The sequence below is a fragment of the Papio anubis genome, chromosome 12 (assembly GCF_008728515.1).
Source record: "Papio anubis isolate 15944 chromosome 12, Panubis1.0, whole genome shotgun sequence".
NCBI lineage: Eukaryota > Metazoa > Chordata > Mammalia > Primates > Cercopithecidae > Papio > Papio anubis.
Window position 1 is genome coordinate 32215266 of NC_044987.1, and position 144179 is coordinate 32359444.

A 144179-nucleotide genomic window follows, 5' to 3' on the forward strand; every position below is an offset into this window, starting at 1 on the left:
TGATAAAAATGCTGTACTTTAGTTGGCAAATTTGTTTCTCCTAAATATGTGGATTAGCAATTCTGAAGCGAATTTTCATGTATACTAGAGTTAAATTAGTGCATGCATTGTGGCTCATGAGTGTCAGTTTTCTCAATGTCAAAGAAGATTCAAACATGTTGAGAATTTTTATATTAAAAATTTACAGAGATATAAAAACTAAATCACATTTAAACATTTAATTGATCATTTTTATTGAAAAGGGTAAATTACATGAAATTGACAAAATTTAGTACATGTAATATCTATCAAAATACATACATGTAAGTGTGTGTATATTTATATATGTTAACAGTACAGTTTTCGCAAAAAGCTTCAACATTCATAAGAAACACAGACATAGTTATTCTGGTGCAACATGGATTTAAAATAAGGCCATGGTAATCCTCCCTGATGCCAATTTTAAAATGAAGACTGTCTAAATTTTTCTGACCAGTTATTAGACGCCCTGCCTCTCCCAAATGTGTTTAAACTTTTCTTTCGATTATTTGATACCTTTTGCCCAAGAGATTACTATCTCTCTTTTTTTTTTTTTTTTGAGACAGGGTCTCACTCTATCATTTAGGCTGGAGTGCAGTGGCACGATGCCTGATCACTGCAACCTCTGCCCCCTGGGCTCAAGTGATCCTCCCACCTCAGCCTCTCCAGTAGCTTGGACCACAGGCACACATCACCAAGCCCAGCTTTTTTTTTTTGTTTTTTTTTGTATTTTTAGTAGAGACGGGGTCTTGCTTTGTTACCCAGGCTGGTCTTGAATTCTGAGCTCACACGATCCACCTGCCTCAGCCTCCCAAAGTGCTGGGATTACAGGTGTGAGCCACATGCCCAGCCTGAGATTACTCTGTCTAATAAGAAGTTTCATAAGTTTTTCCATTGAGGAAAGTGATGCTTTCTTTGATTTCCTCTAAATTTACTTCTCCACATTTGAAAGGAGACTCTTCTTTTCCTTAGAACTTGAAGATTCAGTGTGAAAGGGCATTTTTCTTTCTTATATTATTAAAAATTATTTTTTTTAAAAATAACATTTTTATTTATTATTTTATTTATTTATTTCTTGTGAGACGGAGTCTTGCTCTGTCACCAAGCTGGAGTGCAGTGGCGCAATCTCAGCTCACTGCAACTTCCGCCTCCAGGGTTCAAGTGATTCTCCTGCCTCAGCCTCCTGAGTAGCTGGGACTACAGGTGCTCGCCACCACCCCCAGCTAATTTTTGTATTTTTAGTAGAGACAGGGTTTCACCATGTTGGCCAGGATGGTCTCAATCTTTTGACCTCGTGATCTGCCTGCCTTGGCCTCCCAAAGTGCTGGGATTACAGGTGTGAGCCACCATGCCCAGTCGACATTTTAATATTTTATATAGAGATGGGGTCTTGCTACATTGCCCAGGCTGGTTTCAAACTCCTGGGCTCAAGCAATCCTGCCTCGACCTTCCAAAGTGCTGGAATTACAGGCATGAGCCACTGTATCTGGCCAAAAAATTTTATTTTTATTACATTTCCACTTTTCACTTTTATAGCATGCAAAGTGCTATTCTCTTCCACTTTAATTCACAAGGGATCTTTACTCTTTGTCTTCCCACTTTTGTCACTTTCAATGAACCCACCCTGTATCTACTAAAATTCTGGAGTAGCCATCGGCAGAATTGCATAAGAATTCTGGTCATACCACAGTTTCATAAAAGGACAATGTCATAATGTGCAAGTTCTAATAAAATGCAAATCTTATCTTGTTTCACCAGCTTACTATTTAGGCTTTTTTTTTTTTTTTTTTTGGCCTATTTCGACTTTGGATTTTAATTATTTTCAACTAGCTTTTGCTTGTAGAGGCATTCTTTGGTTCCTAAGAGGTGTTAAAGTGAGGGATTATTAACGGTGAAGCTAGTTTGGCATGCAGGACGCTGCTGTGTACATATATACTACTAGTGTACATGAATAGAAACCCTTGTCTTTTTTTTTTTTTTAAAATAAAAGTGAGTTTTCATCTGAGGTGCTTAGAATGATTCAGAAACAACTTGACACACTCTTCTGGCCTGCTTACCCCCACGGAAATGTTATTTTATAAATCACATCTTCATTCACATAATTTTTTCTTGATGGTATAAAAATTCTCAAGTATTTTCTAAAAGGGCACACAACTTTCTATTTAAAAGTCTAAGCACTAAATTTTCTGTTGCCTTCCTAAATCCTAGTCTTATAATTCAAAATATAGGAAAGCACAAATGTTTCCTTCATTAGGTCAATTTTTTCACTAATTTTCTTCATTGAAAAAGTGAATTCATTTTCTGTTTTCCCTTATTTCATCCAATAGTTTCCATTTCTACCAACAAGGTGTGGCAGAAAGAACATGGGTTTTGGAACCAGATAAACCTGAGTTTGAATCTTGATTCTCTCACTGTAAGTAGCTATGTGGCCTTGGGTAAGTTTAACTTCTTTAAGCCTCCAGTTTCTCATCTGTAAAATGGAGACAAAAATATCCATGGTTTGGGTGACTGGTCAGATTAAATAAAAAAACATATGCACAAAATCTGGTACGTGGTAGGCATTCAACATGTTAATGCATTTCTCACTGCATCAAGTGTTTCAAAACTAATTATGGGGAGGAACCAAAATTTAGTAGTGTTATTAATAAAAGACCACATAACATGTTTTCTTAAAACTCTTAATTTCTAATTTTGATTCATTACCTTTTTAAAATTTTTTTTTTATTTTGAGACCGGGTCTCACACTGTCACCCAGGCTGGTGTGCAGTGGCGACACACAGCTCACCGCAGCCTCAACCTCCCAGGTTCAAGTAATCCTCCTGGGCTTAAGTAATCCTCTTGCCTCAGGCCCCAAGGAGCTGAGACTACAAGTGCATGCCACCATGCCTGGTTAACTTTTGTATTTTTTGTAGAGACAGGGTTGCCCAGGCTGGTCACGAACTCCTGAGCTCAAGCCATCTGCCCACCTCGGCCTGCAAAGTGCTGGGATTACAGGCATGAGCCAACGGCCCTGGCTTGATTCATGACATTTTAATGAAAATTTCCATGTTTTTTCTGTATGCCAAAGTGCCATGTATGAAATTTGGAAGAATTGATGTAATTGTACAGCCATAGGAAGGCCTCCCTTCACCATACAAAAAGGTAACCTTTGCTCTATTGCTGCCACCAAGGGCCATTTTGTGGGATGCGGTAACTTTAGGAATATTTATTACACTGAAATGGGCAATTAAAAAATCAAAATATGCCATACTTTATAAACATCTTATCAGTAAGTTAGAGGTTTAATAAAGAGGTTTCATAAACAGAAATTTTATTTAACATATATTTCAACATGGAATCTATAAATTACAAAGGAGCACTGTGAATTCTGTGGAAAAATGTTTGTTTGCTCTACTCACAGGCTTCATCCTTGTGGCATGTATTCACAGCTAGGGTATGTCCTGCTTTTCGTTCAGGCAGGCATAATGTCTTTCATGGTATTCTCAGAACTTTGTTAAACTTCACTGCTTTGTTAAATGTTCACAGCTCTGTTAAACTTCACTGCTCACAAAATCTGAGTTAGGACAAATGTTCACAGGGGTTGTTGCTCACATGTTTTCCTATGGCTGGTTTTGACAAAATAGTATGCATCTAGTCCTAGAGAAGTACATGAAAGGTCTTCTTAGACGGATTCTGCTGGAATTTATCTCTTGTCTCTGCAGCTGCTGGTTCTATCTTCTCTCTTCTCCTGGAAATCAGAAAGAAGAAACAAGCATGCAAACACATGCTGAAACAGTGCAGCCACAAACTAGGCTGGTATGTCAAATAGTGGCATATTCAATACATCCTGACATCATTCTCTCAGGTAATGGTTTTAAGGTTGGAGAGGACTTTACAGATTATTTACCTCAACCCTTATGTTATTTTCATCAGTACTTTTCTACTCTAAAAGATAAAATTCCCATTTTGAAAATGTCCAATTTTACAATTTCATTAAAAATTCAGGGTTCAGGCTGGGCGCAGTGGCTCACGCCTGTAATCCCAGCACTTTGGGAGGCTGAGGTGGGCAGATCACAAAGTCAGGAGTTCGAGACCAGCCTGGCCAATACGGTAAAACCCTGTCTCTACTGAAAATACAAAAATTAGCTGGGTGTGGTGGCATATGCCTGTAATCCCAGCTGCTCGGGAGGCTGAGGCAGGAGAATCACTTGAACCTGGGAGGCAGAGGTTGCAGTGAGCCCAGATTGCTCCACTGTACTCCAGCCTGGGTAACAGAGCAAGATTCTGTCTCAAAATAATAATAATAAAAATAAAATAAAATAAAAAAATTCAGGGTTCAAAGTGAAATGATAAATTCTAATTTATTTGCAACTGCATTTAAAGCTCTTTATTTAAAATTTTCTTCTAGATAAATTCTGTTACCAATAAATCTCTATAGTGTTGTATAGCAGAAACAGGAGTTCTTGTGAAAACAATGTCCAATGGAACTAATGATGAAAGGGCCTGGAACCCACATAGTTAGGCACGTCAGAAGGAAACCTATGGGAACGTTAGCCCCTGTGCCCCTGTCCAGTTGTCTCTCTCCCTTTGTAATGAATCTGTTTCATTTAGTCCCGGGAAGTTATTTTCTCCTTTTCAGTCTCTGAAATAATATTCATTTGGCTAACTCTGAAGCTTTTCTCAGAATTCAGAATGTTGTTCATCTCCTATATGTTCATATGCCTGTGAAGTTAGCGCTTTTTACACTGATTTATAAGAGGCCGCTTATTTTTATGTTTCCTCTATCAGACTGTACCCATCAGGAAAACAAAGCCATTATAAGAATTGTAGGACTAAGGTATTTATTACAGGAATTACATTTTGCCAAATATAGGAGCTGGGAAAATGAGGGTCTGGAAAAGGAAAACTGAAGGATCAGAGTATATGGGGCAAGGGATAAAAATGTAGCCTGCTCTACTGTGGCGTGCCAGTCAGGATCGGAGAAAGGATGACTAAGCAGGCTGTTTGAAACACTGCTGTGGGAAACAAATGGAAGCGTGCAGGGAAATCTGATAATCCGAGCATGCCCAAGCTGCTGAAGTGGAACTATGACGGGGAGCTTGCTGGGGAAATCTACGGAAACTGCCGAATGTGGAACGACTCTGCTTTTCTGAAGCTACTGTCTTCAGGTCCACAGCCCAGTGCCTGGTAGTGGGCCTGGGGCTGCTGTTGGCCAGCAGGGCCTGTAGTCATGAGGATGCTATAGAGTAGAGAGGAGTGAGCTGCTGGGCACCTTTGTATTTGTCCATCACTGACTAACCATGATCAAGATCTTCCAACAATAATGGTTTCTGGTCACTTTTGCCTTCTTTTGTGGCCAAAATTTCTAACCTAGAAATGTGAATCCTAGCTTTAGCAAAGTTGGCTATTTTGTGCTCATGATGTATTCTTAGAATGTAGCAAAGTTTCTGGCACATAGACAGCACTTAATATTTAATAAACAAAAGAAGAAATGGAAGACCATTTATACACTGCAAATGAGAAGCAAAGCAAAATTTGTCACTGAGACATGAAAGTATTTCATAAATCTCTTTCTTGACTATAACAGTTAATTCAACATTTATGTAGTACTGCTGTTTTATTGATAGATTGGTGACTAAGAGAAGTCCAGCAAAAGAAGAATTTGTCACTGTATGTCCACTACTGTCAATGGGAGAGGGTACTTGGATTGACTCCTTCACTGGCTTTCCTCATCAGTGCAGGCTACATTTTGATCCCCTTCCCCAAGAACTCCCAGATGGACAAAGGACAGGGGAACAGGAAGGTAGGTGACTTTCTTGTTTGTCATCACTGTTTCTAGACCAGTGTTTCTCATCCTTCGCTTCCCATTCGAATTCTTCAGCGAGCTTAGAAATATCTAAATGCTGAAGCTGCTCTCAGGTATGACCCAGGCATCAATATTTTTTAAAGTTCTCCATGTGATTCCAATGTGTATCCATGTTTATGTTTCTATGTGAAGTTAGTGCTTCACATACAACTAACTTGTGTTTCAAAGTTAGCTAGCAGCATTGGTATTACCTACTCACATCCCAGACCTACTACATTAGAAAATGTATTTACCAAGATCTGTAGGTGGTACAAAGTACACTAAAGTTTAAAAAGTGCTGTTTCGGACCATTTTTACCAGAACCCAGTGCCAAGGCCAAAAATAAAAAAAAGATTCAGTAACATCTAGTTTTAACACTGCATGTTCTCACTCATAAGTGGGAGTTGAACAATGAGAACACATGGACACAGGGAGGGGAACATCACACACCAGGGCCTGTCAAGGGGTGGGGAGCTAGGGGACGGATAGCATTAGCGGAAATACCTAATGTAGATGACGGGTTGATGGGTGCAGCAACCCACCATGGCACGTGTATACCTATGTAACAAACCTGCACGTTCTGTACGTGTATCCCAGAACTTAACGTATAATTAAAAAAAAAAAAAACTCTCAAGACAGAAGAGATATGGATCCTTAATGATGTACACTTCTTAGCAGTTTTTCAATTAGGATACACATCTAAAATTATTTGAAGATTGGTACACTAATACCTGTTTCTGCTCCCAGGACTGATGAAAATACTCTGAATATAAAAATGTTCATATTCTGTAGACAGCCCAGAAATAATGCTGCACTCCTATAACCATCTGATCTTCAACAAAGTTGACAAAAACAAGCAATGGGGAAAGGATTCCCTATTCAATTAATGGTGCCGGGATAAGTGGCTAGCCATGTGCAGAAGACTGAAGCCGGACCCCTTCCTTATGCCATATACAAAAATCAACTCAAGATGGATTACATACTTAAATAAAGCCTAAAACTATAAAAACCCTGGAAGATAACCTAGGAAACACCATTCTGGACATAGGCCCCAGTAAAGATTTCATGATGAAGACACCAAACGCAATCGCAAGAAAAGCAAACATTGACAAATGGAACCTAACTAAAGAGCTTCTGCACAGCAAAATAAACCATCAACAGAGTAAACACACAACCTACAGAATGGGAGACAATATTTGCAAACTACACATCTGACAAAGTTCTAACATCCGGAATCTTTTTAAAAAATCTTTTTGAGATAGAGTTTTGCTCTTGTCGCCCAGGCTGGAGTGCAATGGCGCAATCTCGGCTCACTGCAACCTCCACCTCCCAGGTTCAAGCGATTCTCCTGCCTCAGCCTCCTGAGTATTTGAGAATACAGGTGCACACCACCACGCCCGGCTAATTTTTTGTATTTTTAGTAGAGACAGGGTTTCACCATGTTGGCCAGGCTGGTCTCAATCTACTGACCCCAGGTGATCCACCAGCCTCAGCCTCCCAAAGTGCTGGGATTACAGGCGTGAGCCACCGTGCCTGGTCTAATATTGAGAATCTATAAGGAACCTAAAACAAATTAACAAGCAAAAAACAACCCCATTAAAAAGTGGGCAAAGAACATGAACAGACATTTTTCAAAGGAAGACATACATGTGGCCAACAAGCATATGAAAAAAATTCAACATCACTAATCATTTGAAAAATGCAAATCAAAACCACAATGAGACAGCATCTCACACCAGTGAGAATGGCTATTATTAAAAAGTAAAAAAATAGCAGATCCTGGTGAGGCTGCGGAGAAAAGGGAATGCTTATACACTGTTCGTGGGAATGTAAATTACTTCAGTTATCGTGGAAAGCAGTGTGGCGATTTCTTAAAGAACTTAAAACAGAAGTACCATTCAACCCAGCAGTCCCATTATTGGGTATACACCCTGAAGGAATGCAAATCATTCTATCTTAAAGACATGCAGGGGTATGTTCATTGCAGCACTATTCACAAAAACATGGAATCAACTTAAATGCCCATCAATCGTAGACTGGATAGAGAAAAATGTGGTATATGTAAATCATAGAATACTATGCAGCCATAAAAAAGACCAAGATCATGTCCTTGGCAGCAACATGGATAGAGCTGGAGGCCATAATCCTAAGTAAACTAATACACGAACAGAAAACCAAATACCACACGTTCTCACTTATACGTGGGAGCTAAACATTGAGTACACATGAACACAAAAACAGGAACAACAGACACTGGGGCCCAATTGAGGCCATGGAGGATGGGAGGAAGGAGAGGACTGAAAAACTACCTATCAGGTACTCTGCTTATTACCTGGGTGATGAAATAATCTATAAATGAAACCCCTGCGATACACAATTTACCTATTTAACAAACTTGCACATGTACCCCTGAGCCTAAACGTTAAAAAAACATCGTCATATTTTGACCTTTCACTTTTTTTTTTTTTTTTTGAGATAGAGTCTCGCTCTGTCACCCAGCCTGGAGTGCAGTGGCTGGATCTCAGCTCACTGCAAGCTCCACCTCCCGGGTTCATGCCATTCTCCTGCCTCAGCCTCCCGAGTAGCTGGGACTACAGGCGCCCGCCACCTCGCCCGGCTAGTTTTTTGTATTTTTTAGTGGAGATGGGGTTTCACCGTGTTAGCCAGGATGGTCTCGATCTCCTGACCTCGTGATCCGCCCGTCTCGGCCTCCCAAAGTGCTGGGATTACAGGCTTGAGCCACCACGCCCGGCCCACATTTTTTTTAAATGAGAGGATATTTGCATAATTCTAACAAACAGTCTTATAATAAAAAGCTGATTGAGGAGAAAACCTCTATAAACCAATCCCAAGAAATATTAATATTAATACAGGCTTCTTACCTCTATTGATATGTACATAAAATCAGAAGTTTCCTAGAAAAAGAAAAAAAGAGCTTCTTCAAATACTTACCAGAAGTGGTATTATTTGTAAAGTATTTTTTTTGGTGGATGAGTTTTTGCAAATGGATTCTTGTATATCTGAAATAATTATACCACAATACCAAAATAATTTAGTTACATATACAGAAATAGAAGAATGACTAAAGAATCAATTATTAAATTCTGATGTATCCAAATATTCAAAATTGAGTAAGAAACTTTTTTCTATCACCCCCTAGAAATAGTCTTTATACTTATATTAGGTCCAAAAATGGAAGTAATTTGATTATAAACAATTACATAAAGCTTATGTTGATAAAAGAGAATTCCTAATACTTTTACTATTATATAACAATCTTCATTCAAATATTATGTTTTTTTCTTTTCTTTTTTTTTTTAATCAAAAATATTAATTTTGGCCGGGCGCGGTGGCTCAAGCCTGTAATCCCAGCACTTTGGGAGGCCGAGACAGGCGGATCACGAGGTCAGGAGATCGAGACCATCCTGGCTAACACGGTGAAACCCCGTCTCTACTAAAAAATACAAAAAACTAGCCGGGCGAGGTGGCGGGCGCCTGTAGTCCCAGCTACTCGGGAGGCTGAGGCAGGAGAATGGCATGAACCCGGGAGGTGGAGCTTGCAGTGAGCTGAGATCCGGCCACTGCACTCCAGCCTGGGCGACAGAGCGAGACTCCGTCTCAAAAATAAAATAAAATAAAATAAAAATGTTAATTTCATCCTTGGAGCTTCTCAGAAAAAAAGAGATGTTTATTTAGTTATTGAGGCATAAAAAATTGAGTAACTTGGTTCCCTTTTCAATTTTTAGATTTTTTTCTATATAATAGCAAGCATCTGAGCAAAAGAAAAATAATTCATGCAGAATCTTTTACAGGAAACATTTAAATATGTGGAAGTATCAAATAAAAATTTAAAAATTCTCCAATTATTGACTTAAATTTTTTTCTTTATCTGCATAATTTTACATCTTAAACTCATAGCCTTAGTTCATGATTGTAGCTCCCTTTTTATTAACATATTATTTTAAAATTTAGTTTTAATTTAAAAATACAGAGTATATAAAACATATATGCATATTTTAATTAATACTTATAAAGCTAATGTCTGTGTAACCACCTAGATTAAGAAATTTGAACATTATCACTACCTTGGAAGCTTCCTGTCACTTCCTGCCTACACAATGCCCTATGGATTTTATTTCCTTCCCTCACTCAAAGAGGTAACCAACTCACTATACTGGTTTCTTTGTGATTTTAGCACATATTAATTGCAAGCATGCAAAATAATATCGTTTAGTTTTATCTGTTTTTAGACTTCATATAAATAGAATTGTACTGTCTTTATTCTCCTGTGATTTACCTTTTTTGCCCCAAATTATAAATTTTTAGATTCATCAATGATGATGTGTGTAGCTGTAGTTTGTTTATTTTCTTTTTGTTTTTTCTGTTGCTGTTTCAGTTTGGAAAATTTTTTGTTGACCTATATTCAAGTTCACTGATTCGTCAGTGGTGTCTTGAGTCTAATGATGAACACATATAAAACATTTTCCATTTCTGTTACTTTTCTTTCTCACACATCTGTCTCTCATAGTTTTCACCTCTCTGCTGAAATTCTCCATCTGTTCATGCACGTTGTCTATCTCTCTCGTGTTGTTCATCTTTCCCACTATAACCTTTAGCATATTAGTCATAGTTATTTAAGTTACTTGATAGTTCCAACATCTTGGTCATCTTTGCATCTTATTCATTGATTGCTTTGTCCCTTGATAGTGTTTTTTTCTCTTGTTCTTTTGGTATGTCTCATAATTTTTGACTGAATGCTGGACATGATTTTTGGAATACTAGGAACCGAGGTAGATAGTATTTGTGTCTTGAAATGAGTATATGCACTTCTGCCACTTCTGCTAGGTCACTGGAGGGTATGTGTGTGTGTAGGTGTGTGCAGTGTGTATGTGTAGATGTTTAAAACCTTAGTAGGGAATTTGAGCTTTTTTTTTTTTTTTTTTTTTTTTTTTTTGAGACAGGGTCTCCCTCTGTTGCCCAAGCTGGAGTGCAGTGCTGTGATCACGGCTCATTGCAGCCTTGACCTCCTTGGGCTCAGGTTATCCTCCCACTTCAGCCTCTGGAGTAGCTGGGACCACAGGCCTGTGCCACCATGCCTGACTAATTTTTTTGAATTTTTTGTAGATACAAGGTTTCACCATGTTGCCCAGCTTGTCTCAAACTCCTGGGCTCAAGTGATCTGCCTGCCTCAGCCTCCCTGAGTGGGTTTGGGTTTTGTTGTTGCTGTAGCCAACTACAGTACATTACTAACATTACTAATTTCAAATTCCATTAGTGTTACTCTGTACTTATGCAGGGGTCTTGGAGAGTCCCCCCACCCCTTGAAATGTTCCTGTTCTGCCCTCATGTTTTGGCCTTCCTACATGTGTGTACAGTAGAAGGGATCTCTCTCTATGCCCTTGCCTGTCTCCCAGTAGTAGATTTATTTGTTACTTGGTACTTGCTGGTCTGGTGGTGGGGAAGTAGGCTAATTTTTCTGTTGCCCTGGTCCAGGCTCAGTCTTAAGCAGACCCTGTGTGCCCCCTCTTTCTCCTGCTCCTCCTTCCCATGACAGTTAACTTTGCCTTGTATCTTTGGCAGATTTTGTGTAAGAGAATTTTAGACCCCTCCTCTAACAGTAGGATACCTCTAATGATTTTGGCCCAGGAATGTTTCTTGCTCCTCTCCCAGGGATAGAGGCTTTTTTCCTTTACTTTTTCCCTATCCCCAGTAAGTCTTCACCTATGCCTTGAGAGCAATCAAGAAGGTATGCTGCCTCTGTCCCAGATGGCCTTTATTCTGCAGGGGGCAAGGTTCTGCATGGGGGGCGCTTCATGCCTTTCCTACAGCAGTGGCTGCTGCCCTTTGTCAGGCCTGCACTACTGAGGAAGGGTTTCTCTTGTCCCCTGTTCTGCCTCCTGTTTTCCTCATGAACACTCAATGTAGATCCATGGAGAAGAATCTGAGTAGGTGTGAAGTTCCCTTGTGCCTATGGCTCCCAGAGGTTCTACATCCTCACAGTAGTCCACATTCATCTTTTAGCAATCTGTTGAAAATTTAAACAGAATTTCTAAGATCAGCTTGATGGAACCCGACATTTCCCTCTCTCATATTCTCCCATGGGTGAGAAAATGTTCACGACCTGTCTCTCTTTAGATGTTTATGTGTTTTCTTGGATGCTAGGCTACTTGGTTGTGAGGCGACCTCAGCTCTCTAATTGGCTCAAGAAAAGTTATACTTTTGCCATTTATCTTTTATTGTTCTTAGAATGGGATTGATACATTCTGGCCTTCTATATTTTAGGAGGAAATATAATATGTGTGTGGTTCTGAACCATAGGTGATTTTTGCCACCCAGGGGATATTTGGTAAAGTCTGGGAGCACTTGTCATGATAGGGAAGTGCTATGGCATCTAGTGGGTAGAGGCCAGGGATGCTGCTAAACATGTTACAATGCACTAGACAGTCTCCCACAATAAAGCATTATCCAGCTCAAAATGTCAACGGTGCTGAGGTAGAGAAAACCTGATAGATACACAAAGTATTTCTATTATTGTTCAGATCTAAATATTTAGAAATTCCTATTTTTTTTTTTCTTCAGAATCATGATTTATTTAGAAACTTGTTTCTTAATGGTTATCTTTTAGTTAGTAGATTTTAGGTAAATTGCATTGTGGTTAGAGGATGTGGGCTGTGTGACTCTGATCCTTTGAAACGTGTTAAGGCTTGTTTCATGGTCTTATATATGATTCATTTTATAAAGGTTGTATGTTTACTTACAAAGAACATGTCCCTTTGATCAGTTTTGTTAATCATATTTAATTTTTATACATCTATTTGATTTTTTAAATCTATTTGTTCTATCAATTACTGACAATGGTATGTTAAAATCACCCACCATGGTTAAAATTATTTTATATATTTTGAGGCTGTGTTCTTAAGTGCATATAAAAATCTTATGTATTTCTTCTGAAGTAAGACTTTGCTCATCATAAAGTGATTTTTTTTTTTTTTTTTGAGACGGAGTCTTGCTCTGTTGCCCACCTGGAGTGCAGTAGCGCGATCTCGGCTCACTGCAACCTCCACCTCCCAGGTTCAAGCGATTCTCCTGCCTCAGCCTCCTGAGTAGCTGGGACTACAGGCACGCACCAACACACTCAGATAATTTTTGTATTTTTAGTAGAAACGGGGTTTCACCGTGTTGGCCAGGATGGTCTCGATCTCTTGACCTTGTGATCTGCCTGCTTCGGCCTCCCAAAGTGCTGGGATTACAGGAGTGAGCCACTGCGCCTGGCCCAAAGTGATACTTTTTATGTCTAATAATGCTTTCTATTTAAAAGTGAATCAAAACCAGCTTTCCTTTGGTTAAAACTTGCTTGGCATACCTTTTCCATCTTTTTTTGCTTTCAGTTTTTTAATATCCTTATATTTTAAATATATTGTTTATAAACAGAATATAGTTTCAACGTAAAGTTCCATTTAACAACCTCTTTCAACTGTACCACTTACTACATTTACAGTTATTGTAAATATACTCCTACATATAATCTTGCAGTATTTCTTCTATGTTTATTTTTCTCTCCTTTGTTGCTTTATTTCTGATTGATTTGTCAGCTTTTATGTGCCACTTTTCCTTCTCTACCAGATTGGAAGTTGTATATTACATTTCTAGTTCTTTAGTTGTGACTCTAGTAATTATCACAGGCATACTTCAGTTATCAATATCTAACTTTAATCTAGGACTTTACCCAATTCCCTAACAATATAAACATCCTACTGTACTTTAACTCCATTTATGCCCTCTCAACTTATGTACTATTATTGATAGGTATTTTAATTCTAACTTTTTTCTCTCTAAAACATATACTACTTTATTATATTTATTGTTTTATGCAGTGTTTGTTGAAATTTACTCTCTCAGACTGTCCATCTGAGGTTAACTGCACTTTCTGCCGGGTGAAGTGCAGTGAGAATTTTCTTTAGCAAGTCTGCTGTTAACAAAGTCTCTTGGTTTTTGTCTGAACATATTTTTAATTCACCCCTCTTCTTGAGAGACATTTTCATGTTAAGAAGGTATTAAATAGCTGGGCGTGGTGGCTCACGCCTGTAATCCCAGCACTTTGGGAGGCCGAGGAGAGTGGATCATGAGGTCAGGAGATTGAGACCATCCTGGCTAACACGGTGAAACCCCCTCTCTACTAAAAAATACAAAAAATTAGCCAGGCGTGGCAGCAGGCGCCTGTAGTCCCAGCTACTCAGGAGGCTGAGGCAGGAGAATGGCAAGAACCTGGGAGGCGGAGCTTGCAGTGAGCTGAGATCGAACCATTGCACTCCAGCCTGGGCGACAGAGCGAGACTCCGTCTCAAAAAAAAGAAGGTATTAAATTTGAAAGTTACTTTCTCTCAGCACATTGGACATGTTATCAATATCTCCTGAGTTTTTTTCATTGTTTTCTGCCTTTTTTGTTGCTGATTAAAATTAACTGTGATGTATCTTGTGGTAATTTCTTTTTATTTATTCTGAAATACATTGGGTTGTTGAACTTGTAGGTTGGTATTGTTCATCAAATTGGAAAAGTTGTCAACCATTATCACTTTAGATATTGTTTCTGGCCTTTCAGGCTTTTTAATTTACTCTTTTGTGTCTTTTAAGCTCTATATTATATTTTCCATCTCTTTGTCTCTCTAAGATATATTGTGGATAAATTTCTTTGATTCATGTTCTAGTTTACTAATTCTCTCTTCGGATGTCTGTAATCTGGTGGTTAAACCATCTACTAAATTTTACGTTTCAATTATTATATTTTCAATTTCCAGGCATTCTATTTGGGCCCTTTTTCAAATCTGTTTGTTCTTTCTTTATAGTTTCTTATTCCCTGCATGTTTAAGTTTAAAAATGACTGCATTTTTGCATTTTAAAACTTACTTCTGATAATTAGAGCATACAAGCACAGTTATTTATAGTTTGTTATAGTTTGTGCTGGGTCATTTCATTATCTAAATCCTTTCTGGGTCTATTTATTCTGTTTTGTGGATTGTTTTGATTTTTTTTTCTTGATGCTTTTTTTTGTTATGGATTAAGTTATTTACTTTTTTTTTTTTTTGTGGGCTGCTCATTTTCCTTGGATTTCACTTATGATAATTCTATGAGGACTGGAATATAGGTCTAGAAGATATATAAATGTACTTTTCCCAAGTGTTTTGGAATACTACCAGTTTGAGATCATTCTAAATTAAATTCTTTGCTTGAGATCTTAAGAACTACTCAGGTAATGTGAGTATGGGCTGTAAATTAGTGTGATACTTGTACTAGACTGTGATTCTACATTCTCAGGGATCATTCCCCCATCTGCCCCACTGGGAATTAAAATGAAAGCTTTTAATGAAAATTCCTTCCCAGCTGCCCCTCCAGGCATGGGAGGCTATCTGGTGGTGGCATGTAAGTGGAAGGCTCCTGTGGTGCATGTGGTGGAGGCTGCCCCAGGTGTGTGGCTGCAGCCGGCCCCTGTGGGAGGCTGGCTCCTCTCAGTGTGGGGTGCATGTGGTGCCCAGGTGGGTGGGTGTGCAGGAAGCCATCTTGGGTGTGGCATGTGGGAGGCTGGGTCTCCCCGTGGTGATGTGGTGAGCCTGTTGGGTGGCTCAGCTTTATGATGAAAAGATCTTCTATGAGACTACTCATCTTGAGTAGGCCTGTTCCCTTTTTCCTATGAGGGCATGGAAAGCAAAGTTCAATTTCACTCCATGAGTTAAATATCCTCAGGACAAGAGCTAGCTGCAGCACTCTTCTTATTTTTTGAGTTCTTGTCTACATTTAGTTCTTGGTCTTAAGCATTTCTTACATTCTTACTAGATCATCACTATATTGCAGATTTAAAAAATACTTAATCAAGCATTTATGGTTGTTTTGATGGATGGTCAGTATAGGTACGTAGCCTGTCCATTGCTGAAACAGAAGTCTATTCATATATTCCAAAAAGACAGATAAGTCTGCCAAATAAGTTGACATCATCACAAATGATACGGCATACTTGAAATAGTATTCAAATATGTTCTGAATGGTTATACACTCATTAAGTAGTTGGTCATATGGATACATGTTGTATTTTTCCTTTCAATTTTTAAATTAAAGTTTAAATTAAAATTATCTAAGTGAAAAATGCAGTATTTCTTATAAGAGGTGTTCTTCCATACTTACAATGTAGTCTTTCATTGAGATCATTAAGGGACTCTAGGATCTTCTGTTCTTCAGCTGATAGTGTGCAGATGTTGAATTGTTGAGTTTTATTTAAAGGTAGATTTGATTTCTGTATCTGTTTGCTATTCAAGACAGTCAGAATCTCATCCTCCGGCACTGATGCTTTCACTAAGTTTTCAGCCATCAAAAACTCAGAAGTACTATCTGAAACTACAGAAACTTACATCAGTTATTCTTTGATCCCCTTTTGTCTTTGAGATCAGCCCTTATACATACTTACACATACTTAACTGTCTGTATGTATTCATATTACAAACAGAAACCTAGTAAATATCTGTTACTTTGATTTCATCTATCACGATTCTCTATCTAGCATTTTCCCATCCTTCATTTTTAAAAAAAGGATATTGAAAATGAAAGCAGTGAGTTAATAAAAATTCCCAGAGTATGACTTAACTAAAGAAAAAAATATTTAATGTAGATAGTTTTTGTAATATGTTTATTATTCATTGGTCGTACAAAAAAGATGACAGAGACCGTTTTTATAATAGTAGTTATAATGAATTATAAAAAAGTAAGACACAAAAAAGCTTAAGGAAACATTAGAAACTTTGATGATCAGCTGAACAGAACTGACAGCCTAGAAACAGATCCAGTTAGATATAAGAACATGTGATCAAAGAAGCATCAAAGACTTGACAGAAGGGAAAGATGATTTTATAAATTAGTTGTTGCTTATAAAAGAATCAATTTGGGCTGGGTGCAGTGCCTCATGCCTCTAATCCCAGCACCTTGGAAGGCTGAGGCGGGTAGTTCACTTGAGGTCAGGAGTTCGAGAGCAGCCTGGCCAATGTGGTGAAACCTCGTCTCTACTAAAAATACAAAAATTAGCCAGGTGTTATTGTGGGCACTTATAATCCCAGCTACTTGGAAGGCTGAGGCAGGAGAAGCACTTGAACCTGGGAGGTGGAAGTTGCAGTGAGCTGAGATTACGCTACTGTGCTCCAGCCTGGGTGACAGACTCCGTCTCAAAAAAAAAAAAAAAAAAAAAAAAAATCAATTCGTAGTTTTATTTCCCACTGTTTGTTAAAACAAATTCCAAAGACATTAAAGACAAACTTAAGGAATCAACCCATTAATTAAAGCAACCCTGAAGAAAATGAAACAAATGTTTCTGAATTTCTATATTGGGAAGGTTCTTCGACAAAGCTTAAAAGTAATGGAGAAATCAGTAAAAAAAAAAAAAAAAAGACTACAACATGTTTATTTAAAGCCAGTCTTCTCTAATATACTTTAAATTTCTGAAGAGCAATACTTTTGTATGTTTTGTTCATTATTATAAATGTTAAGTATTACTTATCCAAAAATGCTTGGGACTAGATGTGTTTCAGGTTTTGGATTTTTTTAGAATTTTGGATATTTGCATATACATGAGACATGTTGGTGATGAGACCTAGGTTTAAACATGAAACTCGGCTGGGTGTGGTGGCTCATGCCTGTAATCCTGGCACTTTGGGAGGCTGAAGTGGGTGGATCACCTGAGGTCAGGAGTTCAAGACCAGCCTGGCCAACATGGTGAAGCCTCGTCTCAACTAAAAATACAAAAATTACCCAGGTGTGGTGGCATATGCCTGTCATCCCAGCTACTTGGGAGGCTGATGCAGGAGAATTGCTTGAACTTGAGAGGTGGAGGTTGCAATGAGCTGAGACTGCACCACTGCACTCTAACCTAGGTGACAGAGTGAGACTCTGTTTCAAAAAAAAAAAAAAAGAAAAAAAATGAAACTCATTTATGTTTCGTATATACCTTATACACACACCTGAGGTAATTTTATATAACATTTTAAATAATTTTGTCCATGAAACGAAGTTGGTGTATACTGAACCATCAGAAAGCAAAGCTATCACTGTATCAGCAATCTATGTGGATGATCTGTGGTTGTCTGGCATCACTGTTATTCCTGACTCCGAATTTATATCTACTGAAAAGCAATAATGTTCTTACACCTATTCACACATAAGTACTTAACAGTAAAAAATAAGATGTATTCTTCATACCCTGAGAAAATAATGTGTTCAGAGCAACTAAGCACCACAGTAACATCACCAGAATTCCTGTGTCAGCTGTTCAGCAACAGCAACAAGGAACAATGGCAGGCTTCCAACCTTAGGTATTATGTTACATTTTGATCAAATGGTTACTGTACACTGTATTTTCTTTTTTTAGGTGAGAAGAAACATCAGAAGCAGCTGAGGCACAAGGAAGTGGGTCCTCTAGGGATGAGGAAATATTCTGCTAGATGACCTTAAAAACTGTTTCTTCCAGAGTCTTTTGCCTTAACATTTACAATGGTTTTTTTTGTTTTTTGTTTTTTTTTTTTTTTTTTTTTTGGTCTTTGATTTTATAAACTGGCATAATTTCTTCTTGTTATGAGTGCACACTGCTCTAGTCGTTCAATAAACCCATCACACATTTTCATCATATTGTCAATTGGCACTTTTTTTTTTTTTTTTCAGTGTTAACAATGTCATTATCATCACTATTATCACAATCATCTTAATTCAGAGCTCTTTTGGCTATTTCACCATTGGTCAATGAAAACACCTGGAGTCTTATTATCGATGTTAATAACCTCTTTGATATCCAGTTCTTCCAGCTTACTGATAGACTCTCAAGGTATATTTTTTGCTTATGTAATGATGTCAGACATCATTTTTTTCTCACTTGACATATGGAATCCTTCAGTCACTACCTTGTTCATCATCATCACTGAATATAGTTGCAGGCCAGAGGTTGTGCCAGGAATGCACAATTGTGTCTTCAGTCCCTGTGTTTCAAGTGTTTGCAACAGCATGTATGGCATCCTTCATGCTAAACTCATTTTGAAAACCTTCTACATCCACACCTCTGTTCACTGTTGCTGGCATGCTGTTCAAGAAAGTGTTTATATACATTTACTCTTCATCTATCTAAGGATACTCTGGTCACACGGCTGAATTAATGAAGTAATATTTGGGGGAAAACACATGGCAAAAACATTATTTTTGATGAGAATTTCAGCTGGAGGATGAACAGAACAGTTGTCAAAGAATAACAAAATCTTGCAGTCATCATTCGATCCAGCTTCCCTGATATAAAATGTTTGTGAAACCATGGCCGGGCGCGGTGGCTCAAGCCTGTAATCCCAGCACATTGGGAGGCCGAGACGGGCGGATCACGAGGTCAGGAGATCAAGACCATCCTGGCTAACACGGTGAAACCCTGTCTCTACTAAAAAAATACAAAAAAAAAAAAAAAAACTAGCATGGCGAGGTGGCAGGCGCCTGTAGTCCCAGCTACTCAGGAGGCTGAGGCAGGAGAATGGCGTAAACCCGGGAGGCAGAGCTTGCAGTGAGCTGAGATCCGGCCACTGCACTCCAGCCTGGGCGACAGAGTGAGACTCCGTCTCAAAAAAAAAAAAAAAAAAGTTTGTGAAACCAATCAGAAAAGATGTCCCTGGTGATCCATGTCCTTTTGTTAGCATATTAATGGACTGGTAAGAAATTCACTCCTTGAAAACAGTGAGGACACAAGATTTTGTCTATCATAGCAAGTTTACACTTAGGTGTGACTGAGTCATTAGCACACCCCAGCAGTTATTCTGTTATTCTTAATTCTTATAGGGGCTGTCTCATCAGCTATAGTCAATGTCTTTCTTGAGTAACAACACCAAGACAGTGATATTTCATCAGCAACATATACTAGTTCTGGTGTCAGATTTTCATCAGTGATGACCTTGGCAAACTCTTCAATTAATTTCTCTGCTGCTTTGTAGAGAAAACTGTGCTGCTTGATCACCACAAATCTTTAAAAATAATGCTGTGTCTTAAATGCTGTGTCTATAACCAGCCTGTTGAATATTCATAGTTCTCTTCAATTTTCAGTTCATCATGATAGATCTTTGCTTGTTTCATGATCAGCATATCATTAAGTGGCACATGTTCACTGCGACGCTGAGGGATCCACTCTTTGACTTCATGATTGAAATCCTATGCAGAGTTTTTATATTTTGCATTAACTTCTGTTCATCTCTTCCAAAACAGAACTTCAACAGTTTATCCTTCTGTTTCTTCACATCATATATTGTGGTCTTTCCAACACCATCCTTTTCTATATGACATTTTACACTATGTTGCTCGTCTAGTTTCTCCAACAGTTTGACTTTCTGTGCTATTGATAAACAGAAATGTTTCCTTCTTTTTTTTATCACTGCTACCCACAGGGGTATCTTCAGGTCTTTTTTATATTTTCAACAATATCTTTACACCACAAAGCAGAGAAAAAGCAAAAAAAAAAAAAATATATATATATATATATAGTGAGTAACGCATGTAGGTCTTGGCCCCATGTGGGGCCTTGTGGGGAATCTGCCATTGGTACATATACCATTTTATTACTCCCTGTGAGGATGCTTACATGGGGGAATCCGGGTGTGCATGGAACAGATATAGTGCAGCTGAAGAGGGTTGAGAGGATCTTTTTTCCCCTTGGGGATGCTAAATAAACTGTGTGGCATGAGCCTGTGTTTTAGCTGTTACCCATCACATGAAGTCAGGTGTAAAATTTTCCATTTGTGGTATAATATCAGGGGTCAAAAAACTTTGGACTTTGGAGCATTTTTGATTTGGAAATATTTGGATTAGGGATATTCAACATGTACATCCAATACCTACTTACAAGCAGAAGATTAGCTCTCAATAATCATTTATTGAATGAACAAATAAAAATTAAAACTTATGTGAAAATACAATATAAGTAGAATAACATGCAAATAGTAAAGTAGTGAAAACATCTTCAACTAATATAAGAATTAGAATCCTTGATAGCTAAAGAATTTGCAGACATTAGTAAGAAAATTTCAAACTCTAATATCTAAGCTAAGAAAAAAGAGTACAAAGAGACAGTTCACCAAAAAATACACAGAAAAGCAATTAAGCATAATATTAATGAAAGGTATAGAAGTCAAAACTAACATAATACTATTTTTTTTATCTATAGCAAATATGAAAAGATTCTACCTCAAGTTGACATACAACACTGGACATATACTACTAGAACAATTTTGAATAATACTTTTCTGGAAAATACTTTAGTAATACATATGAAAAGCCATATCAATGCTTATTTCTTTTGATCCAGTATTCATTTAATACACAGAGTTTAATTCAATAAATATTTACTGGGTGGCATTTACATGTCAGTTACTGTAATTTTAATTCTGGAAATCTAACCTACAGAAATAAGTAAAAATCAGAAAATAACTTGATGTAGAAAGATGTTCAATACATTATTATTTAGAATAAAGAAACACTGACAATGACCTAGATGTGCAGAGGTGAGGAGACTTCAGGTTCTAAATGGTGGTTTAACAATCACATAATACATTAGCATCTGAGAATAGGCATACAAGAAAAAAAAAATCACTGGGAACAAAGATCAGAGGAAAATGTTTAAACTAAAACGTACCTTCTTCAACATAAGAAGTACCCCTTGTAGTTTGTTTTGGCTCACTTGAACTTAGCTGGGCACTTTGTCCACAATTCTACAAAAATAGAATATTGAATTAAAACATATTTCCATATTTAACATTCATATGTACATGAACTTTTAAAAAACATTTAATTGCTATATATATTTTCAGCTATAATTGTTCACGTAACTTGTATATTACATTTTTTAGAGCTGAATTCAAGAACTATTATAATAAATAATTTCTGTGGTAACAGAATATTATGAATAATGTTTTATGTCCACTAAAAAATTTTCAGGTTATGATATTGTCCTGGATATTTGGAAGAGGTAAAGTGAGTAGGATGGTAATCAAAAGTGCTAATTAGGCCAGCACAGTGGCTCATGTTTATAATCCCAACACTTAGGGAGGCCGAGGTGGGCGGATCACAAGGTCAGGAGATCGAGACCATCCTGGCTAACCCGGTGAAACCCCGTCTCTACTAAAAAATACAAAAAACTAGCCGGGTGAGGTGGCGGGCGCCTGTAGTCCCAGCTACTTGGGAGGCTGAGGCAGGAGAAAGGTGTAAACCCGGGGGGGGGGGCGGGCGGGGGGGGGAGGAGACGCCACCACCCCCCCCCCGGGGGGGCGAAAAGAAGATCTCTACCAAAAAAAAAAAAAAAAAAAAAAAAAAAATACAAAAAATTAGCCGGGAGTGGTGGCACACACTTGTGGTCCCAGCTACTTGGGAGGCTGAGGCAGGAGAATCACTTGAACCCAGGAGGTGGAGGTTGCAGTGATCTGAGATTGCGCCACTGCACTCCAGCCTGGGCGACAGATCGAGACTCTGTCTCAAAAATAAAAGAAGTGCTAATTAAAGAAAAGGTAAGAAATTACTTTAAAGTTTATAACCTAGTTGGTTTATCATTGTAAGCGTGAATCACAACTATTAGCCAAAAGCATCTGACTACAGCTAATGCCAAGGATAGGTGATTATCTTATATGACAAAACTTAAAACACAAATAGCTGCCCCAATGCTGCACAGAACCTTGAAAATGGAAGTCTCAGAACACTGGCAAAAAGTGTACGCATCCAACACTTTCTGAGAGATACCAACTTCCCTTCCCTGAATATGGTCTACCTCCTTCTTTATTACTATTCTGTTTCACTTTAAGAAATAATTGTTTTCTGTCAGATAAAACTGCCTGGCTATGACTATACGTAACTTTTGTTCAATCTGATCTGATGAGAAACTGCAGATTTTTGCAACAGCTCTCCTTCAGTAGATCTCACAGTCTTGTTTGATCTCCATTATAGACTTGAGAAACCTTGGACTGAAATCCTGGTGCAAACCTTTTCTACCCTTTCTACCTTTCACTTATCTCTTTGAGATTTTCTCCATATAGATGTCATGGGCTGGAGAAAATCCGGTATGATAACATGCATTTCCTAATACAAGGTGACAAGGGCCACTGCTGTAGTAACTGAACCCTTGCTTAGGCTCTGGAACAAAAAACAAAAACGAAAACAAGTCAAAATAATAAGGATGAAAAAATTTGATTCAGGAACACTGACCTATTCTTAGGCTAACAAGTGTTTAGAAGGTATGTAAGTGGATGGGTGAAGATCTGTATGTGAAAGTGGAAGGGAGGCTTCTGAAAAGGACAAAAATGGGCTCTAAACATATTAAGAATGCGAAAGAGCAAGAGACAGAAGAATAGAATAAGACCTAGTAAAATAAAAATGAATTTACAGAGGGCACTAATAACAGGCATTTAAAATTTTGTTAGTTCGTTTTCTTGGTTATAATTACATATTACTTTTAAATTTATAATATATTAATGAAAATAAGGAAAAAATAAGGGTAAAGATTTTTTGCATTGTGCATTTTGAGATGTTGGATGGGAACACAGCAGTTGAAATGGAAGGACTTATTAGGCATTATTGTATTTGTAATCAGGAAGTTATATCTGTAATTAACCATTACACTATTAAGCAATAAAAATATATGGGTAATAGGATTAACTTTTTTTACATAAATATTCAACTAAATGACTTGTTTTGCTGATAAGATTACATCATTGTTGATTATTCTCCATGTAATAATCTTATCCATATAAAAATCAGTACTTCCTATAATATACAAATCATAGCACCTTCAACCAGTAACTTGGAACATAAATTCTTCATAAGGCATTTTATTATAAATATTCCAGTTTTATTTTAAAAAGTCAGAGTGACATTTAAAGTGGAAACTTCCAAGTGAAATGCTATTTACTTATCTATCTAGACTTTTAATATTCTAAAGTCAATCCCTGGATCAAGTTAGACCTCTAGAAAATGCCATATTTGACTTCATTTACTTAGCTCTTACAGAATTACCTCCATTTATTTTAATTTTAATTTTATTTCATTTTTTTGAGAGACAGGGTCTTGCTCTGTCACCTGGGCTGGAGTACACTGGCACAATTATAGTTTACTGCAGCCTCAAACTCCTGGGCTTATGCATCCTCCCACCTCAGCCTCCCAGGTAGCTGGGACTATAGGCATGCACTAGCATGCCTGGCTAATTTTTTTATTTTTACTTTTGTGGAGATGAGGTCTTGCTATGTTACCCATGCTGGTCTTGAACTCCTGGGCTCAAGTAATCCTCCTGCCTTGGCCTCCCAAACTGCTGGGACTACAGGCATGAGCCACCACGCCTGGCCATTATTTAAAAATTGCTATTATGCTGTTTACTTTTTTTGAAGATCTCTATCTCAAATAGTCATATTAAACTCTTTATTTATTTGTTGTGGAACTGTTGTTAGGAGCATATTCATTATGTATTTCAAAGTTCCCTATGAAAGGTCCTCAGTGGGAAATGTTTTTTAAAATTGTATCCCAAACAACAACATCATCATCAATATCCCTTGAGAAGTATATAACTCATCTAATTTTCCTTTTTGCCACGTCTTCCAGGAAGCTTAGACACAAATAGGATATTCAATCGCATGAAACTATAGTTGTCTTTATGATTAGCATGCTTGCGTTTTTCTTTTTGAGATGGAGTCTTGCTTTTGTTGCCCCGGCTGGAGTGCAATGGTGCGATCTCAGCTCACCGTAACCTCCGCCTGCTAGGTTCAAGCAACTATCCTGCCTCAGCCTCCCAGTTGCTGGGATTACAGGCATCTGCCACCACTCCTGGCTAATTTTTCATATTTCTAGTAGAGACAGGGTTTCACCATGTTGGTCAGGCTGGTCTTGAACTCCTGACCTCAGGTGATCCACCCGCCTTGGCCTCCCAAAGTGCTGGGATTACAGGTGTGAGCCACCGTGCCTGGCCTAGCATACTTGTTTCTTCTATCCAGGTCTCTAATTTACCTTTCTTTCTTTTTTAAGTGCATATTTAAATAGCTTTGTTGAATTCTGTTGTGAATGACCTCATTTTTTCCAGCATTGGCTATCAATAATAACAAATAAAATAATAATGATTTAGAGTTGGTTTAAAGCTTTCATTGGTAACTGATTATATAGGCTAACTAGAATGCAGCAAGTAGGTATAGTGGAATAATTTCCTAGCATAAAGATTCCAAGACTGCTTCATAAACGGCTTTGGCTATATTTATGTTATGGTATACAGTCTTTAAGAACCTCTGTTTTCCAAGCAATTTTTAAATATTGAATAGAGATTTTGATTAATATTGTACTTACATTAATTTGCTCACTGTCCTTCTGTCCTACAGATCCAGGGTTTTGTCTTTTCTGCTCTAAAATATTTCTTCGCTTAGTTTCAACAATTCGTTTTCTTCTCGTAACAGTAGACCCTTGAACAAATGCCAGCACAATGTCAAAAATTATGCAAGTTGAGTAGCCAATATATATCCACTGCAAACTTTCAAGTTACCTTCAAACATCAAGAAAACTCTGTAAGTTTAATTTATTCAGTTGACATACTTTATTGAGCTCCTCTTATATGTTCTATGCATGGCACAGTTAAAATGTTGAATTCAACCAAATCCTTGCTTCTGAGGGGTTTATAGTTTAGAGCAGTAACCTCCAGAGCATGATGCAGAACACCAGAAGACTGTGTGACATAATCCACTGGTGTGCTGGAAGAACATATTAGAATTCCAATTCATATTTATTATCTAAAAATTAGAAGTAAAACTTCACTCATGTAATATACGATTGACACTGGCACCCTGGTTATTTTGCAAGGTGGATGCTCATGTAATGCATGAAGTAAACTCAGTTATCTTAAGAGTCAAAATTCCAAGTGTGAGAGGTTGACAGTGGTGTCATGATTCATTAGCTCTCGTTAGCTTCCTGCAATGTACTAAAAATTATGTGTACCCAGGTAAGTGAACTTATGCATATCTTACAGTATCTTAACAAGCCCTCACAAAATAACCAAGTGGCTAAAATAACTTTTGTAGGGCTTCTACTATAGCTTTGGTATTTATTATTTAAGGTGAGTTGTAGGTACATGAATGCTTATTATACTATTTTTCTTTGCTTTTTTTTTTTGAGACAGAGATTTGCTCTGTCGCCCAGGCTGGAGTGCAGTGGTGCAATCTTGGCTCACTGCAACTTCTGCCTCCCGGGTTCAAGTGATTCTCCTGCCTCAGCCTCCTGAGTAGCTGAGACTACAGGTGCCTGCCACCACGCCAAACTAATTTTTGTATTTTTAGTAGAGATGGGGTTTCACCATGTTGGCCACGATGGTCTTGATCATAAGGAAATCAAATACTGCATGTTCTCACTTATAAGTGGGAGCTAAACTTTGAATACACATGGTCATAAAGAAGGGAACAACAGACACTGGGGCCTACTTCAGAGTGCAGGGCGGGAGGAAAGCGAGGACTGGAAAACCACCCTTGGGTACTATGCTTACTTCCTAGGTGACAAAATAATCTGTACACCAAAACCTAGTGACATGCAATTTACCTATATAACAAAGTGCACATGTACTCCTGAACCTAAAAGTTAAAAAAGAAACAACAACAAAAAAATAAATGAAGGAGGGGGGAAGATAAATAACTTGCCCAAGGCCATAGAGCCAGTAAGGGGCAAAGCTGGGATTCAGCTCCAATTAGTTGGGTTCTAAAATCTAAACTTCTAGCTCCTACACATATGCTAGTAATTTTCATTCTGATTTGACTGTGTCTCACAGAAATAAATGTATTTTGCATTGTGACCTTGGATACATACATAGTTTTATAAAATATATTTATCCTCACAACATATGATACTTTCTGGTAGTTTCCATTCTAGAATATTCTAATTCTAAAATTAGACTTCATTAAAAAAATACTGGTTACCAGTCGTTGATTTCACAATTGACGAACAAGTCATGTCCCACAGTTTAAAAAGCACTGTATTATGCTTATTTCCACCTGTATCAATATGCTAAATGCTACATATGCAAAATATTATAGTTTCCACTGAGATTATTTTGGCAGCAATATAGTTTCTATGTTGTTTTCTATTCTTGGAATTTTCTTCCTCTAAATCTTGAGAAGTCTTCATCTTTATCTAAAAAGCTTTAAACACCCTGCATAAAAATTCCCTTGTTCATGTAACTGCTGTGTCAAGGTTTTATCTCATCCCTCAGTCTGCTCATCAATCTTCTGAAGTCACTTTTGTACTTTCTTGATTGAATTATTTATCTTTGTGCTTTATTGTTCTTTGTAGTTTTGTGGATTGTAAATTATTGATTGCAGTTAAAGACACAGTATATGCCTGAAACAGTTTATGTATTTTTCTGTTCATATATATGTGCTTAAATATTATCTAACAATTAATACAATAGCTGAGAATCTTGCTATTTTTGCAAAAATAATGTAGCTTGCACTGGTATCTCTGGCCAAATTCCTAGTTTCATATGAAAATTCTAGATATGATAGTTTCACTACCACAACTCAAAATAAAGCAACTAATCTTCAATAAAGCATTATATATTTTAAAATCTGTAGTATTCTTAATTGTAAACACACACAAAAAAAATACCGGAGACAATCTCAGAATTATAGTTTTGGAAAAAATCTTAGAAGTTAACTAGTTCAACCTGTAACCTATGGATCTAAATTACTCACAGGTGGACGTTCAACTGCTGCTTGAATGCAATAGTGATGAGGAGCCACTACCTCATGGGGGCATCCTCTTCCTTTGCTGGATAGCTCAAATCCTTCCTTATGCTGAGCTGAAAACGTCTCTGCAATTTTTACCCTTTCATTTCAGTTCTGTTTACTCCTTCTTCTTTGTAATAAGCCTTCAAATATTTGTACACAGCTGTCATGTCTCTTAGGCTTGTGTTTCTTTAACTGACTTTTAGACTGAATCTCTCCTCTCATAGCCCTGGGTAATCCAGTTTGTTTATAATTCCTTAAAATATATATTATAAGAGGACATAAAGTACAGCAGTACTTCTAAAGATCTGCTTGTTACTGCCTAAAATTATTATCCATCACCTAGGTATTAAGCCCCGGATGCATTAGCTATCCTGATGCTCTCCCCTCCCCACTCCAAGACTCTAGTGTGTGTTGTTCCCCTCCCTGTGCCCACGTGTTCTCATTGTTCGGTTCCCATTTATAAGTGAGAACATGTGGTGTTTGATTTTGTGTTCCTGTGTTAGTTTGCTGAGGATAATGGCTTCTAGCTTCGTCTATGTTCTTGCAAAGGACATGATCTCGTTCCTTTTTATGGCTGCATAGCATTCCATGGTGTATATGTACCACATAATTAGAAACCATTTTACACTGTACGACTGAAAAACATTAAAAAGTTTATCAGACTTTTGGTGAAGATGGAGTAAAGGCAACTTTCATATATTACTCTGGAAAACAATTTGGATTACCTAGTAAAGCTGAAAATACACATACCATATGGCTCAGCAACATGTGCATCAGTAGATGTACAAAGCTGTTCTTGGAAGAATTATTCATAAAAGGAAGAAACTAGAAGCAACCCAAATGTCCAATGCCAGGAGAATGAAAACATTGTTTGAACATTCATATAATTGAATGTGACTGTAGCAATGAATATGAAGTATAGCCAACTAATCAATCTAAAAAACAAAGTTGATTGCAATGCATTCATATGTGGCAAAATTATCAAGAAAATCATGGAATAATTAACATGATTTTTTTTTTTTTTTTTGAGATGGAGTCTCACTCTGTCACCCAGGCTGGAGTGCAACAGCACGATCTCGGCTTACTGCAACCTCCACTTCCCAGGTTCAGGTGATTCTCCCACCTTAGCCTCCGGAGTAGCTGGGACTAAAGGTGCGCGCCAGCACATCCGGCTAATCTTTGTATTTTTAGTAGAGACAGGGTTTCACTATGTTGGCCAGGCTGGTCTTGAACTCCTGACCTTGTGATTCACCCGCCTCGGCCTCCCAAAGTGTTGGGATTACAGGTGTGAGCCACCGTGCCCAGCTTAACGTGAAATTCTTCATGGTGTTCACGTCTGTAACAGAGGAAGGGGATGCAGCTGGGAAGAAGCATATAGGGCTTCGTAGGTATTGGGATTTTTCTTTTCTTTCTTATTTTATGTTTTTTGGAGACTGAGTCTCGTTCTGTTGCCCAGGCTGGAGTGCAGTGACATGTTCTTGACACACTGCAACCTCTGCCTTGGGATTGAAGCGATTCTCCTGCCTCAGCCTCCTGAGTAGCTGGGATTACAGGCGCCCACCACCACGCACAGCTAGTTTTTATATTTTTAGTAGAGACGGGGTTTCACCATGTTGGCCAAGCTGGTCTCAAACTCCTGGGATCAAGTGATCCACCTGCTTTGGCAACCCAAAGTGCTGGGATTACAGGTGTGAGCCATGGCACCTGGCCACTATTGGTGATTTTCTATTTCTAAAAGTGAGCAATGGGTACAGGGTTCTCTTATTATTAGTCTTAACTTGTTCTTATATGCCACATACATTCTTTTCTATGTCAGATATATTTCACAATTAAAACTTTAAAAAGCATGCCAGGCACCATGGCTCACAACTGTAACCCCAGCTACTTGGGAGGCTGAAGCAGGAGGAGCTCTTCAGCTCAGGAATTCAAGATCAGCCTGGGCAATGCAGTGAGTCCCCATCTTAAAAAAAAAATAAAGGCAACCCCCCCCCAAACTGTAAACAGTAAACTGAATGCAAATAAATGTATGACTTTATAGCTATTTCTGCTAAACTGAACTTTACTGGTTTTGATTTGCCAGTTCAGTTAGCCAGGATGATTCTGAAGCTTGCTTCCAGCCTCGATTTCATCGGTAACTTCCTTTGATACTCTGCACTATCCACAAATTGTATAGATTAATGTACTATTTTTTTCCATGTATATTACTGAAAAAATTGTTGTTATTAAGAGTTTAAAAAAAACAAAGTAAGGCTGGGCACGGTGGCTCACACCTATAATCCCAGTACTTGGGAGGCCTAGGGAGGCAGAGCACCTGAGCCTGAGCTCAGGAGTTTGAGACCAGCCTGGGCAACATGGTGAGACTTCATCTGTACCAAAAATACAAAAAATTAGCCAGGTGTGGCGGTGCGTGCCTGTGGTCTCAGCTACTGAGAGGGCTGAGGTGGGAGGATCGCTTGACCTTGGGAGGCAGAGGTTGCACCAAGATCGTGCCATTGCACTCCAGCCCGGGTGACAGTGAGATCCCTGTCTCAGAAAAAAATAAACAAAGTAGCTCAATATTTAAGAACATAGATTCATAATGCCTTAATTTTGAGTATGCCACTTACACTAGCTATGCAATTTATAGAGTCAGTTATCCTCTATGTGACCCAGTTTCCTCATCTATAAAATGGGTGTAAGAATATTACTCACCTCACAGATTTATCGGGAGGATTAACTTTGTTTCAATATTTAAAGTGCTTAGTGATTGGAACATAATAAATGTTACCTAATTTTTGCCTAGGATATTTCCTCATCTATAAAATGTGACAGTTTAAAGGAAATTGTCACATTGGTCCTTTCTAGTAATCAAATTTTTGATTCTGTGAAGATATTCTTAATAATTATTGGAAAAGAAAAAAGTATTCTTTTTGAAATCAGATTTAAATAATGTGTCAACATCATTTGGCTTTCAAAAAAATGGAAGTAGAATCTATGAATAGAAAAGTGCATGAATTGAAAATAAACAGATTATATATCCAAACCCAGATTTCACAGCCACTCATGTCAAGAAACTGAATATTACTAGCACCAAAAATGCTCCCCTCATTACCTGTTTCTATATACTCCCCTGCCATAATTTTACCTGTTTTTGATATAAATGGAGCAGAATATGCATTTTTATTGTGCAATATGGTTCTTTTACACAATATTAAGGTGTAAGGTATACCCACACTGCTGTTTTTCAGCAATAGCTCATTTATATTAGAGTGTTTCATTAAATGAATAATGGAATTTAACTCTATTTATATATTATACTATTGAAGAGCATTTTGAGTTCTTTATATCTTCTGGATATAAGCCCTTTGTCAGTAATATGCATTACAAATATTCTCCCACTCTGTGGTTTGCCTTTTCAATCTGGTAATGGTTTTTTGGATGAAAATAGTCTCTCATTTTAAGAAAAATGAGCAGTGAAAGTATTTGATGAGGAAAGAGAAGTGGGGAAATTAGATGTTTGGGAAGGATGTTTGAAATAATTATTTCAAAGGAAGGACAGTGAATTTACGAGAGAAACAGTAGGAATACTCAGTAATGTTGCTCATCAGAAAATGTGGATCATAAATCTACAGTATAGCCAATATGCCTGGCACATTGGTATGAATTTTCTCTGCTACTTAGAAGGAGGCAGAGAAAAAGTAAATAATTTTTTCCCCTGGGTGGGGGAGGGTTGTTTGATTCCTGTGACAAAAAAGACCAAGAGGCAAAGAGCTTAGGATATTGGTAAAAGAACTATTGAAATGATGAACATGGCCAGGCACAGTGGCTCATGCCTATAATCCTAGCACTTTGGGAGACCGAGTGGGAAGATGGCTTGAGCCCAGGAGTTCAAGACCAGCCTGGGTATCATAGGCAGACCCTGTCTCTATATAAAAAAATTAGTTGGGCATGGGGGTGTGTACCTGTAGTGCCTGAAAGGTTGAGGTGGGAGCACTGCTTGAGCCCAGGAGTCCCAGGCTGCACTGAGCCATGATCATGCCACTGTGCCCTAGCCTGGGGAACAAAGTGAGACCCCCCATCTCAAAAAAAGAAAAAAATAATAAAAAGAAAAAGAAATGGACCATTACATTTAAGCTGGGTAAGGAGTAGAAAATAAAGAGCTGATGAATTGGAAAGAAAGAGATGATGAATTGGAATGAGAAAGTAGAGAAAATACTGGACTGAAGAAGCCCAGTAGGGTAGAAGAATGGGAGGAGTAAGAGTAGGGAAAAGAGAGGAGAATGTGCTTAAGTAGAGGAGTGAGTGAGTTTGCTTACTATCTGGGTAACAGGATCCATACCCCAAACCTCAGCATCATGCAATATCCCCATATAACAAACATGCACATGTACCCTCTGTATCTAAAATAAAAGCTGAAATAAAAAAAGAGAAGTTATGAATGTTGACGAGGTCCAGAATATAGCAAAGGGAATGGGTACTTGAGGCAGAATTGTACAGAAAGTTATTAGAGATGAAAAAGGAGTGAGGAAGATCAGGGTGTTTGCTCATCCATATAAAAGCTGAACTATCCAGTATGATGGCAAAGACTTTGTATGGAAATGAAGACTGTGAACCAAATATCAAAGCCATCGTTTAGGGGGGAAATAACTTGAGACATGAGGAGGTGGTATAGTTGAATGGCTTGGATCTAATTGGAAGAGGTTTTCCTAGAGAGTTATGCTAGAGTGTTCTGGAAATGCTAATTGAGAACAAGATGCTCTCTACAGCTGTCAACTCTGGATGCATAAGGGTATAAAAATAAAATGAACTGGCAAATAAAAGTGTAGGAAAAGAAATCCCACAAATGCTCACTGTACTATAATCCAGTATTAACAAAGAGTTCACATGAAGCATTTTATATTTAAACAGTTTTGGGAAAAAAGCTTAAATGACTGAACATACAAAATATTCAGTATTGTTAATATTGTTATATTTTTGAAGTATAATCACTGTATTAATATGTATAGATATTTACAACAGTGTGAATATTTAAGAACATTTAAGAATGTTAAAATTCATTATATTTTCCAATGTCCCTTATATGAAGGTCCGAGAGAGAAGTACCTCCTTTGATTAAATGTCGGGAAAATATTGGTTTCTCCAGATAAAATGTATCCCATTCCTTTATCAGAGAATCAGATAATTTTAATATGCTACCCTTTTGTACATATATTGGGAAACTGTAAGTTTCCTAATATTTTTCTTAATTAGCGGAGTGCGATATATGATATTTGCTTAATAACTATATTTACTATATGGTTTTAGTACAAAAAGCACAGGACTTGGAACCACAGAGATCTGGATCAAAATACCAATTCTGCTATTTACTAGCTCTTGACCTTGGATAATTCTGCTTACTTCTTTGCAAAACAGTGTCTTAAAAATATTTATTTCTCAGTATTATTAGAAGGTTTAAATCAGATAATAAGTATAAAACACTTAGTACTGTGACTGGTACAAGGTAGAAACTCAAAAAGGGTAACCATCATTATTTATTTTAGAATATTTAATCTGTATGATACCTTCATTTTTTGAAGTGTTGTGAAAACTAAAGTTACATTTTGAAATGACTGGATTAAAAAAATCGTAATTTTAGTGACAGAAACAGTTTTTTAAAATCTAGATTTTTGTAGACAAGTAATGAAGATTATTAGATTATAGTGTCTGCATTTAGCTTCCCTTCTGCTAATGTGGCTTGTATCCATTCAATTCAAGTAGAGTCTGGGTGATTACTAAGTGCCAGACACTTGTTAGGATCTGGGGATACTGTGATGAATTACACAAATGTCCCTTGTCCTTAAAAACTCATGGTTTAATTGAAGATGACTTTGAATATTAAATTTTAAACTCTCATTATATATCAATATTTATTCATACCTTTGGAAAAACAAGAGTTGTTTTTCTGATTGCCTCCAGACTCCAGTCCTATTTCTCAATAGGCAACTGTTTCCTATTGGCAGGAAAATGTATTGCTTTCTAGTTTATTCCCTCATAGGAGGAAGGAAGTTTTAGTCAACTAGCTAGTAAGGGCAATGGCATTCTATAGAGATTAATTTTCAAAACTATTTCAAGGCAATGATATCATTTTTTTGCTCTCACAAAAACCAATAGAGCAGATAAAAGCGGAGCTACCACACTTTGGGAAAGGGAATGGGAGAATCAGGTATATCTAATTAATATTAGTTTATAGCAACTCAATTTAACAAACATTTTAAAGAAAAATGAATATAATTACATGTATTCACTTGTTTATAATAATTTAAACAATATTTTTCACTGTGCTTTCTTTGATGGAAAATTTGACTACAATAGTAATGACAGAATAATATGGGACAAGAATCAGATCCTATTCCTTGTCCTTCCTCTTAAACTAACAGGAAAAGTCATGGAAAAAAATGGAGGCTGGCAAAAGTTTCTAATTTCAGTTGAGCACAGGTTGGCTCATTCTCTTAAAAACTTCAGCTACTAATGTCACAATTTTTTTTTTCTTTTTGAGATGGAGTCTGGCTCTGTCACCCAGGCTGGAGTGCAGTGGTGCACAATCTCGGCTCACTGCAACCTCCACCTCTTGGGCTCTAGGTTCAAACGATTCTCCTGCCTCCTCCCATGCAACTGGGATTATAGGCATGCGCCACCATGCCCAGCTAATTTTTTGTATTTTTGTAGAGACAGGGTTTCGCCATGTTGGCCAGGCTGGTCTCGAACTTCCAATCTCAAGTAAATTCGCGAACCTTGGCCTCCCAAAGTGCTGGGATTACAGACATGAGCCACCGTGCCTGGCCAAAAATCACAATATTACAGGAGGTAAGTTACTTCTTTTTTTTTTTCTTTGTTGGAGACAGAGTCTTGCTCTGTCATCAGGCTGGAGTGCAAGTGATGCGATCTCGGCTCACTGCAACCTCTGCCTCCCAGGTTCAAGCAATACTCCTTCCTTTGCCTCCCAAGTAGCTGGGACTATAGGCATGTGCCACCATGCCGGACTAACTTTTGTATTAGTAGAGATGGGATTTTGCTATGTTGGCCAGGCTGGTCTTGAACTCCTGGCCTTAAGTGATCCACCCACCTGGGCCTCCCAAAGTGCTGGGATTACAGGTGTAAGCCACTGTGCTCGGCCTGGAGGTAAGTTATTTCTATACAGCTATTGTTTAATACTAATATTTACGTAGTATGTATGTCCATATATAAATAGGAACAATTTCACATGACTTTAACAAAGGTGTACATTTTATCTATAAAAAGCTATACATTTATGCTTACCCGTAGCCCTCTTATTTTGATGCAGGAGATTATGCCCTCTTTTCCACAAGGGAACCGATTCTTCTTCAGCAGTTCTTGGAGTCACAGATGGATAACTTTCTTCACAAACAGGACTTCTTTGGGTGCAATATAATGTCCCATCTTGCTGGGCAACTGCTTGAGTGCCATTTGAATGATTTATTTTTGCAAAAGTTTGGCAGTCTGAAGAACAATATGATGGCAGTGATGGTATCACAGTGACTAGATCAGAACAAGCATTTGACAGTGGAGAACTACTTTCCTGATTCCACTGATTCAAATTGTGTTCTGTTGGAAGCACATGTTTTGAATTAAAACCGTTCTGTGTAATAATGTTTTGAGGCTTTTCAGGAGTTACTGATTGACACTGAGACACCTGTATATTTTTACCACTTCTAATATTTGATGTAGATTGGGGAGGAGGACGAGGTATAATTAATTTTCCCTGAGCTTGTGTAAATATGTTGACTTTGCTTGCAGATTGTGGTTCAATGACAGTGCCTTTTCTGTTTGTACATATAAAGCCTGATTGGACTTTTGCAGATCCTGGTTTTCTAATTATTTTTGCTCCACCTCTTTGTGGCTTACCTTGCTTAGTTTTAGAATCATCATGTACAGGGATTTTACTTTCCTCTTTTTTTGAGGCTGGCCAGGCATGTTTAGCAAAATTATAACCTGAAGGTATAAAACAGTTCAAAGGCGTATGGTCTGCTCCAGTCGTAACATTTTCAGAGATAGAATCCTCCCTGGACTTCTTTCTAGCAGCAGAATTTACAGCACAAGCAGAAACACTAATTATGTTGCTTCCAGCACCACTTTGAATGCAGAATTTTTGAGAATGCTGTTGAGTTATTCCTGTTTTATTCTTCAGTGAATGACTGTCTTCAGCATTGTTTTCTATACTGCTAGTTTCATCAAACCACCTCAGTTTTTTAATAGTCTTTGGAATTTCTGCACCTTTTTCCCTTTCCTTTGTTAATTCAATACTATCTTTGATAGCTGCTGCTTTTTGATTTCCAAACTTAAAGCTCTGATTTATGATTAATGCCTTAAGATAACCATGTTCATATTTAGATTCTTTCTTTAAAATACTTTTAAGAAACCTCACACCATTTCTCTCATGGATGTTGTATTTCATTTTCTTGTGCTGGCCAACAAAGTCATAATTAGAAGTTACATTAGACAAGGATGATGTTTCAGCGAATTTTTGTTTTTCATCTTTTGAATCCGGATTGTGAGGTATATAGGCATCTTGAAAACTGTCTGAAAATAAAGGCAACTCTCCCTTATTGCAATTAAAATATTTTATCTTTTCTTCTTCACCATCTTTCAATTCATCTAACTTATCAGAACACTGCACTGCATCAATTTCTTTTATGTGTATACTGTTCTTTGCTGAAGGTCTAGCTGACTGTTTATTAGATGGCAAAACTAAAGGCGTTGCCACTGGTACACATGAAGTAGGAATTGAAGTAGTTCCATTTTCTTGATTTAATTCAGAATATTTCTCTTGGTCTGGAAATGTAGCCACTTCCTGGGTTGGAGAATCTGAAGTGCTTTGGGATTTGCTAAATTTAAATGTTGGGCTCTCAGTAACTAACGGCCTCTCTCTTTTGAATGCTCCAGAAGTGGAGTCAGTTATCCTTATAGTGCTAGTTTCAGAGGTCTTTTCACATTTTTTATCTAGTACAAATATAGGTGGGCTAGGTACAAAGGGTACTGAATTATTAGCAGTATTTTTGGCTCTTTCCACTGTTCCATTCAAAGAAGACGGATTTTGTTCTTTACTATTAAAATATTCCCATGAAGGTAGAACATTAGATTTACTTAAAATATCTGAGAAAGGTGTGACATCCTGAGTATTTGAAGCATCTACATTTGTAAGCCAATTATTTATATGTTGAGTTTTAGAGAATGCCAGTTTATCTTCATCAAAGCAGCTGAGTTTAGTTGATTGCATATTTGCTGGTTTGAGGGAAATGGTATTCCACTGGATGGATGTGGAATGCTCCTTATTAAGTGTTAAATATATTTCTTCATGCTCTGTAGGCTCAAGACTGTCTATACTTGAGAGGGTTTCAGAATTGGTTATCTGATTAACTTCATCACAAAATTTCTGGAAAAAAAAGAACACTGTTTTATAGCTTATAAACTTTTAAATGCCAAGATTAATGATTCAACATACCATTGTTACTGAGCCCAAATCTCCTTGCATATAGAGTAATATGACTATAAATATCGTGGGTATATAAATAATTCTTATCGCTGCAGCAATCCTCAAGGTAAAAAATAGGGAGGTAACAAAGACTTATAATATAGTATGCTTGCTTTGATTTCAACTCCTAAAGTAATACCTGCTTATTCTAGCCACAGTTATAACTTATAAAATATTTTTGTTACTGCTATTCCATTTAGAGTATGAAGTTTCTTGAAAGCTTAGTAATAGCAAGTGAGATTCTGAAAAATAATTATTTACAAATTGTATTTTTTCCTAAAACATTCACTGGACTTGAATGAGGTTCCTAAAAGCTCTGCGATCCTAATGTGAGCCTCCTGTTAGTAGGGGCTACATTTTTTTACAAAACTTAATTTTGTGGATTGTAGTAAGGCTTTTAACTCTGGCTACATGTTAAAATCACATAAAGAACTGTGTAAAATATCTATACCTGGGTCCTGCTGATTTAACACTTGGATGGGGTCCATATATTGGTATAATTTAAATTCCCCAGGTAATTTTCATATGGGTTTAGACTCAAAAACTATTGACTTTAATGACTCCTTTTGGAGGTTTAGCATAGCAGTAATTTCCATAAATTCCAGAGACATTTTCATCACTATTTCACTGAAATTTACATGAAATTTATCAGTCTTTAATAAAATTTCAAAATTACTTCAACGTATGGTAAATGTTTAAAAATATTTCTATTTTCTCACACATATCTAGAATGCTTTAATCTATATCACATACACAGAAATAAATTTTAAGAAGACATTAAATTGTATATCTAGTCAAAATGCTGAATGGAGAGAAAATTGATATCCCTTAAGATTTATTGTACATTTTAGATTTATCTAAAATATGAAAATTTTAAAAATTTACATACTATGGTATCAGATGAAATTACATTCTTTTTGTAGCCCAGTAAGTAAACTAAGAACTAAAGTAAACAAATTACAGAATACAAATATTTTAATTTACATAGTTAGTTCTTATTGATTTAGTATTATGGAGTAAGTTTTAAAAATTATTCATGAGAGTTTTATAGTTTTAGCATTTAGTCCCTATTTATCACATCCTTTGGCATACTTCTTAAAGTGATAGTCACTCAGCCAAACAGGGAATAAAACAAAGCACAGCTACTTCAATGCCTGTTCTTGGAACTAAGTTGTTTTAACTGATAATGATGATGAAATCAGGCCTGGAAGGCATCCTTTGAGGTTACATCTAGAGAGACACAGAAATTTGCATTAGAAGATCCTTCTAGATATAAGTATGACATCCATGGCTCTAAGATTTCCGTTTGCATAGGTCTGTAATTGCTTCATCTCCCAAATCACCTCAAAAGAAGTTTGGCAATTTCTGATTTCATAAACAATACTCTTTTTTTTTTTCAGATTTTTTTCCACCATTAAATAATGAAACATGATCAACTTCAAGTTTTGCTTATAAGTTACATGAGTGGTCCATCTTATCTTTATTGCCCTGCATGTAACATATCTTTTTTCCCTCTGGCTTTAATCTGATTTTTACGTGCCTTTCTGTGGTATGTGTGTGTGCATACACTTATCCTTCTTGGAGTTTGTTGAGCTTCTTGAGTCTGTGGATTTACAATTTTCATCAAATTTCTAGCATTTCCAGTGATGGTTTCTTTAAACATTTCCATTCCCACTTTGTGAAATTTTATTTAAATTTTAATTTTAATTAAATGTGTTGATGGCTTTATATGGACTCACAGATCACTAACAATCTGTTCATTTTTTTTCCACCCTTTTTCTCCTAAAGCTTCAACTTGGATAATTTCTATTGCTATGTTTTCAAGTCCACTAATCTTTTGTTCTGCAATTACTGCAAAGTTAAGCCCATCCAGTCAATTTTTCATTTCTGACAGTATGTTTTTCAGATCTAGAAGGTCTGTTTATTTCTTTTTTAAACTGTTTTTCTTATGTACATTTTTACTTTAATTCCTTGAAAATATTTATAAAAATACATTAAAATTCCTTGTTGGTTAATTCCATCATCTCTGTTATTTCTGTCTCATTATACTGACTACTCTTCTCCTGGTTATGGGTCATATTTTCCTGATTCTTCATATGTCTAGTAAGTTTTGATTGAATGCTGACATTGTGAGCATCATGTTATTGAATATTTAGATTTCATAGTCTTCTTTAAGAAAGTGTTGGCCAGGTATGGTGGTTCACACCTGTAATCCCAGCACTTTGGGAGGCCGAGGCGGTCGGATCATGGGGTCCAGAGATTGAGACCATCCTGGCCAACATGGTGAAACCCCGTCTCTACTAAAAGTACAAAAATTAGCTGGGCGTTGTGGCAGGCACCTGTAGTCCCAGCTACTCGAGAGGCTGAGGCAGGAGAATTGCTTGAACCTGGGAGGCGGAGGTTGCAGTGAGCTGAGATTGCACCACTGCACTCCAGCCTGGTGACAGAGTGAGACTCCATCTCAAAAAAAAAAGAAAAGAAAAACAGAAAAAAGTGTTAAGTTTTTTTGTTTAATAGGTAGCTTGGGTTACTAGTGGATCTTTTTAAGGCTTATTCAGGCAATATACCGATAGAAAGCCTAGGTGATCACAAGGCTTACGTCATTTGTTTCCCCTTTTCAAGATCACATCCTGCACTGCCTCTGGCTCATGTCTAAAAGCAGTTGTTTTATATATTTTATTCATAATCATAGTTGTTTATGGTAGGAAGGCACATCACGATAGCTGCCAGGAATCTTCTGTTTTGCCTTCTTAGCCTTGCCACTGTTGATTAATTGTTGGATGAATCAGGTCAATGTTATGAATTTAATCTTGATATTGGTTTATTAAAAATCTCATAAATGTGTATAATTATTAATGAAAAATAAAGTACATGGATGGACATGTAGGAAAATCAGCCGATATCTATATTCAGTTGTGGAAAAAATAACAAAGTATATGGCCTTCTAGGGATAGATTACAAACATCATTTCTAGTGAATCCTGCCATATTTCCATTAAGAAACTAATACCTACATCTTTATACTTTTCTGGTTGCTTTTTATAATACAATCTCTAACAATAATACACTACATTGTACTTTCAAAGGTAAGGAAAAAACTAAAAAATTATTTCTATAGTTTCTATGATGAATTTGTGCTGATTCCTCCACACTCTTTCAAGGCCACTCTTAGCTAGTAAGATATTTCTTTAGTGGAGAACATTGCAAAAGTGGAGCAAAATTAGTACAAGGAATTAAAATATTAACAACATTTTTATAGTTTCATACTTGCAAATTGCTTAGATGCTGATCTTCTAGGCGTTTCTGAGTTTCCTCCAGTTTAAGCTGGAACACATTTTTGCTAGTAGCCAAGGTTGCCCTCATGTTTTCATTCATTTCTTTATCACAATTGATTCTGGATAAGAGTTGTTTCTGATGTTTGTGATCATTTTTTGATAATGCTGAAGGCAAGGCAGAATCTATAGCTCTGTGAACCAGACACAGAAAGCGCTTAGTACATTTAAATAAAGTTAACTTCTTTCTATATGTATATACATGACACATTTGTGAAATATGTGTGTGTTTGTCCAGGTAACCACATATAAGGATATTGGAGAAATATATAGACATGTTAGAATGAGAATTTAAGGCAATCAATAGTAGAATAAAAATAGTTGTGAGACTAAAGTGCCAGTAAAGAACTCCACCTTCATATAGGAATGCCCAGTAATTAACGGCTTTGATTATTATAACCTATCCCTCTATCATCTGGGATAAGGGTAGAAGTAATTCCTGTGTAGAGTTAGTCCTCAGGTCTTTAAGAGCATTCCTATATGGATAATAATATACTGCATTACCCTTCTTTCTGAGTTGATGTCATGGCTGGTAGGTTAGGAAAAAACTGTAACCCTAATAGTGTTGGCTGAAGATTCAAGCAGATAGAAAATATAAAAATTGCTTGTCGGGGTCAGTAGGAATTTCTTCCCTATTTAACTAGCTTTGGGAACTTGGATCTTCCTCAATGGAGGCCAAGTACTCACTTATTTTCAGTTATTTCAGGAATATAAATAGGAATATAAGCATGGTTTTTATGCCACAGAAGTGTACCCTTAATATAGAGTCTATCTTTAGTATGCTAAGGGGTCATTCAAACATTTTCAGTGCATGACATCATTTTCTATTAGAATTTTGTATCTTCTGCAAAGCTATAGCATGTTACATTTCAGTACATATACAAAGTGAAAGCAAAGAACTAAAGATTTTTGGGGGAGGATAGGATGGGGATGAGACTATCATATAGCTGAATGCTGCTGCACTGGGGCTGGCAGTATGAATCCCAAGAGCATTTATTCCTAATTCAATTAAATTATTAAATTATTCCCACTTTAATGAGAATAAAAATGTTTTGGAAGGTGACGATGGTCACATGTGATATATACCGATTACCTATCTCCAATATCCATATATATCTTTATTTGGACAGACTGGAGTAGTCAAGGTCAAAGATGACTAGATTCTTAACTATCCCTTTGTGATCACACATTTAATCAGGGAGAGCAAGAAGGTATTTAATACAAGTTCCTGAACATTGAGAGTATGTTTCTGTCTCTTCCTTTTACACTTTCCTACTCTTACATAATCCTTCCCCTTCAGTCGCCCTTCCCAAACAAAATATTGCTATATCTACAAAATATCTAATAAACTCAATTTATTTACCTTTAAAGTTGTCGTCTGTCAACTTTTTCTTCTCTATTCCTTTCTTCTCTACTTCACTTTCTTCTCTTCTCTTCTCTACTTTCTTCCCCCAGTGAGGAGGATTGAAGGGGTGGATAGGAATAAAAGGAGATGGGGAGGTAGAAACAGAAGGAGAGTGAAGAATAGGGGGAAAGGAAGAGGAAATCATAAAGGAAGAAGAAACAGGAGAAATTGGAGAGGGAAAAGCTAAATAAGTTGGAGGCAAACCTGGAGAGGAAGATGAATGCAAAGGAGAGGAAAAAAGAGGGATAGATGAAGGAGGTAAGGATGGAGAAGTAGAAGAGGAAGTCGAAGAAGAGGAAAGAACAGATGAGGAGGAAGAAAACGGTATACAGGCTGAAGAAAAGGATGTGGAAGTAGAAGGAGATGAAGGCAAAGAAGAAGATGGAGAATGACAGGGAGATGCAAGGGACAGAACTGAGGCTGGTAGATGATCTGCAAAGGCCTTGGGCTGATTTGACAATGCTGTGGCTTGTGGAACAGATCGCTGGACTGACTGAAAAGAATCCAAGCTAGCAGGATGTGCAGGCAACGGAGTGACATAAGAAAGAGTGGGGACTGGTGGATGAGGGGAGTGACTGGATAAACAGGAAGGCTTCAAAACAGGGAGAGGTTCCAAAGGGGTTGGGGAAACAACCAGTCGAGCTGGAAGGGAACGACGAACAAGGGCAGGCATTAGAGTGGCTGCGGTAGAACGCTGTGCTGGAAGGAAATGTTTGGGTCTGAAAGTTTTGTAAAATAACTTGTTCTGTGAGTCAGGGTCAGGAATGATTGGAGACCTTTGGGGTGGGTGGGGTAGATGGCCAGGTAGGCAAGAAGGAATTGGTGCTGGTAGATGAGGGAAACTGCTAGAAATGCTGGAAGTAGCCGGGGTTGGAGGACGAGGACGATATTTAATTGGGTAAGACAGTAATGGGACTGGTGCAAAGGTCTTTGGAAGAGTAGAGGGTACAGATGGATGGATAGGCAGTATATGGGGCTGGTAGGTAGGAGAAACAGTTGGGTAGCTAGGAAGAATTTGGAAGTGGTGGGACCGCAATGGGACCCGCGGAGGAGACAGTTGATCAGGTAAGTAGGGGTCAGGTGTGGAGACAGCTGGACAGGCAGGAATGGATCTGCACAGGTGGAAAAGCATTTGGACAGGCAAGTAGAGAGATAGCCTTATTAAGATTTTTTTTTTGTTTGTTTATTGGGCTGCCTCTAGGCTTTTGATTCATGTTTTTTTTTTTTTTTGTCCATAGGGTCCATGCATGATCTTCCTTTGATCAATCAGTGTCCTCTCACATGGACTGAAAAATGTACATAGCTTATTCAGGTTCGCCATTTCTTATTTCTGGCTCTTAAGAGTATTTTCACTTCTCAGAATCCTTTTACTCATACAGATACAGGAATATGGGCTGGACAATCTGGTTTAAAGCATGCGTTCAAAGGGCAAATAGAGGTCAATAGATAACTGCTCAGCTCTGGCCAGATTTCTCAGTGTAGCACGTAGTTCAGGATCAACTGCCACAACACAAATACATGGATATTGGAGATAGATATCTAGCAGTATCATTTTATTGAAGTTTAACCATTTAATACAGGAGACAATATATCTCCCTTTTACCTTACACCTTCCAGAATGGTCAAGCACATTAGTTTTATGATAAGGATTTGGTGGTGATAGAAGACTAATTACTTCTTATATTTTTAACTTTACTCCCTTATTAATATTTTTATGTCTCATTATTTGCTGAAGCAGCTTCTATGTTCATGAGAAACTATTCTCTGATTTGTCTTGGGGCCTCAGCACTAAATGCCCTGTACTTTATCGTACTTTTTTTTTCTCTTTTACATGATCACATCGCCCACATCTTGTTTTTATCTACCACTAACATTTTCCACATTAGAATAATCTTACTGATATACCTCTGCTTCTTTGTAAGCCCCTTATTTCATGGCATTACTTTATTTCTTAATACATTGAGGTTTACGTTCCACTGAAAATGTATTTTTAATATGATAGTAGTTTATCAATGATTTCAGCTTAATCAAATTTTCAATAAATAAAAATATGCCCACTAACCTAACACCTGATTCTTAATATTCCAATATCTCATATTTGTATAGAATTTCATAGTTTACAAAGCACTTTCATATACATTACTTAAGACTATTGGGTATCTGTGGAGAGAAGTCTAACTTTTTAATAAGTAAATCATAGTGTTCTCACTATACATTGTATATTCTTGTTTTCCAAATACATAGAATTTATGTGATACATATATAAACATGCACACATAGATATCATGAAGTCAAAGTCAAAATAGCATATTAAAATAACACGAAAACTAGGTATTCTAATGCACAATGAAGATCATTTCTCATAAAACAAAGATGATGTGTGTTATTTAATGATCCTAGCATAGACTTGCTGTAATCATATCTACATGTTTGCTACAGGGAAAACAAAGTTGTTCTGACAGTTTAACTCTTCTAAGACTTCAAGCAACTGCACACTGTTGAACAAGAAAAATGCCTATGCTTTTCTTCATTCTACAAGAGTTTTTCAAAACTGAAAATATCTGGCCGGGCACGGTGGCTCAGGCCTGTATTCCCAGCACTTTGGGAGGCCGAGGTGGGTGGATCACCAGGTCAAGAAATCGAGACCCTCCTGGCCAAAATGGTAAAACCCAATCTCTACTAAAAATACAAAACTTAGCTGGGTATGGTATGTGCCTGTAATCCCAGCTACTTGGGAGGCTGAGTCAGGAGAATCGCTTGAACCCAGGAGGCAGAGGTTGCAGTGAGCTGAGATCGCACCACTGCACTCCAGCCTGGCAACAGAGTGAGACTAAAATATCCAATTAGCATGAAGTATAACAACTGATAGAAAAAAAAAAATCAGAAGGCTCAAAGGGAATTTTAAAAAAGTTAATCACATTCTCTTAATCATCAAGACTCAAAATATCAGTTGCTTTTGATTTTTTTTTTTGCTTTTTTCTATTTCCTCTGTCCTATACCAAACTCATCTATTCTTTTAATGAAGTATCTTTTCTTTCTGCTTCTATTCTGTCTATTCTCCAATTCTGCTTCCTCCTCCTCTTCCTCATCTTCTTGTTCTTTTCTTTTTCCTTCTCCTTCTCCTTTTTCTTTTGAGACAGGATTTTACTCTGTTACCTAGGCTGGAGTGCGGTGGTGTGATTATAGCTCATTGCGACTCCAACTCCTGGGCTCAAGTGATCCTTTTATCTCATCTCCTCGAGTAGCTAGAACTACAGGTGTGTGCCAGCATGCCCAGCTAATTTTTACATTTTATGTGTATGTAGAGATGCTATATTGTCCAGGTTGATCTTGAACTCCTGGTCTTAATCGATTCTCCTTCCTCAGCCTCCCAAAGCACTGAAATTACAGGTATGGGTCACTATGCCCAGCCTATACTTCAATTCTTATACTTCTAGTTGATCAATATCCTTAAACTCTTATTTCTTCATGTTACTTCTCTGCACTGTGAAAGCACATTATCTTCATTCTTTCTTCTCTCTCATACTCTCACTACTCAAAACCTTTTATTATCAGATCCATCCTTTCTTCACTATACAAAATAGCACTGTTATGGTTTAGGCAGTAAGGATCTATCCCTTGGGTTATTCCAATAATTTCTTCTCTGGTCTCCTTGCCTCCAATTTGTCTCTATCTTCTCTATTCTCCAACATTTGCACCATTTATCTTTCTAAAATAATAAAGAGGATGCTATCACTCCCTGCTGAGAAACCTCCATTGGCTCCCCACTGGTTACAGGATAAAGTTCACACTCACTTGCTAGACATACAAACATTTTACATCTGATCACAATCAACATTTCTAGATCATCCCCTGTCCCATCAGCAACACATCCTATAGCCCTGCCACTCTGAATAAGTTCTATTTCCTCGGGGGTCTATGCCTTTCACAACACTGTAGCACTGCACATGCCTAAAACCCAACACATGCTTCTCTGATAAATCTTAACTCATTCTCTAAGACTACCTTCTACCTTCAATGCTGTACTTCTTTATTACTTTGCTAGTATTTCTGTAACAATCCCCATTATGCAGTATTACATGTGTATTACGTTGTAAAGACCAACAAACAGTATTATAATGTAATTGCAAACCCTTCCTAGGCAGAGGACCATATCTCATTCACATGTGTAATCCATGCTAATCAATGTCCAACACAGGATAAGTACTTACTCAAATTCTACTCTACCTTTCTAGACTATAATTCTGTTGCTTATCACTTTAATATTCATATTTAAATATCATAAGATCTCTCTTAAGGGAAAAGCCATATATTGGCCGTACATCTCCTCTGGCTATTGTCCTATCACTCTCTAACTTTCACAGTCAAACTAAACTTATCCTTTTTGCTCTCCATTTCTCTTCAACTCATCGCAATTTATTTTCTGCTCCCACCACTGCACTAAAATTGGTCTGACAAAAATTGTAGGGATGGGGTTTTGCCATGTTTCCCAGTCTGGTCTTGAACTCCTGAGCTCAAGTGATGCTTCCACCTCGGCCTTCCAAACTGCTGGAATTACTGGCGTGAATCACCCTGCCTGACCTACAGTAGATTTTTTTTTGAGACGGAGTCTCGCTCTGCCGCCCAGGCTGGAGTGCAGTGGCCGGATCTCAGCTCACTGCAAGCTCCGCCTCCCGGGTTTACGCCATTCTCCTGCCTCAGCCTCCCAAGTAGCTGGGACTACAGGCGCCCGCCATGTTGCCCGGCTAGTTTTTTGTATTTTTTAGTAGAGACGGGGTTTCACTGTGTTAGCCAGGATGGTCTCGATCTCCTGACCTCGTGATTCCCCCGTCTCGACCTCCCAAAGTGCTGGGATTACAGGCTTGAGCCACTGCGCCCGGCCACCAGTAACTTCTTTTGTTGTGAAATACAGTGGACACATTGTTTGTATGTTGGACATTCTCTCTTTGCCTCTCCAGATTCATTTGCCACATTTCTCTACTTGACTCTGCTCCAAGAGACTGAATCGTCCCTTGCTCTTTGATTTATGGCTGAGTTTGGCCAGTGGAAGGGACTAGAAGGAGAAATGAGGGTGACAGAACAAAGTGGTTTTTGATAATTATTCCTCTGACTTCCTCCCTGCTGGGCTTGGTTTAGCAGTGGCTTACATTCCTCTCCCTAAGACCACAGGACCTGTCCAGCCTCCTTCTTCTACAGTCCAGCTCTTTTCAGTTCAGGTCTGTGTTGGTAATATTGACTTTGTGTCAGTTCTGGGGGTGCTTTACCATCTTTTGTTGGTTTTATAGTCCCTTACTTAACCTCTCAGTCACCTCTTTTAAGTGTGCCTCCTGTTTCCTGCCAGGATCCTGACTGACAGACATTATATGTCTGATTCTTTAGAAGTTATTTGATCTCTGTCAACTATTTTTTTTCCCATGAACATTTATCCTTCCCTAGTTTTCATAGTACTGACCTCTCCTAGTCCTATATGAGCCATTCTAGCCATTCTGTTTGCAAGCATCTCTTTTTTTTCCACTTGCTTAAATGTTGCTGTTCTTCAGTGCTCATCACACACATACTCTCCATAGTTGACCATATGCATTACCATGGCTTCAAATGCCTTTAGCCTAAGTTTCTCTTGAGCTCTAGGCTATATAATTTCTACATTTATTGAAATATCCCCACCTTTCAATCCATTATCCACAATTGTTCACAATGGATTGGAATAATATGTATAAAAAGAAAATTTTACCTTATCACTAATTTGTCTAAAATTATTCATTGACTCCTCTTAAACTCTCAAGGTAAAGTTTATATTTCTTGGCATACAGATGCACTTATCTCTCCAATCTTGTATCTGGCAAAGCCATCTGTATTTTGCATTCTATGATGTACACATGCTCTTACTGCTAGAGTATATCATGGCTTCGATTGCCCTTGGCTTTTGCACAGCTCATCTCTCTGTCTAAAATGCCATCCACTCACTTGTTCCAAATAACTACTATTTTCTTCAAAGCTTTGCTGAAGAATTCTCTGTCCCATGAGGTCTTTCCTGAACTCTAATTAGGATCAAGAGGATACATTTACTTGTTCTTAGTCCTAATCAAGGGAACTATTGACCACAAATATTCTAAAAATGGAATAACATTATGCACAGGTAAAATATTAACATAATTTGTCTGAATTGTAGATGTTATTTATATAAATGAATTTTATGTATTATTGTAATTACTCATTTGGCACTACTCTATATTTCTGAAGCATGATTTCACTTATCTTTTAGATTATACACTGGGGATTATATTTTACAATAGTATATACTTCTCCATATCCCCTTATAATGCCTGATCTACTTCTTTACATGTAGTAGCGTTAAGAAATGTTTGGAATAAATAAATGGAAGATACAGGATGTCCGAGGGTACCCACTGGTTGATTGGTCTATCCTATTACTTCTAGATGATTCACTTATGCCATCCTGTAGAAGAACCAGGAGACTCTGTAATCTTTTCAAGACATTCAAGATAGATTTTCAGTGAGGAAAAACCCATTTCTACCATGAAGTTACTCTTTTTACCTAAATTTATTACAATTCAACATAATTTTTCTCTTCTCAGTAAAGATATTACAATTTTAATCAAAATATCAATATCAATATTTAAAGTGTTTTGATATGTTCCACAAAAAATTATTTAACATACATAGTATTTTGTAACACCAAAGACTTTAAGACAACAAACTGGAATTCTGACCTATTCTTGGAGCAATTTACATTCTACTCTACCTCAATTTAAACTGTAAAAATAAAATAAACTCTAAAACAGAGGTGAGGAGTAGCTGATGAAAAGGCTGACAAGCACAGCAACTGGATGGTTATACAATTATTGTAATAATTGTATATAATAATCATAAATTACTTACCTCCAGTTTATTGTTGGTCTATGGGAAAAGGGAAGGTTTACTTCTGATTTTAAGTTGGATTCCTGAATTTGTTTGAGGGCCTCTTCTAATGGAGGAACTGGTTTTCTGAAAACTAAAGAGATAATAAAGACCAAATAGTGCAGAATCACTTTATCTTCAATGGTCTCTTTACATATAATTTAATTGGCTAATGATAAAATATTACTTTAAAATTTTGTAAAAAAATATTTTCAGAATAGTGTAAATACTTTAAATTTTGACATTCAATTCCCAAAAGAGAATGTGTTACCTCAAAGTTTTCATCACCAATTTTAAGAATATTTATCAGGAAAAAAGAGACTCTGAGAAATGTCGGCTCTTCATCCTCGCATGCAAACTCCCCTATATTTGATCTCATAGTGGTATAAATTTCTGACACTATTTATAAATATTCCTATGAAGAAAAGGGGAACATACAAAAACACCAACTAACATTTACTGAGCACTTAAGTTACAGACCTTATTTTTAAGCACTTAATGCACATAAACTATTTAACCCTCGCTATGGCCTATGAGGTATATTTGAATTTTACAACTGAGGAAACTAAAGCATACAGAAGCAAAGTAACTTGCTCAAGGTCATACATTATTATGGACACTCATCCATATACTGTCCTATACAACGTTAAATATAACCCTATGTCCTATATATATCCACTTTCTCAAAGCCTTCCACTGTGCACTTTGGTACTCAACATACTCTATTTTCCCCTACTTCCCTCTAAATACTGTCTTCTCTTTCTTGTTCAAGTTGAAGCATAGCTGTCTTTTAAGGACATTAATTGTCCTACAACCCCCTCAAATGGAGACATTATTTTCCTCCCATCATAGACCATAAATATACTATACTATCTATACATGGTATCTGTAGTGTATCATATACTATAAATAACTCAAGGCCTAGAAATAGGGTGAGTGAATTTCTGGCTTTAGCTCTTTGTGAGTACTTCCAAACTATCTTCCTCTTTTCTCCTTTAAAACACCAATATGTCATCAGACTTTTCAATTATTACAATGTTTGTAATTTATTTAGAATGTTTAAACAAAAACAGTATGTTATTATGTAAGGTTTAGTTCAAACTTGAACTCTAGAGACAATCCATTTCCCTAATCAACTGGTGATTACATGAAGAATGCAAAGCTATAGGATAGTCTGCTGATATTTTGCATCATAAAGGATGCATCTATGAAAGTAATCAATTAATTTAAAAAGTATTTATTGAATGTTTAAAATAAGGTTTTCTGCTAATTTATAGAGGCACTGTTCTCCTTCTAGCCTCTCTTCCACCACTTTTTGTTTTTTTTTGGCAGAGTCTTGCTCTGTCACTCAGGCTGGAGTGCAGTGGTGCGACCTCAGCTTACTATGACCTTCGCCTCCTGGGTTTTTAAGCAATTCTCCTGCCTCAGCCTCCCTAGTAGTTGGGATTACAGGCACCCGCCTCGATGCCTGGCTAACTTTTGTATTTTTATTAGAGATGGGGTTTTACCGTTTTGGCCAGGCTGGTCTCGAACTCCCAACCTCAGGTGGTCCACCCGCCTCGGCCTCCCAAAGTGCTGGGATTACGGTGTGAGCCACCATGCTCAGCCTCTTTCACCACAATCGAATTAGTAACTGAATCCTATTGATTATGTCTATTTTTTAATTTTTTTGAGATAAGGTCTGACTCTGTTTCCCAGGCTGGAGTGCCATGGTGTGATCTTGGCTCACTACAACCTCCGCTTCCTGGGCTCAAGTGATCCTCCCACTTCAGCCTCCCGAGCAGCTGGGACTACAGGCATGCACCACCATGCCTGGCTAATTTTTGTATTGTTTGTAGAGATTGAGTTTCATCATGTTGCCCAGGATGGTCTTGAACTCGTGAGCTCTCAAGCCATCCGCCTGCCTCGGCTTCCCAAAGGGCTGGGATTACAGGCATAAGCCACCTCAGCTGGCTGTGATTATATCTCTTGAATATAGTATCTCTGGTTGGGCACAGTAGCTCACGCCTGTAATCCCAGTACTTTGGGAAGCCAAGGAGGGCAGATCACCTGAGGTCAGGAGTTCAAGACCAGCTTTGCCAGCATGTTGAAACCCCATCTCTACTGAAAATACAAAAGGTGACTGGGCATGGTGGAGGGCACCTGTAATCCCACATACTTGGGAGGCTGAGGCAGAAGAATCTCTTGAACCCGGGAGGTGGAGGTTGCAGTGAGCCGAGATCGTACCACTGCATTCCAGTCTAGGTGAGAAGAGCAAGACTCCGTCTCAAAAAAAAAAAAGAAAAAGAAAAAGAAAAAAAAGGATGAATATGGTAACTCTTATCTCTTACACTCAATGCACTGCTTTAATTTAGGAGCTTAACATCTCTTACCATAATTATTTAAATAGTATCCTACTAGTCTACTTACTTTAGTAAGTCTCTTCTTCAATCGATATTCCATCTTGTAACTGTAATTATCTTTCTAACAAATCTAATTATATAACAGAGACCCCAAGTTCCCCACCTAATATGCATTTTCTCTCTTTTCCTTACAGACCCTATATAGTTAGGGGTAGCAATACACCCACATTAAAAAAACTTTTTTTCAGACTCCCTTACAGACCCTATATAGTTAGGGGTAGCAATATACCTACATTAAAAAAAACTATTTTTTTTCAGACTCCCTTGCAAATAAAGTTGCCAAGCAGAGATCTCAGAGGTGCACCCTTTTTTCCTGTCCTTTCTTCTTGCCTAGAACACTGCTATGATGGTTGAGCTCTGCCAGCTACCATGTGACCATGACAGTGAGGATAAAAACCAGATACTAAAGACTGTTGAGCCGAGTGACAGATGATCCTTCTGTCTCTCAACTCAGTATAATCAACAAACCAGCTCATGACTGCCTACCACAGGACTCCATATTATACAGGAGAAAAATAAACTCCTATCATGTTGAAGCTATTGTTATTTTGCACAGTTTTACTAGCTGCCCTTATTAACAGTAATATTACTAACACAGCAATGGCTTGCTTTCTCGTTAAAAAAAACTGTAAGTGGACTGTATTTTGCATAAAGATGAAATTCCTGGCATGGCATATAAAGTTCTATGAGAACTGGCTACCTTTATTTTTTCTAGCTTCATATCCATTTTCTTCTTTTTTTCCCCATCCTATGCTTCAGATACACTGAAATACATAATTTATTTGTACAAGCTGTTCTTTTGCCTGGGATGTCCTTTTATTTTCTGTTTGCTTCGCAATATGCTCATTTGTTAAGATCTGACTTAAGTCATTTTTCCAAGAATGATGTCCTTGAGGTCCTGACATAGGTTTAGTGTTCTTTCCTCTGTGCTCTCATGGCACTTTACACACTCTGCTACCATAGCAATTATCATTACATTATTGACATTGCTTATACCACTCTAATCTCCAAAATAGGTTGTGAGATCTTTAATGGTAGAATGCAATTAGATTTTTCTATATCTCAGCTTAGCCTAAGGCTAAGTACAACACAATACACCATATGTTTGCTGAATACATAAAGGTTTTGCTTATCACTTTTCTTTATGAAGTTTTGACATATTGTTAATTGTCTTACTATTTAAGGTACTAAAATGTAGATATAATACAAAAGAACCAACCATAATCTTATTTAAATTCTTAAATGGTTCCAAGTCTTTATCTTGTTGGATTATATTACTCTGTAGACTTTCTTTTTGTTCTGCCAGTCTCTCAAATATGAATTTGAACCAAACCATTAAAAAATACTAGAATAAATGTGACACTAATTTTCTGAACCCAAATGTTAAATTTTCTTTGTACTAAGCTACTTACCAAATCAATTTTAAAAAGACAAAACATTGTAACCAGTTGGAAGTCAATTCAAACCGTGAGTTTCAGAATTTAGTAATAGAGCCAACAGTATTCTCTGAATTAAACCTAAATCAAATGACTATTTTTCATTTGGTTAAAGTGCTTTTACTCAAAAGTCATATTGGTCATTTTAGTTTGTTTCCACTTCATTTCTTCATTTATGAGTTTATTGTCTACCCAAGTCAAATGAGATTAAAACTTCAATTTTTGTTCTCATATTGTTCTAGAAATTAAGGCACCTGCTTTCCTCCGCTGTGAAAGAGGAATATGGGCACGCTGGAATTTTTCAGTAACTTCTTCAAACCTCTGTTTTCTTTGTTGAAGTATTTGTTCTCTAATTTGGTGTTCTTTTTCTTCTTGTTCTTTTCGTTTTTCCTCAAAAGCTCTATATTTAAAACACAAAGTATGCAACAGAAATAGGTGGTAAGTTTAGAAAATAGTTTCAAAATGATGCATTTATTATATAACAGTGTTTTCATATTTCAAAATTTTACTTAAAAACAACACATTTAAAATTTTTTAAAACAGGTGTTTGCCAAAGACTTATTTCTTTGTAAATGGTAATTTCAGAACTTTACCCAGGTCTCTTGCAACTAAGAGAAGATTCTCTAATGCGTTCCTTCCTAATTTCTGACAGGTCCGCATACCTATTCCCACTCGCAAACTGTCCTGTGGAAAAAACCTTTTCTAAGAAAGCTATGCCATTTTCTGTAATATGAAGAATGAATTCATTAGTGAAAGAAGTAGCTTTGAAAATTATGAGGCATTCAATAAAATCTGTACATTTTTATTTTTCTTTTGGACCACAAGTTTAAAATTGGCTGTCATTTTAAGTTGGAACTGTGCTAAAAATTCAGGAAATTTACATAAAAATGTGAATTTCCAGTTTCTCTTCAAAATTTGGAAGATCTGGCAAATCTGGATTCTTAATCACACATAGCTCCAAACACCTGCCCCAATCCCTGCCATTCCCTGTTTTTCTTAACTTTCTTATTTCATTTATTTCTGATTGCCCCCAGAGACTTGAAATTTATGTTCTCTAGTTTAAGCTGTACTGTCTCAAAAATTGATTTTGTCCTTGGAAGACTCTGTGTGTGTGTGTGCGTGTGTGTATGTGTGTGTTCGCGCATGTATGTGTGTATGATTCAATAATTATTTGCTGGAAAATGAAAAAAAAAAAAAAAAGATGAGCCTACGAATCACTGGTAGAGAAACCTCCAAAGGGAACTCCTTAGAATGCATGGGGTTAGGAGATGGTTGGTAAGAACTCTTTTAGAATTTTTAGTGCCATAGGTTACTATTAACCATCTTTCTAAAGACCTCTCCTGGCTAGAACATTATTCTACTCTAAATAGCTCCGATTAAGGGAACTATATATACTTTCGGGTGATAGAGGACTATAGATCTCCAAGTGGTCCAACATATGAGATAGGTAGAATGTAGTGATGTAGCACCAGAGGTGGGGGAGAAGATTTTTAGCTCCCAAAACAATCTCCTTCAAGAATCTCCCCAGGTCAAGGTAAGAAGTTGCTTTTACCATTTGATTCAACATAATATTAGACGTTGTAGCCAGAGCAAGTAGGCAAGAAAAAAAAAAGAGGCATCGGACTAGAAAGGAAAAAGTAAAATTAACTCTAGTCCAGATGACATAATCTTATATTTAGAAAACCCTAAAGATTCCACCTAAAACCATCACTAATAAATGAATTCAGCAAAGTTGCAGGATACAAAATCAACACATATAAACCAGTTGCATTTCTATACACTTAACAATGAACAATCCAGAAAGGAAATAAACAATCTCAATTTACAACAGCACAGAAATGCTTAGGAATAAACTTAACCAAGGAGGCAAAAGACTTATACACCAAAAACTGTAAAACATGACTGAAATAATTTTAAAAAGATGCAAATAAATGTAAAGACCTACCATGCTCATGAATTCAAAGAAGATATCGTTAAGAAGACAACACTACTCAAAGCTACCTTCAATCTATTCAATCCCTCAAATCCCAATGACTTTTTTTTTCTTTGCAGAAATAGAAAAATCCACTTTAAAATTTACATACAATGTCAAGGAACCCTGAATAGCCAAAATAATATTGGGGAAAAAAAAACCCAAAACGGAATGTTTCACCCTTCCTTATTTCAAAACTTACTACAAATTTATGGTAATCAAAGCAGTGTGGTACTGGCATAAAGATGGACACACAGACTAATGGAATGAATAGAGAGCCCATAAATAAACCCTCTTATATATGGTCAAATGATTTTCCACAAGGATGCCAAAACCATCTAATGAGAAAAGGACAATCTTTATAGAAAATGGTGTTGGATACTGCAAAACAATATAGTTGGACTCTTACCCTTACAGCACATATAAAAATTACCCCAAAGTGAATCAAATATCCAAATAGAAGAACTAAAAACTCAGAAGAGAACATACAGAAAAAGCTTCATGACATTAGGTTTGACAATAATTTCTTGATATCACACTAAAAGCACAAACAAAAGGAAAAATAGATAAGTTGAACTTCATCAAAATTAAAAACTTTTGTGGATCCAAGGACACTATCGACAGAGTAAAATGGCCACACAGGAAATGAGAGAAAATATTTCCTATTACATATCTGATAAGGATTGATATCAAGAACTTCAACAACTCAACAACAACAAAACAACCTGATTTAAAAATATGGGCAAAAGACTTGAATAGAAATTTCTCTAAAGAAGATATACAAATACAAACAAACACATGAAAAGATGTTCAACATCATTAATCATTAAGAAAATGCAAATTAAAACCACAATGAAATGCCACACCACACCAATTAGGATGACTATTATTTAAAAAACAAAACAAAATAAAAAATAGAAACTGTTGGTAAGGATGTAGAGAAACTGGAACTCTTATGCATTGCTAGTAGAAATGTAACATGGTGCAGCAGCTGTGGAAATTGGTATGCTGATTCTTCAAAAAATTAAACATAGAATTACCATATGATAAAAGAGTTTCACTTTGAGGACTATATCCCAAAGAAGTGAAAACAGGGACTCAAACAGATATTTTTATATCCATTTTCATAGTAACATTATTCATAATAGCCAAAAGGTGGAAGCAATCCAAGTGTTCATAAATGGATGAATGGATAAACAAAATGTGGCATAGACATACAATGGAATTTTTTTCAGTCTAAAAAGGAAGAAAATTCTGGCACATGCTACACATAAATGAACCTTGAAAACATTCTGCTAAGTGAAATAAGCCAGTCTCAAAAGGACAAATGTTGTAAGATTTCACTTTAAATGAGGTACCTACAGTATTCAAATTCATAGAGACAGTAGAATGGGGGTTACCAGCTGGTGGGGAGGGAAGGATGGGGAGTTAGTGCTTAATGGGTACAGAATTTCAGTTGGGCAAGATGAAGTTTCAGAGATGGATAATGATGATGGTTACACAACAATGTGAATGTACTTAATGTAGTCTTTGAAGACAGAGAAAACAAAAGAGATTAAATAGAGAGTCATAATAAAGTATTCTACTTTCTGTTGGGAGGAAGGAGGCACAGCTTGCTTAGCAGAAGCTGACAGAGTCAACTTAAAAAGTTCCAAATTCTACATTCATATGCTCTTGAGATTAAAATAATGTGTCAAGCAGATAAAATCACATGTCAAGCACTCCTGTGGTAGTCATAGTCAGTCTCCAAACATAATGTCCAATGAAGCAGGATTATGTAGTCCCCTCCCCTTTAATCAGTGTGGCCCTGTGACTTTCTTATTACCAACAGAATGTTATGGAAGTGATACTGTGTGACTTACCATGCTAGAATTTTGCGGCTTACAACTTGGACTTCTGGAATGCTCACTCCAAGAAAAGCCCAACCCCATGTAAGAATTTTAGTGCCTTTGAGATCACCATGCTGAAAAGAAGCCCAAGCTAGCTAACAGGCAAGACAGCATTGGAGAGAGATAACTAGCTTGGTTCCAACTGTTCTAGCCTTCTCAGCCTAGCACAAGACATGTGACTGAAGAAACTATCTTGGATGTCCAGCGAAGTGGAATCTTCAGATAACACCAACCACAGCACAAATCTGAGTGCAATAGCATGAGACTTCCAAGGGAGAATAAACCAGCTCAGCCATTCAACACAGATTTTTAATAAACTGTTTTAAGCTACTAAATTTTAGGGTGGTTTGTTATAGAGAAGCAAATGACCAGAATAATAACTTTAAGTCAGTATATTAAAAACCAGTTAACATTTATTTAGTAGAGATGGGGAGAAATGTTTTTTAACAAAAATTGTTTACTTTCTTCTCTATGTTATTTTAAAAGGATTACGTCCATTTATTATGTATGTTTTTCTGAAGAATAAAACTTTTTTTGATTTTAGAAATTAGTTTTATGATATTAAAATCTTCCTAGTAAATAGCACTACGTCATGCATTATTCAGTTTCTGAGTATCAGTGCACTGCAACTGCCAACTTAGGCAACTCGTCTTTATGTCTCATGGCTGATGTTGCGGCATGTAACTGCATAAAACAACTTATACCTATGACATTATTTAAAACAGAGATGTCTGTTCCAGGGATTATTTTTGTACTATTGTATTTTTCTTTTAGAGCACTATCTACTTCACTGGTAATGAGAACAATTTACATTTATCTAGTTAGGTAAGGAAGGAATCTTAGTCAGCTGGTATGTATAACTGATTTATGTTAGTGATATTTCAGTGATCCTTACAGATTTGTATCCTGGGCAAATGCTTTGATGGTCTGTCCTTTAATATGGCTGATATGGAGCTAACTCTAGACAAAATTGTATATCTGAGAGTTGGTTTGAGAAATCCATGGCTGCCTAGATGCTCAGGGGAATTTGTTAAATCATAAGTATATAAGCCTTCCTCTAATTAAAGTATTTGAAGTCGTTCGGTAATATCTTGTATCTGAGTTATCAAAAAAGACACTAAACATTTATGTCATATAGCAGACACTCGTGAAAACAAGGAAACAAAAGTTATTTGTTGTTTAATATTTCAAAACAGGCAACATGAATTAACAACTATCTCATTGGTACTGAGTGAAATCATGGTAAACTAAATTATTAGCTTGCAAGTAGGGCAAAATCTCAGACCCTCCACAGTTTCTGACTTAGCACTTGCTGGAATGGATACTAAGTAAGACCCAACTGCAAATATACACGGGCTGAAGACCTAAGAATGGAAAAGCTTGAGAAATTTATTTGACTACATTAATATCAGATGAAGTTTTTGACTATGTATATTAATATCAGACAAATTTATTAGAGTGCTATTAATATTGGACTTTAAGAAATGGAGTATTACTAGAGATAAAATACAACATTTCATAATGATAGGCCAATTCATCAGGAAGGCACAAAAATTATATAGATGTATGAACCTAATAACAGACCTTCAAAATACATAAGGCAAACACAGAACTAAAGATAGAAACGGACAAATCCACAATCCTAGCTGCATATTGTAACATCCTTTCTTAGTAACAGAACAACTGGACAAAAGTGTCAGTAAGAGGCCGAACGCGGTGGCTCATGCCTGTAAGCCCAGCACTTTGGGAGGCCAAAGCGGGTGGATTACGAGGTCAGGAGATCGAGACCATCCTGGCTAACACCGCGAAACCCCGTCTCTACTAAAAAAATATAAAAAATTAGCCGGGCGTGGTGGCTGGCACCTGTAGTCCCAGCTACTCTGGAGGCTGAGGCAGGAGAATGGCGTGAACTGGGGAGGCGGCGCTTGCAGTGAGCCGAGATCGCACCACTGCACTCCAGCCTGGAAGACAGAGTGAGACTCTGTCTCAGAAAAAAAAAAAAAAAAAAAAAGAAAAGAAGTATCAGTAAGAGTACAGAATATTTGAACAATGCTATCAGCTACATCAATCTAGTTGATATTTATAGAACAGTAATAATTTATATCCAACAATAATAATACAGTCTTTCCCCAAGTACACCATAAAAATCTTATGCTGAGCCATAAAAGAAGTGTTAATGAATTTCATAAGATTTAAATCGTACAGAGTATGTTCTCTGACCAAAACACATTTACATTAGAAATCAATTACAATATCTAGAAAAGCTCCAAATAACTGAAAATTAAAGAAAAAATGAAAACACTGTACTAAATAAACCACAGATCAAAGAAAAAAATCTAAAGAGAAGTTAAAAAAAAAAATTTTGAATGACATCAAAATGAAAATACAGCATACTGAATTTGTTAAATGCAGTTAAAAGAGCGTTTGGAAGAAAATTTATAATTTTATTTAATTTTAATTTTTTTTTTTTGTAGAGATGGGGGGTCTTGATTTGTTGCCCAGGCTGGTCTTGACTCCTGGCCTTAAGAAATCCTCCTACTTTGGCTTCCCAAAGTTCTGGGATTACAGGCAGTGAACCACCATGCTCGGCCAATTTATAATTTTAAATGCTATATCAGAAAAGGGGAAAGGTTTAAAATCAATGACTTCAGTTTCCACCTTAACAAGATAGAAGATGAGCAAATTTATCCTGAAGAAGAATCTAATAAAAAGAAAATAAACTGATGAAATAGTAAGCAAAAAAAATAGAGAAAACACAGACAAGTTGCTTTGGAAAATGTTAAGAAAATTGATAAGCTCCTAGCAAGAACAATGAAGAAAAAACGGGAAAACAAAAATTAATAATATCATGAATGCAAAACAGGATATCATTACAAATACCACAGGCCTTAAGAATAACAGGAGAATATTACAAATAACTTCATACTAATAAATTCAACAACTTAGGTAAAATGGACCAATTTCTTAAAAGAAACTACTTTCCAAAACTGACACAAAAGACAATAAAATATGAAAACCTCTACACATTAATAAAATGTAATTTATAATTAACAAGTTTCCCACAAAAAACTCTAGGTTCAGATATAATTTTTTTTGTCAAACATTTAAAAAAGAACAATCATATACAACCTTTTTCAAAATATAGAAGTGCAGAAAACACTCCCCGCCATGTTTTATAAGGCCAGCATAACTATGATTCCAAAACCCAACAACACATTACAAGCAAAGAAATTTATAGCCCCATATCTCTCACCGACATTACACAAAAATCCTTCACAAAATACAGGTTAAGCATCTCTAATCCACAAATCCAAAATCTGAAATGCTGCAAAATTGGAAACTTTTGAGCACTGACATGAAGACTGAAAGTCTGCCTTTGTTTGCTGTTGCTGTTGTCTGACAGCTGATACAGGTACTCTGGTGATGCTACTGTACTGGTTCACTACCTTAAACACGTTACTTTTTCATTGTGTTAATGTTATCTGTCATATATTTTACTTTTAAGTAGTTAAGTGTGAATAAGTACAAGAAAATGATTGCTTATGAGTAGCATATAAATTCAGACTCAGGAATGGTAGTGATGACCAAACCACCATAGATTGTCCACACAGTTGACTGAGATAATGACACTTTTGCTTTTTGATGGTTCAGTGTACACAAACTTTGTTTCATGCACAAAATTATTTAAAAATATTACATTAAAATTACCTTTAGGCTATGTGCATAAGGTGTTTATCAAACATAAATGAATTTCATGCTTAAACTTGAGTCCCAATCCCAATAACTCATTATGTATATGCAAATATTCCAAAAGTTCAAAAAAAATTAAAATCCACCACACTTCTAGTTCCAAGCATTTTAGATAACGAGCACTCAATCTGTATTAGCAAATAAAATCCAGCAATTTATAAAAATAACACATCATTACCAAATGAGGGTTATCCATGGAATGCAAAATTAGTGAATTTCACTATATTGACAAAAAAGAGGAAAGCGATATGATCATCAAAATAGATTTAGAAAAACTATTTGACAATATTCTATGCACATTCATAAAAATTCTCAGCAAACTAGGAATGAGAGGAAACTTCTTCAATCTGATAGAGGGCACCTACCCGAATTCCCTAGCTAGCAGCATAGTTAATGGTGAAATAGTAAATACATCCCCAAAAGGTAGAAGGCAAAGAGGGTTACTCATACTACTTCTATTCCCCAATTGCACTGGAAGTACTCCTAGAAAGTTCACTGAGGCCAACAAAAAAGTAAAAGCCACATTGGCTGGAAAGACAGGCATTACATTCTCTTTATTTGCAGATGACATAATTATATACCTAGAAAATCATAAGGAATATATAAAATAACTCCTGGAACTAATGAGAAAATTTAATAAGTTCTTAGAATACAAGGTCAATATAGAAAAATCATTTGTATTTCAACATATAAGCAACAAACAATCGAAAATGAAATTTAAATAAATTCATTCATAAAGCATTACAAAATACAAATTACTTAGGAGTCATTTAACAAAGACATGCGAGACTTCTGCATTGAAAACTAGAAAATGCCGCTGAGAGAAATTAAACAAACAAACAAACAAACAAAACCCAACCAAAATAAAGGGTGGGGGAAAGAGGAGAAGAGATGAGCTATGTTCATGGATTTCATGGACTGCAAGACTCAATTTTATTAATGCAATTAGAATTGTTATCAAGTCTGTCTAAATTTATCTACAAATTCACCACAATCCTACTCAAAACCAGGCAGATTTATTTATAGGAAAAAGTAAAAATACCTAGAATAAGCAAAACTATCTTGAATCAAAACAAAATTAGAGGCTACACACTATCTTATTTCACTATAAAGAAGTGGTTCTCAACTGAGGAAAGTTTTGCTCCTTCCCCCTCAAGTGGACCTTTGACAATGTCTAGAGACATTTTAAATGGTCATGACTGGGGTGTGCTACTGGTATCTAGTAGACAGCAGGCAAGGGTGCTACTAAACATCCTATACTTCATCCTAAAATTCCTATATGGTAGTCCCCCTATAATAAATAATTATCTCATCCACAATGTCAATAGTACTGCTGTTGAGCATTCCTGCTATAATGCTACAATAATCAAGGCAGTGTAATATTAGTATAAGAGTAAATAGACCAATGGAACAAAATACAGAGCACAGAAGTAGACCCTCAATTGATTTTCAAAAAAGGCATCGAGGCCACTGATGAAATTATTTTCCAACAAATGGTGCTGGAGCAACTAAATACACTTATGTGAAAAAACTACTCAACCTTTATATCATACTACACACATATAATTTGAGATGAATGATAAAACTAGACTGAAAATCTATAAGTATGAACTTTCCAGAAGAAATCAAGAAGACTAGCTTTATGACCTTGGGGTGGACAAAATGTCTTAGAGATGACACAAAAAGCACTAGCCATAGAACAAAAAATTGATAATTGTATGTCATCATAATGTAAAACTGCTCTTTGAAAGATTTCATTAAATAAATGAAAAGGCAAGCCACATATTAGAAGAAAATACTTGCAATATATATCTGTGACAAAGAACTTGTACCCAGAATGTATATGTATCTTACAATTCAACAAGAAGACAACCCAACTTAAAACATGTACAAAATATTTGAATAGATATTTCATAAAAAAGTTAGGAATGGCACATCAGGGAAGTGCAAACTAAACCCAATTTACATATACTATATAGCTAAAATTAAAAAGGCTGACTGGGAAGGTTATAAAGCCACTGGGACTCACATGCTTTGCTGGAGGGTGTGTAAAAAAGGTCAGACCTTTTGGAAAACTGTTTGACACCTTCTTATATGGTTAAACATACACATACCCTAAGACTTAGCAATTCTACTTTTAGTTTACTCAGAACAAATAAAAATGTATATCTACAAAAAGATTTCCTACTTATGGATTCTCTCATGTTTTACCATTTTGGCTATAATTATCTTTCTGCCAGTAGCTTTATTACTAGTCCCAAATTAGAGTAACCCAATGCCTATCAATAGAAGAATGGATAAATAAATTATGACATATTTTTACAATGGAATACCATTCAGCAATAAGAATGAACTAATATATGGATGAATCTCAACCAGAAAAATTAACTCCAATGATAGGAATTATAACAGTGGTCGCTATGAAGGGTGGAGATTGACTGCAAGAGGTTTGAGGAGATAGACAGACTATGGAGTGTGAAGCTCAGTTTGAACAGAAGTGAGAACATGAGGGATGGGATTAATGGAAAAAGGGTAATAAGATAAATGGATTGGAGGACCTGGTGGAGTTTTAGAACTGTTGAATTCAGGGTACTAGAGGAACTGACATGGAAAAATAGGAGACATAGATCAGAGATTGAGATGACTGAAATTGAGATTTTGGAGGTGAAGTAGTAATTGGTAATAGTTGAGGTGATGTGCTACTGAATGAGTGAAGTTCAAGAAAATGACAGATCATTAGGCTGGATGAATGGTCTATGTGGACGCTAAAATCACAAAGAATGATCACTAGAATAGTGGTAGGGAGACAAAAAGAGCCAAGTTGCTAAAATTTTCAAGGAATGACACAGAGGATCTATACATGACTGCAGTAAGGAAAAGTAGGGGTAAGCAGTATATTTTGACAGCATGTGCTTGAAGAGAGCTGGAGGATTTTAGAGAAAAGGGAGAGCAATGGCCAGAAATGACAACAAAGAGCAAAGATGACACCTTTGTATCTATCTTTGAATATCTTCACACTTTCCATGATATCACTTTCTACCTCCCTCTCACATCCTTTATCACAGAGAAAACAGAAGCTATAAGCACAGACCTTATCATGTATCAAAAAAAAAAAATACTTCATCCATGTTTTCCTCAACTTGGGGTTCTAGAAACAATTTCTAATATAATCACATATCTTCAGTTGCTTTAAGTCTTAATTGTTTTGGGGGGTTCTTGGGGGTGAAAGTTTCCCATGTTTACTTTCTTCCCAAAAGCACTGTGCATGTGAGCATTTACATGATTGGCATTTATATTTTGGATAGAGGGAGACTATCAGAGTGCTAGGGACTGATTTGGAAAGAACATTTGGGAGAAGGCTGCTGGCAAAGCAAAGTTTGTCATTACATATAAGGTGACCTGTGAAGATGATCATCATTCATTACAAGTGCTTAGTATGGTCAGGTACTGTAAATACTAAGTATTTTATACGTATTACCTTGTTTTATCCCACAGCAGTTCTCTGAGGTAAGCATTTTACAGACAAAAAACCTGAATCTTAGTAAGGTTAAGTAACTTGTGCAAGACCACATAACTATTAAGTGGAAGAACCGGGAGTCTAAACTAGGCAGCCTGATTCTATCTGGTTTTAAACAAGTATACACTATGTCACAACCTTTCCGTAATTTTTTTTTCTTCAAAGCACTTTCATCTCCAACTTCCACACATAACATGAATTTGTTTTCCCATAGAACCCTAAGCTTAACCTTACCATAGGATTTATCTCACTATATTGTAATTATTTACTTTTCTGCATTGCTTATCAGACTCTAAGTATCATAAGTTCAGTGTCTGTGTCAGCACATAGCATAGGGCTCGGAATACAGCAGCATGCAATACTATTGTCAAATGAAATAATTAATTGCATTTTAACGGTCTGTCTTCCCCATCATACTCTCCAAGTTCATTGAGTGCAGAGCCTGAAATTTTAATTTCTGGAATTCCTGTTCCTAACACAAGGCTTTGTATCTGGTACATGCTTAATAAATAATTGTTTAATAAATGTTTGACTGTATGTCAACTTCAAATATAATCAGAGCACTTTTAAAAGCAGTTATCTATTATTTTGATGTAATAGTGGATATGTTCAGTATATAACAGTAAGTACAACAGATATGGTTCAGGCAGGTATTTATTATCTAGCGAGGCAAGCTAACAAAACCAAGTAAACAAAGACTTACTAATTGTCATAAGTGCTAGGAAGTAAAGAAACTCTAGTTTGAGATAGGGAGCCGGGGAACCCACTTTAAATAAGGTAAACAGAGACCATTTCTCTGGAGATATTTAAGCTAAAAAACTCCAAATAGACACGGGAAAATCATTTTAAAAATGGGGAAAAAAGTGCTGTAGGCAGAAACAGTATGCAAAGGCCCTGAGTTGAGAGGGGAAAAACCTTAGCATGTTTGAGAAATTGAGAAAATAACCACCAACTCAGCAATATCTGGCAATGATGAATGATGGATTTCCAAAGCTAAGAGGTGGTATTTTCCTTGTTATTATCCAAAAGTCACTTTGATAGCAAATTATCATCACCATCATTTCATATTGTTCCACGGTGGCCAGGTTTTCTGGGCTAAAATGTATACAGAAAGTAATAATAATTTCATATAGTATTTTCTGGGACTGGAGAAAATAAAGCCTGTGTTACGTTGAGCCACATTAAACCAGGGATGGAGTGTGACCAATAAGCAGACATTTCTACTCCTGAACTCAATGATAGGCCAATAATAAAAAGTTTTAATAAGCAATCATAGTGATGATTACTATATTCTTTCAATACTCAATGACTATTTACAGAATTCCTTTTATATTATTCTGTGCCAGGCACTGGTAAGTGCTGTGAGAATAGAAGGAACTGGCAATAAAAATGAGAAAGCTTCTCTACCATTGTAGAATTCAGAGTGGAAAAAGTACATTTTTGCTTCCTATTGACCCTGGAATTAGTCTTTTTCGCAGAAGAAACAGAATCTGCCTTAGCAATTTTGGAAGGGTCTGTTTAACATGTGCAGTTCTGCCTCATGACATGTAGAGCACCTTGGCTCAAATGTGAGCCATCTCATCAAATGACGGCTATATGCCAAACTATTTGTTCTAGTTTCCCAGGAGTCTACAGCTATGGGTATCATTTTCCTCTGTTGGAAATACTCTTAAGAAGTGAGCAAATAAACATCATGGCAACAGTTTAACAATAGAACCTAGGAAGTAGTATTTAGAGTACCTGAGGTCACAGGAGACAAATGTAGAACTGAAGAACTTGCCTTTTGTGATACATTTCTTTTTTCTGGATGGAATTATATTTCAGATCTAGGTAGTTACAACTTTCTAGAGATATGATAATATTAAACTGTAAAGCTAAACATATTTTGAGATAATTAGAAATTAAAAATAAGGAAAAATAGTTCTCCTTGCAAATTAAAAAATGCAGTTGGAGACATAGTTTTTAGAAATGAAAAATATCATTTTTAACAAACAATAATGCCAACAACAAGCCTATAAGAAATAGAACTAAACCCAATAATATACTGTGAGTTTTCATTGCCTGTCAAAGAAACATGTGTCCCAGATTATAATCCTGTGCTTTCTGAGACTTAAAATTATTTGAAATCCTAAAAGAATGTATTGAAAATCGTATTTTCCAACAGATTGTCTTTCACTTGACTGTAAAAGAAAACAAATGAAAGGTTGAAAATCACCCTCAATACACTATCACAGTGCAAAACACCCAAACAATATTTATAGAATTAGTAATATATATCACACAAAGGAAAAACATAAAAGTACCTCATTTCTCTAAAGGCTAAGGTGTCAGTGAAAAGAAACATATCAATTAACTAAAGCTCAAAAATTCAGTAACGAGATCCCTTAGGTCCTCATTCACTATTCTTAGATTTCAGTTCTAACAAAATCCCTCTATTCAGTAGGTTAAAATGTATTAGAAATATTTAAAAAATGTGAAGGAGCTGCTAGGAGAAATACTGACATCAAAAAGAAACAAATTCTGCTTCTGGGAAAATGGAGGTAGACATACTTTTTCTATTTCTCCCACTAAGTAAAACTAAAACTCCTGTGCATGATATATACAGTTTGCCCTCCATATCTGTGGGTTCCATATCTATAGATTCAACCAACCCTGGATTGAAAATACTTGGGAAAAAACAATAAAAATAACAACACAGCAATAAAAATAATACCAATAAAAATATAGTGTAACAACTATTTACATAACGTTTACACTGTATTAGTTATTCTAAGTAATCTAGAAAAGATTTAGAGCATATGAGAGGATGTGCATAGATTGTATGCAAATACTCCACAATTTTATATAAGAGCCTTGAGCATCTGTGGATTTTGGTATCTCTGGGGGTCTTGGAACCAATCCCCAGCAGATACCGAGGGACAACTACACACACACACACACACACACACACACATCCCCATAAGAAGAGTCTGAGAAGTGAAGAAGAGGAGGTCAGCAGGCTAGGGACCTTGGCGCCTGAGGAAGGACATGGTGATTAAGTTCTCTGGGTTTTCTTTTTGCTTCATATATTCCAGACTTGGAGCAGAAAAAAGCTGGAAGCATGGAAGCATCAAAAAGCTTACACACACACACACACACACACACACACACACACACACACACACCCACACCCACCCCCAACTAAAGCTTGCTCTTTCTAGCCTCAGGATAAGGAAAAGATCAGCATAGCTAGGCAGAAAACTTAGGCAATAATCCTGCTACTCCATCTGAACACCACAGAAAATTGTGGTTCCACTCCCATCCAGCCAGAAAAGACTGAATGGAGAGCTTAGATTTCTACCCTTGCCTCCCTTGTAACACTGTGCCCTCAACCCTGCTGTAGGGATGTTGTCAGAGAAGCTGAGTTAGAACGCCTGGCTTTCATCTCCACCTGGTGGTAATGTGGTCTTCTCCTCACCCTGGTATTAGTAGAGACTATGTGGCGAGTCTGGATTTTCACCTACCCAGCAGGAAGAGATGCCCTACCTCTCCATAGTTGGTGATATCTGAGGAGGCCTGCAGAGAGACATGAGGAAGCCTGCAGTGAGACATGACTTTCACCACCATCCAGCAGTAATAAGGCCACCTCCACTGTGGTATCAATGGAGACCATGTGAGAAGCTGGAACTCAGCAGTAATAAGGAACCCTCCTACTCCTCTGCTGTCCACAGAGGCTGAGTGATGAACCTTGGCTTCTACCTCCATCTTTCCATGGTGAGGCTGCATCCCTTCTTCCCCCGCTAGAGCAGTGTCAGAGAGAGCCAGCTAAAGTTGAAGGTTTAAATAAGCCACAGAATCTTAGAATAGAATATGAAAATGTTCAGGTTTCAATAGAAAATCACTTGTCATTCCAAGAACCAGGAAGGTCTCAAACTGAGTGAAAAAAGACAATCAACATATGCCACCATCAAGATGACAGGAATGTTAGAATTATTTGCTGAAATTTTAAAGCAGCCATGACAAAAATGCTTCAATGAGCACGTCTGTAGATGAAAAAATAGTCTCAGAAAATAAAAGGAAGACATAAAGAATCAATATAAAGAAGAGTCAAATGGCAAAATTTAGAATTAAAAAATGCAATGACTGAAATAAAAAACTCAGTAGATTTATTAGGAGATCCTCATTTTATGAGGCCAGCATCATCCTGATACCAAAGCCTGGCAGAGACACACACAAAAAAGGTAATTTTAGACCAACAGAAGATGTCAATTTTCCCCATCCCACATTGATATACAAATATAATGCAATTCCTATGAAACTCCCAGCAATAATATTTGCAGGTTTAGGTTATTCTAAATTTTATATTCAAAGGCAGATTAGAATACCTAAAACAATTTTGTAGAAGAACAAAGTGGGAAGAATCAGCCTACATGATTTGAAGACTTATTATATAGCTATAGTAATCAAAATTGTGGAGTGTTGGTAGAGGAACAGACACAAAAATTAGTAGAATAGAATAAAGAACCCCAAAATAGATGCATACAAATATGCTCAACTGATTTTTGACAGGGTGCAAAAACGATTCATGGAGGAAAGGTAGCCTTTTCAACAAATAACACTGGGCCAGTTGGACATCTGGAGACAAAACACATCCCCCAAAAAACTATCAAACAAAACCTCCAAACTCTGATACACATCTGATACTTTTACAAAGATTAACTAAAACTGGATCACAGACTTAACTGTAAAACATAAAACTATAATACTTTGAGGATAAAACACAGCAGAAAATCTTCAGAACCTAGGGCTAGGCGAAGAGTTCCTAGACTTCACACCAAAAGCGCAGTCCATATAAAGAAAAACCAATAAACCGAATTTCATCAAAATTCAGAACTTCTGCTCTGGAAGAGACTCTATGAAGAAGATGGAAAAACAATCTCCAAGGTAGGAGAAAATGTTTACAAACAACATATCTGACAAACGACTAGTATCTAGAATATATGTAGAGCCCCCAAAACTCAATAATAAAAGAGTGAACAGTCCAATTAAAAATGAATACAAATGTAAGGAAAATTTCACTAAAAGAAAAGAGATGGTAAATAAAATATGAAAAGATAATCTGCATCATTAGCAATTAGGGAAGTACAAATTAAAACCACAATGAGATATTACTACATACCCATCAGAATGATTAAAATAAAAAAGTGACAATACCAAATGCTAGTGAGGATGAGGAAAAGCTGGATCATGCTTATACTCTGAAAAAAAATACACTAAACGTGCAACTACCATATGACCTACCCAGAGTACTCATGGTCACTTATCCCAGAGAAATAAAAGCTTATGTTTATACAAAAACCTATACATGAATGTTTTTTTTTATCAACTTTATTTATAATAGACTGAGATATCATGTCCTTCAACGGGTGAATGGTCAAACTCTGGTGCATCCATATCATGAAATAATAATAAATATTCAGCAATAAAAATAAAAAAGCTAGTGATACACACTACAACTTGAATGAATCCCAAAAAATTGTACTGAGTGAGAAGGGCCAACCCCCAAAGGTTATATATGGTATGATCCCATTTATACAACACTCTGGAAATGAAAAAAACTGTAGAAATGGAGAACATCATATTAGTGATTTCTAGGGGGTGGGACGGGGAGAGAAGTAGGTGTGGCTATAAAGGGACAACACTTGAGGGATCTTTATGGTGATGGAAGTGTTCTGTATCTTGACTGTAAACATCTTATTATCCTAGTTGTGATATTGTACTATAGTTTTGCAAGATATTATCACTGGGGGAAACTGGGTAAGAGGTATATGGAATCTCTCTGTTTTATTTTTTACAATTGCCTGTGAATCTACAATTACCTCAAAATAAAGAGTATAATTTGGTTTAATTTAATTTATTATTATTATTTTTAAATGGAGCCTTGCTCCATCACCCAGGCTGGAGTGCTGTGGAGTGATCTTGGCTCACCGCAACCTCTGCCTCCTGGGTTCAGGAGATTCTCTTGCTTCAGCCTCCTGAGTAGCTGGGATTACAGGAGTGTACCACCATGCCCGGCTAATTTTTGTATTTTTAGTAGAGATGGGATTTCACCAGGTTGGCCAGGCTAGTCTTGAACTCCTGACCTCAAGTAATCCACCCGCCTCGGCCTCCCAAAGTGCTGAGATTAAAGGTGTGAGCCACTGCGCTCAGCTAAGAGTTTAATTTTAAAAAGAGAAATTACAAGAAGATAGATAATCCTCAATGCAAGAACTCACTAAGCTTAACTGTTACAGGCTACTTATTATAGACTAAATAAAGCTTAATAGCTCAAAGGCAGTACAATAACATAATGGAGAATATTTAATGCTCATAATAATGATCCTAGGGCAAGAAGAAAAGATCAAACCACTTTTATCATAAACTATATGAAAGATTACAGAAATATGCATTGTATTTTAGAAAAATTTATGTTAAAATGTTAAAGTTTTCATAATCTACAAGAATTCCATTTCTGGCAATGCTGATCATGCTTCACCTATAATTAATCCTTGACTCCTATTGGCCCTATCTACTCAATCCAACTCCACCTCCATAACCATCCTCTTGCCTAGAACATTATAACAGCTTTCTACTGTACTCTTTGCCTCCAGCCTGTTTTCAATTCATCCTCTACCCCTTCGCTATAATGAGCTAAAATATAAATCTGATCATGACACTCCTCTGATTTTGTTCCTTCAACAGCATCTTTAATTTCTTTAGATTGTCATAAAAGTTATTTCATAAAATGTGTACTATCAACACTGTAACTTCATCTCCTGATACTCTTACACACATTCCCATGCATCAGCTACATACAACTTTTGTCCTGTATTTCATAACATTAGGCTTTTCCACATATTGTTCTCTCTAAATCAAACATCTCCCTTCCTCTTCATCTTCCCTGGTTAACTCTTGGTTAAGTAATACAAAAGACTTTGTTCTTCCAGGAATTCTTTCTTGTCCTTTAAGTCTATGGCATGTGCTTCCATAGAATCTCGGAAGTGATGCTATTGTAGTACTTACTGCGTAGCATTGCCATCTTTTATTATTTCACTATCAGTAATCTGAGGGCAGAAATTATGCTTTGTATCTTTTTATCCTTCAGAATATGAAACCTTGGGGTTTCCTAGTAAATGTTAGTTGAGTGAATAAACGACTGTCTTATGTCACAACATTTTAAATAGTCAAAGATAACTTCCAAATATCCTAATTTTCTTTAATATAGTATGGATGGCTGGGCATGGTGGCTCATGCCTATAATCCCAGCACTTTGGGAGGCCGAGGTGGAAGGATCACTTGAGGTCAGGAGTTTGAGACCAGCCTGGCCAACATGGCGAAAACTTGTCTCTACTAAAAATGCAAAAAAATTAGCTGGGCATGGGGGTGCGTGCCTGTAATCCCAGCTATTTGGGGGGCTGAGGCAGGAGAATCGTTTGAACTTGGGAGGCAGAGGTTGCAGTGAGCTGAGATTGTGCCACTGCACTCCAGCCTGAAAGACGGAGTGAGACTCCATCTCAAAAACACAACAAAACACAAAAAAACCACACACACCCCCCCAAAACCACAACAAAACAAAAAAATCCTCTGTGACCACAATGTAAGTGGACAGCATAAACTTAAATGACGTAAAGTATAAATTGATAGATCATGGCATGGTTAGGAAGACCATAATCATAAACAGTTCCTGAAATTGGGATATGCACAAATAATTTGGCCCCCTTATAAAAGGTGAAATATAGAGATAAATGATTAGTGTTTTAAAAGAAATGTTTATGTATCTTTACATTGCACTTTAGGGTAACAGAAAATAAAACACAATAATATTGTATTGGAAAATGTCCTGCCTGTTAGAATTTTAAACCAAAATTTCTTTTCTGTCATTTTCTACAACAGAATTCTTACATTTGATGAGAGAATACAAATAGAAAATTTATTAATAAAATTCCATATAAGGCTTGCTATTACACAAAGTCAATTATTGTAAAATAAACAATTGACAAACATTAATAATTAAAAAATAAGAAATCTTTTATGTCAGACACTGATATTTTTACATGTATTCTCAAATATTCCACTTTATTTCTACTCTTTCTGCTGTACACCAAAATCCACAGAAACAGATGTTATTAATTCCAATCATAAATGAGAAAACTGAGGCTTAAAGACATTAAACAGACTTCCTTTAATTCAGAGAGCTAGTATGTCCTACATCTCTGACCCCAAAGTCCATTACTCTTTCAACATATGATTATTCATCTTTATCGAACACCTGTCACATGCTGTTTATAGATGCCAGGAGCCCAAAAGTAGGAGAAAAATGGAAACAGATACATACAAAATAAAATTCTAAATTTCAGTAAATAATTTCAACTACATCAGACCATGAAAAAGTTAATCTAAAAATAAACATAATGCCAGGCAAAAATTATAGGTAAACAATTTTGTATTCCCCAAATAGGATTTGTAACATACACCCAGTGATGTAGTTAATAAACTTTAGGGATTTTCTGCTATTCATGTATTGTAGAAATATGGACAAGGTAGCAAAAACAATTAAAAAATGGCATAACTGCTCTGTCTCAAAAAAACCTAATATTTAAAAAAATCCTGAAAAATGTTAAGCGTGATTGAACAATTTGTATTTTTACGTTACTATAGTTTCTAGTTTACCTTAGAAAGCTTCTTTTTCCAGCATTCACTTATAAAACATTTCTACCACTTCTACTGCTATTCATAGTTCTACCATTATTCATATTTTTCCAATTTTTGTACCATTATTCATATTTTTCCATTTTTTCAGATTGAACGAATGAAAAGTGGCAGATATAGAAAAATTATATAGAAGTGAATAACAAATCAAACTCAAACTATATACCAATAGAGACTAAATATTAATTGGTAATTTTAAAATCATGAAATGACACAAAAAAAGAAGATAGTACATTTCATAGTCATTTTAAGGAGTGTATATGACAATGCAATAAGCTGTTCTATGACAAAAAAAGACTGCTACTGTCAGAGACCTAGATAATACACCACCACCCTTGTGCTTTGGGGAGGAAAACAATAATAAAATTTCCAAAGTCACACAAATCTTGATCAGTATTTCACAGAAAACACTGCCATGACTTAGTTTCATAAAGTGCTACAAAGTAGAGAAACTATTACTTTATACTGACTTTGAATTTCTATACTTCGGAATAAAGTGCAATTACTTACTTTTTTCTCCGATTTGACTCCACAAAATATTTACGTGCTCGATTTCGACATATTTTTTGTTGCTGCAGTAATATCTGGCGCTCTTCTTCTAAATTTTTCTCCAGATGGATTTTCATATCTCTAATGATAGCATTAAGTTAAGAACAATGGTCTACATCTTTAGTGGAAGAGTGTCAAGTGCTATAGGATAAATATAACTACAGCCTCATGCAAATGATGTAATGATAGTTTTTGTGGAATAATTAGTATGTGCCCACATTAGTATATGACTGGCAAACATTTTATGTAAAAAAATTTTTGGGCTGGGCGCGGTGGCTCACACCTGTAATCCATCACTTTAGGAGGCTGAGGCAGGCGGATCACAAGGTCAGGAGTTCAAGACCAGCCTGGCCAACGTGGCGAAACACTGTCTCTACTAAAAATACAAAGATTAGCAGGGCTTGGTGGTGCATGCCTGTAATCCCAGCTACTTGGGAGGCTGAGGCAGGAGAATCACTTGAACTCAGGAGGCGGAGGTTGCAATGAGCTGAGATTGTGCCATTGCACTCCAGCCTGGGCAACAAGAGCAAGACTCCGTCTCAAAAAAAAAAAAAAAAAAAAATTCTGACTTGGTATTAGAATTTAAGATATAGCTCACTTTTCCTGAAGAAAAAAATCTACTTTTAGAAATCATGAGGTCAGGCTGGGCGCGGTGGCTCCCGCCTGCAATCCCAACACTTTGGGAGGCCGAGGCGGGTGGATCACCTGAAGTCAGAAGTTTGAGACCAGCCTGGCCAACATGGTGAAACCCCATCTCTACTAAAAATACAAAAATTAGCCATGCGTGGTAGCGGGCACCTGTAATCCCAACAACTCAGGAGGCTGAGGCAGGAGAATCTCTTCAACCTCTGAGGCAGAAGTTGCAGTGAGCCAAGATTGCGCCACTGTACTCTAGCCTGGGCAACAAGAGCGAAACTCCATCTCAGGAAAAAAAAAAAAAAAAAAGTCATGAGCTCAGATAAGAAGACTATATATATATATATATATCTCTTCATTCATTACACAGGTTTTTTTCTTTTTCTTTTTTTTTTTTTGAGATGGAGTCTCACTCTGTCACCCGGACTGGAGTGCAGTGACATGATCTTAGCTCACTGCAACCTCCGCCTCCCAGGTTCAAGTGATTCTTCTGCCTCAGCCTCCCAAGTGGCGGGACTACAGACACGTGCCACCACCCCTAGTTAATTTTTGTATTTTCAGTAGAGATGGGGTTTCACCATGTTGGTCAGCCTGGTCTCGAACTCCTAACCTCAGGTGATCCGCCCGCTTCAGCCTCCCATAGTGCTGGGATTACAGGTGTGAGCCACTGAGCGTGTCCTCATTACACAGATATTTGAGTACTTACCAACTAGTTGCCCTCATAGCCATAAATATAAGAAAATGAAATAAGAAGGTTGTATTTCACTAATAGAAAGTAGATGAAGTAAATGTTCCAACAGATCCCTTAATCTAGAGTAGGAAAGTACATTTTCAAATATTAAACAATCAAATAGCCATATAACTAGAACGGTTAGGAATACAGTTTCTGACTCACTTAGTGGTTATAAAAAACCACTAGGAAAACCATGCATAGTCATCTGTGTATCCAGAAGCTCGTCAGAGAAAAAGGGGAATATTTTGGTTATCCTAATCATCTATTCATTTGAAATTTATTTTATAAAATTAAACTCTCCTTAAATAAGTTGTAGCAATATGAGTAATTTCTCCAATTTATTTAGTGGTGTTTTAATTGACATTATTAAATATCTTTATTGAATTTGTCAGAATAATTTTCTGTTTTTCATGAGTCTTCTGTTTTTAATGATTCTGAATTAGAAGAAGTTCATTTGGCCGGGCGCAGTGGCTAACACCTGTAATCCCAACAATTTGGGAGTTCAAGGTGGGCAGACTGCTTGAGCCCAGGAGTTTGAGACCAGCCTGGGCAATATGGTGAAACCCCGTCTCTACAAAAAATGCAAAAATCAGCCAGGTGTGGCGGTGCATTCCTGTAGCCCCAGCTACTTGGGAGGCTGATGTGGGAAGATTGCTTGAGCTTGGAGGGGGTTGAAGCTGCAGTAAGCTGAGAACGCGCCACTATACTCCAGCCTGGGCAACATAGCGAGACTCTGTCTCAAAAAAAAAAAAAAGTTCACTCAATTACCATGTAATCACATTTAGTACCTTATCATTAGATGTAGAAATATATGAGATTACACTGAAGTTATAGATGGTAGGGCATATCTACTTGTCTTTTTTAGAACAAACAGCTTGTTTAAAAACTTTTTACTCTAAGATGGAGGTTCAAAATTCTCTTTAAAAGCTGCATTTAATCAAGATTGTAAAAATTTCATAAATTGATTATTGATGGTAAAACAAGACAAGAAATACACTCAATAATAAACTACATGGTACATAATTTGTTAATTCAACATGTGTTAATTTCAGGATCCTATAGTGCTTCAGCATCAATATTATAAAGAAACTCTATTATTATATATTTCAGAATAACAGATTTATTTGAGCATTTTGTTGTTTAGACCTTTGCTGATGGGGGCTTATTTGTTTCATGTTGCTATTTAACCATCTTTATACCATAGGCCATAATTCATTTTACCTTCATTTTAAATAAAATTTTACATTACTTCAAGACAAAGACCCAAACACGCTCACAAACATATTTTTACTTAAAGATTTCTTTTAAAGGATTTACAAAAATCAAGCCAAAAGCAAAGAAAATTTGGTTCTTTGCTAGCACAGAAAAACTGTTTTTCTCTGATAGAATATTAAGAGCCAGACTTCAACAAGATGGCTAGGTATTAAAAGTGACAACTTGGCAGTAAAGAAAAGTGCAACTTTCTTTCAGGGTGCACAGGGCCAACCTGAGGTTGAAGGGAGGGAAGATGCTTCGGCTTCAGTGAGAAGTAAGAAGGAGACAGTTCTGTTCTGTTTGACATGTCTGAAGTCTCATCACGACAGCATAAAGAAAATCACAAATGTAATGTTTGTAATGTTCTGACAACTACATAGTCTTCAATTTAACCAAATGATTGTCTTTCTTTCTTTATATATAAGTATAATAGTATAGTTTGTTTCCTGCTGAATTATTAATTATTAATATAAAGAATCCTGCTGCTTTTGTATCTTCTCAAATAAGGTACTCAAGTTTAAAAAAATTAGATGGCTGGTTAAATTTTGTTTTTCATACAGGCTGTATGGTAAAGGTAGGTAGTTCCATAAAAAACACTGCTAAATACCTGTCCAAAAGAAGGGAATTTTGATACTTAACATTAAAAAACAAAACCAAGAATACTGTGGATTATAACATGTAATTTTAAAGCACAGCTTATTCTACCCCACTCTGTCCTCACTTCTCCTCTCCCAACTTAGTCTTTTCTCCAGTTAGGTTGTTTAAAATGTTGCCATCACAAGTAATCATGTATTACATAACCCATTTTTTCCCAAATCTATTAAAGCTATGTTGATTCTATTTCTCCTCTACTGTACCTTCTTCCTCTCTCTTAACTCAGGTGCTCTAAATCCCTTGCTTGAACTACTGCAGTACTCCTCTAACTCATCTTACTCCAAAACTGGCCATCCTCTATTTGAACCTACACGAAGTCAGCTAAATGCAAATCTGATTGTGTTTCTCTTTGTTATTCTCTAAAAATCACCTTCAAGAAAAATTCCAAAGTTCTTGGACCTATATATAAACCATTCTATAATATAGTTTGTTTTTTCAACTTCATTTCTTAACATTTCCCTGTATAAATCTTATGCCCAGACACACTAAGATAATTATAAACAGAACAAACCATGATGTATCATACCATTATCTCTTGGCACACGCTTGGCTAACTCTATTCATCCTTTCAGGGCCATCTCAAGCAGTTCCTTCCCTTGAAGCCTTTTCTAACCTCCACCAGATGACTTGATGACACCTTCATGAGTACATCGTAAGTGTCTTTGCTACATTTCTGTAACTCTCATGCCTGGCATGGTTCTTAGAATATAGTAATGACTTAATAAAAACCTGCTGAATTATTTCCTTGGAGAAAATTCTCTGGGGTAGATATGAGGACAAAAGGCATATGCATTTTTATATCTTTTAGTGCACTATAGAAAAGTTGGCTCCTAAGAGGGTTGTACAAATGTATATGCCATTAGAAATGTACTATGTACTTAAGTTTCAAAATCTCATGAGCGTGGGGCAGTACCTTTTAGAAAGACAAGGTACAAAACTATGTTTTATTATGTATGTATTAGCAAAATACAGTTTATTTATTTATTTATTTATTTATAGACAGGGTCTCGCTCTGTTGCCTAGGCTGGAGTACAGTAGCATAATCTCAGCTCACTGCAACCTTCACCTCCCAGTCTCAAGCAATCCTCCCGTCCCAGCCTCTTAAGCAGTACTTCAAACATGCACCACAACAGCCAGCTAATTTTTGTATTTTTTTTGTAGAGATACGCTGGTTTCGAACTCCTGGACTCAAGCAATCTGCCTACCTCGGCCTCCCAAAGTGCTAGAATTACAGATGTGAGCCACCCAGTCCAGCTGAATGGGTTCACTTCACTCTCTACAGTAAAAGTAAGATCCCATCAGTGAGCCTGGAGGAAAAAAAAGACAGGTGGGTGGGAGTGTGTGAGTTTGTGCTGTTTGTTGGAAGAGACCTCTCAGGGCATCCATGTCTTATCAAGTGGTAAGACAGTACATTGAGCGTGGTGGAAGGTGAAAGAGACCTGGCAGGGGCATTAATAGGAAAAAGAACCTTGTTCCCGTTTAGGTGAAGCTGGAAACCATCAATCTTTAGTGGTACAATCTGTATTGTTTTGTGATTTTTTCTTTGACAGCATTTTTATTATTCGCATGAAGGAGTAAAGAGCAGGACTTTAGTAGTTACTGAGTGACTGAGGCAGAATGATTGTGGTACAAATAGCCAAAGATGTTGGTAAGAGAAAGTTCAAATAGTTAAGAGTAGGGTATAAACTGGAGAGGAAAGGAGAGGCAAGATGGGTGCTAGGATAAAATGGGAGGGTTGAAGTCTAGAGATATTTCTGAGGAAAAAAAGGCAGGTATAAGGGGACATGAGAGACCTTCCTTTTTAAAAAAATCTTTATTCTATTTCTATTTGAACTCTCAAAAGAGATTGAAATGATAGAACTTTAGCTAATTTTAATTAAATAAACTTTATAAGGTTTTGTTGTTTTATAACCTTTAGAGTCAGAAAATTCTGACTCCAGTGAGAAAATGTCTTCAATAGAAAGCCAGATGGCCTCTCAGTATCATATTCATATTTGAAATCGAAATGTAAATGTTACCACGTACTTGCTTATTTTAAGACTATGGTCCTTTCATTTGTTTTCTTTCCTTTTTTTCACTTAGTCATGTAAATTTGAGCACCTACCCTGTACCAGGTATCCAATGGAAAACACAGACACAAAGAATATTCTAATTAAACTTATATAAAAGGTGCTTTAGTGTTTTTCCAACTAGTAAACATAATATTCTTGATTTAGTGTTATAATCTTATGTTCAAAAATAATTCCTCTGTTCTAATTTAAATATATATTATCTAAACATATATATACACAAACTAGCAAAAATATATATAAACCAGCACACACACACACACACACACACACAGACGTTGTTGGATTTTATCAAAGTCTATTGGTCATCTATTAAAATGTTCATTTATAACTTGCCTAATTTTAACTATATATTTAGCTTTTAAGGATATTTTTTAGTGTTGTATTTATAGGAAATGTCCTTCGAATTCTGGAATAGAGTCTATTTGGTTGTATTCATTCAAAGTATTGCTGGATTCTATTTATGAATATTTTCTTTGGCATTTGTGTCAAAATTTATACCACATAAATTTTAAAAACTGAGGCCTACAACCATTTTATTAATGAAAATAATAGAAAAACACTCTCAATGAGCCATTTACAATACTTCTCTATTTTCTGATTTAGAGATAAATCAGGGTCAGTGTAATAGCAGTTGTGTCCAAGAACATACAATGTCAAGAGGCCAGAATTAAATCCATACAGAAAATGATTGTGTTCATTTCAGAGTACATCTTTAAGAGGGCAATTTTGGGGAGGGCAATTTTGGGGAGTAGCAAGGGCAAAAGCCAAACTGAATGGGGTTAATAATGAATAGATGAGAGGAACTAGAAGCTGCTGTTGCAAGCTACCATTTTGAGAACTTGCCCAAAGAAAGAAAAGACTGAAGGGATGGAAGGTTGGAGAAAGCATGATCGGAGGAGAGATGTTTTATTTTTAGTGAAACTCTACACACATTTGTCTTCCTCACTAGATTTGTATCCCTAGAACCTAGAACAGTCAGCCAAAGAGCAGGCACTCAATACACATTGTTGACTTGCTGCTAAAATTGTAACAGAGTACAAAGAACATCCTAGAAGTTGGAGACAAGGAGGATAAGAAAACAGGGTTAACTTGCAAAGAGAAGACACTCATCTCTGACAAGAATGAAGATGATTACACAACACCATCATTGTCAACCAAGTCCTTTGGGAACGCAAAGGTTAAATCCTAATCATCACAACAGTCTCTAAAGTAATAAACGTGATTTACAGATTTTGATAACAAAATACTTCTCCTTTTTCCATTTTCTACAATGCAACCAACAGCAACATCAAAGGTCGGCTTAACCAACTCTTCGAGAAAAGTCAGAGATAATCCAGATCGTGAAGCGTCCAGGTCCCCTGTTTCTCATCTCCTCTCTTCTGTTGCTCTGACAACAGACTGGCAGAGATGGAAAACAAAACAACTTACCAAACTGTGTAGCCTTAAGCAGCTCTGGTAAATGGATTTAGGGCTGTGTTAGGATAACTGTTAAAACGGACTCTCCAGGATAGCAAAACATTTTACTTATTTGTGTAATTTCTCTCTCCAAGTAGTATGATAAATCAGGAAGTAGTTAATATATAAGTGAAGAACATAATGGCATAATTCTAGAAGGTAAAAAATAATCCCCACAGAATACGCAGTTGATGCGTTTCAAAATTCACAAAAATGTTACAAAGTTGAAGAATGGGAGTAGGATAACAGGGTGATGTGGAGGAAGCAGCCACAGAACTAGATAAAATGGTATAATTTCAGGTCTAAGGTGAGCCACGAGAGTTGCTAAAGCAAATATCTGCACTAAGATGACTCGCTAGTTTTGATCACCCTGCGTCAAAGGTAATGGGAATCTAATTGGAAAAAAGATGGGCCCCGTTTTCAACATCGCTACCCTGGCAGCCACAGAATGGGAAGGATACAGGTAAGCGCCAGGTCGGTGATGCCCGCCGCTCTCCCGAGGGTCGAGGGGGGCTCTGTCGAGGTTGTCCGATGATTCAGTGCCCAGTTCCCCGACCGCGCTCCGGGCTCCGGGCCTCCCCGCCAGCATCCTTCACTTCAGCGCCGCCTCTCTGTTCGCCCCCAGCGCTTCCCTCATGGCAGCTCTGGCTTCCTCCTCCTCCTGCTCGGCCCCTCCCTATACTCCGTCTCTCAGGCCCCGCGTCACGGGCTCCGAAGGGTCGGCCGCGACAGCCCTAGCTCCCGCGCAGCGGCACTTGTGCCTTTAGTGCAGATGGCAGCTGAGGCAGCGGCGACCTCGCCGGGCAATAGCAGAGGGGGCGGCAGCAACTCCGCAGCCGCCATCTTGATAACAACCGACGCCGCGTCCTTGACAACGGAAACCTGGGAGGAGCTACAGGGCGGGGCGGGACGATATGCACGAAGCAGCCAATCGCAGGCTCCGGCAGCCCCGCCCTCTTCGAGCCGCTGGTGGCAACCCAGGCATCCCTAGCGACCCGCGTTGCTGAGCGAGGGGTGAGCTGGGTGGTGTTTTAGAGCCTGATGCAGTTCTACCTCCCTTTTTATGAGAGTGTGTTTGTGGCAGTACTGACAGTGACGAAAGACAGATGTAAAATCCTCAGATACAGGCAATTGCCACCGGGAGGATTCTGCAGTGATTGTCTGGGGGACGATTTGGAGTTGAATTTGTTAAACTACTGAACCCTGTTATGAGATTTTGAGTTGTGAGTCTTTCTGTGGCATCACTATCCCCAAACACCGTCTCTTTAAAATGTCTTTGTGAAGTGGAAATTTTCCTTCCCTGCATTCTCTCATCCACTCGGTAATGCTTCTGGCATTCCCTCTGCAGTCGTCTTACTTGCCTTTGCCCTACTTATAAGGTCTACATTTCAAAGCCTCCTAATGGTTCTTGCCTTGCTGCCAGATTCTGGAAATGGACCATCACAGCAAAACTAGCAATCTCTTGGGATGATATGCCAAAAGAGATCATTGCATTGACATGGTTTTGGGAAGTATGGAAAATTAAATGGAGTTTTGAGCCACTAGCTCATTGGCTATGCAAGTGAAAATTTTGAAAAAGGCTCAGTCGTATTGTTGGAGCCTAATGTAAATGCACATAAATATTCTGACTGTATTTCAGTCAGTGTTTTCTTGGAAAAATTCCCAGATTGGAAGCCGAATGTACAGACCAAATAAAGATTATTCACCCACCATTCAAATGTCTCTGCCTTTGTGAATTAATTTGTTCATTTTAAGAGTTCAAATAATAAACTTTTCCAGTTGAAATTATTTAAAACAATCTTTGCAAACTTGGTTGTAATGACTGAAATTGGAATGTACACTTGGGGACAGATTTTAAAGTGCCACAACAAATCCAGTTTAGATTTAAGACACAAAACACATGAAGTCTCCTTCAGAAGTATACCAACAGGATAAAATATACAATTCTGACACGAAAAGCTAAATGGATACAATTGGACACTTGGCTATCTTGGCAAGTTTTTAATTGGCCTGGCCACAGGCAATGGCCTTGATTCTATTCCCACTGCTATCATCACAAGTTTGTCTCCCCTTGGCTGATCTGAGCAAAGTAGGGCAGTGCAAAGTACAGATGAATATGAGTATATTAGGGTTGCTATTTGGAGTATTTAGGCATGGTTAGCCTTCCAAAAGTCCAGCTTTTGCTATATTATTAGTTTGCAATCTCGTAACTCCTAGGCGTCTCACTGCTTTGCGGCTTGCAATAAGCACTAAGAAGCATAATTTGGTTTTTCAATTGCCTACAAATCCTTTCTTATGTTAACTTAAAAAAACACATGATTTATGAATCTGGAAAGGAGAGGAAAGGGTTACAGCCTGAAAGGAGGGCCATCCCACAAGCTGGAAAGTGTGCTTCTAGCTGAAGCCTAGAGAGGCAGGTACTTTGAAGTAGGGGAGGTTGAGACAGGAGATTTATGCTGAAAAAGTTGGCTAAACATACATAATTTATAGGATACAGGAGGAGTTATGATTATTTATGAAAGTAGTTCTGATGCATGTGTATTGAACAAACATGAAACCAAAAAATGTTTTAAGGTTTTCCCAGGGTCCCCTTGGCCAAGAGGGGGTCTATTCGGTCAGTGGGGGCTTAGGATTTTATTTCAGTTTAGACTTATATAATTATTCTTCATTCAAATATTGTTTTATGGTAACAACCAAGAAGAAAATAAATTTCAAACAATGTTGCCAGTTTTCTTTTCTTTTCTTTTCTTTTTTGAGACAGAGTCTCGCTCTGTTGCCCAGGCTGGAGTACAGTGGTGCGATCTCAGCTCACTGCAACCTCTGCCTCTCGGGTTCAAGTGATTCTCCTGCCTCAGCCTCCTGAGTAGCTGGGATTACAGGCGCCCGCCACCACGCCCAGCTAATTTTCATATTTTTAGTAGAGACGGGGTTTCACCTGGTTAGCCAGGCTGGTCTCAAACTCCTGACCTCAGGTGATCCACCCGCCTCAGCCTCCCAAAGTGCTGGGATTACAGGCCTGAGCCACCATGCCCTGCTGCCAGTTTTTTTTTTTTTAAATCATAAGTTTTCTTTTTGACCTTTAAATTCTTTCTTTATTTCTTCAAAATGTTAAGTGGGTTTTCCACATTCTATTTTAGTTGTAGAATCCTAGATTCTTATAGAAAGGCAGGGCCCGAGGGGCTCTGTACATCATGATTCTTGATTTTGTCATGACTTTTTTGTCAATGGTATTTATGGAAAAGGCTTTAGGATTAGATATTTGGATAATAAAAAATTTGAGGATTTTACAAGCTTCATTTCTTGACAGGAAAGGCAATTGTGATTCAAGCAGTAAAGAAGACTATTACCCTAAAATCTCTATATTTTTATCAGAAGGGGCATCTGAATTAAATATAATGTTATATTCTTTCACACTTCAAAACCATAAAACAATTCCTTCTTTTGTTAAGGAAATATATATATTGAGCACCTACTATGTGCCAAGCACTTTCTAGATGCTAGGGATACAGTGAATAAAACTTCAAAGTCCTTACGTTCATGAAGCTTATATTTATTTTTCTTCCCCACTGGAACATATTAGGGTAGTGAAAAGTGCTACATGGAAAGTGGGATAGTGGAGGGAGATAGAGACCAATGTCAGTTCTATCTGTGAGGGAGTGCTCAGGAAAGGCCCCAAAGGAAGGGAAATTAGGACAGAGGTCTGAATGAAGGAAAGAGGTTGCCATTCAGATATCTGGATGAAGAATAAGGGCACAGCGGTCTGTGAGTACAAAAGGCTGTGAGGACAGAATCATACTGTTGTGCTCAAAGAACAGTACAAGACCACTGTGGCTGGAACAGAGTGAGGTAGGGTGTATTAGGCAGTTCTTGCACTACTATAAAGAAATACCTGAGATTCAGTAATTTATAAAGAAAGAGGTTTAATTGGCTCATGGTTCTGCAGGCTGTACAGAAAGCATGGCAGCATCTGCTTATGGGGAGGCTTTAGTGAGCTTTTTACTCACGGTAGATGGAAAAGTGGGAGCAGGCATCTTACATGGCAGGAGCAGGACTGAAAGAGAGAGGGGAGGTGCCACACACTTTGAAAATGACTGGATCTCACGAGAAATCACTCACTATCGTGAGAACAGCATCAGTGGGGAAATCTGCCCCAATGATCCAATCACCTTCCATTAGGCCCTACCTCCAACATTGGGGATTACAGTTCGACATAAAATTTGGGTGGGGAGGCCTGGCTCATGTCTGTAATCCCAGCACTTCGGGGGGCCACGGCGGGTGGATCACCCGAAGTCAGGAGTTTGAGACCAGCCAGGCCAACACGGTGAAACTCCATCTCTACTAAAAACACAAAAATTAACTGGGCGTGGTGATGGGGGCCTGTAATCTCTGCTACTTGGGAGGTTGGGGAAGGAGAATCGCTTGAACCTGGGAGGCAGAGGTTGCAGTGAGCCGAGACTGTGCAATTGCATTCCAGCCTGGGTGACAGAGCGAGACTCCGTCTCAAAAAAAAAAAAAAAAAAAGATTTGGGCAGGGACATGGATCCAAACCATATCATAAGGGAAGTGTGCTAACAGATGAGATTGGAGAGGTACATGGCCTAGATTTAGTGGTGACTTGTGTTGTATGCAAGGACTTAATGTAAAATCCAACTTTCAATGGAGGGAAATCCACTGGAGAGTTTTGACTAGAAGAGTAACACAATTTTGTTTAACCTTTAAAGAGACCCTCTAGTTGTTGTGGGGAAAATCAGAGTATAGGAGATAAGACCAGAAACAATGAGGACAGTTGAAAGATTATCAGAGATGGCAGACTTGCACTAGGATGATAGCAGTGGAGGTGGCAAGAAATGTTTACAGTTTGAACCTTGAGCCAATAAGATGTGTTGGTGGATGGCTGCAGTAAGCGAGAGGAAAAAAGTCAAATGTGACTCTCAGATTTTTGGCTCAAACCAATGAATAAAGTGTATTACCATTACTAAGATGGGAAAGAATCGGTACAGGTGGAATAAGGAATATGAATTAGGCTTCAAACATGTTAAATATGAGATGTCTATTAGACTTGCAATTTCATTAATGTGGTCTCATAAATTGTTGATGTTTTATTTACAAAGGAAACTAATAACCACTTTATGGTTATAAAGCATATTCACATAACTTATTTAATTCGAATTTGAATACACACACACATATATACACATATATATATATATTTTGAGATGGAGTTTTGCTCTTGTTGCCCAGGCTGGAGTACAATGGCGATATTGGCTTAGCACAACCTCTACCTCCGGGTTCAAAAGCGATTCTCTTTACCTCAGGCTCCGGTAGCTGGGATTACAGGCATCATTTCACCATGCCAGCTAACTTTGTATTTTTTCTTTTTTTTTTTTTGAGACAGAGTCTGGCTCTGTCGCCCAAGCTGGAGTGCAGTGGCGTGATCCTGGCTCACTGCAAGCTCCTGCCTCCTGGGTTCCACGCCATTCTCCTGCCCCAGCCTCCCGAGTAGCAGCTGGGACTACAGGCGCCATGCAGCGCCCGGCTCATTTTTTGTATTTTTTTGAAGTAGGGGCGAAGGTTTCACTGTGGTCGATCTCCTGACCTTGTGATCCAGCCAGCCTCCGGCCTCCCCAAAGTGCTGGGATTCTGGCGTGAGCCGCAGCATGCATTCTTTGTATTTTTTTCAGTAGAGACGGTGTTTCTCCATGTTGGTCAGGCTGGTTTCAAACTCCCGACCTCAAGTAATCTGCCTGCCTCGGCCTCCCAAAGTGCTGGGATTACAGGCATGAGCCACCGCACCCAGCCTGAATATTATTTTTAATATCTTTAGAACAGAAATTAAACAGAATTCATTTGAGCAAAGAATGATTTATGAATTGGGCAGCACCCAGAACAAGAAGAAGTTCAGAGAGCTCCACCCAGCAGCATGAGCAGCAAGCTTTTATTTATAGGACACAGAAACAAAGTAGAGAAATCATGTGATTGACTACAGCTAGATGTTTATCTCATTTGGGTACACTCTGATTAGTTGGCTGCCTATGATTGGCTGAAACTCCGCTATTTGTTACAAAAAATATACTCCTAAGTCAGGCTGCAGTTTGCTACAGAGGAACTCAAAGTACAGAGACAGCCTCAGGCAATGGCCTCCTGCTTATTTAATTTAACAAGTATTATAACCATGTGGCAGCTGTGATGGACAATTTTTTGTGCTTTCAGTTTTGTCTTGGCTGAGGCTATATATATATATTTTTTCCATCTTCTGCTGAAGTATTTTCTTGCTCAAATAAGAATTTCCTGAATTGGTCTCTGGGCAAGATGTGAAAGAACAAAGAATTTTAACATCTGCCTGATTTAAAGTTCTGCCAACTTCTGCTGAAGTTCTGCCATTTTCACTTCAATTTTGTAAGACTTCAACTTGAAATTTAAGATTACAATATGTGTATTTGTCTATTAATATAAATTATAAAAGTCATCAATATTGTCCTCAATGTTACATATATTAATCTTTTAATTCATACAACAATTTCCATAATACAAAGGAGGTAACTGAGCTGTGGCAATATTAGTAACTTTGTCCAAGATTCCACGGTAAGGGAGTGTTGAAACTAGTCTTTAAATTAGGCAATCTGGTCTTGGAGCCGGCACTCCCAACCATCTCATACTGTCTCACTGGAGAAACTCTGAGAAAGTGATTGCCACGAATAAGAGATAAGATTGTTTGGGTTTAAATAGTAGGTGGTGAGGAAGGAAAGTCAGAGAACAGATAATTATTTTAAGCTGTTTCTTCATTAAGAAAGTATTTGAGTGCCTCTTGTGCATCAGTCATTGTACTAGTACCATAAAAACTATGACAGTTCTCAGTTTAGGAAAAGAGATGGAGAAAATCATATCTTGAACCAGAAGCAAGATGCAGGAAAGTTTTGCTTTGCCTCTTAATTTTAGAATAATGAAGACTTAGGCGTGTGTGTAGAATGAAGGGAAGGAGACATTGAAAGAGAAAATTTGAAGACATTGATCTATCAACCTTCAAAGAGTGGTCATTTTCAACAACATTATTTCTCTGATGTTCAGAATTTTTACAGTTTTGACAAAATAGTTGTAATTAGATTACAACTAATTACAGATTAATTACAGTCTTGAAATTTGGGGTTTTTTTGGTTTGGTTTGTTTTTTCTGAGACGGAGTCTCGCTCTTTCGCCCAGTCTGGAGTGCAGTGGTGCGATCTTGGCTCACTGCAACCTCCGCCTCCCAGGTTCAAGCGATTCTCCCTGCCTCAGCCTCCCAAGTAGCTGCAATTACAGGCGTCCACCACAACGTCCGGCTAATTTTTGTATTTTTTAGTAGAGACAGGGTTTCGCTATGTTGGCCAGGCTGGTCTTGAACTCCTGACCTCAGATGATCCACTTGCCTTGGCCTCCCAAAGTGCTGGGATTACAGGCGTGAGCCACTGTGCCCGGCCTTGAAATTTGGCATTTTAAAAGTGTATTTTAAGTCTGAATTATCTGCTCTGGATGTCCACCTTGATCAAATTTCTACTTAGCATTTTATAGCAATAGTTCCAAGGTAATATTTTTACCACTCCCTCAGTCATTTCTATTTCCTATTTTTTTGCAAGCAGTTTGCAAGTATTGCTGTATAGCTTATCAAATGCATTTTTTTTCCCAAGGCAAGAAAAGGCTGACTCACAAAAATTAGATGAATTTATAAATTCATGCTTTATTTATCCACATCTGTCATTTATTTATTTATTTACTTATTTATCTATTTGTTGCCTATATTGCAAAAACTTGGATATATAATACAGACATGAAGTGATAAAAAAGGAATTGTACAACTTAAAATGTCAGGATCTCTAGAGGCTACTTTGTTTTTCATATGAAGGGTGTTGTTTCAAACCAGGGCATGGAAACTAGTAAGTATTGGCTTCTGTTTTTGTTGTACGCTTTCCAGAGGTTTTTAACTGAAGACTCTATGCTCTGTAGTTCTTTCCACAGAGAGCTGACTGATATTTGAAGAAGTGTTTTCATCTATCCAAGAAAAATATGATGTCTCCATTCCAAGCCTCACTCTTATTCGTAAATGTATGTATTTTTATTTGTGGAGAAGCTGTACAAGGTAACTGTGTACATCATTCTACGGTAAGAATTTTAGCAATATTATATTAGCTAGGAAAGCATGATTAGAATTTTGAAAAGATTAATCATAACTACCAAATATAATTTATGGAACAATTAAAACATTTAGAAATGTTGAAAAATTGCTTTAATGTTACTGTTTTTAAACTGAGGAAGCTATAAACTGAAGATTGACTCAACAAATATCTTATGAAAAAATTTTAAAGACATTTCAGGCCTAGATTAAAAACTAGCCCACAACTTGTCAATGAAATATCTGATAGGTAATAAAAAATCACGTTGCTTAAAAAAAGCTGTTCCACAAACTTTCATATTTCAAATATTGTCCTGTGAGTGACTACCTAGGATATTAAGAAATTGGTCCATTAGATTTTATTTACTCATCAGGTTCATTTGTGGAAGTTTGAATTAAATAGCTTATATTTTTCTCTAATGATCAGCCTTGTCTTTCCTGAAATCTAAGCTTTTCCCTATAGTCTTATTTATTATGTATTATGTCATATAACATGTTTAATGTATTTTTTCTTATTTCTATTTTTTTTAATATAAAGGACTCTTCAGTAGTTAACATTGTAGAAGATGTATCTAATGCAAAAGATGAAAGTAAAAGTAATGATACTGTTTGTAAGGAAGACTGTGAGGAATCATGTGATGTTAAAACTAAAATTACACGAGAAGAAAAACATTTCATGTGTAGTAAGTATTAAAAATAAACACAATAATAAGGGTATATGATTCATTATTTTTAGGCTAGACATTGAAAAGTATACTTTAGCTTTTGTCTGGGTCATTTTCTACACATCCTGATCATCCTAGGCTAGAAGCTTTATTGTTTGGCCCATGATAGGTGCTTAATAAATATTTGGTAAATGAATGGATCCTTTTTCTATGTAGCTAATTCTGTGTGTAACAAAAGGGTCTCAGGCTTCTCAAACCAATGAGTGCAGCTTTAGGCCTATTAAGACAGATGGCTAAATTCAGGAAAAAGCTAATAGAAAGTGAGAGACTGAAAATAAAAAAGAGAGAGGAAGCTGAGTGAGGTAGAATTAAAACTATTAATTCTATTAGATTTATTAATGCGATCCTACTGCTGGTGGAAAGAAACTTGGAAAATAAATTTTTAAAGAATAACATATGTGATAATGTATGGCCCTTTTGTTATAGGGGGCATCATTATTGCTATCTTGGGTAAAACTCACATAGGGTCTGAGAAATATAGATAGTCAATGTTTATTTCCTAATTTTGATGGTTGTGTTATTAGAAATGTCTTTGGTGTAAGAAATACACACTGAAATGGCAAGATGGTACATTATGGCAACATGGTCTCAAAGGCGTTAGTAAAAAAGTTATTTGTACTGTTATCACAACTTCACTATAAGAAATTTTCTCCTAAGATAAAAATATTTTTAAAAGGAAAATGCATGGTAAATGTTTAGTCAGAAACCAAATAACCAAAACTTTTGACTAAGATTTATTATGTGTATGTATATGTATGTGCTAGCAATTTAATTATATAAATATAGTATTAATAGAAAAATTAAAACCAAGATGTACTTTTAAAAATTAACTTGCCTGGTATAAAATTGTTACCATTAACTTTCTTATACAGTAAGAATTGATGACTCCTATACCTCCTGCCTCTATATATCTCATTTTATAAAGTGAGAATTTATAATCAGAACACTGTCTCTTAATTATAACAAATTAATTATTCTGGATAATCTATATTAGTAGGAAGCATAGTTTCATTAATAAGTATTGACACAATCATTTCTGGGGTTAATTCTGAGTTAAACAAAATATATACTAACTAAAATATGTAATTCTGAGTATTAAGATAAATTGAGATAGTATTGAGTTAACATACACATCCAAAATCAGGTAAAATTCACTATTTTTCACTGTGATTGTTTTCTATAACAATATAATACTTAACAGCCGCTTTTTATTATGGTTAAGGAAATTTGCAAAATTCTATTGTTTCCTACACAAGAAGTACCAAAAAACTACTAAGGAATATGATGGATGAGCAACAAACTTCCTTGGATTATTTGTCTAATCAGGTATAGATGTTTTAGCATTGTGTTTTTATTGCATGTGCACGTTGATGTATAATTAGCTGGAGGTATAATCTTTTTTTAAAATGCTTTCATGTTCAGACATCTATTTAGCGCCTACTATGTTAGAGGCACCATAGTAAACTTTAGGCAAACAAAAAGCAGTAAAACAATTGAACTATTTAAGGGGTATACAGTCTAGTGGAGCATTAAAATGTATTGACAAAAATGTGGTTGTTAGAATGGCACAAAAGAGAACTCTCAGATACAAAAAAGTTTCCCAGAGGAGAAAGTCTGTGAACAGTCATAAAGGATGAATAAATGTTTTAAAAATCATACAGGCTGGGTAAGGCGAAGAGGACATTCCATTCTGGGGAAACTTCCTGGAGTTGATGCAGGGTGGAGTGGCTGGTGAGGCTGAGTATTTAAGGAAAACTGACTATAGGAATAGGCAAGAACGAAATCGTACCACACCAAAGAGCCACTGTAGTGTTTAAGCAAGGAAATGCCACAGTCTGATCAACTTGTGTGGCCAGTGACTTGAGGAAGAGCCAAGAGAGGAGGTAAGAAACTACAGCAATGATTTGGACAAGGTATGAAAGACAAATGTACAAGAGCAGCCAAATGCAGAAATAGGGGCAGATAAAATCGATGTTAAGGAGGTAGATACTACGAAATTCAATGATTGCTATTTAGCTTTGTCTTTATTCTTTGTTAAAGCAGTACGAAATCAATCTAGAGAAATGGACACCGTTATGTATTTCAGAGCTGGGTTTATGAGAGGCTTAAAGATGGCAATTTCTTCAAATATAAATTTACTTAAATGTGTATGCACGTGTTTAGGTTAACGAGCTCATGAATAGAGTTCTCCTTTTGACTACTGAAGTTTTTAGAAAACAACTGGATCCTTTTCCTCACAGACCAGTTCAGTCACATGGTGAGAACTTTGGTATTTCAGCCTTTACATGTTTGTCTTTTATTGCTTAAAATTTTCCTGGACAGGTCGATCCATTTAAAAGTTTTGTTTAAAAACTGCAGCTCACCGTTCTCTAACAGACTGGAGGGCTAATACCTGCCATTAAGCAAATTTCACCACAGACAATGTGGTACTTTCTTAAAATGGGATACTTTTTCAACCATGTGAAAGCCATGGCTGTATAAAGATATCCTGAAGCTGTTGAAAATAACATTGTTTTCTGTAGCATTGTTCTGGGCTCCTGGTTTACATCTTATTAATAATTCATCTTCAGATAGAAGAAAAGAAAGCTTCAAAGTTCCTCCTACCTGTAAAAAATGTTTCTGACATGTTTGAAATGTTTAAAATTGGGGCATAAAATTTGAAAGGAAAAAGAAATGTAAGACAAGAATAAACTGAAAGTTAGCACTTTTTATACTAAAATACAGCATATTAATTCCTAAAGGCTTGGACTTCTAGGAAAAATACCCTATAAATCTTATAAATATGAATTTATCCCCAAATGTTTAAATAAATAAATATTATTGAGTGCCTAGAACATGATCTTTATGTTCTTCTTCGAAAAAGAAGAGAATAAACAGTGCCTGAAAATCTTCTATGTGATAGATAGGAAGACAGGCACTTTCTCACGTTATTTTGTTAGTAAAATTATTTCATTATATCTCATAACTGCCCCAAAGCACGTATGGTGTGGTAGTCAGGAGCATGGACTCTGATGTCAGAATCCTTGGTTTTAAATTTCTGACCTGCTGCTCTCTTGATATGTTTTCTCATCAGTAAACTGATAGTACCTACCTCTTATAGTTGATGTGAGGTTTAAATGAATAAATACAGGAAAGTCTCTTAAAATATTGCCCGAATCAAATGTTTATCACAAGGAAAAAAAATTGCCCAAATCATAGGGAGAGCAAATATAAGGGCTTGCTCTGATCATCATCATCAGATAAGAAATATCCAGCCCAGAAAAATCGAAATAATCTGTTCACGTTAATTTGAAAGGTAATGATAAAGCAGATACTCCAACCCAGATCAGTCCTTCAGCATGAACTTCTATCATGTCTCTGAGCATAGAGTCATTATAAGAATATCTCTTAACAATTAAGGACACAGGCAACAACAAATCTATGTCTCCTAGAGACGAAGGGGAAAGCAAATAACTTTTTATAGCTAACTTTTTTGTAGATGGCATTTTCTTCATTATTTGGATGTGCTGGGCACTATGGTAAGGGCTTTGTGTAATACCTTACTACGTAAATGGTTAGGATAACACAATGAAGTAAAGTGTTAGGGGTAGAACTAGGATGTTCAGACGGGCATTTGGATAATGGACACTCTAAGGGTTGAATTTGTTTCATTTATAAAAGATGCTACAGAGTAGAGTATCTTCCAGAAAATGTAATATCCATATCCACATACACATGTTTACAATCCCTTAGAGATGAGTGCTCTGGAGAAGGTGATTATGGGGGCTATAATTCTAACTGTTGTAAACAGAGTAGGCTCTAACATCAGGCATAATTTCTTGGTTAAGAAAGTGATTTCCCCTTTGTTCCTTTGGCTACTGGTATTAGTGGTCCCAAACACCTCAGTCTCTGAAGTTGGGAATAGAATACTGAAAGATGTGTTTATAGTGGTTAATTTGCTTATTCGTTTCGGTGTTCTCCTCCCCGTTTATGTAGACTTCCTTTAAACATTACATCCTCTAAGATAAACTTAATTTTCTGAAAGGGCATTATTTATTGGGAAAGAGAATGTGTAATTATAAAATATGTTTAATAAGTGTTGATCCCAAATGAAACTTTTAAACAGTATAGGAAACAAATCACTAACAGTGATATTATAAGTGAAGGCTTCTTGCAGCATAAATTCTTTAATCCTTTATATTTTCTTCTTATTTCTAAAATTGTGACCATTTTTCATTTTGCAGGAGTTAAAATAATATTATTAATGAAAATTATGATAATAATAGCACTATCAATTCTCTATAGTAAAATGATTGCCTTAAATGTACACTTGAAAATATCCCAATTAAATAATTTTGCTTTTCTAGGTTTAGATTGCACTGATATTAAGGATACCATTGGTTCTGTCACCAAAACACCGAGTGGTTTATACATAATTCACCCAGAAGGATCTAGCTACCCATTTGAGGTAAAGTTTTCCCATATTATGTGGGCTAAGATAAACATCCAACCAATTTAATTTATGTTAAAATTTAAATTGTTTTAATATTTATTTTTTCCTTGAAAAATTTTAAATAAATTAGGTAAAGTTCTAGTTTCAAAATTTTGGTATTTTAGAATTCTAATGCCCAAAACATGAATTAATAAAAGAGCTAGAGTCTGTCTTTCACTTTTCTATTTGAGTTTCCATGGTTATACTCTTTAAAGTAAATCCATCTGATGCGAAAGCTTATATTATCCTCATAATAGGCAGAACTATAGCAGGCAGAACTATGCAATATAATACTTGCTTGCTTTAATTAGCCTGTGGATATTGGAAAATAATGGTGTGCTTTGCCTTGGAGCTTACTAAAAATACTTTTGACTTCTCTTCCTGTATATGTTTATAATTTCTTTTGATGATAGATGATTTTATGTGATTGTATGAGAAATTAATAATTAAAAAACCTTTCAGTGGAGTGCAAGGCAGATTGAAAAGCTGATTCATTCTGAAATTGATAAATTACTCTTATGTCTATTCTTAGTAGTTCTCTGCAAGGATATCTAGTAGAAATTTCTACCAGAGACTATGCATATTGATGGAATATATTCGTGTGTGTGTATATATATATATACACACACATATACAATTATATATATTATATATATTTTTTCCTGGGCACTTCTTTGTGCAGAAGACGGTTTATGATACTTATACCTTATTGATAACCTTTATTGGATAATAAAGTCACTTTTTTTCTAAGTAGGTACTACTGGTTTCTCTTCTTAGAGTCACTACCATTATTTTATTTGAAATCTATTGACAAGATGTCAAAAAAATGGAAATTAGGTGGGAAATAATTTTAAAATTACCTAAGTGACTTCACCTACAGATTCAAAACTAGATCTGAACAGACGTGGAAAAGGAAGGCTTCTAATTTTGTGAAGAGTGGGATGCATAATCACCTCTTCTGTGGGAAAGTGCTGGTTCCTTAACTTCCTCCACACTGCCTTTTCTCTGTCTCTATGCGGGAAGTTTCTGAGGGAGAATTTTCCTCTGATTTCTTCCCTATATTGCTTCTATGCGTCCCCTACAGAGGTCCTTTTAGGAGCTTTTACACAGCATCAACAGATGTGTCTATGAGCACCTGCTGAGTGGGCACAGATCATGCCTTTCTCTGAAAATGCCAGTCTGAACACAGGCCTTCCAGGCTTGTGGGAGAAAAGAGCAAAGACAAGCACGTGAACACATTTCTCACACACACACACACACACCAGTGTTTTCATTCAAAAGTTTATAGAGAAATACATTGCTCTGCCACATCAGAGCAATACTGTTATACAAACTGAAGAATATTTGTAAAGTTGAGTAATAACAGCATAACCTTAAAATGCTGCTGCAAATACGGCCAGGCGCGGTGGCTCACGCCTGTAATCTCAGCACTCTAGGAGGCCGAGGCGGGCGAATCACGAGGTCAGGAGATCGGGACCATCCCAGCTAACACAGTTGAAACCCCGTTTCTACTAAAAAATACAAAAAATTAGCCCGGTGTGCTGGCGGGCGCCTGTAGTCCCAGCTACTTAAGAGGCTGAGGCAGGAGAATTGCGTGAACCAGGGAGGCGGAGCTTGCAGTGAGCCGGATCGCGCCACTCCTCTCCAGCCTGGGTGACAGAGGGAGACTCCGTCTCAAAAAAGAAAAAAAAAAAAAGAAAGAAAAAAATGCTGCAAATACATATTTTAAAAAATGATTGTTATAGGGACCGTGATTAAGTTAATTACAAATTTGTTTTATAATAAACAAAATTATTTAGGTTAATTACAGGTTTGTTTTATAATAAACAGCCTTATTTCTAGAGATATAAAAAAATCTGAATGAATTAATGGCATATGATTGCATTGAAAACTCAGTGGCAGTATCGTCTCTTTTTCTAGGCCTAAGGATGAAGCGTGAGTGTTATATTATCAAATAATGAAAATAATAGTGTATTATTTTGTGCTTCCCTGTGCTTGTTTTAGGTAATGTGTGACATGGATTACAGAGGAGGTGGATGGACTGTGATACAGAAAAGGATTGATGGGATAATTGATTTCCAAAGGTTGTGGTGTGATTATCTGGATGGATTTGGAGACCTTTTAGGTTAATTTTTTGTATTTCTACTCTACATTTTTTACTCTTTTTGATATTATATCTATAGAATCTCTATTGGTCAGATCTTCAGTAAAAATAGCAAATACTTGCAAATATCAAAATATGACTTAAATCACCCTCTTTTCATATGCCAGATTATTTAAAATAAGTAGGTCTTCAGTTGAGATCTGGAAATTTTTATTTGTAGATATCTGGTGAAATGTGATTTGAGTGAAAATTCTAGATTGGATATGTATTAAGTACCTACTGTGTACCCAGCAGATTCTGGCAGGTGCTCACCAACTGTTTGCAGAACGAAAAACTGAATGGCAGCATTGTCCTAGATCTTAAAATTCTTGAGATGTGTGTAGTATCGATACAAGCCAGTGAAATGGCCAATTGAGGTGTCTGTGCAAATTCAAATTATTTAAACTGATCATATTATTAAAATGTCAGTAAACATCTTTATGTTCAAAATTTGAAAATTATAACCCCAGGTGAATGTAAAAATCTGTTTACATTATTGCCACATGGCAGCATCACTTTTGCTGGTAAACAGAAACACCAATATTTCTGAACTTTGCAGAATTTTACATTAGTTGGAACTTCTGCCAGTGAGTTTGCTAATTTTTCTGCTATTTTAACAGTTACTGTTTTTATAATTTTAAATCTTTAATCTCTCATAATAATGTCATCCAAGGATTTGGTAAGTAATGGTGTTAGTCCTAGTGCTAAAAATGCTACTGAATGCCAGTGATTTTAGAAGCCATTTGGCTTATACCCAGGTAACTGCCATGCTATGGAGTATAGTGAATATGCTTGCATTTCCGCAGCATTACTTCTGATTTTTCCATTGATGCTTCTTCTTGAATTAGGTAGTTATAGATCCATATACAGGCTTTGAATTGCCATCTTCCTTACTTCAAGTTTATTTCTATGGGGAAAGAATATGAGTTTTGACTGACCAGGTCTTCAGGCAGGTATAGTGCATGCAAACGGAGACAGCTTTGTACTGGTGTATTTTGAAAACAAATTTGGGGCTGGGCCTGGTGGCTCATGCCTGTAGCCCCAGCACTTTGGGAGGCTGAGACAGGTGGATTGCTTGAGGCCAGGAGTTCGAAACCAGGCGGGCCAACATGTTGAAACCATGTCTCTATAAAATTACAAAAGACGGATTCACAGCCAAATTTTACCAGAGGTACAAATAAGAGCTGGTGCCATTCTTTCTGAAACTGTTCCAAGCAATAGTAAAAGAGGGAATCCTCCCTAACTGTTTTTATGAGGTCAGCATCATCCTGACACCAAAACCTGGCAGAGACACAACAAAAAAAGAAAATTTCAGGCCAATGTCCCTGATGAACATCGATGTGAAAATCCTAAATAAAATACTGGCAAACTGAATCCAGCAGCACATTAAAAAGCTTATCCACCATGATCAAGTGGGCTTCATCCCTGGGATGCAAGGCTGGTTCAACACATGCAAATCAATAAACATAATCCACCATATAAACAGAATCAATGACAACAACCACATGATTATCTCAATAAATGCAGAAAAGCCCTTTGATAAAATTCAACACCCTTTCATGTTAAAAACTCTCAATAAAATAGGTATTGATAGAATGTAACTCAAAATAATAAGAGCTATTTGTGACAAATCCACAGCCAGTATCATATTGAATGGGCAAAAGCTGGAAGCATTCCCTTTGGAAACCAGCATAAGACAAAGATGCCCTCTCACCACTCCTATTCAACAAAATATTGGAAGTTCTGGCCAGGGCAATCAGGCAGGAGAAAGAAATAAAGGATATTCAATTAGGAAAAGAGGAAGTCAAATTGTCTCTGTTTGCAGATGACATGATTGTATATTTTGAAAACCCCATCGTCTCAGTCCCAAAGCTCCTTAAACTGATAAGTAACTTCAGCAAAGTCTCAGGATACAACATCAATGTGCAAAAATCACAAGCATTCCTATACACCAATAATAGACAAACAGAGAGCCAAATCATGAGTGAACTCCCATTCACAATTGCTACAAAGAGAATACAATACCTAGGAATCCAACTTACAAGGGATGTGAAGGACCTCTTCAAGAACTACAAACCACTGCTCAAGGAAATAAGAGAGGACACAGACAAATGGAAAAATATGCCATGCTCATGGATAGGAGGAATCAATATCATGAAAATGGCCATACTGCCCAAAGTAATTTTTTTTTGAGACGAAGTTTCACTCTTGTTGCCCAGGCTGGAGTGCAATGGTGTGATCTCGGCTCACTGCAACCTCTGCCTCCCGGATTCAAGAGATTCTCCTGCCTCAGCCTCCTGAGTAGCTGGGATTACAGGTGCCTGCCACCACACCTGGCTAATTTTTGTATATTTAATAGAGACGGGATTTCACCATGTTGATCAGGCTGGTCTTGAACTTCTGACCTCAAGTGATCCACCCACCTCAGCCTCCCAAAGTGCTGGGATTACAGACGTGAGCCACTGTACCTAGCCTGCCCAAAGTAATTTATAGATTCGATGCTATTCCCATCAAGCTACCATTGACTTTCTTCACATAGTTAGAAAAAACTACTTTAAATTTCATATGGAACCAAAAAGGAGCCTGTATAGCCAAGACAATCCTAAGCAAAAAGAACAAAGCTGGAGACATCATGCTACCTGACTTCAAACTATACTACAAGGCTACAGTAACCAAAGCAGCTTGGTACTGGAACCAAAACAGATATATAGACCAATGGAATAGAACAGAGGCCTCAGAAATAACACCACAAATCTACAACCATCTGGTCATTGACAAAACTTACAAAAACAAGCAATGGGGAAAGGATTCCCTATTTAATAAATGGTGCTGGGAAAACTGGCTAGCCATATGCAGAAAACTGAAACTGGACCCCTTCCTTTTACCTTATGCAAAAATTAATTCAAGATGCATTAAAGATTTAAATGTAAGACTTAAAATCATAAAAACCCTAGAAGAAAACCCAGGCAATACCATTCATGACATAGGCGTGGGCAAAGACTTCATGACTGAAACACCAAAAGCAATTTCAACAAAAGCCAAAATTGACAAATAGGATCTAATTAAACTAAAGAGCTCCTGGACAGCAAAAGAAATTATCATCAAAGTGAATAGGCAACCTACAGAATGGGAGAAAATTTTTGCAATCTAAGCTTCTGGCAAAGGGCTAATATCCAGAATCTACAAATAACTTAAACAAATTTACAAGGGAAAAACAAATAACCCCGTCAAAAAGTGGGCAAAGAATATGAACAGACACTTTTCAAAAGACAACATTTAAACGGCCAACCACATACGAAAAAAAGCTTGTCATCACTGGTCATTAGAGAAATGCAAATCAAAAACACAATCAGATACCATCTCATGCCAGTTAGAATGGTGATAAGTAAAAAGTCAGGAAACAACAGATGCTGGAGAGGATATGGAGAAATAGGAATGCTTTTACACTGTTGATGGTAGTGTAAATTAGTTCAACCATTGTTGAAGACAGTGTGGGGATTCCTCAAGGATCTAGAACTAGAAATACCATTTGACCTAGCAATCCCATTACTGGGTATATACCCAAAGAATTATAAATCTACTGTAAAGACACATGCACACGTATGTGTATTGCAGCACCATTCACAACAGCAAAGGCTTGGCACCAACCCAAATGCCCTTCAGTGATAAAATGGATAAGGAAAATGTGGCACATATACACCATGGAATACTATACAGCCATAAAAAGAATGAATTCATGTCCTTTGCAGGGACATGGATGAAGCTGGAAACCATCATTCTCAGCAAACTAACACAGGAACAGAAAACAAAACACATGTTCTCACTCATAAGTGGGAGTTGAACAATGAGAACACATGGACACAGGGAGGGGAACATCACACACCGGGGCCTGTTGGGGGGTAGGGGGCTAGAGGAGGGATAGCATTGTGAGAAATACCTAATGTAGATAATGAGTTCAGGGGTGCAGCAAATCACCATAACACAAGTATATCTATGTAACAAACCTGCACATTCTGCACATGTATCCCAGAACTTAAGTATAATAAAAAATAAATACAAGAATTAGCTGGGGGTGGTGGTGCACACCTCTGTAATCCCAGCTACTTGGGAGGCTGAGGCATGAGAATCTGTTGAACTGGGGGGAGGCGGAAGTTGTAGTGAGCCCAGATTGCGCTACTGCACCCTAGCCTGGGTGACAAAGTGAGACTCTCTCAAAAAAAAAAAAAAAAAGGAAACAAAATTAATTAATTAATTAATTTGGGATTACAGAAAATGCATTTTTAAGTCTTAAATTTGAGGGTGGGCTACTGGGAAAAGATGGCAGGGGCACTTAAACTGAAGTGTTATACACTGTGTGAGACTCAGTGGACCCCTATGGAGCTATCTTATTGGGCCCAATTTCTCTCCTTACTTTTCATTTGTAAGTGTGTTGCTAAAATGTCCATGCCCGTGAGCTCTGAAGAAAGACTTAATATCTTAGCTATAATTTTAAGAGTTTGAATGCTGTCACATCATCCTCCGGCTCTGAAGTTTGTTTTGACTGGACCCTTATTTTCTTTAATAATTTTATAATTCAAGTAGAGGCATATATCTCAGAGTAGAGGTATCCACATTTGGGCTATGCCACGTGGGTAGGGAGAGGTAGAAAGCCATTGGCTAGGATATGTATGCAAGAAGTATGCAGTCTGAGCTGGGGAGTTTATATTTCATCCTGAATCTAGAATCGTCTTGGAAATATTGATCCTAAACCCGGGGATATTCCAATGTTATTACATGATGTTCAAGGCATAGGAAATTAACTAGATGCATTGTAACAAAGAAGTGTCTGTTAAGAAAGTATTACAAGGCAGCAAAAAATAATTTCGACTGAGCGTTTTTAGGAAATGTTTCTTTAGGAGCTGCTGATTTGGAGGTTAAACCTTCTACATTTACTGGTTAATAACATTTTGTTACCTGCCATAATATTTCAATTGGTTTTATGTTGAAATGCCTTAAGGTAAAAGTTGACTTTTTATTTTAGTCTTTAAATGAAGACTAAGTTAATTTTGGGAGATAAAATTTGGGGAGATCATTATTGTTTCCTCTCCCCAAATTTTACTTAATTTGAGAGATAGAAAAAGGGTCTGATTTTCTCAAGTCTGGTGAAGTAGAAGTAGGCATTTTGTTTGTTTTATAAAGTAGGTAAGCACTGATAATTTGAGCTAGGCCATCCAGTGCCTGTAATTACTTATGTGAGCCATCTCAGAATTTTTGAAATGCTAAACAAGACCAAACATTCAAGAATAAAGCATTATTCTAATTTGTATTAAAATATATTAAAACAAAGCATTTTTTTTTTTACAGGAGAATTTTGGCTAGGACTAAAAAAGATTTTTTATATAGTAAATCAGAAAAATACCAGTTTTATGCTGTATGTGTCTTTGGAATCTGAAGATGACACACTTGCTTATGCATCATATGATAATTTTTGGCTAGAGGATGAAACAAGATTTTTTAAAATGCACTTAGGACGGTATTCAGGAAATGCTGGTAAGTTTTTTTTTTATTCCTAAAATTATCCAAATCTAAATTATAACTGACTCATTATTAAGCAAAGATAAAAATAATGCATTTGTCTTACACCTAACTGATAACAGAATAGATTAGGAATAAGAAAGCTGGCCAAGTCTTGAGTTTTGAAACTTGGTTATGATCATTGTACCACCTTATGATCATTGTACCACCTCATGCTTCTGAAGTGCTTTATAGTCTCTAAAACAATTTGCCTTATGTAATTTCAGTTAATTCTTTGGATAGAGGGCCTGTGGAGGAGGCTGTGAAGGTATTTTCATTTTCATGTTCAGAGAGGCTGACATTTAGAAGTGACAGACTGTTAAAGACGATCTCTAGTCTTCTCACTTTACAGGTGAAAAAACCTGAGTGATAAAGTGACTTGCCCAAGATTCCCAGATCATGTCACCTGAGCCAAGGCAAGAATCCAGGCTGACAGAAAAACTAGTTTAGTGTTCTTTTCATTATACTTTGATGCATCTGCTCATTTCCAAATAAATTTAATTTGTTAGAACTTCAAAATACTTGATGTTAAACTTGCATTTTAATGCTGACAATTTAAAGGCATTTGAATTAAAAAGTACTAAATTCAACTCCCTTGTTGCTGTTTGTGGTGCTTGTTCATTATGTATATTTAGTGTTAGAAATCAAAAAATAAATGATATATGTCCCCAGCTCTTTAACTGATCCCAGTATAAAGGAGAAGATAAGTAACCCTGGAAATATAGAATACTGATAGGACTTTTGGGGTCAGAAAGAGGGTGAGAATTATTCCAGTTGATTGCACCCAAAAAATATTCATGGAAAAGCAATTTTCAACGAGCTTTTAATGTTAGATTCAACCTGGGAAGCTTTTTAAAAGTACATATTCCTGTAGAATCTGATTCAGTTATTTTAAGCCAGATGGATATGTTGGCGTACTTGCCGTTGAGAACCACTAATCTAGTCTTGGAAGAATGGATAGACTTTTGGCAAATGAAGGCTGATAAGCAGAGCAGTTTGAGTTAAGGCATAGAGGGAGGAAAATTATAGGACACAGAGAGTTGTCTGACATGGTTGGAATCTATGATACCTGAGGGGTTTACACTGGGATGTTAGGTGAAAGTCCGACATTCAAATCATGATCTATAGGGAAAAGTTTAAAAAGTTACAATATATGATTTTCAATGCTTCCTCTCTAAAAGTGTAAAGAACTATCTAAAGATGGAATATATTACCTTAGGAAAAGTTTATGTGGGGGTTCTCTCAAAGATGACTAGGATCTAATTAAAGGATGACATTGATAATGACAAAAGTATTTTCCTTACAAAACTCTCAAACTTTGCCATACTGTACTCTACATTTTCCCAACAAGGTTGTTAAGTAACTTTCAACTGTCGATCACATAATGGAATCAGAAGAATAAAAGAAAAAGGTGTCAGCAGGATGTAATGATAGAAATACAGATACAACCAGTGGGTTAAATGTAATCAGGTGTGTGGTAGAGGCAGATAACAAATTTGGCTTTGAGCTTGGAGCAAAAACAGAAATATGAATTTGAATATTTGAGCAGTAGACTTGTTCCATGAGAATCACAACTATTCCTGATTATAAGACTTGAGATAAATTTATCTAGATTCTTACAGAAAACAAAAGCGTTATGTTCTCCAACCATACTCTCGCAGAAAACATGATGGGTATATTTTAATAGGCTATTTTTAAGGAAATATACTTATGCATATATATTTTAAATGAATTAAATAAAATCTATTGAGCTTATGTGCTGTATGGTCCTTCTGGTGGTCGGACTTTATCTAGGGAGAGTATCCGTGGAATGATCACATTGTTTAGGCAATGCTCCATGGGTGTTGTCTCTCACTGGATTTGCAAAGGTATTACACTGTGTGGGTGTTGAAGATTATATCGTCTCTGAAAATACCTACAATATGTGTGTTTTGTTCCCCATGAAGTGCAGAGTCAGAGACTTTAATAATCAGCAGAATCACCAGCACTGCTAATGAAGTTCTCCAGGCTCTTTCAAAAGATTTATCTCAAGAGATGCCAAACATTCAGAAATAATGAAACAAACATAGAGCTTGGTTTCTCCACAGATTTTATATGACTTCTTTTTTAATTAGTGTTTCAAACATTAACCAAAGTTTACATATAGGTGAAATGTAGGTATTATGGGTTTACTTAGAATCTTTAACTTTATGGAATTTTATGAAACAAAATATGACTCCTGCTTCTACCACTGAGTTAACTGGGTCATCTTGGACAGGATACTTAATCATTGAAGGGATATTGTAAATACGAGAGATGCCATACACACAATGTTCAGGCCGGAAGCAGTGGCTCGCACCTGTAATCCTAGCACTTTGGGAGGCCGAGGCGGGTGGATCACTTGAGGAAAGGAGTTCAAGACCAACCTGGCCAACATGGTGAAACCCTGTCTCTACTAAAAACACAAAAAATTAGCTGGGTGTGGTGGCTTGTGCCTATAATCCCAGCTACACTGTAGGCTGAGGCAGGAGAATCGCTTGAACCCGGGCGGTGAAGGTTGCAGTGAGCCAAGATCATGCAATTGCACTCCAGACTGGGGGACAAGAGCAAAACTCTGTCTCAAAAACAAAACAAAACAAAATAAAACAATGTTCAGTAGAAGCCCTTTAAAAATGGTTTTGTCTTAACTACTATTCAATTGGTCCATAAATCATGTGAAGAGCCATGAAGAAAAGGTACACCTCAAAAGTACACCTGAATTTTTCTTGAGGGCATTTGGTATTCTGTATAATATACAGAAAAAATCCCCAGAAAACCCCCCAACTTTTTAAATTGTAAATCTACATTTCTTAAAGGTAAAAGTTTCTTTAGCTAAAGTGATGTCAATGGTAGTGGTATGAAAACCTACCCTGTGTAAATTATTTTCTTTTCCTAAATTATCAATTATCATATTGGTCTGTCCAAATTATGACAGCTCTGTATGCTGTAATTTTTGGCCTAAATATCTGGTTTTGTCTACACAGCAAAACTTCCATTTTGGACTGTGACTTGTATATGAAATATTCATTTAAAGATGCCTGTCATGTTGAGGAACTCATCACCAGATTGTGGCATGTTGAATCTTCGAGTAGGAGAATTTTAACATGATAAACAGTAGAAAAATCATTTAAACCTTATTTCCAGATATGATGCTCTTGCCTAATATGCTGGTAATGATTAATTAAAATAATAGAAATTTCCTTTAAATTCAATCATTAAATTTTTTTTCCCAGGTGATGCATTCCGAGGCCTCAAAAAAGAAGATAATCAAAATGCAATGCCTTTTAGCACATCAGATGTTGATAATGATGGGTGTCGCCCTGCATGCCTGCTCAATGGTCAGTCTGTGAAGAGCTGCAGTCACCTCCATAACAAGACCGGCTGGTGGTTTAACCAGTGCGGTCTAGCAAATCTAAATGGCATTCATCACTTCCCTGGAAAATTGCTTGCAACTGGAATTCAGTGGGGCACATGGACCAAAAACAACTCACCTGTCAAGATTAAATCTGTTTCAATGAAAATTAGAAGAATGTACAATCCATATTTTAAATAATCTCATTTAACATTGTAATGCAAGTTCTACAGTGATTTGTGATAATATATTAAAGATTTTTAAAAGTTTATCTTTTTACTTAGTCTTTCAAACATATTAGGCAAAATTTAACTGTAGATAGCATTTAGATATTATGAGTTTAATTAGAAAACTTCAATTTTGTAGTATTCTGTAAAAGAAAACATGCCTCATTGTATTTTTTTACTTCTGACTATGTTAACAATATACAATGAAATTTGTTTCAAGTGAATTACAACTTGTCTTCCTAAAATTTAGAGTGCTTTTAAAGGATTTTGCCTTTTCTTTGAAGCATTTCTAAACCATAATATGTTGTTAGGAAAATTGAAGAGAGTATTTTACTTATTTTTATATTTACTTTATATGATTATATAATCTACAGATAATTTCTACTGAAGACAGTTACAATAAGTAACTTTTATGCAGATTAATATATAAACTACACATGATTTTAAAACTTTACTATTTCTAGGTGATGCCATACCATTTTAAAAGTAGTAAGAGTTTGCTGCCCAAATAATTTTTCTTGTTTTCATATCTAATCATGGTTAATTATTTTGTTAATGTTTGTAATAAATATACTGTACTTTTATATCCTGATCAGTTGCATTCTCAAATACGTCTTTATCTGAACTCTTTTTAAACCAGCAGGAATGGTATGAACTTTATGTGAAGGATGGTGGATAAAACCGTGATGAATCAATTCCAGATATACTCTAGGAATAAGCTGGTCCTCTCTACTTTTTCTACTAAGGTGGAGGGAACTGGATGGTAAGGATTCCATAGGGGAGGACAGCAGGGAACATGCAGGGGCAAGTATCAGTTACTGATAAGAGAGACAAGGGAAATGATCAAGAATTAGTTTTTAATAGGAAGTACTTTGTCCAGAGTTAGGGTTACATAATACTCAAGGGAGGGGAAAAGTGGCTGAAAAATTAAGTGGGAAGAGGATTGAATTAAAAGTAGGTTTGAGGATATAGATGTCAGGGTGACATAGCTAAGCCCAGAATAGAACACAGAATCTGATTTGGGTTCAGGGATGGACAAAAATGATAATAAGGTCATCAATTAAGGTGCTTTCACTTTGATATCCTCTGAAAGCAGTGAATAAATCATGAACAGGATTACATGAGATAAGATTGCAGGAGGGTGCACATGGATTCCCATGGTCTCCAATGCATATCACAGAGGCACAGCTGCGGTTGTGTCTTGGTGGTGGAGTAAGATGCCTGCCAGACTGGAGAAGCACAGAGCTGACTTTTACATCTGTAATGATATGAGCACCACAAGGCAAATTCCCCTACAAATCAAGGCAATAATTTTGTTACTTAGCAAGCCAATCTGTTGTTTCAGATCTGGGCCTTGAAATCTTTGCTGAGCTGGGACTGAGGCAATCTGCCTTATGGTACTGCAAGAGATAGGGGCTTCACATTTTTTCCCACCTAAAGGCTATGGAAATGATGGAAAAATTGAGGATGAAAGCAGAATGGGAATCAATGGAATATTAAAGGAAAAGATGGACCCAGGGAGCAGTGAGAAATTTTAATTTTGGGGGCTTTGGAGTGGGAAGATACTCCAAAGTTGTAATTGACTAACCATGGACAACATTACTTCCAGGATGCCTTGTGAGAAGCTATAAAAGTATTAAGAGGTCTCAAACCCTATTGCAAATGAGAAGGTGTATTTCAGGTCATAATCCTGAGCCTCAGACACTTAGACCTGACTCTTAGGAGGTGTTAAGTGATAAGGACTTGATGCAAAGGGCCCCGAATGTGCGAAGTTGAGCAGTGGGTGTGAGAACCAAGGGTGGTTTGGAGATGCAGGAACAATGCGTAAGGACGATTTGGGTATTACTTAGGAGCTTGCTGATGCACCCCAGCAACATCCTAGGTATACAGGAAATAGGTTTGTGTGTGTGTGTGTGTGTGTGTGTAAATGACTGGCTTGCAGGTAGGAGAGTCCACTAAACTTTACTTTTTTAACTTAAATTTTAAGTTCAGGGGGTATATGTGCAGGATGTCCAGGTTTTTACATAGGTAAATGTGTATCATGAGGGTTGGTTGTACAGATTATTTAACTACCCAGGTATTAAGCCTGATATCCATTAGTTATTTTTCCTGCTTATCTTCCTCCTCCTACTTTTCACCCTCCAATAGGCCCCAGGGTGTGTTGTTCCCCTCTATGTGTCAGTGTGTTCTCATCAGTTAGCTCCCACTTGTTAGTGAGAACATGCAGTATTCAGTTTTCTGTTCCTGCATTAGTTTGCTAAGGATAATGGCCTCCAGCTCCATGCTTGTCCCTGCAAAGGACACAATTTTATTCTTTTTTATGACTGCATAGTATTCCATGGGATATATGTACCATGTTTTCTTTATCCAGTCTATCATTGACGGAGCCCACTAATCTTAATGAGCAGTATGCTCTGGGAAGGCAGTTTTGTAACAGTATGGGCTTTGTGGTTGAGGGGGTGGCCTGGTTTGAAAGAAGAACTCACTGAAGTGCAGTGGCTGGCACCAGGCTGCTCTTTCTGTCTAGCCACCACGGAAGAGGGATAATGAGCCTCCCGGACTATTCAGATCTGTCTCCAATGTAATCCATACACTTAACATGAAAGATCAATAGAACTTTTTTTATTTTAATTTTGAGAAAATTTAAAGTACTGTAAGTGTGATTACCAAGAACAAATAATATGATGGAATAGGAATTGATGGTGTTCTGATATACTGGTTGTGAAAGTATACTATAAACACGTAAGTTTTTTATTGCTATGTGACAGATTACCACAAATTTAGTGGCTTAAAAGGACTCTCAACTACTAGCTTACAGTTTTGAAGCTCAGAAGCCTGGCAAAGGCTGTGTGGGTTCTCTGCTCAGAGAATGATGGGGCTAAATCAAGGTGTCATCCAGGTTGAGTTCTCATCTGGGTTCGGGGTCCTCTTCCCTGCTCATTTGTTGGCAGAACTCATTTCCTTGTGGTTATAAGATTCAGGACCTTGTTGTTTATCTAGCTGTGTGTGGGACTGCTCTCAGCTTCTAGAGGTGGCCTGTTGTTCCTTAACATGGGACCTCCAGTTTACAGGATGAATATTTGCTTTCTTCCAGGTCAACCAGAGCACATCTCTCTATCTACTACCTCTGCTGCCAGCCAGACCAGCCAGAGAAAACTAGCTGCTTTTAAAGGGCTCATGTGGTTAGGCCAAGCCACCTGCATAATCCTAGCTTAAGGTTAACTGGTTTGGAAACTTAATTGCATTCGGATATTCCTCCAAGGCAGTATATGGATTGGTGTTTAATTGAATAACTGGGAGAAGGTGTGTGCATGTGCGAGCAATATTGGAGGCCATCTTAGAATTCTGCCTACCACAATAAAACTACAAAATTAAAATATGTGTAATGAGGAAAACAGAAAGGTCAGTAAAATACTTGACTATGTCTATAACTTGATAGAAATATGTTATGTAGAATACAGAAAAAGTAGAGTTTTATGTTAGTGGGAGAAGAGAAAAATGGATAAATGGTAATTGGGAAAATGGTTAAAAACTTGAAAATAAAAAGGAATGCTGTATTGCATAGAAATTGATTACAGATCAATTAAATACACTAAAAAACAAAATTAATGTTAGGCAAACATATGAGTTAATCTTTTTATTTCAAAGGCAGAAAGATTTCATTTGATTACTTGAATATTTGAAGGCTCCATATACCCCAAACATTGTAAGGAAAATTACAGACAAGGGAGAAACTAGAAAAAGTATTTGAACAAATGACAGATTCTGTTTCTTATATATGATGCATCCTAAAATATAAGAAAAGAACATCCTTATAAAATAGGCAAATGACATGAAAAGCCATTGCCATAATATAAATGGTCAATATACATAAAATTATCTCATGAGTTATCATAAAAATTAAGACCTAATGTTAGCATTTACATGAGGTAACACTCAGTGTTTGTACAGAAGCCAATAAGTGGGCTTACTCATAGTTTTATTGTCATGTAAATTGATACAACCTTGTTGAAGGGTACATTTGATACTTGTCTAGGTCTGAGGAATAGTCAGGAGAAAACAGCTTATCCCAATTTTATATAACATAGCCACATACACTTGATTATGAATATTCTATCAGAGTTAACATTTAGTGTTTACTTTGCGCCTAACACTGTGCTAAATATTATGCATGGATCTCATTTAGTCCTTAGAAAATCCTATGAGTTAGGTATTATTCTCACTTTTCTGATGAAGACAACTGAATCCAATTTATAACCACAGCAATCCCACTTAGGTGTAGCTGAACTGGAGTCTGAACTCAGGTCTTTTCAATTCCATCTACTGTGCTGACACAGCCAGGTGTGGGAGGCAGTGTGGCGGCCCCCATACGGCTGGCCCTGCTCCGGCTGCTTCTAACCACTAGTCCCTATTGTGCTCTTATGCAGTGAATGTTCTTGTAAGTTAAGGACAACTGAATCCTTATGTTAGTTCTGAAATAGGTTTTCAGCGATGTCATAAAGAAAGAGTTTGCAAAGTCGTGTGGTGATGTAACAGCAGGAAATAGGTAGTTAGGTGTCTAGGTATGTGTAATAAATAGTAGGAGACAGGTTTTGTGAAAACAAAACCAAAACTTTATTGTCTGTTAAAATTAGCCTAAACCAGGCTTGCCATCAGACTCATCGTTATTGCTCACTATCCAAGGAATTATATAAGAGGCTCACAGGACATGTGCTTTCAATTCAAATAAACAAGACTAGAAAAGCTTTGAGAAATAGAAACGAGAAAAGTTGGTAATATGAAAGCATATAAAAGGCTATTTTCATTTCATTGTTCAGAGCATTATAAATCAAATGTATTCATTCTTTTTGTTTTCTATAAAAGCAGAGTGTAAGGTCAGATACTCGTTACATTGTGCTTAAGAACTTAACAGCATTAAGCAGCTGGGAATAAAACAAGATGTTTCATTTTCCACTAATGCCTGAGACATTTTATATTCCAGCAAGGCTAGTCTTCTGAAAGTGAAACAAATGGAATAATGAAAACTTTGATTTCTCCCAAGTTGTACAAATTTATTTCCCCGTATTGTCAGGTTTCAAAGAAATATCCAAAGGTATTTTAAAGAGGAAACGTGAATCTATGGATCAGAAGAGGTTTTTGTAGTCTCTGAGTATTCTCCAGAAGGAATCCCTGCCCTAAGGCTCTTGTGGTCCATGGTGGCCTCTCCTTTCACCTGAGCAAGTGGGAAGGACTGGCTGCTGGGGCTGGGGTGCCGTCTGAACGCAGGACTCAGAGAGCTATGTGACTCTAGGTGGTGAGCTCTAGAATTTGGCCATGAGAGTGAGTGACAAATACGGGACAGTTTTTAGTCTTGGGAAGTGAGGAGGCCAGATACTTGGGGCACCACAGTCTGTGTGTTGAAACCTCCTAGAGGGAAGGAAGGTCTTAGCATGGAGAGGAAAACTGAGCTACGTGGTCAATCCTTGAATGAATAAAGTTGGGTGGCCAGGCAGTTAGCCAACTAGCATAGGTCGGCCTGGGAGTTCATTTTAAGTTGATGGCAAGGGTTGGTTCTTTCTTGATGTACAAGAAATTGTCTTGCTATTTGCTAGACTATTGTCTCTCTCTGCAGGAGACAATCTTATAAGTTAATGGCATGATTTAAGAGCTCATTTCTAAGGATTATCAATCTTTTTGCATCTAAGTAAGTCACCTGGACTCAAATTCTTGTTTTGGGGTTTACTTTTAGATAAACCCAAACTAAGAGAGATAACAAATACGACATTTTCACTATGTTGTCTGACATCCATACGTCAGAGTTCAAGAATTGTTACCTTATCAGGTTGACTAGGCGACCCATTGGTCTGAGTTAGATGGTTGTTTTCACTGCATAGTCTCAGAAATGAGCTCATATACAGGGCAGCAGGAGGTCTGAGATTGGGGGAACAAAATCTTGTCCTAAGATTCCCAAGCATCTTAGCTGGAAGTTAAGTCTTGTGGCAGGGCTAGAGAAGTTGACAACTCTCTGATAATCTGCCTTCATTCTTTTCATTTCCTGACAACTTGGGCCTAAAAGGCTTCTAGACGCTCCCATGTGGGCCCATTCAGGCCTGCCCACACTAGACTTAGTGTTTATTTCCCCAGATACGTTTGAGTCCAGATGTGAGAATGGTTAAAATCAGCAGTTGGTAAAGTGTGGCCCACAGGCCAAATATGGCCCATATTTGTGATTTTTTTTCCAATAAAGTATTAATGGAACACAGATATATGCATTCATTTGAATATTGTTTATGCCTTCTTTCATGCTGTAAGGGTAGAGTTGAGAAGTTCCCACTGAGACTGTACGGTCTGTAAAAGTGAACATACTTACTATCTTGTCCTTTACATAAAAAGTTTGCTGAATCCTGGATTATATTCGAGATGGGAAATTGGAAGAGGATCTGTGAGAGATCAAGCTCACTAGGCAGAAAAGAAACCACAGAGGTACTTGGTGCTGTGGCCTACGTGGCTCATGTAAGGGGATACGGATTACAGGACTGGTGCTGGCAAGGCTCAATTTCTGGTCATAAGTTTCCAATCTCCTTGAGAGAGGTATCAGACTGGGTAAAGCGCACCCAAACAAAGCTTCAAAATCTCTGGAATCTAAAAAGACTTGCTGTTTATGACCCTTTATCCCAGAATAGGTCAACATTCCTTGAGGAAAACTGAAAGGAATTCTTTGGGAGGCTTCTGAACATATCAACAGGGCATCTGGGGGAAAGGCCTACCTTCCCAGTTAGGGAGTCACTACCCTGCTACAGCTTTCCCTCCCAACATACCCTCATAAGGACTGTTTGCAGTCCCATTAAATCCCCCTATTTATAGGTATTCTGCCTCTTTCTATATATTAGGGCTTTCAGGCCCCATTATTCTGGAGGAGAACAATGATCAGTTTACAGGGAGAGAGATGTGCCTGATGGAGAACACTAGGTTATACTAAAGGGACTTCCCAATCTCAGGCCAGAACCTGTGTCTTACTCCATACCAAAATTTCTCTAACCCCATCCTTCTCTTTATCTATAAGAATAAGTGGGGGTTAGGCGGTGGGCTTCTGTTCCCTGATGAATAGTCAGTAGGAATATCTTTAGCTTTCTCTGGCAGAGAACAAATATTCAGGACTGTTTTCAGGGATCAGGAAGCAGTTACACTAGTTGATAAAGCTTTCTGTGTCTTTGGGAAGGGTTTTTCCCAACAAAGATGCAATGGATCATTCCAGGGAATTGCCCTTGGTTCCCTAGAGGATGCTCCTAGAGTATGGCAAATGATTTCATTAGGATGTTGTAAATGTCTGATTCTTTTCAAACCCTAATAGATTTGACCTCAAGTTCTTGGGTCTCTGCAAAAATTCAACATATTCATCTATTTTCAAATATTCTTTCTCAAGTAGGTAGTATATTGTATCTCTGTAAGTACAAATAAGGACGAGCTTCTCTGAATTTCATTGAATACTAACCCTTGACCATGTTCTGCTTTGAACTTGAGGTGCTCAGGCTGTTGAGAGGAGGTAGGTCACACTAATGCTGTGCTGCTATGTCTCTGAACTGGTTCTGAGGGGTAACAGAACTCTGCTTGGGTTGGCAGGTCCTTGGTTTTGACTTCTTTTGGGACTAGTCCCTTCCCTAACTTATTAATGTCTTCAGGCAAATCTTACATTCCAGAGAACAAAGTTAGCTCTGTAAGGGTTCTTCTTCTTTATTACTGATTCTTGATGACCTTTACATGAGAAGTCTCCTGGAAACCTCTTGGCTTCAGCTACAAGTTTCAGTGATCAGACACTTAGGTTTTACCCATAAATGGCTCATGACTGATGGTCTTTCTTGATCCTTATATAGATATTCACCTCAAGTTTTCCTCTTCCACAAAGAATGATATCTGCCTTTCGTCATTAACCAGAAGTGACCTAGATGGAAAAAGTCTGGAGATGGCTGCCCTTTACTCTTCTTATTGGAAAAACTGGCCTTGCTGATGGAGGTAACCCACTCATTCTTGTTCCTTCCCTTCCCTGAAAAGAGAGCAGTGAGCCTTGGAGACTTGAGGAATGTGGCATGATGTTTGGGCTCATGGGCAGCAAAGCTGGAAAGAAGAGTTGAACCAAATGAATTTGGATGGTGGTGTTCATCACTTGTCCTGAGTACCACACATGTAGATTTTAGTTGCTCTTTTCAGTCCTTATCTTTGTGTCCTTATATCTTTTTCCAGGATTTGAAGACCTATTGTGACAGCAGCAAGCCAATCTCATGCTGCATGGATTGATAAGGACTATTTGTGAAAGTCCTTCTGCTCTAGTATTGGTTCATTCTCAGGTAGCTTTTTTTCTTTGCTACTAATATTTGGTATGGTGAACACAGAGGTTCCACTGTTCTCAGCCCACTGAACTTATATGGATGGTTACACTGATGGGTTATTATTAAAATCATTCTCAACACAATGATGGAACTACTGAATCAGCCTTGAAGCACTTAAACATCTAGATCTATGAGGTAGTCATTTGATCTGTTCTTTCTGACTCCTGGGAGACAAAGTAGCAAATGTAAGAAGCCATGTGTGCTCATTTCTGCTTGAATAATTTTACAAAGCCAGGACTCTGTGATGGCATGCAGCTCTCTTGAAACATGCTCGGAAGGCAAAACAGGAGAGAGCACACAGCTGCCCATGTCTATGGACTGAATCACTACATCCCTTAAAAGATATGTGATTCTAGTCCTTGCCTTTTCTTACACATAACATCTGACAGGATTAGTGATTATGTGTGTACAATCTATAACCAAACGTACTTTAGTAAACTATAACCAGATATACTCTTGCTCCCAAACTTTGACGTAATTTTGCATGTACTGAATCTTTACCATCTGTATATAAGTTTTGAACTAAAATACTGCATCATAGCAGTGTGATAGAACTACACCTGGCCTGTAACCTTTGGTCTCTAGCCCTCAGTAAGACTTCTGAATAAAACTAACTTTAATGCTTTAAAAGCTTGATTTCCTTTTTGTTTAGTGAACAATCATGACAACCACAAAGGAGCTCACAGTGGACTGCCTAGGGTTGTCTGGAACCTTGTGGGGATCCAGCACCTTGGGGCCAGCATCTGCCCTTTGAGTCCCTCCAACTTCTTCATGGTTGGAGACAACTGGGTGACTCTCCCTTGAATGTCAGATCTCCTACTTGGTTTCTGGTCCTGAGTTTTGTTCATCTAGTTGTTTTGACTCCTTGACAAAGAGGTAAGTTCTTCCTTGAGACATTTTGTTGCTCCAGAAGGGAAATTTTCCTAGTTGAAACATACTAGGAAGAAATGGCTGCATGTATAACACACATGGAAACTATACTGCCAAATAACTCCCTAGATGGGAGGCATTTACCAAAGGAGATGAGGGTTGAAAAATTCCACCTTTGGTTCAGTGTTAGCTATTTGGGTGATGAGTACACTTGAAGGACAAACCTCATCATTACGCAATATATCCATGTAACAAACCTTCACGGGTACCCCCTGAATCTGTAATAAAAATAAATAATGAAGTCTGAGGTGGGGGGATCACTTGAGCCTGGAAGCTCGAGGCTGCAGGGAGCCGTGTTCATGCCACTGCACTCCAGGCTGGGTGACAAAGTGAGACCCTGTCTCTAAATAAATAAATAAACAAATAAACAGGTATATGTTACAGTTTTAAAAAAATGATTATCATGTTTTCTCCCAATCTTTAACTTACTTTAATGCTTTAACTGACTTAAGTATGTACTGCTATATGTTATCTGTAGTATCCTCATAATATTCCTGTTGAGGTGTTGTGTTAGGTACAAGAAAAGGCGATGTCAGGAAACCTGACTCATGCTAAATAACATGAGATGCGATCTGAAGCATGTTTTTCAACAAATAGACAAGTATGCACACGGGGCCTAATGTTCATTCTTTACAACTGCAACTGAAGACTATCAACTTTCGTGGAAAAGAGCTTTCCTAACTGTGGGGGACAATTAGCATTGGTCTTATAAATACAACCAGGTGATTGATTTGTGACCAAAAGGGGGAGATTATGAGACAAAGAAGCAAATGTAAGACGCCATGTTTGCTTATTTCTGTTTGCCAGCATAATTTCACAAAGTCCCTGACTCTGTGTGATGACCCCTGCAGTTCTCCAAAAAGATGCTTTGGAAACAAAAACAGGCTCCAAGTCTCTTACCTGAGTCACTACACTCCTTAAAATGATCCTAGTCCTTGCCTTTTCCTGTACATAAAATGACATCTAACAGGGTTAATGATTATGCTTCTACAATCAATAACCAAATGTCCTTTAGCAATCTATAACCAGATGTACTCTTACACCCAAACCTCTTTAAGTGGCTAGACTTAATTAAAAATGTCCTACTATCTTATTACCAGCATGTTAGCTATTAGTCTTTTTGTATTTGAGTTTTGGTCTGAAGAATTATTCAGTTGTAACTGGTGTTCAAAGATTCACAACTATTTCTGTTTTTTTTTTTTTGATTTGCACATTAAGGGAGCAGGCATAGGTAGGCTCAGTTTCTAAGCTCAGGTTCTTGTTCTGGACCAAGGTGGGAGGTGGATGGGCTATTCGAGAGGAAAATGATGTGATTCATGGTGCAGGACGTGGGAATGGGATTCAGTGGACAGCTTCATTACATATCTACCGACACAGATGATGGAGGTCCAGGAGAAGCCCCTTCTTGTCACCAGATGTTCTTTTATGTGTCAGTAACTTCAGCGCCATTTTAAGGGAGTGTGTGGGGTCTCAACTGCAATTACCTCTGGCAGTTTAGAAAAACTTGGTACCAGATAAACTTCCTTCTTGAAGAAACATGAACCACATAATGGTCCTGTCTGTGAGTCCCTCAGGAGGGTGGGTCTGCCTCAGGGCAGATTACATATATTCGTATGTAAGGTAATCATGTACATAAGCATGGGTCACATAGAGTTTGAAAAATATCCAGGCTCTTTTGGAGGGAGACCAAAAGAATTAATAGTTACCCAGCTCTGTCCTCTCTGTATCCTTAAGGATACATTTTCCTCTCAGGGTCTGTGAATCCTGAAAATTTGAGACAGGTCTCAGTTAATTTAGAAGGTTTATTTTGCCAAGGTTGACGACAGGCCCGTGACACAGCCTCAGGAGGTCCTGACAACATGTGTCCAAGGTGGTCAAGGCGCAGCTTGGTTTTATACATTTAGGGAGACAGGAGACATCAATCAACATATGTAAGAAGCACATTTGTTCAGTCTGGAAAGAGGGGACAACCTGAAGCAAAAGCAGGAAGACTTGAAGTGGGGAGGAAGCTTCCAGCTCAAAGATAGGTGATACGCAAACGGCTACACTCTTTTGAGTTTCCGATTAGCCTTTCAGAAGGAAGCAAATCAGATATGCATCTATCTCAGTGAGCAGAGGAGTGAGACTTTGAATAGAATGGGAGGCAGGTTTGCCCCACGCAGTTCCCAGCTTGAGTTTTCCTTAGTGATTTTGGGGGCCCAATATATTTTCATTTCACAGGTACCGGGGCCCAACAAATATAGAGCTAATTTGTGAAATGTGTCTTAGTTGGCAAAAGCTTTACTGTGTCATCGTGACTTTAAACTATAGTCATACACCGCATAATGACCTGTCAAAGACAGACTGAATACATGGTGGTAGTCTTATAAGATTATGATGGTGCTGAAGACTTCCTATCATCTAGTAATGTCATAGCCATCATAACATGGTGGCAGAGTACATTTGTGGTGTTTGTGGTGACGTTGATGCAAACAAACCTACTGTACTGCCAGTCATGTAAGTCTAGCACATAAAATGTACATAATACTTGATAATGATAATAAATGACTGTTATTGGTTTAGGTATTTACTCTACTATACTTTTTATTGCTATTTTAGATTGTATTTCCTCTACTTATATATAAAAAGGTTAACTGTAAGACAGGCTTCGGGGAGTCACTCAGGAGATATTCTAGAAGAAGGCAAAATTGTTATCCTAGGAGATGACAGCTTCATGTACATTATTGCCACTGAAGATCTTCCAGTGGGGCAAGAAGTGAAGGAAAAAAAGATAGTGCTATTAATAATCCTTACCGTGTGTGGGGCTAGGCTAATGTGTGTGTTGGGGTATTAGTTTGTAACAAAAAAGCTTAAAAAGTAAAAGATGAAAATAAGAATGAGGCTGGGCATGGCAGCTCATGCCTGTAATCCTAGCGCTTTGGGAGGCCAAGGCAGGCAGATCACTTGAGGTGAGGCATTTGAAACCAGCCTGGCCAACATGGTGAAACTCCGTCTCTATTAAAAATACAAAAAACGTTTAGCTGGGTGTGGTGGTGCATGCCTGCAATCCTAGCTACTCGGGAGGCTGAGGTGGGAGGGTTGTTTGAACCCGGGAGGTGGAGGTTGCAGTGAGCCAAGATCACTCCATGGCACACTCCAGCCTGGGCGACAGAGAGAGACTCCATCTCAAAAATAAATACATAAATAAAAAATTAAAAAGGCTTATGGAATAAGGATATAAAGGATATATTTCTGTACACCTGTATCATATATTTGTGTGTAAATTGTGTTTAAAGCTAAGTGTTATTACATTTCAAAAAGTTTACACAATCAAATTAGAACTCAGGATTAAGGAACTCTGTCAAAACCACACAACTACATGGAAACTGAACAACCTGCTCCTGAATGACTCCTGGGTAAATAATGAAATTAAGACAGGAATCAAGAAGTTCTTTGAAACCAATGAGAACAAAGAGACAATGTACCAGCATGTCCGGAACACAGCTAAGGCACCATCAAGAGGGAAATTTATAGCACTAAATGCCACATCAAAAAGCTGGAAAGATCTCAAATCAACATCCTAATGTCACTACTGAAAGAACTAGAGAACCAAGAGCAAACAAACCCCAAAGCTAGCAGAAGACAAGAAATAACCAAGATCAGAGCAGAATTGAAAGCAACAGAGACACAAAAATCCCTTTAAAAAGTAATGAACCCAGGAACTGGTTTTGCAAAAATTATTAAAATAGACCATTAACTAGATTAATAAAGAAGAGAAGAGAGAAAAATCAAACAGACACAATAAAAATTGATAAAGGAGATATCACCCCAATCCCACAGAAATACAAACAATCATTAGAGAATACTCTAAACACCTCTATGCAAATAAACTAGAAAATCTAGAAGAAATGGATAAATTCTTGGACACATACACCCGCCCAAGACTGAACCAGGAAGAAGCTGAATCCCTGAATAGACCAATAATGAGTTCTGAAATTGAGGCAGTAATAAACAGCATAAAACCAAAGCCAAAACCAAAACCCAGGACCAGATGGATTTACAGCCGAATTCTACCAGAGGTACAAAGAGGGGCTGGTACCATTTCTTCTGAAACTATTCCAAATAATTGAAATGGAGGGACCCTTCCCTAACTCATTTTATAAGGCTAGCATCATCCTGATAACAAAACCTGGCAGAGAAACAACAACAACAGCCAAACTTCAGGCCAATATCTCTGATGAACATCGATCAAAAAATCCTCAATAAAATACTGGCAAACGAAATCCAGCAGCACATCAAAAAGCTTATCCACCATGATCAAGTTGGCTTCATCCCTGGGTTGCAAGCTTGGTTCAACATACGCAAATCAATAAACACAACTCATCACATAAACAGAACTAAAGACAAAAAACACATATTATCTCAATAGATACAGAAAAGACCTTCAGTAAAATTTAACACCCCTTCATGTTAAAAACTCTCAATAAACTAGGTATTGATGGAACTGACTTCAAAGTAATAAGAGCCACTTATGACAAACCCACAGCCAATACTATACTGAATGGGCAAAAGCTGGAAGCATTCCCCTCAAAAACCAGCACAAGACAAGGATGCCTTCTCTCACCACTTTTATTCAACATAGCAGTGAATGTTCTGCCAGAGCAATCAGGAAAGAGAAAGAAATATTCAAATAGAGAGGAAGTCAAACTGTGTTTGTTTGCAGATGACATGATCCTATATCTAAAAAACACCATTGTCTCAGCCCAAAAGCTTCTTAAGCTGATAAGTAACTTCAGCATAGTTTCAGGATACAAAGTCAGTGTGCAAAAATCACAAGCATTCCTATACACTGACAATAGACAAGCAGAGAGCCAAATCGTGAGTGAACTCCCATTCACAACTGCTACAAAGAGAATAAAACACCTAGGAATACAACTTACAAGGGATGTAAAGGACCTCTTCAAGGAGAACTACAAACCACTGCTCAAGGAATTAAGAGAGGACACAAACAAATGGAAAAACATTCTACGCTCACGGATAGGAAGAATCAACATCATGAAAATGGCCATACTGCCCAAAGTAATTTATAGATTCAATGCTATTCCCATTAAACTACTATTGATATTCTTCACAGAATTAGAAAAAACACTACTTTAAATTTCATATGGAACCAAAAAAGAGCCCATATAGCTAAGAAAATCCTAAGCAAAAAGAACAAAGCTGAAGGCATCACAGTACCTGACTTCAAACTATACTAAAAGGCTACAGTCAAAACAGCATGGTACTGCTACAAAACCAGACACGTAGATTAATGGAACAGAATACAGAACTCAGCTATAAGACTACACATACTACAAGGTTACAGTAACCAAAAGAGCATGGTACTGGCACAAGAACTGACACATAAACCAATGGAACAGAATAGAGAACTCAGAAATCAGACTGCACATCTACAACCATGTGATCTTCAACAAACCTGACAAAAACAAGCAATGGGGAAAAGATCCTGTATTTAATTAATGGTGCTGGGAGAACTGGCTAACCATATGTAGAAAATTGAAACTGGACCCTTTCCTTATACCTTATACAAAAATTAACTCAATATGGATTAAAGACTTAAGTGTAAAACCCAAAACCATAAAAATAAAAACCCTAGAAGAAAATCTAGGCAATACCATTCAGGACAAAGGCATGGGCAAAGATTTCATGACAAAAATGTCAAAAGCAATTGCAATAAAAGCCAAAATTGACAAATGGGCTCTAATTAAACTAAAGAGCTTCTGCACAGCAAAAGAAACTATCATCAAAGTGAGCAGACAACCTAGAGAAATGGATAAAATTTCTGCAATCTATCTGACAAAGGTCTAATATCCAGAATCTACAAGGGAAACTTCAAAAAATTTACAAGAAAAAACCAAACAACCCCATCAAAACGTGGGCAAAGGACATAAACGTTCTCAAAAGAAGACATTTATGCAGCCAACAAACAAAAAAAGCTCAACATCACTGATCATTAGAGAAATGCAAGTCAAAACCACAATGAGATATCATCTCATGCCAGTCAGAATGGCAACTATTAAAAAGTCAAGAAACAACAGATGCTGGTGAGGTTGCAGAGAAATAGCAACGCTTTTACAGTGCTGGTGGAAATGTAAATTAGCTCAACCATTGTGAAAGACAGTGTGGTGATTCCTCAAAGATCTAGAACCAGAAATACCATTTGACCCATCAATACCATTACTGGGCATATGCCCAAAGGAATATACATCATTCTATTATAAAGATATATGCACATTTTATGTTCACATTGCACTATTCACAGTAGCAAAGACACGTATCAACCCAAAATGCCCAACAATGATAGACTGATAAAAGAAAATGTGGTGCATATACACCATGGAATACTATGCATCCATAAAAAGCAATAACATCATGTCCTTTGCAGGGACTTGGATGGAGCTGGAAGCCATTATCCTCAGCAAACTAACACAGGAACAGAAAACCAAACACCACATGTTCTCACTTATAAATGGGAGCTGAACTATCCAAACACAGGGACACAGAGAGGGGAACAACACACACTGAGTGGGGCATGGAGAGGGAGAGCATCAGGAAAAATAGCTAATGCATGCTGGGTTTAATACCGGGGTGATGGGTTGATAGGTGCAGCAAACCACCATGGCACATGTTTACCTATGTAACAAATCTACACATCCTGCACATGTATCTCGGAACTTAAAATAAAATTTAACAAACCCCAAAAATCTGAAAAAATGAAAGTTTAAAAAAATTACAAAGTTTATGGCCAGGCATGGCGGCTCATGCCTGTAATCCCAGCACTATGGGAGGCTGAGGTGGGCGGATCACCTGAGGTCGGGCGTTCGAGACCAGCCTGACCAACATGCAGAAACCCCATCTCTACTAAAAATACAAAATTAGTTGGGTGTGGTGGTGCATGCCTGTAATCCCAGCTACTCAGGAGGCTGAGGCAGGAGAATTGCTTGAATCTGGGAGGTGGAGGTTGCAGTGAGCCGAGATTGTGCCATTGCACTCCAGCCTGGGCAACAAGAATAAAACTCCATCTCAAAAAAAAAAAAAAAAAATTACAGAGTTTATCAAATAAAGAAGTTACAGAAGTTGCTTACTTGTTACTGAAGAATCAAAAGTATTTTAAAATAAATGTAGAGTAACCTGTGTACAGTATTTATAAAATCAACAATAGTTAACAGTAATGTTCTAGGCCTTGACATTCACTCACCACCCACCACCCTCTCACTCTCCCACCTAGAGCAACTTTCAGTCCTCTGCAGGTATACCACGGTTTATCTTTTAAGGTGTATTTTTACTGTACCTTTTCTATGTTTACATATACCTAGAAACACAAATAGTTATAATTGTGCTACAGTTGTGTACAGTAACATGCAGGTTTGTAGACTAGAAGCAATAGACTATATCACAGAGCCTAGGTGTGTTGTAGGTTGTATCTTCTAGGTTTCTTATGATGTTTGCACAACGATGAAATTGCCTATCAATGAGTTTCTCAGAATGTATTCTTATTGTTAAGTGACATATGACTGTACAAGAAAATGAAATTATGGGTTAGGGTCACATTGAGAAGGGCATTTTTAGCATTTTTAGGGGCCAATTTGATGTACACTGGACCATGACTTCTGATGACTGGGGATGGGGTGGTGTGCTGTGAGGTTGACTCAACCAGGGCTAGAATTCTCCCAAGCTGTTTTGCTGAAGTTTCACATCAATGATCCCTTAGTCGAGCTCATCTGCCCTGTTTACTGATAACAGTGACAGTGATGATTTGCACTGGATCTCAATGAGGCCTCACAGGGTTCTGCCATTATATAGCAGACTACGCCCACGTGAACAGCAGGGTAGTAGAAGACCAGGCTGTAATGCCATTTTGGCCTCACTGGATCTGAGAGGTTTGTGCATATGTAGGTAGTTCCTGAGCAAACAGAAAAGTGCCTCCATACATCATTGCACAGGGAGAATACTTGGAGCCCACTCCCAGCCTCTTTGGACCCCTCCCTATGAGGCAGCCTTAGGCTGAGATGTGTATCCTTAAACTCATGCTGTTGCTATATTGTATTCTTTGCCTGCAAGAAACTGTCTTTGTCAGCATTGTCAGTTTGGATCCTGAGGGTCTTTTTTTAGCAATTGAACTGGACTAACTGCCACCACTAGAGCTGATCTGAACAGCAGTGTGGATATCATTGGAATATCAAATGCAGAGTTCAGACTTGCTAACATAACTGTGTAGGAGGGTACACTCTCCTGGAAAAAGGCAATTTGTGGAATGACACTAACTGAGCTCATCTGCCTGTCCTAATATTGCCTTTAACACGGTTCGGGGATGGTTGCTTAGTCTGACCCAATTCCTAAACCTATTAAATTACTTGTATAGTGACTTTATCACAGAAGGGCTTAGGAAGATGTTCCAGGTTGTCAGGAAAAAAGAGCATAATTTTCTTTTTCTTTCATTTCACAGATGGAGGAACAGATTGCCTGGTTGGCTTACAAGACACCTAGCTTGCAAGTGGCAGAGTCACGATTTCAATGCAGCCCTGTTAGAGGTAAAGCCTACACTTGTCAATTCCGTTAAGCAACTTAATAACTCCTGGTGAATCCTCCATGCCATATATTTCTTAAAGTTTCACTTTATTTTCAATTGATAAATAATAATTGTATATATTTATCAGGTACAATGTGCTGTTTGGATAGATGTATACATTGCGGAATGATCAAATCAGGCTACTTAGCATATCTGTCATCTCAAATACTTATTTCTTTCTAGTGAGAACATTTAACATCCTTTTAGCTATTTTGAAGTATATAACACATTATTACTAACTACAGTCACCATGGCGTGTAATAGATTCCCAGAACTTATTCCTCCTGTCTAATGAAAACTTTGTACCCTTGACTAGTGTCTTCCCTTTCCCCCAGCCTCTGATAACCACGATTCTATTCTATCTTGATTAGACCTTTCCTGCTAGCACTGGGGAATTGTCCACACTGCCCTTTGATTGGAGATTTGTGAGAATGTGGAAAGATGTACTAGTCTTATTTCTCTCCCTTCAACTAGGATTTCTTTGAATTCTCTCTAATTTCTTCCTAAAACATGATCCATCGTGATATGGTTCAGCTGTGTCCCCACCCAGACTCTCATCATGATTTATAATCTCCATAATCCCCACATGTAAGGGGAGAGACCAGGTGGAGGTAGTTGAATCGTGGGGGTGGTTTCTCTCCTGCTGTTTTCGTAACAGTGAGCTCTCACGAGAACTGACGGTTTTATAAGGGGCTCCTCCCCCTTCACTCCTCACACATCTCGCTCCTGCCTCCTTGTGAGGGATGTGTTTTCTTCCCCTTCCATCATGATTCTAAGTTTCCTGAGGCCTCCCAAGCCATGCAGAACTGTAAGTCAATTCAACTTCTTTTGTTTATAAATTACCCAGTCTTGGGTATTTCTATCTAGCAGTGTGAGAACAAACTAATACACATAGAATACAGCAAAAGAATCTTCACCTGTAGGTGATAGTGCTTTAGTCTCAAGCGCAGACTACTGGTTCATCCAAGCTGCTCCCTTTGCCTTAGACTACCCTGTGGAAATATTGCTTTCACAATCAGCCCTGTCTCCAACCCAACCATTTAAGTGGACATATCTCCAGAAATTCCCATTTTTCTTACTGGCAGTGCCCATAACACCTCCGTTTAGGGATTAGAAAGTGGCTTCCCACACAGCCAAACAAAAGGAGGGAAATTGAGTGTTTGAAGCCCAGTGTAAGATGAAGGCACAAAGGAGAGAGAGAAGGTACCAACACACCTAGTTTTATGCCTCTAAAAACACACTCATATTCATCCACCAGCAGTTTTAAATCTTCCTTAGTGTTTGAAATTGCACTAAGTAGCCTGGGAAGAAGACTGGTTGCCTGAAATATTGGATGGCAGCTTGAAACACCTGGAAGCCTTTCGGAAGAAAAACCTATTAACCCCATACTTGCCAGGGTCTTCAGCAAAGTCCCTCATAACTCGAGCAGTTCCTGCTTTGGAAGATAGTAGGGAAAACCTGGGACCTTCAGTAAAATCCCACATGGAGGACCTTAGTATTTCCATAAGGAAATATGAGGATGAAAGCAGGGAATATGAGTCACTGTGTGTCCCTTGGTGTTTCTGAAAGCGATATATGAATCGCTCTAATGCAACTGGGGGCTGTAAATGGGAGATGGAAGTGAATGAAGGAACATAAGTCCTACTCCTAAGCTTCAAAGGTCAAGCTACTGTAGATATGGGTATCAGGGAAAGGTCATGAAGGGTTATGTTAGGTTCATTGAGATCGATATGAGTGCCAGAGGACACAGATTGCTCATTAATGTTATGTGGGTAACTTCATCAAAGGTGAATATTTCACTTACTACATGGTTAGTGTGCCATTATATAGGACTTAAAGTGACTCCTAGCTATAGGATAGTTACTCCTGGTTGCAGTCACATGGGGAATATACCTAACATTGTTTCATGGTTCTTGTACCATCTGTGTTTATCTGTTTATTTTCTCTTTTAGTGTTTTCAAGTTTTAGCACATCCAAGATGTTATAATGGACCCTTAGGGAAAAGTTTTATGTGTACATATGGAGGAGAATTAAAGGGAGACTACCACCTATGCCCAACATGTAGCGAGAATCCAAGTAAAGACAGAAAAAAGATACAGAAAAATGAATTTTCGTTACTGGTCTTCAGCCACTTTGGTCAGCATACTTATGGAATGAAATGTTGGAAGTTCTATTTACATGCACATAATTCAGAGAACAGACAGGGGAACCAGGATATGGGTACCATGAGCAGCTGTGTCAACATCATGGCCTGGGAAAACAGCTTTACAAATGGCTAAGACTAGAGAGTGGTTGGCCCTGATGGAGAAGTGAAAAGAGTACTAGAGGGCTAAACAGGCATGGACCTTGGCCATACAATTGCCAAGGGTCATATTAATAAGAGATTATAACAATAATTTCACCTTCCATTAAAACATTTGACCTTCAACACAGCCCCGTGGAGTTGCAAGTATTATGAACATGGACCTGAATATGTTGAGTCAAACCCCCAGCTGAGAGGACACAAGTTGGATGAGGGGACATTGCTGAGGGGACAGTCTGTGTCACCAGACTGGGCAGATAAAAGAGAAAATTTAGAAATCTAGGGGAAACATACACAGGAAAGTCTGTGTTTCCCAAGACTAAATCTGGGCATTATCTTTCTTTTCATAAGAATTCATTATACTAAACCCATCATCAGGCTTACTTCCTGTTGTGTGTGCCTTCTCAAAGGAGTATAAAGTTCATGAACATACTGATTTTCTGTATTTTTCATAATTGATCCCAGGTGCCTAGAACAGCATCATGCACATTAAAATTATACAAGTATTTGCTGAATGAAGGAATAAATGAATCCCTCCTTTTAGCAACACTTTCCAACTAGAATCCAGCTCAAATGTGTTTAATACAATTCATTAGTCCAGGGACACCAAGTATTTTAGGCTGTTAGCCAATTAGAACTGCCCCCATTGCTTTGCCAGGTCAAGCACGTACATCTTCTAGGTTTTGAAGCAAACTCTAATGAGGGAAAAAGGAAGTGAGTGGATTAGAAGTTATTTGGGCAGAGGCTTGATTTGCATGTGTCTTGTGTCAAGGCTTGTGGAAAACTAAAACTATGATTTTTTTTTTCTCTCTCTCCTCACTTTTTCTTGATTTTTCTAGGTGAGATGGAGTAAGTTCTCAGGATATAAGAGCTAAGTTCTAAACCTTGTCTTCAAAGAAGGTCTTTGAGGTCTTTTTCTTCCCTTTTTTCCTTTCTAAAAGACACTTGACCTTGAGAGAAAATGGAGTAGTAGATTAGTAGATTCCCCTTTTTGTTCCCCATCTTGGGATTCTGTTTCTTTATTACTCCTTAGGCTTTGTCAGTGAGTATTGACAAAAGAAGTGCTATGGTCTGAATGTTTGTGTCTCCCCAAAATTCATATGTTGAGATCCTACCCCCAATATGATAGTATGAGGAAGTGAGGCCTTTAGAAGGTGATTAGGCCATGAAGGTAGAGCCCCCACAAATGGGATTAGTGTCCTTATAAAAAAAGGCCTGAGAGATCCTTTGCCTCTTCTATCATGTGAGCACACAGTAGGAAGAAATGATTTCAATGAGAAATGATCCAGCATGTGGGCCCTCATCAGACAGTGAATGTGCCTGGATGTTGGACTTCTGAGGCTCCAGACCTGTGAGAAATACATTCCTTATGTTTCTAAACTATCCAGTTTTTGGTAATTTGTTTTAACAGCCCAAATGGAGTAAGAGAAGAAGAAAACTTGTTTTGGGCCTTAGAAGGTTGCTTGGGCTAGTCAGAGTTCCTGTCTGGGAGATTCCCCCAAGTGTTACTTATTTCATCTCGCCTTACATGGCTCGCCCTCCACCAACTCCAGATTTTTATTGCCCACTTAAATGCCTCATCAGCTTCAATTCTCTCTGGCTTAATTTGTGTGTAGGGGTCCAAATTATTTTCCAGCTTTAGAAGACCTGCCTCAGGAGTTTCCCTTGTAAACCTTGCTTATTTTATAAGCAAATAAGAAGGACTAATTACTGGCTGAATTCATGGGTCTTAAGCTTAATAGCTCCTTGTAGGGAAGTACAGAATATGGCCAGGGTTGGGAGGGAGGTGAATGACTAATAGAACACCATATGTAGTCTTCTTTAGGGAGAAGATTAGAGAACCCAGAGCCAGGATATTGTTGAAATGCTCGAGGGTGGTGGCAATCCACACTGTTCAACTGGTTATACTTTGGGTAGCAAGGATGACGGAATAAATGAGAGTGGATGACCAGTCTGGTTAAATAGCAACCAGAAGAGGTGGGTCTGGCGATTAAAGTTCAAAGAATGGTGCCTTTCCATTGGTACCTTCTTGATGGTGTGAGCTCAAGCAAAGCATGGGAAAACATCTAAGCCATGAAGGTATGGGTCTGTCTGGCTCTGACATCTTTTTAGTGGTGGAATTTGGAGAAATTTGAACACTTGTGCTGCGGAGTTATGACTATGTATGAGGATGGCTCTGGTCATCCCAACATTTCTCTACCCATATATTAATCCCAAACATTTCTCCACCCATATGTTAACAGGAGATGCTTGTGATGAATTTGCCAAAGTACCTGAGGAGATCATCAGAATCTCTGACTTACACCTTTGGTCTAGATAATGTGGGGTGGGGTGGGACTGAAGAGTAGATTGTTAGATTCTGGGGTTCGTTTCTTGATCCTTACTTCCAGGCATCATTGAGAAACTTTTTTAGCAGCAGAAGCTTCTCTTTCACAAATATAACTCTTGTGTCCTTGTCTGTGGAATGCAACAATTTTCGTGGTTTGAATTGGACAACCAGATTGGATTTCTAGGTTTGGGAATGGGCAATATTCTCTTTGCCATCTCTATTCATGAACAACTGCTGGGTATACTGGCACTGTCCCATAGGTGAGACTATATTTTGCTTATATTTGCTCATAGGTTTTTTGAGAGTCTCATTTGAATAGAATTTCTGAGGTTGCTGCTCCTTTACTTTTTATAAAAAAGATCTGCAGTATGGAATGCATTACTCATGAAAAGAGACTGCATTAGGCTGGATAACTGAAAGACTCACAAGGCCTCGAAGAGCATATTCAATAAAGGCAGAGGATACAGTAAAGCAGGCACAAGAGATTGCAAGCAAGCATCAAAGGTCCATGAAACTTCCAAGTGCAGCTCCCCAGTGTCTTTCTTATTTGCATCAGGATATGCAATGTTTCCAAATTGAATTACCAAGAATTGTGCGATGATAAATCTTTGTTTTGGGAAAGGTACTTAAACATTTCCAACAGGGTCTTTTGTATCTCTTTTGGTCACGTAGCCAAGCCAGGGTATCCAACTGGTTATGCTGGGTATAAGCCGTCAGTAAACAAACTGGTTCTGACTGCCACCAGGAGAATTTGAACTTTAATCATCACATCATTAATCATTAGCTCACTAGCCTTGTCTTGGCTGAGTCAGGGCCAGAATCCCAGGAATTCCTGAAGATAAGCAAAGAGTTGTCCTGGTCAAGCTCTAAGGTACCTATCTTATACAATCTACCCTCTGACACTTAGTCACGCCTTTTGAAATGTATATATTACTGGCTCTTTTTCCTGAAATTTTGGCTATTCATAGAAAAAAGAGAAAGGGCATTTTCCAAAGAAATAACTCTCTCCCAATGGAGTGCAGGTGTTTTAAAGAACCATTTCAGTTTACCCATTTTCCAGCATAAACATGTGCAACCATTACAATGGTTTTATACCTTTTCACTACTGAAATTTCTGGGGAGGAGGGAGTTGCTTTTGTAAATACTGAGATATAACTTACATATCATAAATTTCACCCTTTTAGCGTATGCAGTTCAGTGATTTTTGACGTATTCACAAGACTGTGTATCCATCACCATTATTTAATTGCAGAATGTTATCACCCCCTAAAGAAATCCCATAACCATTGTCAGTAACTCCCTTCCCTCCAACTTCTGCAAGCACTAATCTAGTTTCTGTCTCTGTGGAATTGCCTATTATGAACATTTTATATGAGTGGGCTATATGATATGTGGCTTTTGGTGACAGGCTGCTTTCACTTAGAACAATGTTTTAAAGGTTCATCCATGTTGTAAGGATGTATTGGTATCTCATTCTCTTTTTAAAAACTTTATCGAGATATAATTAACATACCATTCAATTTACAGATATAAAGAGTACAATTCAATAGCTTTTTGTATATTTAAAGTGCAACTGTCACAACAACCAATCTTAGGATATTTTAATTCTGTCTTTGAGTGTATCCTGGTTGGAGTTCCTTGAGCTTCTTGGACATGTAAATTAATATTTTAAAATTAAATTTGGAAGCTTCTGGTCGTCATTATTACTTTTTGGAGATGGAGTTTCACTCTGTTGCCCAGGCTGCTGGAGTGCAGTGGCTCGATCTCTGCTCACTGCAACCTCCACCTTCCAGGTTCAAGCAATCCTCCTGCCTCAGCCTCTCAAGTAGCTGGGATTACAGGCTCCCACCAACAGGCCTGGCTAATTTTTGTATATTTTGTAGAGATGGGGTTTTTCCATGTTGGCCAGGCTGGTCTCGAACTCCTGACCTCAAGTGGTCTGCCTGCCTTGGCCTCCCAAAGTGCTAGGATTACATGCATGAGCCACCATGCCTGGCTAGTCATTATTTTTTAAAATATGTTTTCTGCTCCTTTCTATCCTCTCTTGGACTTCTATTATGTGTATATTGGTAACTTGATGATGTCCCATAGGACTCTGAGGCTCTATTTATTTTGTTTATTCTCTTTTCTTTTCTCATGCTGAATAATCTCAACTTATCCTGACGTTTGCAGATTCTTCTGCCTGCTCAAATCAGCTATTGAGCTCCTCTAGTGAATTTTTCACTTCAGTTAGTTTTCAACTTCAGAATTTATATTTGGTTCTTTAAAAAATATTTTCTATCTTTTTATTTTTTATTTGATGAAACATAATTTTCATACTTTCCTATAGGTCTTTAGATATGGTTTCCTTTAGTACTTTGAACATGTTTAAATAGTTGATGTGAAGGCTTTGTTTAGCAAGTTCAATATTTGTTCTTCCTTAGGGAAAGTTTCTATTGACTGTGTGTGTGTGTATGTGTTGTGTATGGGCCATACTTTCTTGTTTCTTTGCATGACTTACAATTTTTTGTTGAATATTGGACATTTAAGATAATACAGTGTGGTAACTTTGGAATTCAGATTCTTCCCCACTCTCCAGGGTTTGTTGTTGCTGTTTTTTGTTGTTTGTTTAGTGAATTTTGGGAACTAATTTTGGAAAATCCTATTTCTCATGTGTGGCCACTGATATGTCTGATTGGTTAGTTTAGTGATCCACACATGATTGGATAGAAATTTCCTTAAATGTCTGGAATCAATCCATGTTTGCTAAGAGATTCTGTGTGTGTTTTGGAGCATGCCGTTGACATGCAACTGGGTAGTTGGCAACTTTGCCTTAGCCTTCACTTCCTGTTTGTGCAGAACCTCAAGACTAGCCAGAGGAGACAGTCTAGAGGGTTATCGGGTATTTCCTGAGCATATGCAGAGCCCTGTACATACACACACAGCTCTACACATGTAAGTGGCTTCTATAGTCTCAGAGACATGTCACAGTTTTTCAAGGTTCCTATGGACAGCTTATCCTCTAGCTTTCCCTTTAAGCTTTTTAATTAGTCTATTGTTTGCCGTAACTGTTATCCACCACTTCAGGCAGCTGCAATTGCCTCTTATTGTTTTCAACACTTTTGGGGAAAAGAATTTTTCGCAAGGGAGAGTTCTTAGTAAGGTAAAATGAAGACAACCCTGTAAGTGGGCTCTTCTAGGGAACCAACAGGCAATTAACATAACAATTTTCTGTATATGTGCTTTGAAGAAGCTCCAACCCCATTCTACCTTCACCAGTGTATGACAGGCTGCTGGTTTTCACTGTGATTGTAGGTTATTGATTTTTGAGGCTGTGACTGAGCTGGGAGAGGAGATGGGAAGAGGGAAGTTATAAAACTACAAACCTATTTTTCTTACCAAGATTGAGTTTTTTTTTTTTTTTTTTTTGTAAATAAATTACTCCCAGATTGTTGCAAGCCTTTGGTTAATTTCTGTAGTTCTGCAACAGTTGATTCTGGCAACATTTTGTTGGTCAGTATTCTTATTTCTTTTATAGATGAGAAGATTTTTGGATGAATCAGGTACAGTGAAAAAACACCTTGTAGAAGTTTTAATTCAATCTCCCAGTACATTTTATCCTGGATATTAGTAGAATCAGGCTTTGTTAGAAATCAAATCTTACTAATTGCACTAAATAGGGGTTACATTATGAGTTAGAATATAATTATTACAAACTTAATTCATAATAATTAGCTTTTTTTTAAAAAAAACTAAAAGTGGCCTTTGTTCACATGCCACATATTGTTATGGCTTGGAACATAGATCAAGGGTCAAGTCTCATTTGAGATTAAAAATTTTGTGGGCAAAAACATGCCATGCTTTATACCAAAGGTTATACTGATGTGGGATCTAATGAACTTTATCTTTAAGTGATTGTCATCTTTCCCTAACTGTTAAAATCTTAGTCAAGTTTAATGAGATTCTATTATGACTAACTACATTCTTATTTCCTGCTGGAGAAGTACCTCAATGTGGGAGAAGGGGCTGTCTGTACACTTTACATATCCCTCATCAGTTTGGTATGTTGATGGAGGATCCTTTTTGGAATAATAAAGATCTACTGCTTTGGAAGTTTTAATCATCTGGGGATATGCTGGAACAGAGTGTTGGTGACAAGTAGTATAAAAAACCTTGAGCTTCCAGAAGTCAGGGAGAAGCTCTGGGTTAAGCCTCCCGGTGAATTAGGCTGATAAATATTCATGGGCATAGGCAGAAACTTATTCTGGAGATTCTCAGCAGGGATACTGACAACTGATTATAGGCATAGAAACTGTGAACCCAAAGAAAGGAGGCAAGTAATTCTCCAAACTTTGCTGAGAATGATCTAGAGAGGGCTCCCGTTCTAGTGAGCACATCTTTAGAATTCATGGTTAGAAGAAGTAAAAATTATGTGATGTAAGGACCCATGACATATACTCAGAAGTAACATCAAGTCACTAAGAAGGAAAATAGCAGCCTGGAAAGAAGTGGACTAACAGCTACCATTAAAGCAGGGCCTTACTTGCATAGAGGCCAGCCAATTCACAGTGGCCTTGCATTCCATTCTGGAAGTTGTCTGCTCTATTTAAGGTTGGGTTTTTTGGTAACTGAGAAAGGAAGGATGAGTTGCCCTAACTTTCTTAATGCCTGAAACATCTGATCCCAAATTTTGCATGGATTTTCTCTTGAATGGCCATTGCTGATTGGAAATGTCAATGTCAATGGAATTCTTATGTAATTCCACTATCTTTGGGCTGCTCCCTAGTTCCCCAAGAAACAGTCTCATTGTATGAGCCTGCTACCTTTGCTCTTGTACTACCACTGTGCAGTACACATATCTATGAATTGTGCCATTTTATGCAATCTTTTCCTCCTCTCTCCCTCTGCAATCTCCTCCCCTGACCCCAATAATCTCAGAACATCAGTATATTTAGCACAGATATCAGTCACTATTTCACTGCTGCTCCCTTTAGTGGCACCACAGTGGACCCGACAGTCTGTTTTCCCCCAGAACTGGTTAAGTGATTCCATCCATGGGTGCTTGGCCTATGATTGCATCACAAGCTGGGTAACACTTGTTTTTCTTTTCTCTTTCACTCCCCGGCTTGTCTTGTATCCTTCCTCATTCCTGTGTTCTTAGGAGCTTGTTTTTGTAGTAAAAATGCATCTTGAATGTAGAGTTACAGAAAGAATTTGAGATTGGTGAGAAGTTTTCTTTGTGCTAACAGAGTTACTTCTAATACTTGTCTAGGCTGTGCCTTCATTTGCTGTGGGCAAGTTATTTTACCAATTGGAGTGGGGTTATGATGACATATTTACAAACACTGAAGTATGAGCCTGTGAAGGAGAGTCCATCCCAGGACATCATTAAGGGCCAGGGATGGACGGATTAGGGGTATCTCTTGGCAATGCCTTCATCCTCTTTGATAGGACCTCGCTGACAAAGCCTGACCCTTATGGTGCATGGGTGTGCATAGACTGTAGTTTTCAATTTTCTGCTTGAAGGTGGCAGAAGGAATTCCAATCGTCATGAGATGATTGGTGTCTCTCTTCAGAGCTCATGGACAGTATTGCTGAAATAAATGCCTCATCTAGCTTAGATTAGCTTGGGTTTCTTTTTCTTATGAGACAGGGTTTTGTTTTGTCACCCAGGTTGGGATTTAATTTGCTGAAACAAAAGATGCTGATGAAATGCAGTAGCTTTCTTAACATGAAAGTTAATCCATGTTGTAGCTTAATTTTCACTCTATCAATTACTCAATGGAACACTACTCAGCCACTAAAAGGAATGAATTAATGGCATTCGCAGCAACCTGGATGGGGTTGGAGACTATTATTCTAAGTGAAGTAATTCAGGAATGGAAAACCAAACATTGTATATTCTCACTCGTAAGTGAGAGACTTCTGCCATGATTGTAAGTTTCCTGAGGCCTCCTCAGAAGCTGAGGAGATGACAGCATCATGCTTCCTGTATGGCCTGTAGAACTGAGCCAATTAAACACTTTTTCTTTATAACTTACCCAGTCTCAGGCATTTCTTTATAGCAATGTGAGAATGACCTAATACACTATTGAATTTAGGGAGGCCATTTAATCTTTAGCATCTTTCACCAGCATTGTGCTATATGGAGAACTACTACTCTAGCACTTCATAGCTGTTGGCACACTCCTGTCCTATGTCCTAGGTCTTGATGGAGAGAGTGTGCCTTCTGCATCCTTTAATAGGATATAGTTGTTGTGGTGATTATCTGGTTCCTATGTGGTAAATCCATACTAGGATTTCTATCTTGTGAAGTATTTAGTTGACAGAAATTCTTTGTTTACAGTATAGAGGCCAAAATCTAGCTTAGACCACCTTTGAATTCAAGTTTCTATCAAATTAGATGAGAAACAAAAAAGCAACTTCCAGCTGCTTCAGCATTTATAGTTGAATCCATAATCTGGTAATTATACCCATATTACTAAATAAAGCTTGAGCTAAAATTTAGTACTTGCTTGGTCTAGCAGCCTCACATTTTCCAATCCAATCCCTTGTATCTTCCTCATGTTTTGCTGATTTCAAATAGCAATATCCTACAATCGTTTTGGCAGATGAATTTTCCTTTTATAACCTCATCTGAGTCCCTTCACTACTGCCACCAAGTGGTAGATGTAGAGATGTGCCACCCAGCTCACTTGTGTAAGTGGAGCCTGGTTGTGTGAGTACAGAGCACTTCTGGCTGTCAGCTCCTTTAAGGTCAGCCTCCATGGTAGAAAGATTCCTCATCCAACGTCACTCCCTTGCTGGGGAAACCCATACCCAGTAATTAAGTAGGGTACGGTTAAAAAGCCTGGCCATCGAAGCCTGAAGCAGGACAACTGTGATGTGTAATACTGACTGTTGAACTGTCCTTCTGTTTGGTTAGGAGATTTGTTGCATTGTAGTTTGACTTCTTCTGCTCAAGTTTGCTTCCTCCCCCTCCTGTTGATAAGCATTAATTCCTAAAAAGAATCCGGCACCCTGATTTGGTCTCAGAGTAGCTTCTGGAGAACTCAACCTGTAACAATTGTTACCAGACGTGGTATGGACTGAAAAAGTAGGTGATATGATAGGGTTTTGGAGCTGGTTTACTTGCTGCTCAGCTGGAAATGAGGACCCTGTCACTATTGGTGGGAGGAGCACATACAACTTTCACTGGTGGTATATTGTGTTGCTCCAGTGTCTAGCATGGGTAGAGAAAGCATTGATGGATACAATATTTCAGGTGTTTGGGACACATAGAGGAAAGAGAAGCTATAAGAATGAATAAATTGGATGAATGTCCTTAAGAGTTTCTGTGCCACAGAAAGATAATGAACAGGCAATTAAAAATTAGGTAAGTAGGCAAGAGGAGTTCTTTGTATACAAAAAACTTTTATCTTCTGCATCAGGGAGGCAGATAAAAATGAGGACCAAGCCCATTCAAAAGTGAAATGATTGAATGTAAAAGATAGTTAAATATCTCACAAAACAGATCTGTTACATCAAGTTTGGGGCTTTGATTAGGATAATTTGGGGCCCTGACACATAGGATGAGGACATCTGGGTGGATGGACCCCAAAGTTTGACTTCCCAGACTCTCCTAAACTTTCTTAGCATTCAGAAATGGCCCTCAACTTCCTATTAACAGTGAATACGTCTTTGGGCTGAAAGATAATGCATAGGAATCTCTTCTGCAAAGTGAATGACACATGCCCCTCTGAGGACCTGCTCTCACCTGGCTACTAGGCCTATAATTATGGCCAAGTGACAGCATAACCCAATTTGAGAGGTGATGGGCCTGAAAAGTGCTACACCTGAGGAATGAGGAATGGAACTCCAAAGACCTGCAGAAGTATACAGTAGGAGCTGGGGGAGTGTGATTGAGGCTGGCTTCTCAGCATGCTGGATCATCGGTCTAATATGTATAATTAATAAAGAGTTTATTGATTTGGTAATACTCTCCTGAGACAAAGGATTTAAGACACTGGCAAGGATACTAGGAGATAGGACAGTCCTGCTCCTAGAATGAGTTCTAGAAGCATGAAAAATAAAATGACTCAGGCTGAGTGAAATTGAAATGTCATAATTATTGTGGTAGACAGCAGAGGGAGGGATTGAAAGGTTCAGTGACATAGGATTGATATCCTGAATCTACTACATATGGCAGGAAGATCTGCTTGATAATTACATTCTATGGGAAGATCCAGAGGCCACACCGTTTACAAAGGTCTTATGGAATAAAAGCTCCTTGAGAAGGGCACTGGAATCACTAAAATGTTCAGTAATGATTCTCCTCTGTAGGAGAGGCAGTCATAGAACTTGGCTTTCTGATAGCAATCGGAATGATAGGACCTTGAATAAAATAGAGGCCTGATCCTAGCACTTAACCATCAGAAGCTACCATAACGACTTGTAAGGATGGATAGCAGTCACGACCTTTCTTCACAGAAAGTTATAAAGATCAATAAAACATGATGGCCAACAAGGAAACTAAACCAAGGATAAATCAAATCAAGGGCAGAAGATCTGGAAGCTGAGAATGGTTGTTCCCAGTTTAAAAAAATCACAATCTCTTGCCCAAAATCCAAACCATGAGTCAGGTCAGATCTCAGAATACATTGAGAGGTAACTGAGTTCTCAGGAAAGGACTCTATAGCACCATGGAAAATGTATGTGGTAATGATCCCCTATGGCTATTACAGCTAACTGTATAGTGGGGAAAGCAGAATACACAAATAGGTGGAGGACTCTTGAACATGGAGGCTGACATGACATTAATACCCAGACAACCAAAGCATTTTCATGGAAAAGGGATGCCGGGTAATGAATGGAGTCCTGGACAAGGCCCAGTTTACAGCAGATCCATTTGCTTCATGGACAAACCCAGTGGACATTTTCCAGTCCTCAAATGTATAATTGGTTTTGCCATACTTGGTGGTTGGTAGAACACCCTCCTTGGATTCATAGCCTGTTGGGGAAAGTTATTATTGTGGAAAAGTCAAGAGAAAGCCCCTGAAATCATCCTATGCAATACCAGCCATGATAGTAAATAAAAAGCAAAATCACATATTACAGGGGGACAGGGAAGAGTGGAGATGAATATCACTGTTGAAGATCTAAAGGATGTAGAAGTGGTGGCCGTATCATAGATCTATTTAATTTACCACTCTGGCCTCTGCAGAAACCATACGGATCTGGGAGGATAACTATAACTAACTGCTACAAGCTTGACCATGTACTAGCCCCAGTTGCAGCTGTCATGTCAGGTATGGTATTTATGCTAGGCTAGATTAATATGGCTGTTATCCCAATGAGAAAAGAGGACCAGAAACAGTTATCACCAAGTAGACAAATATATAGATTTATGTTTTTCTCCAGGCTATGTTAACTTTTTCTCCCTCAGTCTTCTCATAGTCCAAAGAGATCTGGATCATCTAGACATCCTGAAAAACATCATGTGCTAAAATATCATGTTGGTAACAGTATGTTGATCAGTGCTGTAGACTGAAGGTTTGTGTCCCACCAAATTCACATATTGAAATCTTGACCCTTAATGTGATAGTATTAGCAAGTGGGGGCTTTGGCAGGCGATTAGATCATGAGGGCAAATACCTCATGGATGGGATTAGTATCTTTATAAAAGAGACCCTGAGAGCTTCCTTGATTCTTTTACTATGCGGGTACACTCTGAGCAGATGGCTGTCTGTAACTGTAAAGAGGGCCCTCTCCAGAACCGGATCATGCTGGCACCCTGATTTTGCACTTCTAGCCTCCAGAATTGTAAGAAATAAATTTGTTTATAAGCCACCCAGTTTGTGGTAATTTGTTACAGCAGCCTAAACTAAGACAATTAAGTAGAATGAACAAGAGGTGGGTAGCATACAGGAGGCCTTTATAAGACACACGTACCTCAGAGGCTGGGAGATAAACCCTATGAAGATTCAGGGACTTGTCATATCCGTGAAATTTTAGGAATCCAGTAGTCAGTGGTATTCTGGGACATTTCCTCCAAAGTAAAAGATAAATTATTGCAGCTTCCTCCTTCTACCACAAGGAAGAAAGTCCAATATCTGATGGGCCCTTTGATCAGACAGTAGAGGAGGTAGGGAGCAGGCCTGAAGAGGCCATGTGTCATTTTGCAAGGGGAGTCCCTATGCATTGTTTTTTAGCATAAGGGAGTAATAGTTGAATGACTGTCTTAAAAAAGGGGGTGGGGAAAAATGCCAATTATGTAGCAAAATAACCTCATTGTAGTGTCAAGTTCCTAGAATATTTTAATCTTTGAAGCCATCAGTCTCTTTTTCTGATTACTAATTTGGACTTATTAATTACCTTAATGAGGAGAAAGCATTAGGGAATAATATGCCTCATTTTAACCTACAAATGGACATTGTTTATAATTTTAGCTAATATTAATCTGTTACTATGTGTTGACCATGGTTCCTTAGAGAAACAGAACTGGTAGGAGATTAAAATACATATTAATACATAATACACTAAATATATAATACATTAAAATACATAATGCCCATTTGCCCCTCACCCTTTTTTTATGAGAGAGAGAAATTTTTAAGGAATTGGCTTGTGTGCTTTTGGAGGCTGGCAAGTCCAAAATCTATAGCATGGAGATCCAGGGGACAGTTAATGCTGGAGTTTGAGTCCGAAACTAGTCTGCTGGCAGAATTCCCTTTTTCTGGGGGAGATCAGTCTTTTTTCTTTTTATAATATATAATATATAATTTATTTATTTTTGAGATGGAGTCTTGCTCTGTCACCGAGGCTGGAGTGCAGTTCCGTGATCTCGGCTCACTGCAACCTCTGCCTCCTGGGTTTGAGCAATTCTCCTGCCTAAGCCTCCTAAGCAGGTGGGATTACAGGTGCCCGCCACCACACCCAGCTAATTTTTGTATTTTTGGTAGAGACGGGGTTTCACTATGTTGGTCATGCTGGTCTCGAACACCTGGTCTCGTGATATGCCTGCCTTGGCCTCCCAAAGTGCTGGGTACAGGCGTGAGCCACCACGCCCAGCCTACATATATATTTTAAATGGACAGAAAAATTGTATTTATCATGTACAACATGAAATTTTGTGGAGTGGTTAAATCCAGATAATTAACAAATACATTACCTCACATAGTTATCATGTCTGAAGTGAGAACACCTAATGTTCATTCTCTGCATTTTTCTTTTTTTTTTTTTTTTTTTTTGAGACGGGGTCTCGCTCTGTTGCCCAGGCTGGAGTGCAGTGGCGGGATCTCAGCTCACTGCAAGCTCTGCCTCCCGGGTTCATGCCATTCTCCGGCCTCAGCCTCCCGAGTAGCTGGGACTACAGGCGCCTGCCACCTCGCCCGGCTAGTTTTTTGTATTTCTTAATAGAGACGGGCGGATCACCGAGTTAGTCAGGAGAGTCGAGACTATCCTGGCTAACACGGTGAAACGCCCGTCTCGGCCTCCCAAAGTGCTGGGATTACAGGCTTGAGCCACCGCGCCCGGCCTGTATTTTTCAAGAACTGCATATATTGCCATTAAGTATAGTTACCATGCTGTGCAATGTTCTTGAACGTATTCCTCCTATAACTGTAATTATGTGTCCTTGACCAATATTGCCCCAATTCTTCTTCCCCAACATTCACCCCAGCCTGTTAACCACAACTCTGCTCTCTAATTCTATGAGATCAACTTTTTTTAGATGACATATATTTTCTTTTCTTTTCTTTTTTTTTTGAGACGGAGTCTCGCTCTGTCCCCCAGGCTGGAGTGCAGTGGCCAGATCTCAGCTCACTGCAAGCTCCGCCTCCCAGGTTCACGCCATTCTCCTGCCTCAGCCTCCCGAGTAGCTGGGACTACAGGCGCCCACCACCTCGCCTGGCTAGTTTTTTGTAATTTTTAGTAGAGATGGGGTTTCACCACGTTAGCCAGGATGGTCTCGATCTCCTGACCTCGTGATCCGCCCGTCTCGGCCTCCCAAAGTGCTGGGATTATAGGCTTGAGCTACCACACCCGGCCTAGATGACACATATTTTCTATGAAGGCCTTCAACTGATTGGATGAGACCTGCCCACATTATAGAGGGTAATCTGTTTTACTCAGTCTACTGATTTCAATATTAATCTCATTTAAGGTATACCTTTACACAAATTTCTAGAATGATTGACTAAATAACTAGGTACCATGGCCTAGCCATGTTGACATATAAAATTAACCATCACATCACAAAACGTAGTTACCTTTCTTAGTCTGGACAACCCCTTCATTTTACAGATGAGAAAACATAGAAATGAAGTGACCTGCATCAGGCTCCGTGGCAAGATATTGACCAACTGGCACTCTTAACTCTTTCTGTGATACCATAATCCACAGATTCCAATACGGGAACATCTGAAATGTAAACATGCTCACTTTCTGCAGTTGAGTTACTTTCCTACCTTACAATGTTACTTATATTACACATGTAGGTTCCCAACATAGGAATAACAATGGTTACAACAGACATAAAAACAAAAACCCACAATTTGTGAAATAATGGAATTCTTAGCTCACAGCCTATTGGAGACTTTCTTTTCATCTAATTTATGTTAATACCTAGGAATATTAGCTATCCATATTTATATCAATCAACATTTGTGAATTTTATTGTTGGACATATACTTAAAAACCGGCCATAAACACCAGCAGCTGCCCATGTGTCATTTCTAAGGTCAATAAATTACAAAGTAATACTGGTGACGTTCAGTAGGCGATGTGGTCGATTTAAGTGTCTCTGTATCGGTAGCAATGCTTAAGTGCTTTGTTGTAGGTTATCCCACTTTTTGGAAGGTGAGAGAGTTGTCCAACCTTTTTGGAAGGTGAAACACATGTTAGTCTCTTCCATGGGTTCTGCATATTGTTTCCTTGGGAACAGAAGTACAACCACAGCCAGAGTGGTAGACTACTGATCTACATTTCTCTATACAAGTTGTAATTTTCCTCCTAATGTATCTATGTATATGTATATCTATGTACATGAATACATATGATTTTGCTTCTCCTGGCCTTTCTGTTTTGATACCAGTTGTATTTAAATGAGCAGTGTACTTTTGTGGTAGAAAAAGCTCCATGAAAGTGCAATGCTCACTTAAATATGAGTGGTGGCAAAACAGAAGCTCATCTGCTTTCTCTGCTTCAATGCCTTTGCAAAGAATAATCTCTACCCCGGTTCCTGACAACCTTAGCTTTAGTGATGTGGCTAAGTGTCGTATAGCCTTAGACGTGAGGATGACAATGGACCAAACTCTGCGTGTAAATGAGCGCTCCTCAAAATCCTGTTTGTGTATTTTCCCAAAGCATATTTTATGATATGCCTTTCCTGTGTTCCAGATTTGTATGATGGTTCAATGTTTTTCTCTTCTAAGGTTTTAAATTTTAAAGTGGAACATATTCATTGAAAACAATAGCAAAGAATTAAGTTTAAAACAAAATAAGTATTACATCGTTATATGAAATTCTCCACATTTCCACCAGCAGGTGGCAATATAATCTTAAATATTACTGGTAATAAAAAACTAAATTTATAGAAGGTGAAAATAATATTAAATCCGTAGATTAAACTCAGTTTTACTCATTATTTTTCTAGATCAAGAATTTTTATGTCCACTTAAAAGCCATAAAGGTCATTCATTTTATGACTTTAAAAAATATATAGAAACATTAGAATACATCTTTAATCATAAAATTAAATTATATATGCTGATTCTGAATTTATGAGAGTTCATAAATTCTCCCATATCCAGACCACACTCATTTCACTTAAATAAGAATCTGAGGGTTCAATCTAGGTATTGGCAATTTTTTTCTTCAATTTTAAGTTCAGGGATACATGTGCAGGATGTGCAGATGTGTTACATAGGTAAACCTGTGGCATGGTGGTTTGCTGTACAGATGGTATTGGTAATTTTTAAAGCTCCCAGTGTGATTTTAATCTGAAGGTAGGGTTAAGAGCCACTGGTTTAGATCAGTTCTTCTTAGTTGACCTTAGTGCACCTGGGCCATTGTTGGCTTTCTTATCTCTCCAGTTGATGCTGATACACACTAAAGTTTGAGAATGGCTGTATGCAAATATCACTTATTTCGAAGGTTCAAAATACCTGCATTTAAATGTCAGGTCTTTATTCATTAGGAGAGTCCTTCTAAAATCAGGTACTTTCCCCAACCAATTAAAAAATCATAGACACTTTTGCAACTAGTTGCTAATGTTTGTATCTGAACACTTCTCTAACTTAAAGGGCTAACACATATGTTATTAAATTCTATTGTTTCGTTCTATACCATATATTATAAATTAAGCTTGTGTACATGTATACAAAATGAAGTTAGTGAAAAGATTAATTTCTTGAAATATTCTTTAATTTTCCTCAAATTTAGTTAGGTTTGTTTTTCATGTATGGGACTAATTAAAGACTACCAAGGAGCTCATCTTAGTTTGGTTAACTTACAAAATAAAATCCAGCAATAGATGGAAACACCTTAGAGCAGAGATTTGCACGTTTTACTATCAGAATCATCTGGGAAGCTTTTAAAACTCTCATGTCCAGGCCACACTCATTTCAATGAAAGAAGAATCTGAGGGTTTGATCTAGGTATTGAGAATTTTTAAAGCTCCCAGTGTGATTCTGATCTGAATCTAGGGTTAAGAGCTACTGGTTTAGATCAGTTCTTTTTAAAGGTGTAGGTCCATATAAAACACTTGAAAATCTTCTTCGTGTATGGATTTTCATTCGGTAGGATTGGGGTGGGTTCTGAGACCCTGTGTTTTTAACCACCTCCCAAGGTGATGATGCTGCTGGTCATGGCTCACACTTTGAAAAGCAGCACCTTAGCTCTTTTAGGTCAGTGGTTCTCAAAATGTTGTGTGTATCAGAATCACTTGTTAAAATTGGTAAAAGCAAGGTCACACCTTAGTCAACTTCAATGTGCCTGGCCATTATTGGCTTTATTACCTCTCCAGTTGATGCTGACACACGCTAAAGTTTGAGAGTGACTGCTTTAAGACAGGTAGAATTCTTCCGTTTAGCAGTCCTGAAGATCGCACATGAGCCTTTAGTTTCTCTGATAATAACGTTAACGTTCGCTGGCAAGTCGTTTATCCTGGTTTGATGTTCTTTCCACTGGTTAGAAGGACCATCCACCTCCTCTAGTTGTAGAAATTCTATCTGCCTTTAAGGCCTGACACTAATCAATTTGGCTAAGAAGTTTTTGATAATCATCTCCAGTAGTTTTGAACTCTCCTCCACCTGTGGATGCCCCCATAGGCTCCTGTAGCACTTTTCTCTTTCACTAGTGTCAAAAGTAAAACCAGAAGCCAAATTTTCCATTTTTATATGTCTTCTTTTACTCTGAAGTCTTCCTTGATAAGATTTTATTCCTGTTCTCATCTTGGTCTCTGTTGTAGTCCCTATTCGATACCTCAAGTCATGAATATTTATCATCTGATATGTGGGATAAATATTCTCTCTGGGGAAGAGTTAACACTTGATGTTGGCTGCAGCTTGTAACATATGCTTCACAAACATGGACAATGTGGGTCTTCTATGCCACCATATTCACTATACCTTGCATATAGTGGATATTCAAATGTTGCCATTGGCTTGATGAATGACAGGAATGGAAAGAAATGAGAATGAAGCCATGAAGACATTTGATGGGGTGGTAGGGATTTAAGAGTTGATCTTGTAAGCATTATGACTAAATTTGTCAATAAGGGGGCATGATTCTTTTTTTTATTTTAATTTTTTAAAATATAGGAACTTTGGTAACAATAGGATGAACTGCAGTGAGAAGAGACAGAAGGCAGAGGGTTCTATTAGGAGTATGTCATAATAATCAAGATCAGATTACACACCAAAGTATGAGACACAAGTTATATGGTTTGACTGTGCCCTCACCCAAATCTCATCTTGAATTGCAGTTCCCATAATCCCCACATGTCGTGGGAGGGACCTGCTGGGAGGTAATTGAATCATGGGGGTGGTTACCTTCATGCCAATCTTGTGATAGTGAGTTCTCACCACATCTGATGGTTTTTTAAGGGGCTTTCCCTCCCTTCACTCTACACTTCTCCTTGCTGCTGCCATGTGAAAGAAGGATGTGCTTGCTTCCCCTTCCACCATGATTAAGTTTCCTGAGGCCTTCCCAGCCCTGCAGAACTGTCAGTCAATTAAATCTCTTCCCTTTATAAATTACTCAGTCTTGGTTCCTTCATAGCAGTGTGAGAACGAAACTAATACAACAAGTTAGCCACCATTTCATTGAGTACCTACTATGTACTGAATATAATGTGAAGTGATTATTATACATTGTCTTTTATCTTTATAAAAATGCAACATGGCATATAGTCCCAGTTTACAGATGATAAAAATCTAGGCTCAAAGAGGTGAAGTAACTTGTCAGAAGTCAAACATGAGAACTAGAACTTGAATCCCAGACTTTTCAACTCCAGAATCTTACACTGCAGCATTGGGAATGATGGGATGGAACAAAGGGGGAAGTTGCTGAGATACTTTTATTTTGGGTAGAATTGACTAAATGAGATCACCAATTTGGGCTTCTGAAAAGCAGGATGAGGAAGGAAGAAATACTATTTTATGTAGTACTACTATAATTATTTACCTTTTGCTGCTAGCTGTGATTATAAATGCCATTATGTAGTGAGGGTTGATGTGATATGATCTGGCTGTTTAAGACCTTGGTTACAAATTGCTAGGAGGAATGACCCAGGAGAAACAAAGAGAAACTAGCAGTTATATTCAGACTCTGGTTCAGTCTCTCTCATCATTTTTCTGGTTCTCTTAGTGTAATTTTCTAATAGATTAGACACATTATAAAATAAAGGTAAGCAGTTGGAAGAAAAAGAGCTTTTGCTAATATTTAGTGTGGGAGGTGGGTGTGAGGTCATCTCTTATGCCTCCATTTTTATGTACCTATTAAAATGCAGTGTTTTTAGAAAAACTTTGACAATAAGTGTGCATTCCAGTACATTTTCAAATAATTAAGTTACAGCTTGAAAGATCAACAATACGGTATATATTCATATTGCATAAAATAAAAGCTCTGCACACTTTCTACTTGTATGAGTCTAAATCAATTTAATCCTATTAGAGATGGGAGAAAGCATGCTGTAACTCAGATAAGAATAAAAATGGATTGAAATTTCTGAT

General features: G+C 37.6%; 2 protein-coding genes and 1 long non-coding RNA gene across 7 annotated transcripts; 2 read left to right on the forward strand and 1 right to left on the reverse strand.

The window, feature by feature from the left end:
• Nucleotides 1-212: 212 nt before the first annotated feature.
• On the reverse strand, nucleotides 213-81534 carry CEP126 (centrosomal protein 126). 5 transcript variants are annotated; one of them, XM_017948898.3, is made up of 12 exons: nucleotides 80286-81534; nucleotides 72982-73101; nucleotides 52871-53016; nucleotides 48761-48872; nucleotides 41820-42503; nucleotides 40392-40590; nucleotides 34893-37026; nucleotides 25198-25310; nucleotides 21521-21596; nucleotides 16015-16224; nucleotides 8795-8862; nucleotides 213-3745 (listed from the first exon to the last, which is right to left on the reverse strand). In XM_017948898.3, exons 6-12 carry the CDS (start codon nucleotides 40497-40499, stop codon nucleotides 3701-3703), a joined length of 2754 nt encoding a protein of 917 aa, XP_017804387.1. In that variant the 5' UTR covers nucleotides 40500-40590; nucleotides 41820-42503; nucleotides 48761-48872; nucleotides 52871-53016; nucleotides 72982-73101; nucleotides 80286-81534; the 3' UTR covers nucleotides 213-3700. The 5 variants fall into 5 exon arrangements, with proteins under 5 accessions (XP_017804387.1, XP_003910639.1, XP_009185427.1 ...); XM_003910590.4 differs by lacking the exon at nucleotides 41820-42503; XM_009187163.4 differs by lacking the exons at nucleotides 8795-8862; nucleotides 41820-42503 and adding an exon at nucleotides 8725-8757 and having other exon boundaries at nucleotides 3312-3745.
• LOC116269694 lies at nucleotides 46991-51523 on the forward strand. The gene is made up of 3 exons (XR_004177390.1): nucleotides 46991-47077; nucleotides 47857-47997; nucleotides 51439-51523. It is a non-coding gene; the product is annotated as an uncharacterized LOC116269694 (long non-coding RNA).
• A 5704-nt stretch (nucleotides 81535-87238) lies between the features above and the next one.
• ANGPTL5 (angiopoietin like 5) lies at nucleotides 87239-105047 on the forward strand. Its single transcript, XM_021926466.2, has 8 exons — nucleotides 87239-87956; nucleotides 88505-88649; nucleotides 89914-90017; nucleotides 90855-90948; nucleotides 93038-93138; nucleotides 95167-95287; nucleotides 100649-100834; nucleotides 104110-105047. The coding sequence occupies exons 1-8, from the start codon at nucleotides 87861-87863 to the stop codon at nucleotides 104427-104429; spliced, it is 1167 nt and encodes a 388-aa protein (XP_021782158.2). The 5' UTR covers nucleotides 87239-87860; the 3' UTR covers nucleotides 104430-105047.
• Nucleotides 105048-144179: the final 39132 nt, after the last annotated feature.

Excerpts from the sequence above, each read along its gene's own strand:
- CEP126 (XM_003910590.4), bottom strand. The coding sequence starts at position 80,413 with ATGCTGGCGGGGAGGCCCGGAGCCCGGAGCGCGGTCGGGGAACTGGGC. Across the intron at positions 40,591-48,760 it reads AGACCAACAATAAACTGGAG|AGCTATAGATTCTGCCTTGC; the intron begins GTAAGTAATTTA and ends TCTGGTTCACAG. Across the intron at positions 25,311-34,892 it reads TCAAAATAAGAGGGCTACGG|GGTCTACTGTTACGAGAAGA; the intron begins GTAAGCATAAAT and ends CATTTGTTCAAG.
- ANGPTL5 (XM_021926466.2), top strand. The coding sequence starts at position 87,861 with ATGATGTCTCCATTCCAAGCCTCACTCTTATTCGTAAATGTATGTATT. Across the intron at positions 90,018-90,854 it reads TGGATTATTTGTCTAATCAG|GTTAACGAGCTCATGAATAG; the intron begins GTATAGATGTTT and ends GCACGTGTTTAG. Across the intron at positions 93,139-95,166 it reads GATCTAGCTACCCATTTGAG|GTAATGTGTGACATGGATTA; the intron begins GTAAAGTTTTCC and ends TGCTTGTTTTAG.